At 44.7% G+C, this 144179-nt stretch overlaps 1 protein-coding gene across 1 annotated transcript; it reads left to right on the top strand.

The window, feature by feature from the left end:
- Positions 1-43176: 43176 nt before the first annotated feature.
- Positions 43177-122130, top strand: ZBTB40 (zinc finger and BTB domain containing 40). Its single transcript, XM_054501557.2, has 18 exons — positions 43177-43370; positions 81367-82131; positions 82883-83016; positions 92968-93160; positions 93775-93917; positions 97548-97740; positions 99514-99650; positions 100047-100248; positions 100625-100758; positions 102692-102860; positions 103187-103645; positions 104438-104644; positions 108822-108986; positions 111516-111730; positions 112950-113112; positions 113828-113914; positions 115669-115895; positions 117650-122130. The coding sequence occupies exons 2-18, from the start codon at positions 81435-81437 to the stop codon at positions 117842-117844; spliced, it is 3720 nt and encodes a 1239-aa protein (XP_054357532.1). The 5' UTR covers positions 43177-43370; positions 81367-81434; the 3' UTR covers positions 117845-122130.
- Positions 122131-144179: the final 22049 nt, after the last annotated feature.

Genomic DNA, 144179 nt, shown 5'->3' with positions numbered 1-144179 from the left:
ATATATCAAGTGAGACATATTTTTCTTAGAGGCAACATAAATATTTATCAGTGTTGTGGCTTCCTGGGCCCCTGATTTATAGAGGACCTGGGCTATGGGGCAGGATTCCTCCCAGTGGCTGCTGAATCCCTAAGCCCAAGTGTTAACAGGTAGAGTTAGGTTTCTACCCCTCAGGACTTGGCAGGAGGTACTGATGGAGCCAAAAGCAGAGATGGGAACTTCTACCAACTGGGAAGAAGGGAGACCCACCATCGGGTCTTGGTTCCTACCTCTGTATAAAAGTGTGGGGATTTGGAGCCAGGTGAATCTCAGTTTTAATCTCAGCTCTGGTACCTATAAATCAGTTACATCGTCTCCTTTAGCCTCAGTTTTCACACCTCTAAAAGTGGGACAATTCCTCCCTAATAGAGCTGTTGAGAGGATTTGTCCGACTCAAGGTCTGGCTTATAGAAAACACACAGGAAAGGTTTGCTGGCTCTTGTTTCTCAGTAGAGGTTGAGAGATCAGGCTCTGGAAGTCAGACAGACCTGGTTTACATCTTGGCTTTGTCACTCGTAATCTGGGGGGCCCTGAGCAAGTCACTTCACCTTTCTGAGCCTCAAATTCCTCAACTGTGAAATGGGCCAAATAAGAGTATCTCCTATCTCATAGGGATGCATTGTTCAGAGTGAATGGTTGCAAGCAACAGAACCTGACTCTGTCTCTGACAAGTGCAAAAGGGAATTTAATGAAAGGATATCAGGAGCTCACAGAATCTATAAGAAACTGGAAGACCAGGCCTAGAAAGTAGATAGAATGCAAGGAGTGATGGAAGAATAGGCCAAAGAATGATTCATCAATCAAGGCAGCAGACTCTAGAGCAAGCGGGAGCAGCCCGGGGTGCAGGCTGCCACAGCCACAGTAATGGCCAGGACTGCAGAGGCCCCTGAGCCTCTGCATCATTTGCTCAATGTTCAAGGCCCAATCGAAGTTCTATGCTTATCTCCTGCCCATTTCTTTGGTCTCCAGGGTTGGGGTACCATGACCTCCCACCAGTCTATGTTCACTGAGGATGCCCCAGGAAAGACCAGGGTGCTCATGCAGTGGGGGTTTGGCACTCTCAACAAGGTCCATGACAGAGGTCTTTGAGAATGAAATAAGACCACACTCACTGATGCCCCTGTGCCTGGCACTGAGCGTCACTCCTCAAATGGCAGCCATTAGCTGTTGTGACGGCCTCCTCCAGTGCGAGCTGTGCCTGCAGTGGCCCCTGGACTAAAGGTGGCAGATATGGACAGAGTTGGAGATTGGCTCAGGAAGTGCCATCTGCTCATCAGGCAGCCTGACATGAGGGAAAGAGCACTGGACCAAGAGTCTGGCCCTGCTTCTTGTCCCATCTCCGCCACTAATTAGCAATGCCAGCCTGACAGCCCCTCCCTCCCCTCTGAGATTCCAGTTTCTCCGCTGGGAAACAGCATCAGTGCTACCTTCCCTGACTCTGTCACCAGAAGGCTGGGAGGTGCATATTTAATAACGCATAGGCCAGGTGCAGTGGCCATAACTATAATCCCAGCACTCTGAGAGGCCGAGGCAGGAGGATCACTTGACCCAGGAGTTTGAGACCAGCCTGGGCAACATGGTGAAGCTTCATCTTCAAAAAATACAGAAAACTAGCTGGGTGTGGTGGTGTCGTCCTGTAGTCCCAGCTACTCAGGAGGCTGAGGCGGTAGGGTCACCCGAGCATAGGAGGTCGAGGCGGCAATGAGCCATGATTGCACCACTGCACTCTAGCCTTGGTGACAGATACCCTATCTCAAATAATAATAATAATAACAACACATGGAAATATTATTTTTTCAATTTTTAATGTTTTTAATAACTTTAAAATCTTTCCAAAATAATTTATATTCCATACAGTTCACCCTTTTAAAGTATACAATCCAGTGATTTTTATTCACAGCGTTGTGCAACCATCACTACTAATTCCAGAACATTTCATCATCTCCAAAAGAATCCTGTATCCTTTAGCAATCATCTCTCATTCTTTCCTCCCCTCAGCCCCTGGCAACCACTAATCTCCTTTCTGTCTCTATGGATTTGCCTGTTTTGACAAATGGAATCATGCAATGCGTGGTCTTTTGTGTCTGGTTTTTTTCACTTAGCATAGTGTTTGCAAGGTTCAGCCATGCTGAGGCATGTGTCAGTGCCTCATTACTTTTCACAGCTGTATACTATTTTGTTGCATGGGTATGCCACAGTTTGTTTACCCATTCATGTAGGATTTTTAGTTGACACAGGGCCAGGGCCGGGGCTTCAGGTGTTCTCACAGACAGAGAGGCTAGAGCAGAACCAAGAGAAAGGGCTGCATCTAAACAGGGGAGGTGTGTGCAGCCTGAATGGATCTGTCTCTGGCTCTGCTTACTCTCAAAGTGCCTGAAGGCATTTCAGAGAGTTCCTGGATTCTGAGAAACGGAAATTATTGCTACCTAGACTCTGAGCTTTCCATCACCTCTGCCTCAAACCCAAGGTGACTATGGGCATAGGGCCTTCTTGGAGGTTGGAGTCAGTGGACAGAGTTGAGCCAGGCACATAGAAGTGATTAATAAATACGTGGATGGATAAATGGATGGATTGAATAGACGGATGATTGCATGGAGGGATGCAAGGGTTCATGTGGAAAAATGGATGGATGGATGGATAGATGGATGGATGAATGAATGGATGGGAGGATGAATGGATGGATGGGTGGCTGAATGGCTGGGTGGATGCATGGATGGACAGAATGGATAGGTGGAAGATTGGATGAATAAATTGGCATACAGAGCTGGCAATACATTCTTGCCAAGACCCAATTTGTTTGTTTGTTCTGAGACGGTGTCTTGCTCTGTCACCTAGGCTGGAGTGCAGTGATGCAAACACGGCTCACTGCAGCCTCTACGTCCTGGGTTCAAGCAATCCTCCTGCCTCAGCCTACCATGTAGCTGAGACCACAGACATGCACCACCATGCCTGGCTAATTTTTTTGTTTGTTTGTTTGTTTTTAGAGATAGGGTCTCACCATGTTGACCAGGCTGGACTCAAACTCCTGGACTCAAGTGATCCTCCCACCTCAGCATCCCAAAGAGCTGGGGTTACAGGCATTAGCCATCGCACCTGGCCTGCCAAGACCCACTTTATGCATGGGAGAAAGATAAATTTTTTACCTAGAGAGAAATCCTAGCACAAGGCATCCTTGAGTCAAAAGACCTATCATTTAAGTACTAACTCTTAAACAGGCGTAGGAAGGATCACATCTTAAATCTTTAGAGTTTCAAATCAAATGATCTAGCTGTGTTTAGCACACTGAAGGTGCTTACTACATAGTTGGAAGCGGATGGATGAATGAATGAATGCCTTGAACAAATGAACAAACCTACTTCACACCCAATTTGTGAATTAGGAAAGTGACGTCCATTTTAGAAATGAGGAGAGTGACACCTAAAGTCACCCAGCAGATCAGGGGGTCAGGCTGTGGTATGGAATCCAGGCCAACTGGAAGTCCAGCATTCTTTTCCCCATACCAGGCAGTTTCCTGGTTCCTGATCTCAGCGGGGACATGTCATGTAAACTAGACAAGTCATTTCCAGGCCTTGGATTTTGTATTCTCCTACCTAGGACAAGGAGGTCACTGAAGTGACCACATGTCTATTTGATGTTTGTTTGAGACTGGGGTGTGTGTGTGTGTGTGTGTGTGTGTGTGTGTGTGTGTGTGTCTTTGAATGAGAGAGAAAAAGAGAGAGAGAAAAAAAGAGACAGAGAGAGAGAGAATGCATACATTCTCATGAATGGAAAGGCAAATACATCTTGTCAGCAGCTTCCACCTTCCCGTGGTGCAGCTGTAACATGTCAGGTGTATTGGGGCACCCGAGATAAGCTGGTTTTGACATGCTGCAGATGCCTTCCTACCTCCCAGGGAGGCTGTGACCACCCCATGTGACAGAGACAATGACATTCAACATCTGGGTAGCAGCTTATGTGAGGTCATGACTCAGTGCCCGGCACATGGCAAGTACCCAGTGAGTGGTGGCTGCTTTCATTACTTAATAGCAATCTCCCTGGCCCAGACCTTCTTACCAGGCTCATACTTTCTAGCACACTGAACTGGGATCAGGAGGTCTAATTCTACTCTCAGCTCTGACATCCACTTTCTGTGGGACCCTGGATGTCTAACCTCCCCGGGCCTCCATCTCCTCATCTGTAGAATGGAGAAAATCATACCCTCCTCACAAGGCTGCTGGGAAGACAACCAGAGAGACAGGCTATGGGGGCACTTTGCATGCTATACACAAGGGGGAGCAAACTACCGGGGGCCAAATCCAGCATGCCACTTTGTAAATAAAGTTTTATTGGAACGCGTCCACCCTCATCCATGTACGTATTTTCTGTGGCTGCTTTCACACGACAGTAACAAAGCCATATAGTTGCAACAGAGACTAAAAGTCTGCAGCGTCTAAAATATTTACTATCTAGCCCTTTAAGGAAAAATTTAGCTGCTCCTGCTATTGAGCGATTATTCCCAGGTGTTAGCAGCCTTCCTCCTTCCTCTTCCCTGGGAGATGCTCACTCTCAGGCCCTCCCCAAAGGCTGGTGCAAGGCCTGGGTATCTCCTCTTTGACAAGGTTTCCTGGTGACTCTGATGAAGAAAGGCCCTTGGTCCAGACTGCAAAACACACCAGGGTAGTGGAATCAGACAGACCTGAGATTAAATCCCTGTTCTATCACTTCCCACCTGTGTGACTGCAGACAAGTTGCTTAACCTCTCTGAGCCTCAATGTACTTATCTACAAAATGGGGACAACAATGCCTATCCCTTAGAGCTCCTGGGAAAATTAAATGAGACAATGTCTATAAAGGGCTCAGCCAGGCCTGACGCAGGATGGGTGCCTGGTAATTGACAGGTTTTTCTTCCTGCATCCCTAAACTAATTTAGTCCCTGGGTATGCTGCATCTTCTCAGTTCTTCCAGAACCTTCCTAGCTTCTCCCTTTCTGCCCCACTGTGGCCTCTTAGGGGGACTCTGCCCCCCATCTTTGTTGAAGGTCCTTCTTCCCCAGCAGGGAGAGGTACATTTGCTGAGAGGCAGCGCTGGGGAGCTGGTCTGATAAAGCCTGGAGTCCTCAGCCCATTTCTGACACTGAAACACCAGCTCCATGTTTACACAAGGACTCTCATAATATTTGCTTTCCGTGGCCATTATTTGTCCAGGGGCTGACGTCAGATGAAGACAAGCAACTCCCCACTAGCACTTTCAAAGCACAAGGTCAGCACCTCCCTGTCCCCGCTCCACTGTCCCATCCCCTGGCTCCTTGTCTGAGTTTTCTAAACTAACCACACTCCAGGCTTTGGGTGACTTAGCAAATGTGTTGGCGTGGGACCAGCAGAAAGGCAGATTCTGGTCCCAGCCTGTCGCCAACTAGCTGGGCGACCTTGGGAGGGTCTGGTCCTCTCCTTGGGCCTCAGTTGCCTCCTCTGTGCCCTGGGAGGGTTGCTTCCAGCACCACAATTCCATGACTCTGGAACTTCAAGAACCCCCCAGGCTGGGAGATTCCAGCACCCGCTGTCACTCTCCTTCCCCACCCCTCCACCCTTCTCAAGCTGCCTAAGAGTGGGAGGAAAGTGAATAGAAATTGTGAAAACAAAGCCACACTTCGACTTAACTACAACCCTGCCGACGGCACAATCTTTCATCAAGATAGAAAATAAGAAGTGAAAAAAGCTACAAGCCTTCAACTGGGCATTTTAACATGGAGGTATGTCCTCCAGCACAGCAAATACCCCACACCCTGACCAGGGTGGGGAGCCTGTGAATAGACATAAGTCCAGCTTCTTCCACCCATCTGCCACTCATATGAGAAGGTTGCCAGGTGCCATGGCTCATGCCTGTAATCCTAGCAATTTAGGAGGCCAAGGCGGCCAGATCGCCTGACAGAGGTCAGGAGTTCGAGAACAGCCTGGCCAACATGGTGAAACCCCATCTCTACTAAAAACACAAAAATTAGCCAGGTGTGGTGGTGTGCACCTGTAGTCCCAGCTACTGGGAAGGCTGAGGCAGGAGAATCACTTGAACCTAGGAGGCAGAGGTTGCAGTGACCCGAGATCGTGCCACTGCACTCCGGCCTGGGCGACAGAGTGAGACTCCATCTCAAAAAAAAAAGAGGTAAAGAGGTCAAGTTGCAGGTAAAGCCACTTATGTCACAGGGCCAGCTCTGCTTCCCAGGGAGGAGGAAGAATCATGCGTATAAGTGCAAGGGGAGAAAAAAAAATGGCAAAACCAACCAGGGAGTTACTGACCCCATTGAAATGTGGATCCATACCAAAGACATACGGGTCCACACCTGCAAAGGACTAAATAAAGGACACTCATCTGAAACCTCAGCCCGAGGGACTTTAGTAGGTCACATCAAACCGTTTCCTGACTTGGCATGGGCCAGTGCAGGACAGTCCAGTAGTTTAAGCAAGTCTATGGAGCCGAACCGAACAGACCTGGGTCTGAATTCCGGTAAGGCCACCCAGTGGCTGGGTGACCCAGAGGGAGCTATGGCGCCTCTCTGAGCCTGGGTTTTCCCAGCTATGAAATGGAGATGATAATAATTCATACCTCTTGGGGCTGTTGTGAGAATGTAAGGAACAGTTCAGTGCCTATGCCAGTTTGAAGGTCACACGGGGCCCTAGCCAAATGATCTTCTCCTTGGGTTACTGGATGATTCTTCAAGGGTGATAACCATCAAGACCTACTCTGGTGGATCAGGCACGGTGGCTTATGCCTGTAATCCCAGCACTTTGGGAAGCTGAGGTGGGCAGATCATTTGGGGTCAGGAGTTCGAAACCAGCCTGGTCAACATGGTGAAACCCTGTCTCTACTAACAATATAAAAATTAGCCAGGTGAGATAGCTCATGCCTGTAATTCCAGCACTTTTTGAGGCCTAGGCAGGTGGATCATTTGAGTTTAGGAGTTTGAGACCAGCCTGGCCAACATGGTGAAACCCCATCTTTACTAAAAATACAAAAATTAGCTGGGTGTGGTGGTGTGCCCCTGTAATCCCAGCTACTTGGCAAGGCTGAGGCAGGAGAATTGCTTGAACCCAGGAGGCGGAGGTTGCAGTGAGCTAAGATTGCACCACTGCACACTCCAGCCTGGGCAACAGAGTGAGACTCCATCAAAAAACAAATAAATAAATAAAACCCACTCTGGCATGGAAAACATCTGAGTTCTTTGAAGCACTCACATGTGCATTCTCATTTGCAGCACTTCTCACAACAGTGCCATAAGGTGGATCACTCTCCACAGTCTATAGATACAAAAACTGAGGATCGAACAGACAAAGCCATTTGTCCAGAGCTCACCACAAGCCCTCGCCCTGAAGCCCAGGGCTTTGACTCCTAGTCATTGCTCTGGCACCTCCTTCCACAGGCTCAGATCCTACTGGCCCCATGTGGCCTCAGTGGGTCCAGCTGTGTCCAGAGGCCTCCCAGACACTGGCTCCAGGCCTCTCAATTTCTCTCCAGCCTCAAAAGGAGGTTCAGACATCGGAGGTGAACTCAGCCAGAAGTGTGAGGAGACAGCGCCCTCCAGTGGCCTCTGCGCAGCAGCGGGGGAAGCCGAAGGAGGGGGTGGGGCACTTCGATGTCACAAGGGCTGCAGCCCCGAGGAGAGGGACAGAGATCAGGGGCACATTCGACTCCTGTCCTCACCGGTCCAGCCCCTTGACACCTCCAATACTCCTTCTGTCCCAGGACTCTTAGAATCACACCATTCCGATCTGGAAAGAAACTGAAACGCCATCTAAAAGAACATTCTCTTTGCACAAAGATTATTGAATCCAGGGTGGAGACAGATCATCCAAGGTCACGTGAGGAGTCAGGGTGGGATGCATTCAGAGCTCAGGTCCCCCACCTGCCCCTTCAGCCCCAGCAGGAAGTTGGTGGAGGTTGGATTCACCAGCCCTGCACCTCCCCGCTCCCCATTTTTCTCCTCTGCCTTCGGGGCTGCCAGGCACACCTGGTAGAGTGGGAGGGGCTGAGGCAGAAGAGTGATGGTGATGGGCTCTCCAACTCTTGATGGCTGTGTGACCTTGTGCAGGTTACTTAACCTCTCTGTGCCCCAGTTTCCCCCTCTGTGAAATGAAATTGAATCCTCAATGCCACAGGATTACAGTAAGGACTAAATAATGCATAAAGTAAAAAGGGCCTGGTAGATGGTAAGCAGCCCCCAAACATGGCAGCCCCCGCTACTGCTTTTATTACTATTCATTTGGTGCCTCTAATTCATTGGTTCACTTCTGAGGGGCCACAAGCTCTCCCATGCACCTTTCTCTCCTCCCCTTCTCTCACTTCATTTCTTCTCACCAAACCCCAAAGTGGCAAATTAATCCCCAGTACCTGTATCTCTTGTCTGTCACATTCGAGGATCTGCAAGACGGTGTGGCCTGGCCAGGGACTGGGGAATCGGTGCCACGCACACAGCCCCTCTGTGGGTCAGCCTGCCACTCTGGCCCAGGGTAAGCTTAGCTAAGGCTGAGTCTCAGAGAAGGGCTGAAACTCCGAAGGGTTTTTCTGGGGCCAAGAGCAGACCAGGTTGAAGGGTGCGGTCAGTACATTCCTGGGATGATTCTAAGTGCCCAGCTCTAACAGCTGAACATCACCAGGCTCGAGTTTCAGGATGGGAACCTCGAAAACCCCTCTGTGATTTTCCTTTTCACACCAGGCTTGGGGCCAGGCAGACGTGGGTTCAAATCCTTCCTCTGCCACTCATGAGTTATGCGGTCTTGGGAAGAGACTGAATGTCTCTGGACCTCAGTTGCCTCATCTGTAAAGTGGGAGTGGTTACAGGAGTGTACGGAACTGTTGGGTTTGGATTAAGGTGTCTAGCCCACTGCCTGGAATGCAGCACTTTGACTTGCTTATTGACCATCAAAATTAATTTACCTCCTTTTTCCCTCAAATCCTGTTCTTCCTCTGGAATTCCCTGTCCTGGTAGGTGTCTATAATACTTACATCTAGGATGTCTATAATACTTACACATCCAAGGAGTGGTGGCCCATGTTCTCACACTTTCTATCAACTCCATTATAGCTGTCTTGCACGGGGGTGAATCCATCACAGCTGCCTTGCATGGCCATTCCTCTCCACTCACTTTGGCCATGGCTCTCCATCCAGGACAAGGTTATAGCAAATCCTTCATCACTGGTTTCCTCCTTCCAGCCTCCTTACTCCTGCTGGGGTGGTTACATCAGCCCCTCTCCACGCCTCACTCTGAAACACATGTTCAGAGCACAAAGTCCGAACTGCTCAACCAAGCCAGGACGCCGAGGTCCCTTATGATCTGGGCCCCTCACTCCCACCTCCCCAGCATCATCTACTCTCACTCTGCCTCCCACACAAAACAACTCTCCCTCCCAAAGCTCTCGGTGTTCCCTGAGGATGAGGCTCCCTGCCGCTCTGTGCCTCTAAGCCTCTGCCCTCTGCCCCAACCACCCAGAACGCCCCTCTCTGACAACCTCCTCTGCAAGCTGTCTGTGACTGCCCCCACCTCCCCAGTTCTTCCCACGTGGAGCCAAGCACTCTCTCCTTCAGGCCCCACCTGTCTCTCTCAGACCCCCATGACGGCCCTTCCTACCTGTATGCCGCAGGTTTACCTGACTAGGCAATCCAGGAGGGAGGCGAGAGCACTGATTGAGAGCAATGCCTCTGGGGTCCTGTCTCCTGGGATTTACTGAGAGGACGTATGGAGTCCTAGCACCATGTCTGCTGCATATAGATGCTCCGCAAATGAAAGTGATTCTTTTTATTGCTATCTCCCCATGAGGCTGCAAATTCCTAGAGCAAGACTCATGTCTTAATTATCTTTGCATCCCCAGCAACTAGCCCTGTGATCTGGCCCACAGTAGAAGTTTAACAGATGTTTTCACATAGATGAATGGATGGATGGATACATGGATGGACGGATGGATAAATAGATGGATGGTGTGGCTGAAAGAGGAGGAAGAAATACGTAAGAGCTGCCATTTAGCTGGTAACTAGGCAGTGACAGAAACGTGCATAACACTTTACAAAGCAATGTCAGCCAAGCCCAACCACGGAGAGTGATTCTATTTTTATCCGTGTTTCATGGTGGGGAGGAACTGGCTCAGAGAGGTGAAGACACCTGCCAGAGTTCCATAGTGATGACATTGGTGACAGCCGATATTCAAAGTCACTTCTGCCTGGTTACAAACCCCATGCAATTTCCATTTCTCCACGCTGCTTCCTAAAAGGAAGCAGTTGGAATAGCAGCCGCATCTGAAGGAAATATGAACTAGAATTTATGTCGAGATTGCTAAAGTTCCAGCCTGGCCAACATGATGAAATCCTGTCTCCACTAAAAATACAAAAATTAGCTGGGAGTGATGGCGCTGCCTGTAATCTCAGGTACTTGGGAGGCTGAGGCAGGAAAATCACTTGAACCAGGGAAGCAGAGGTTGCAGTGAGCTGAGATCTTGCCATTGCACTCCAGCCTGAGGGACAGAGCGAGACTCTGTCTAAAAAAAAAAAAAAAAAAAAAAAAAAAAAAGAAAGAAAAAGAAAAAAGATTGCTGAAGTTACCAGGTGCTTCACACTTATTTTATTTAATCCCATGAGAAGGGAGGCTGCTACCTACCATCCCCACTAAAGAAATGAGGAAACTGAGGCCCAGGGAGTTTAGGGAAGTGCCGGCAGATCCAGAGCCCTTTACTGCTGCCTGAGCCATTCTGGTTTCCAGATGCTGGAAGTATCTACAGCACAGAAGAGCTGGCCTGGAAGGAGGGTTTTGGGTCTAAAAGTTAGAGACAAACAGTGGAGGGAGGGAGGGAGGAAGGTATTGGCGTCTCCGGGTCATTGGTCAGAGCTGGGGTCTTAGGTGCCCAGGAAGTATCACTGTTATGACTGTTATGACTGATAAACTGCATTATTAGAGATGCTATGTAACCATATACGATAACATTACTTATGTTGTTAGGGAACTTTAGGGTGTCCAGAGCACTTTTGCATGTACCACCAATTTTTCCCCACAATTCCTTCAAGATGTGCAAGCTGGGGACTATCACAATCTTACAAAGAAATGGCTGCAGAGGAGTCCCATGGATTCCCCCAAGGGCATATAGTTAGCAAATAGTTTCCCTAGTCTCAACATAAACGTTTCCGATTCCTGGTTTGGTGCTGTTTCTCACACACCTGCAGCCTCTCCGAGCCCCTGGTGTGTTACGGGTGCTATTTAGTAAGCTGATACAAGCATCGATAGAGAGCAAGAGAAAACACAGATGGGTGGGAAAAGGAAAGCTGAACAATGGCCGGGAAATGGGGAAGGAAGCTCTGGGGGGTCCAGCAAGTGGACTGCAATCCAGGCTTCTCTGGGCCCCTCCTCAGGTCCTAGCCTTTGCTGGAGCCACACATACAGCTGGCAACCCTGATGCTGGCACGAGATGGCGCCCTTGGATGGGGAACAGACTGGAGTCAGCCTGGACAGACTGGTGATTGGCTGTGAGCACAGCTGAGTGGGCTGTCTGCAGTTTTTACACTGTCCCTGGACAGTGGGCACATCGGCTTGTGCTTCAGAAAGGCCCTTTCAAGACTCCTTTACTGAAATCCTAGGCCTGTCCACTCAAATGCACAGTCGCAGGATGAATCAGGGGTGTTCACAGTTATCCCCAGCCGGGTGAGTCCAAACAGGTGGATACAGATTTTTTTTTTTTTTTTTTTGAGACAGCGTCTCGCTCTGTCACCAGGCTGCAGTGCAGTGGCACAATCTCAGCACATTGCAGCCTCCACCTCCCAGGTTCAAGTGCCTGCCTCAGCCTCCCAAGTAGCTGGGACTCCAAGCGCGCGCCACCACGCTCAGCTAATTTTTGTATTTTTAGAGACAGAGTTTCAGCATGTTGGCCAGGATGGTCTCGATCTCTTGACCTTGTGATCCACCAGCCTCGGCCTTCCAAAGTGCTGGGATTACAGGCATAAGCCACCACGCCCGGCTGTGAATGCAGATTTTACCCAGAGTCCAGGCCTCCCAACTGAGTCCCACGAAATCAAACTGTTGGGTTTCAACAGAGATCTTTCTAAAGTGTACTGATCCCTTCCAATGGGACAGGCATCACACTAAGTGCTTCCTCTGCATGTAAGGCTGTCAGATAAAATACAGGATGCCCAGTTACATTGGAACTACAGATCAACACGGAATAATTTACTAGCATGAGTATGTCTCAAATATTGCGTAGGACATACTTATGCTAAAAAGTTATTCCTTGATCTGGAATTCAAGGTTAACTGAGCACCCTGTATTTCTATTTGCTAAATCTGGCAACTCTATCTGTATTATTTCATCTTCACAGCCATAGAGGGAGAAGATCCCATCTCCACTTTACGGGCATTGTAGCTAAAGCTCCAAGAGGTAAAGGAATTGGTCTGTGTTTTGCATGCGGGTGAGTGGTGGGGCTGCGACGCCAATCCAGGCCTGCCCAGTTCCCAAGTCTGCACCCTCACTGATTTCCTCTCTAACCAACACAAAGGGCAGAGGAAAAAAAAAATGCTGAATGCCTCTGGCCTTTCAGGGAGATGGTCAGCTAAAAATAGGCTCTGAGGGCATCAGATGTAAATATCTTCAAAGTGAGAATAATAAAGGTTCTGTTGTAAAACAGGAACGAGTCTTATACATCATCCAACCAAGAGACTTTGGGGTTAACAGGTGGGCTCTGAAAACAGATTGTTGAGTAAAAGCCCCAACTCCATCCATTACCAGCTGTGTGACTTTGGGCAAGTTAATCAACCGTTCTGTGCCTCAGTTTCCCCATTAAGAAGATGGGGATAATAACAATACCCGTGTCATAACGTTTTTGTAAGGATTAAATGAAGTATACATGTAAAATATTTAGAATGGTGCCTGGCACTTGTAAGCACCCCAAATTATGTATTCTAGCTCACGTCTGTAGACCAACTGCTTTGCTCCATGGAGAAGAACACTGAAGCCCAGAAGCCTCGCTCAGGGCCACACAGCAATAGGGTGGCTGAGCAGAGTCTCAATGCCAGGTCTCCAGGCTGATGTCTGTGATGCTGTCTTAAAAGAGCAAGAGAGAGGAATCGGCATCAGATGGCAGCAGGCACCCGGTTCCTGGTGTTCCCATCCTGATTTGTCTCATGCCTTTCAGTACAAAGGAATCCTAGCACTTCTGAGGTCATTAGCAGAATTTAAATCCTCCAGTTCTTTTGCACCAGTACAATGTTGTACATTTATTTCACTCCCTCCACAAACCATTATGGGGGCTAGCCACATGCCAAGCACTGTGTTAGGCACACAGGATATAAACAACCTTGGCACATGGCCCCTGTCTCCGCCCTGTTGAGAGAGGGAGAAAAGCAAGTAGATGCCAAAAGACAGGCTGGGCGTGGTGGCTCACACCTGTAATCCCAGCACTTTGGGAGGCCCAGGTGGGAGAATCACTTGAGGTCAGGAGTTCGAGACCAGCCTGGCCAACATGATGAAACCCCATCTCGACTAAAAATACACACAAAAAAATTAGCTGGGAGTGATGGCACATGCCTGTAATCCCAGCTACTTGGGATGCTGAGGCTGGAGAATCGCTTAAACTTGGGAGGTGGAGGTTGCAGTGAACTGAGATTGCACCACTGCACTCCAGCCTAGGTGACAGAGTGAGACTCCCATCTAAAAAAAAAAAAATGGCTGGGCGTGGTGACTGATACCTGTAATCCCAGCACTTTGGGAGACAGAGGCGGGGGGATCACTTGAGGTCAGGAATTCAAAACCAGCCTGACCAACGTGGTGAAACCTCATCTCTACTAAAAATACAAAAAAAAAAAAAAAAAATTAGCAGGGTGTAGTGGTACATGCCTGTAATCCCAGCTACTCGGGAAGCTGAGACAGGAGAATTGCTTGAACCCAGGAGGCAGAGGTTGCAGTGAGCCAAGATCGCACCATTGCACTCCAGCCTGAGCAACAAGAGCGAAACTCCATCTCAAAAAAATAAAAAAAGATACCAAAAGATAGCATGATTCGCACCAGGAGTAGGGAGCGCAGGGCCTGTGGGAGCCAGAAGACGGGCAGCTGGCGGAAGCGGGAATGATGGAGAGGCACTGCTAGGGGAAGTGATCTCATGGATCTGAGCCCATCAGGACAAAGAGGGTTGGCCAGGGAATGAAGGGGCAGGAAAGGCCTTCCAGGCTGAAGGAACAGCATGTGCTGAAGCCACAGCATGTGCTGAAGCCTAGAGGCCAGACAAGAAAGGACAGAGCATCCTCTGCTGGGCCCACCACAAGGAGACCAGGGTTCTATCCCAGTGAACCAAATGCTCCCCAAGATGCCCTTGACCTGTGTAGGGGAGCAAGCCCCCTCCAGTGTGATGGCTGCTGCCATGGTTAACAAGCAGTTGAGGAAAGAAGCTCTTTTGTCATAAAGAAACCACTGCTCACCAAAACTGCCAAGCAAGACCCAAATCAATGGCACATAAAGAAAGATTCTGTCTTAGAGACTGGCTTGGGTTTGGGCTGTATGCTGTTGTGGGTATGAATTCCACCATTGGAGAACCGAACCTGGAATGTGGAAGCATCACATTGCACCCTGAAAGTCACCCGAATAAAAGCTGGTGTGCTGGCTGAAGGTAGATCTTTGGCAAATCTCCACCTGTTTCATCTTGGTATGCTTGATGCAGAAGAATTCTAATTGCTATCAGGCCAGAGAGGCAGGCAGTTGTGCCCTTTGAAATCTGTGGGGCTATGGCTCCTGGGTTGGAGAGTTTTCTCCAAACAGCTGTGTGCTTGCTTGGATTTTCTTCTGAAGGTTATTACCACCAAGGTCACTGGTGGTACTGCATCTCTGGGAGGCCAGGGGTATTTGCTGGTTATTGGATGATATTTCTTCCAGGGTCCTAAGGGAGCCTCAATTGTGCAAATGCCAGGAAGTCTGAAATGCCTGCATTGCTGAAACCATTGATATCATCTATGCCCAGCAGCCCCTCCCACCCCTGCCACAGCAGGTGCTCCCTACTTCTCCGATGGGGAGCCATTTCCCCCATGCTTTGCTTCCTAGGAAAAGATGGAGGTGAATTTAAAGGGGGCATGGGCCCTTAGTCCATGTCTTCTGGAGTCACCCAGTATGTTAGTCTGTTCTCATGCTGCCAATAAACACATACCCGAGACTGGGTAATTTATAAAGGAAAGAGATTTAATGGACTCACAGTTCCACATGGCTGGGGAGGTCTCACAATCATGGAGGAAGGCAAAGGAGAAGCCAAGTCACATCTTACATGACAGCAGGCAAGAGTGCACGTGCAGGGGAACTGCCCTTTATAAAACCATCAGATCTCGTGAGACTTATTCACTATCACAAGAACAGTATGGGGGAAACCACCTCCGTGATTCAATTATGTCCACCTTGGCCCGCCGTTGACACGAGGGGATGATCACAATTCAGAGTGAGATTTGGGTGGGGACACAGAACCAAACCATATCACCAGGCAATCCCAACATCATTCTCATGGGCTTCAGGTTTCATCTCTGGCTACAAGCAGGTCACAGTCACAAGCTGTCAATGGGATCCCAAGTGCCCAGTTGTCCAAGTCAAAACTATGGAGACCATCTTGGACTCCTGCTTCACCCCCAGTCACCAAGTCCTGGAGCTATTGCCCTCCCAAGCCTCTCTCAGCCACTTATTGACCATGAGTAAGTTTCTTAACCTCTCCAACCTTCCATTTCCTTGTCTCTAAAGTGTCTCCAAAGTCCTTTCTCATGAAGGAATAGTTCTATGTCATGAAAAAGGTGACAATATACAAACATGTTTGGTATCACACACAAATGTGTTTTAAATCCCTCATGGGCCGGGCATGGTGGCTCATGCCTGTAATCCCAGCACTTTGGGAGGCCACGGTGGGTGGATCACCTGAGATCAGGAGTTTGAAACCAGCCTGGCCAACCTTGTGAAACACTGTCTCTACTAAAAATACAAAAATTAGCCAGACATGGCAGCGGGTGCCTGTAATCCTGGCTACTTGGGAGGCTGAAGTATGAGAATCACTTGAACCTGGGAGGTGGAGGTTGCAGTGAGCTGACATCGCACCACGACACTCCACCTTGGGCAATGGAGTAAGACTCTGTCTCAAAAAAAAAAAAAAGGCCCTCATGACTGTGTGCGCCTGCATTTCTTCTGGATAAAAGCCTTGAGTGAGAAAATGGTCACTAAACAGATCTGTGAAGTTGAAGGCAAAGGTGTGTTTGGGGTGCAGAGCATCAAATGCGCCTGGGGAGCAGGTGGAGTGGGGTGAAGGATCTTTGCAGGGGGCCTGCACCTGTTCACATGGCCGTGCCCTATATTCCTCTCTAGAAGCCTCTATCCAGTTTTGACAAGTCACGGGCTGAATTCTAAGAGATAATCCTGTTGTTTTATTTATTGCCAATAAACTGCATGCTTATAGGAAAGCATTTTGAGACACTCTAATAGCAACTTTATAGGATTGCTGTGAGGTTTGAAAAAGATAATGAATGGAATGAGATTGCCTCTGTGCTTGCTTGGCACAGAGAAAACTTATTAATAAGTATGTGCTGATTTTAGAAATGTGAGGTCACTGTCGTTGTTGACAACAAAAACTAAAATTATGAAGCACGGCTTGTCTCATTTGTCCCAGAATCCCCCAGTACCTAGTACAATGTTGGCACATACCAGAAACTCAATAAATATTAGATGACTAAATATATAGACAGGGTGGGAAATTAACAGTGAAAGGGGGAAATGTCTATTGGGTTAATTATTAGAATGATGCTAACCTGAATAGGTGTATAATGAAGAGGTTTTCACAAAACTCTTCAAACAATGCATGATTTGTTCGGTCAACAGATATTTAGTGGGCTGGATGCAGTGGCTCATGCCTGTCATCCCAGCACTTTGGGAGGCCAAGGCAGGAAGATCATCTGAGGTCAGGAGTTCTGGACCAGCCTGGCCAATATGGTGAAACCCCGTCTCTACTAAAAATACAAAAATTAGCCAGGCGTGGTGGTGCATGCCTGTAATCCCAGCTACTCGGGAGGCTGAGGCAGAAGAATCACCTGACCTCGGGAGGTGGAAGTTGCAGTGAGTAGAGAGTGCGCCACTTCACTCCAGTCTGGGCAACAGAGCAAGACTTTGTCTCAAAAAAAAAAAGATATTTAGTGAGCACTTTCTCTGTTCCAGGCACTGTTCCTGACATGGGGACAGAACAGTGAACAAAGTAGACAAGGTCTGGTCTCATGCAGCTCACACAGCAGTGTAGGGAGACAGATAATAAACGAATAAACATATAATATTATATAAGAAGTGCCATGAAGAAAGATAAAGCACGGTAAAGGGGCAAAGGAGGCATGGATATGCTATTATAGACAGTGAAAAGCCTCTCTAAAAGATGACATTTGAGCAGAGACATGAAGGAAGCCATGTGGATATCTGAGGGAAGAGATTTCCACACTTGGAAACAGTTGAAAAGAGAACCAATGCATTTCATCCGGTACGAGGCCTCATTTTCAATCCACTGAAACAAAATACTCTTTGTAGCACAGCACCTGAAAGTTGAACAGAAATATACTCAATGTGAAAGGCAAGCCTTTAGTTAATCTGTTTTCGTTGTTATTGAAATCTTAAGTACCTCCTTTATCGCAGATGGCTCAAAACCTGCAGGGAAGGAGATGCTTTAGAAACATAATTCCAAATGAAAAAAAAAAAAACAACCACCACCACCCAGTGATGATAATGGCCTCACAAGAAATAACTTGAAATTGTATGTGCGATGCTTGATGAGATTAAGCCATTGGAGGCAAATGATGGAAGCCCCAAAGAGGAAAGTATTCTTATAAATCATTACACAAATCCTGTGCTGTAGCACATCAGACTCAGCAATACTCAGTTTGGGGAGTAGTCATTCATTCACTCGTGAAATATTATCAAGCACCCAATTATTTGTAAAGCTGGGTGCTTTGTGACTTGAATGAGATGAATTCAATCTGAGGTGAATTAAACTCAGATCTACCCTTAAGGAGCTTCAGTCTGGCCACAGGTTTATTACTTATTTTATTTTATTTCATTTTTTGAGATGAAGTCTCGCTCTGTCACTCAAGCTGGAGTACAGTGGCGCGATCTTGGCTCACTGCAACCTTCGCCTCCCGGAGTTCAAGCGATTCTTCTGCCTCAGCCTCCAGAGTAGCTGGGACTACAGGCGTGCGCCACCACGCCCAGCTAATTTCTGTATTTTTAGTAGAGACAGGGTTTCACCATACTAGCCAGGTGGCTCTTGAACTCCTGACCTCGTGATCGCCTGGCCTTGGCCTCCCAAAGTGCTGGGATTACAGGTGTGAGCCACTGTGCCTGGCCTACTTTATTTTTTAATTTAATTTTTTTCTTTTTATCTTCTATATCCAGTCCCATTCTCCTTGCCTCATAGACACTGTCCCAAGGTTCTCTGTCCATTTTATTTACATTTATAACTGTATTTGCATTTTAAATGCATACATGTGCATTTATATAAACAACATATGACATTGTTATGTGTGTATGTTTAATGTATATAGTGATACATGGCTAATAGCTCATTCTGCTTCTTTGACATCTATTGATCTTGATTAATATAGATTTAGTACTTTTTTACTGTTGTATTATATTCCACCATTTATACATATTGTATTTAATAATTATTTATTGAAGAACATCTAAGTTACTTCAAATTGTGTTATTATAAACCATGCTGTGCGCCTCTGCCCGGCTGCCCCATCTGGGAAGTGAGGAGCGCCTCTGCCCGGCCGCCACCCCATATGGGAAGTGAGGAGCGCCTCTGCCTGGCCGCCCCGTCTGGGAGGAGGTGAGGAGCACCTCTGCCCGGCCGCCCCGTCTGGGAGGAAGTGAGGAGCGCCTCTGCCCGGCCGCCCCGTCTGGGAGGAGGTGAGGAGCACCTCTGCCCGGCCGCCCTGTCTGGGAAGTGAGGAGCGCTTCTGCCCAGCCACCCGGTCTGGGAAGTGAGGAGCGCCTCTACCTGGCCGCCCATCGTCTGGGATGTGAGGAGCGCCTCTGCCCGGCCGCCCCATCTGGGAAGTGAGGAGCGCCTCTGCCCGGCCGCCCTGTCTGGGAGGTGAGGAGCGCCTCTGCCCGGCCGCCCTGTCTGGGAGGTGTACCCAACAGCTCCGAAGAGACAGCGACCATCGGGAGTGGGCCATGAGGACGATGGCGGTTTTGTTGAAAAGAAGGGGAGGAAGTGTGGGAAAAAGAAAGGGGAGATTAGATTGTTGCTGTGTCTGTGTAGAAAGAGGTGGGCATAGGAGACTCCATTTTGTTCTGACTAGGAGAAATTCTTCTGCCTTGGGATGCTGTTGATCTATGGCCTTGCCCCCAGCCCCGTGCTCTCTGAAATATGTGCTGTGTCAACTCAGGGTTAAATGGATTAAGGGCGGTGCAAGATGTGCTTTGTTAAACAGAAGCTTGAAGGCAGCATGCTCTTTAAGAGTCATCACCACTCCCTAATCTCAAGTACCCAGAGGCACAAACACTGCAGAAGGCCGCAGGGTCCTCTGCCTAGGAAAACCAGAGACCTTTGTTCATGTGTTTATCTGCTGACCTTCTCTCCACTATTATCCTATGACCCTGCCATATCCCCCTCTCCGAGAAACACCCAAGAGTGATCAATAAATACTTCATAAAAAAAAACCATGCTGCAGTAAACATCCCTGAATATATCTCTTTGTGTACTTAAGCAAGAATTTCCCTGGGGTTTATAGACAGGACAGGATTTACATTATAAAGTGATATGCACTTTGTCCATATCACTAAATACCTCCAAATTGCTCTCCAAAGTGGCTACATCAATTTTCACTCCCAAGGAGAGAGGGAGGGTCACAAAGGTTGAAAAATGACCTATTGGATACTGTGTTCACAGTCTGGGTAATGGGTTCACTAGAAGCCCAAACCACAGCATTACCCAATATAAGCATATAGCAAACCTGCACAGGTACCCACTGAATCTATAGTTTTTAAAAAGTGGAAAAAAAATTTTTTGCTCACCCCCGCAGTGCATAAGGGTTGCACTTTCCCCACATCCCTGGCTGTTTGATATTATCCTATATTTTATCATTGGATGTAAAATAGTAGCCATTTCTCACTTTATTTTGCATTTCTCTGATTATTAATAAGATGAAACATCTCTTCTTCTGTTTATTAGCCATTCTGGTCTCCTCGTCTATGAATTGCTTGCTCATATTCTTTCCACGTTTTTACATAGAGTTATCTCCCTACTTTTTTTGTTGTTTCTGATTTGCTGTTCATTTCAGATATTAATGTCAGTCATGTATATTGAAAATATATTCTCTCAGTCGAATTGGCATGAACTCCGTCTATGGTATTTCTTTGTTGTATAGCTACTAGCCAGTTCCAACAACTGCCCTCCCTTTATTTCCTAGTTAAAACAAATACAAACTCTGATTTGTAACTGGATCCAAGGCTTCCGGGTATAAAGACTACATTTCCCAGCATACCTTGCAGATGTTGCCATGTGACTGAGTTCTGGCCAATAGGATATAAGAGAAAATAGGTGGGAAATTTGTCGGCAATGTTCTTGAAAAGAAAGAGTTCCTTTCTTTCCAGTTTCCTCCTTCTTGCAGGTTGGAATACTGGATTGAAAGGTCAGAGCCATGTGCTGAGGTTGGGGAAACATCCCAGATGCCAGCCCCGGACTGCTAGTAAGCCTAAATCTAACTGATACAAGCAAAAGTCTTTCATTTTGAAGTAGTCAAATCCAGCTGTTTTCTTCTTTAAGAAATTCTTACTGATCGCAAAGTCACAAAGGCATTTGCCTACATTTTTTTTTCTAATAGTTTTATAACTTTGCTTTTTCACATTGGGTCCTTAATCCAGCTAGAAGTATGTTGACTTTCTTCCTCACCTTACCATCCAATTCTCCCATCAGCATTATTAAGTAATTCATTTTTCCTCCCTGAACTGTGATGTCACTATTATATACCGGGTTCCCAGTACCACATTAAACAGTAGTGGTATTGGAAAGTATACTGGGCTGGTTTCCATATTCATGGGAAATCTACATTTTTTTTCCACTAAGTGTGATGTCTGCTGGCCGGACGCGATGGCTCACGCCTGTAATCCCAGCACTTTGGGAGGCCGAGGCAGGTGGATCACCTAAGGTTGGGAGTTCGAGACCAGTCTGACCAACATGGTGAAGCCCCATCCCTACTAAAAATACAAAAAATTAGCTGGGCATGGTGGCGCACACCTGTAATCCCAGCTACTCAGGAGGCTGAGGCAGGAGAATTGCTTGAACCCCGGGAGGCGGAGGTTGCGGTGAGCTGAGATTGCGCCATTGCACTCCAGCCTGGGCAACAAGAGTGAAACTCCGTCTCAAAAAAATAAAAAAGTATGATGTCTGCTGTAAGTTTTTGATAAAGTACTTTTATCTAAGTATCTTTTATTTAAGAAAGCTACTATAATCACTAATAAGTGTTTTCTTGTATCTATTAAAACATTGTAATTTTTTCTTTAATCTGAAATACCTCAACAGATTTATCTGACTCTAAATCATCTGTACATTTCTAAAATAAATGCTACTTTGGTTTTTTAAGTTGGGAATTTTGCATCTGTAGTTATAAGTAAAACTGGCCTATAATAAACTTATCTCATACTGTCCATATCTGGTTATAATATCAATATTTAGGCCAGGTGTGGTCACTCACACCTGTAATACCAGCACTTTGGGAGGCTGAGGGCGCAGATCACTTGAGTTCAGGAGTTGGAGACCAGCCTAGGCAACATAGCAAGACCCTGTCTTTACAAAAAATTTTTAAAAATTAGCTGGGTGTGGTGGCACACGCCTGTAGTTTCAGCTACACTAGAGGCTGAAGTGGGAGGATTGCTTGAGCCTGGGAGGCCAAGGCTGCAGCAATCACGACTCACTGCAGCCTCAACCTCCCTGGCTTAGTCGATCCTCCCACTTTGGCCTCCCATGTGGCTGGAACTACAGGTGCATGCCACCACACCTGACTAATTTTTTTTGTGTGTGTATTTTTTGTAGCGACAGGGTCTCACTATGTTGCCCAGGCTGGTCTTGAACTCTTAGGCTGAAGCAATTCGCCCATCCCAGCCTCCGTGGTTGGCTCACCTGGGCTGTGAGCCACCACACCCAGCCAGTTTTTCTTATTATATATTGTCCTTACCCCAATGGGTTAATCAGAGATATAGTTTTTAGTTTTCAGACATATGAGCTTTTTTGTTATTAGTTCCCACTTCTACTGCATTTGATTTAGATAACTAGCCGATATGTTGCCAATTCTTAGTAATTTATTAATAATTCTTTTGTAGCTTAGCACATAATTCATTTGTACATGTTATATATGATTTTGAGACTAATTTGTATTCTGGGTTTGTGGATGAAGTTATATATATATTAACTTAAGCTCATTAATTGTTCAAATGTTCTATGTCCTTGCTTTTGTTCTCTCTTCTTTATCAGTTTCTGAGAGGGTTATGTTTATATCTTCAACTGCCATTGTAAATTCACCTGCTTTGCCTTGTAAAGACGGTAAAGTCTTTCAGTAGATTGTAAAGTCTATCAGCAGATTAATGTATGTATTTCTAAGTTATTAGGAGCATTTATATATAGTATGCATATATAATATTAGTATATATATTGAATATATACAATATATAGTATACATTTATATTGTATATATTATATATAGTGTATATATATATAGTGTGTGTGTGTGTGTGTGTGTATATATATATGTAGTAATTGTTATACGTCCTCAGTGTAAAGATCTTTTACTGGCCAGGTGCGGTGACCCACACCTGTAATCCCAGCACTTTGGGAGGCCAAGTGGGGGTGGATCACCTAAGGTCAGGAGTTCGAAACCAGCCTCACCAATATGGTGAAACCCCTCTACTAAAAATACAAAAACTAGTTGGGCATGGTGGCAGGCACCTGTAATCCCAGCTACTCGGGAGGCTGAGGCAGGAGAATCTCTTGAACCCTGGAGGCAGAGGTTGCAGTGAGCTGAGATTGTGCCACTGCACTCCAGCCTGGGCGACAAGAGTGAAACGCCATCTCAAAAAAAAAAAAAAAATTTTTACTGATAAATGTGGCCCTTTTTCTTTGTATGGATGCTTTGTTGTCTTAGGTTTTTTCAAATTTGTATTTGATGGTTTTTTTATCTTCTTGTTTTTAATTTTGGGGTAAGTAATATGTTTACATGATTCAAACTCAAAATAATATGAAATGGTATACAATGAAAAGTTTTGCTCCCACCTGGTTTCCATTTGCCCTGTGCCAGTTTTCAATTTCTTGCTTTTCAGCTAAAAAAAAATATTGAAACAACAGATATTTATTCTTGCATAGTTCTGGAGTAAATTCACTCTTCTTTGTGCTGCTTTGTGACTCTGGGGGTAGACTGAACATTTCTCCCATTTTGCAGATGGGAAAATGCTAGACTTTATATAGAGGGTACTGAGGGAAACTGCAAGAGGACGGGCTTCTCTTCCTGGTTCTGGGTGCTTTTCTTCTGGCTTGTATAGTGCAGCTACCAGTGGATGGCTTGTCTGCAAAAGGTGTGTAGGAAATACAGAGATATACACATTCCAGGATCTTGTGGGCTATAGCCACACACTCCCCAGTGAGGTCTGCATCTCAACCTTGGGGTGGGTTGAGGAAAGGACTCTCCTAACCTTGTCCCTTCCTTGGGTACACTCAGCCTTAGAGGCAGCAGCTACTCCCAACATCTGCTCTGTCTGTATTCTTTGGAGCTGCTCTATCTAATGTGGCGACCACTTGCCAAATGTGTCACTTCTATTTAAATATAAGTTAACATGAAGTAAAATTAAAAATTCAGTTTCTTAGTTGCACTAGCTACATTTCAAGTGTTTCATAGCCATACAAGTACATTGGATAGTAAAGTTATAGAACATGTCCTTCATTGCAGAAAGTCCTTTTGGAAAGTGTTGCTTTCGAGGTCTCTATTCAGATTCCGTGTTCAGATTTCCCTGGTTTTTGTCTCCTGACTGATACATACTCCAGTTTTCTTATATTGTTCCAATGTTTTCAAACAAATACAAATGTATATTCTTATATCTGCCCCCCATCACCAGCATTAGCACAAAAATAGCAACTGTAATGTAAGTGCGGCAGTTTGACAAACTACTTCCAGTAGGACAAATCCAGAGCCAATTCTGGTCACATTCATTTGTTGAATGTATTGTCTAAGTGCTTTCATGCTACAATGGAAAAGCAAGTCATGTAGTTGCAACAGAGATTATATAGCAGACAAAGTTGAAAATATGTACTATCTAGCCCTTTACAGAAAAGGTTTGTTGATCCCTGTTCTATATCTTTGTAAAGTTAACCATGCAGTCAGCCTTCTGTATCCTTGGGTTCCACATCTATGGATTCAACCAACACCAGATCGAAAATATTTGGGGAAAAAATACAAAAGAACAACACAATCATAGAAAATAAGACAGCTAGGCCGGGTGTGGTGGTTCACACCTGTAATCCCAGCACTTTGGGAGGCCGAGGCAGGCGGATCACGAGGTCAGGAGATCGAGACCATTCTGGCTAACACAGTGAAACCCCGTCTCTACTAAAAATACAAAAAATTAGCTAGGTGTGGTGGCAGGCGCCTGTAGTCCCAGCTACTCGGGAGGCTGAGGCAGGAGAATGGCGTGAACCCAGGAGGCAGAGCTTGCAGTGAGCCAATATCGCTCCACTGCACTCCAGCCTGGGCAACAGAGCGAGACTCCCTCAAAAAAAAAAAAAAAAACAGATAAAAATATGGTATAACAACCATTTACCTAGCATTTACATTTTATTAAGTAGTATAAGTAATCTAGAGATGACTTAAAGTATACAGGAGGATGTGTGTAGGTTATACGCAAATATTAAGCCATTATAGATATCAGGGACTTGAGCATCCATGGATTTTGATATGCAGTGGGGGAGGGGTAGTCCTAGAACTAACCCTCCACAGATACGGACTGATTTTATGTATTGAAGTTATTTCCCTATAAAGATGCTTAGAGCTTCTTCACTTCTTTAAAACTACATAATACAGCCTGGGTGACAGAGTGAGACTCTGTCTCAAAAATTAATTCATTAATTATTTAATTAAACTGCATAATATGCCATTATATGGATGCATCACAATGTATTTAAGCTAGTTGTTTTTTTGTTTGAATTTTACTTTTCTCCTATTTCAGGAATCCTTTCAGTGAATAACTTTGTATATACATTCTTTAGTACACATGCAGGTATGTATAAAATCCCAGAAGTGCAATTATTGGGTCACTGGGAAAATGCATTTTAAAATGTTAGTATTATTAATCTGCATAGGGATCGTAGAGTGGAGTTCCATTTCAACCAGCAATGGATGGGAATGCCTGTTTACCTCACATTGTCAAACTTCCAAAATTTTTCCCAATGTGTAGGTGAAGAAAAGATATTTCAGGGTAGTTTTCATTTGCATAACAATACTATGAATTAATCGAGCATCTTTTTGAGTATTTATAAGTCATTTTCGTGCCTTTCGTATGTATTAACTGCTTCTTCGTGTCTCTGCTCATTTTTCTAAGATTTTGAAGATTTTTGGTCTTGTTCTTGTGAATTTCTAGAAGCTCTTCATATATTAGGAAAAGGAATCCTTTGTCTGTAATATGAGTTTCAAATGTATTTTCCCAGGTTGTTATTTGCATTTAGACTTTATTTATGGATTTTATAAAATGTGATAGAATTTATCAATCTTTTCTTTTATGGTTTTGGGAATTTGACTCAATTAGGTCTTTGCCACCTCAGGGTTATAAAGAAATTGCCCATTTTTTCCTAGTACTTTAATGTCTACAATTTTTTAGCTTTAAGTCTTTGATCTTTTTATAGTTTATCCTAGCATAAGATGTGAGGTATGGATAAAACTTCTTTTTCAAATTATTACCCAGTTATCCCCAACTTTTAATTATAAAGTTTATCTTTACTTCACATCTTTAGCATAAACTAAATTTCTGTATGTATCTTGGTGTATTTCTGGGCTTTATTTTTGCTCTATTGGTTTGTCTGTTGATGTGCTAATTATTCACTATTTTAACTGTTGAAGCTTTAAAGTATAGTTTAATATCTGGCAGGGCTGGCTCTCCATATTCTTTGTTGCTTGTTTTTCCATTTGAACTTGATAGTCAGCTTCTCCAGTTTCAGAAAAAAACATGTTGGTATGTTTGCTGGGAGTTAACATTTTTATGATGTTTACCTTTCTTGCTTCAAGAAATGGTGTGTTTCCATTTGCTTGAGTTTTTTGTTTTATCTTTCATTAATTTTTTTTTTTTTTTTTTTTAGACAGCATCTCACTCTGTACAGTGGTGTGATGTCAGCTCACTGCAACCTCTACCTCCCAGGCTCAACTGATCCTCCCACCTCGGCCTCCTGAATAGCTGGGACTACAGGCACCCACCACCATGCCCAGCTAATTTTTGTATTTTTTATAGAGATTGGGTCTCGCTATATTGCCCAGGCTGGTTTGAACTCCTGAGCTCAAGTGATCCTCCTGCCTTGGCCTCCCAAAGTGCTGGGATTACAGGCATGAGCCATTGTGCCCAGCTTATCCTTCACTAATATTTTGAAGCATATACATTGGTATTTTATCTTTCCTTGCTATTGTAAATGCAGTCTTTTATTCCATTTTTCTCTTCTAACTGGTTTCTGTATATTTGTTTAATATTCCATCTCCACCTTATCTTAGCACCTTTTACTCCTTTCTCCTTCCCCCACATCTCTCTCTCTCTCTTAATATATTAGGTTCTTCAGCTGATTCTTTAGGGCTTTCTAGTTATATAATCCTGTTATCTCTCATTTTTCTTGGATTGTACACAATAATACCTTCAATTTAATGTTCAAGGACAGTGGTGAGAGTGGGCATCCATGTGTTGCTCCTAATTTTAGGAGAAATGCACCAGGGTTTCCCAATGAAGCAGATATACTGTGACAATAATTTTCTTCCTAAAAGAAAAAAAGTGATAAATTAGATTTCATCACAGTTAAAAACTTCTGCTTTTGAATGATACCTTATGAAGATGAAAATATTCATAATACAGACTGAAATATTCATAATACATACATATGACAAAGGACTTGAATCCAAAATATATTTTGGATATCACCTGAGGTCAGGAGTTAGAGACCAGCCTGGCCAACATAGTGAAACCGCATCTTTACTAAAAAAAAAAAATACAAAATTAGCCGGGCGTGGTGGTGGGTGCCTATAATCCCAGCTACTTAGGAGGCTGAGGCAGGAGAATCATAACTGACAACACCAACTGTTGATGAGGATGTAGAGTAACTAGAACGCTCGCATATTGATGATGGAAGTATAAATGATACAACCACTTTGGAAAACTGGTAATTTCTTATAAAGGTGCATAAACACCTCTGCCTCCTGGGTTCACGTGACCTAGTCTTCACATTCCTAAGTGTTTAAACAAGAGAAATGAAAACATATGTTCACACAAAGACTTGCACATAGATAAATACTCATGCCGGGCATGGTGGCTCATGCCTGTAATCCCAGCACTTTGGGAGGGCGAGGCAGGCGGATCACGAGGTCAGGAGATCGAGACCATCCTGGCTAACATGATGAAACCCCATCTCTACCAAAAATACAAAAAAATTAGCCGGGTGTGGTGGCACATGCCTGTAATCCCACCTACTCAGGAGGCTGAGGCAGGAGAATTGCTTGAACCCGAGAGGCGGAGGTTGCGGTGAGCCGAGTTCATGCCATTGCACTCCAGCATGGGCAACAAGAGTGAAACTCCATCTCAAAAAAATAAAAAATAAAAAAATAAAAATAAATACTCATAAACTTTATTCATAATACCTGAAGCTGGAAATACACAAATTCATACTTTCACACAGGTGAATGAATACACAAATTGTGGTATATCCATATCAGTGGGCCCAGTAATTAAAAGAAACAAAACTGATAAATGTAACAATATGAATACATCTCAACTACATTATGCTGAGTGAGAGAAGCCAGGCACAAAACATTACATATTATATAATTTCACTGATATGAAATTCTAGGATATGTTAGGATTCCATATATATTACATATATAATATGTAGTGTTATATAACATGTAACATACGTTAACATATTCTAAAATTTCATGTCTAGAAATTCTCAATATGAAATTCTAGCAAGTCATCTATAGGGACAGAAAGCAAATCAGTGGTTGTTGGGAGATGAGGATTGGAGTGATGGGAAGATAGGCAAGTCTAGAGGGGGAGGGAGTGTGTTGAACTGGGAAAGAGTACAAGGGAACGTTTGCAGGTGATGAAAATGTTCTAGGATGTCTAGTTTCCAAGCTGGCATGTAAGAAACTCGGAAGTTGCCACTCCATCCTAACAATAAGTAAAAGCTAGACAAACTAAACATCAACAACTCTTAGATTTGTAGAGAAGTGAAGTCATAGGGCAAACTGCTGCCCCAGAATTGGAGAAACAGACAGGTGGATACAGAAATCATAATTTACCAGAGTGTAATAAACCTCCATGGAATCTAGTGCTGGGTAAGGAAACCTGAACTGTGATTGATGAATTGCTAGAGGCTCAGTGTGGACAAGTTTGAGAGATAAAAACTCCAGGGGACCCAGTCATGTTGGAGGAGTGCACATACTTTTTTTTTCAATTTTTTTATTATGGCAAAATAAAATACCATAAAACTTACCGTCTTTTTTTTTTTTTTTTTTTTGAGATGGAGTCTCACTCTGTTGCCCAGGCTGGAGTGCAGTGGCACAATCTCAGCTCACTGCAAACTCTGCCTCCCAAGTTCAAGCAATTCTCCAGTCTCAGCCTCCCAAGTAGCTGAACTACAGGTGTACACCACTATGCCCGGCTAATTTTTTGTATTTTTAATAGAAACGGGGTTTTACCCGATTGGTCAGGCTGGTCTCGAACTCCTGACCTCAGGTGATTCGCCCATCTCAGCCTCCCAAAGTGCTGGGATTACAGGCGTGAGCCACTGTGCGCAGCCAAAATTTACCATCTTAACTACTTTTAAGCGTACAGTTAGTGTTATGAAATACAATCATAATGTTGTGCAACTATCGCCACCATCCATCTCCACAACTCTTTTCGTCTTGTAAAACCAAAACTCTGGTCAGGTGTGGTGGCTCATGCCTGTAATCCCAGCACTTTGGGAGGCCGAGGCAGGCTGATCACCTGAGGTCGGGAGTTCAAGACCAGACTGACACACATGGAGAAACCCTGTCTCTACTAAAAATACAAAATTAGTTGGGCATGGTGGTACATTCCTATAATCCCAGCTACTTGGGAGACTGAGGTAGGAGAATCGCTTGCACCCAGGAGGCGGAGGTTGTGGTGAGCTGAGATCACACCACTGGACTCCAGCCTGGGCAACAAGAGTGAAACTCCGTCTCAAAAAAAAAAAAAAAAGAAAACCCAAAAAACTCCATACCCATTAAACAATAACTCCGCGTGTCCCTCTCCTTCCAGCCACTGGCAACCACCATTCCACCTTCTGTCTCTGTAAGTTTGACTATTCTAGGTATTTTATATTAGTAGAATCATATTTGTTTCTTTGTGATTGGCTTATTTCACTTAACATAATGTCTTCAAGGTTCATCCCCATTGTAGCATATTGCAGAATTTATTTCCTTTTTAATATTGAATATAGTCCATTGTATCTATATATGACATTTTGCTATCTATTCATCAGTCAATGGACAGAGTTGCTTTGATGCTTTATGTATTGTGAATAATGCTGTTATGAACATGGGTGTACAAATATCTCTTTGAGACCCTGCTTTAAATTTTGGAGTATACACCCAGAAGTGGAATTGCTGGATCATATGGTAATCCTATTTTTAACTTTTTGAGGAACCACCATACTGTTTTCCACAGCAAGTGTACTGTTTTACACTACCAACAACAGTGCACAAGGATTCCAGTTTCTCCACATCCTTGCCAACACTTACTAGATTCTGGTTTTTTGTTTTTTGCAGCTGTCCTAATGAGTGTTGACAGGGTATCTCATAGAAGTTTCGATTTGCATTTTCCTAATGATTATTAATGTTGAGCATCTTTTCAAAATGTGCTTATTGGCCATTTGTATATCTTCTTTAGAGAAATATTCAAGTCTTTTGCCCATTTTTATTTTATTTTATTTATTTATTTATTTTTTGAGACGGAGTCTTGCTCTGTCGCCCAAGCTGGAGTGCAGTGGCACAATCTTGGCTCGCTGCAACCTCTGCCTCCCAGGTTCAAGTGCTTCTCCTGCCTCAGCCTCCCGATTAGCTGGGACCACAGGTGCCTGCCACCATGTCCAGCTAATTTTTGTATTTTTAGTAGAGACAGGGTTTCACCATATTGGCCAGGCTGGTCTTGAACTCCTGACCTTGTGATCCACCTGCCTTGGCCTCCCAAAGTGTTGGGATTACAGGCGTGAGCCACCATGCCCGGCCTGTGTCTTTTGCCCATTTTTAAATTGGGACTTATTTTTGTTGTTGAGTTTTAAGAGCTCTCTATATATTATAGATATTAAGGCTTTATCTGATATATGATTTATAAATGTTTTCTTTCGTTCCATGGATTTCCCTATTACTATGTTTATTTTTTCATGCACAAAATTTTTAACATTTTGTGAAGTCCAATTTGTCTATTTTTTCTTTTATTGTCTGTGCCTTTGCCATCATATTCAAGAAACCATTACCAAAGCAATGTTGCAAAGCTTTTGCTTCATGTTTTCTTCTAAGAATCTTATAGTTTAGGTCTTACATTTAAGTCTTCAATTCGTTTTGAATTAGTTTTTGTATGGTGTTAAATAAGGGTACAACTTTATTCTTTTGTATGTAGTTTTCCCAGCACCATTTGCTGAAAAGAAACTATTCTTTCCTCATTGAATGGCCTTGGTGTCTTTGTCAAAAACTATTTGACCATATATGGGGAACATTTGTTTCTAAGTTCTTTATTCTACTCCATTAGTGTTTGTGTCTTTCTTTATGCCAGTACCACACTGTTTCGATTACTGTAGCTCTGTAGTAAGTTTTGAAATGAGGAAGCATGAGTCCTCCAGCATTGTTCTTTTTTAAGATTGTTTTAGCTATTTGGAGACCATTAATATTCCATATAAATGTTAGAATGTGTTTTTTTTCTGTTTTTGCAAAAAATGTCATTGGTGTTTTGTATTGAATCCATAGACAGCTTTTGGTAATATTAACATCTTAGCAATACTAAGTCTTCCAATCCATGAACATGGGATGTGTTTCCATTTATTTATGTCTTCTTTAATTTCTTTCAGTAATGTTTTATAGTATCCATTGTAAAGTCTTTCACCTCCTTGGTTAATTCCAAATTATTTTATTCTTTTTGACACTATTGTAAATGGAACTGTTTTTGTAATTTCCCTTTCAGATGTTCATTGTTAATATATAGAAATACAACTGATTTTTGTGTGTTGACTTTGTATCCTGCCACTTTGTTAAATTCATTTATTAGCTCTAACAGGTTTTTTTGGTGGAATCTTTATGGTTTTCTACATGTAAGATCATATCATCTGCAAATAGAGATAATTTTACTTCTTCCTTTCCAATTTGAATGCCTTTTTTATTTTCTTCTTGCCTAATTGCTCTGGCTAAAACTTCTAATACTAAGCTGGATGAGGTGGCATGCCTGTAGTCCCAGCTATGTGGGAGGCTGAGGTAAGTGAATTGCTTGAGCCCAGGAGTTTGAGTCCAGCCTGGGAAAAATAGCAAGATCCTGGTCTCCAAAACACAAACAAAACAAGTAAAACTTCTAGTACTATGTTGAACAAAAGTGGTAAAAGTGGAGATCCTTGTCTTGTTCCTGATCCTAAGGAAAAGCTTTCAGTCTTTCACCACTGAGTATGAGGTTTGCTGTGCATTTTTTATATATGGCTTTTATTGTGTTGAGGTAGTTCCTTTCATTCCTAGCTTGTTGAGTGTTTTTTTTTTTTAATCATGAAAGGGTGTTATGTTTTGTCAAATGCTTTTTTAGATGATCAACTGAGATGATCATGCGGTTTTCTTTCCTTCATTCTATTAATGTGGTATATTACATTGAGCTTTGTATGTTGAACCGTCCTTGCATTCCAGGAGTAAATCTCACTTGGTCATTGTGTATAATCCTTTTACTATGCTGCTGAATTTGGTTTGCTAGTATTTTGAGAAATATTTTTATATTAATGTTCATAATGGATATTGGTCTATAGTTTTCTTTTTCTTGTAGTGCTCTTGTCTGGCTTTGGTATCAGGGTAATGCCAGCTTCATCGAATGAGTTGGGAAGTGTTTCCTCCTCCTCAATTTTTTGGAAAATTTTGAAAAGAATTGGTATTAGTTGTTCTTTTAATGTTTGGTAAATTCAACTGTAAAGCCATTTGGTCTAGGGCTTTTCTTTGTCAGGATATTTTTGATTACTGATTCAATCTCCTTACTGATTATAGGTGTGTTCAGATTTTCTATTTCTTTATGATTTCATCTTGGTAGGTTTCATGTTTCTGGGAATTTATACATTTCATCTAGGTTATCCAATTTGTTGGTATACAATTGTTTGTAGTACTCTCTTATACTCCATTTTATTTCTCTAGAATTAGTAGTAATGTCCCTATCTTCATTTCTGATTTTAGTAATTTGAGTCTCCTCTTTTATTCTTAGTCTGTCTAGCTAAAGATTTGTCAATTTTGTTCTTTTCAAAGAACCAAGTTTTGGTTTATTTTTTCCTATTGTTTTTCTGTTCTCTCTTGTTTATCTCTGCTTCAGTCTTTACTATTTGCTTTCTCTTTTTTTTGAGACAGAGTCTCCCTCTGTCACCCAGGCTGGAGTGCAGTGCAGTAGCATGATCTCAGCTCACTGCAACCTCCACCTCCTGGGTTCAAATGATTCTTTTACCTCAGCCTCCCAAGTAGCTGGGATTACAGGCCTAAACCACTGCACCTGGCTAGTTTTTATATTTTTGGTAGAGACAGGGTTTCACCATGTTGGTCAGGCTGGTCTGAAACTCCTGACCTCAGATGATCTACCCACCTCAGCCTCCCAAAATGCTGGCATTACAGACATGAGCCACTGTGCCTGGCCATTATTATTTGCTTTCTTTGCTAGCTTTGAGTTTAGTTTGTTCTTCTTTTTCTAGTTCCTAAAGTTGTGAAGGTAAGTTGTTGATTTTAGATCTTTCTTGTTTTTTAATGTAAGCATTTACACCCATAAATACCCATAAATTTACCTCTTACAACTGCTTTTTCTACATTACACAAGTTTGGATATATTGTGTTTTCATTTTCATTCTTCTCTAAGTATTTTCTAATTTCTCTTGTAATTTTTTCTTTGATTCATTTGTTGTTCAAGAATGTGTTGTTTAATCTCCACAAATTTGTGCATTTTCCACTTTTACTTCTATTAGTGACTTCTAATTTCATTCCATTATGGTAGGAGAAGATACTTTGTATGATCTCTATCTTTTTAAGTCTATTGAGACTTTTTGGCCTAACATATAATCTATCCTGGAAAATGTCTCATGTGCACATGAGAAGAATGTGTGTGCAGTGGTGTGTAGACTGTTCTGTATATTTCTGTTAGATCTGTAAGGTTAGCTGAGAGAAAGGACGAGAGAGAGAGAGACCCAAGGTCAGGTGAGAAAGTTTATTAACCTGCTGGGCTGCTCCACCACAGTCAGAGGAGGCAGCCCTGAGCTTACAAAATGATGGGTTTATATGGGGGAGAGAGACCCTGGGGTTGTTTGTCAGTTTAACTTTACCACATATCATCTCGAGAACTGCTTACAATATAGGAATTTACAAGAGGGTGTAACTTAGGTTTATCCATGTTTCTTGTGACCTCTCCCATGCCACCCGGAGGGCTGTAAGCAAGTCTGGTGACCTTGCTGTAGTGCCTAGATAAAGGTCCAGGAATGCAGCTGCAGAGTATTCAGGGTAAGGGTCAGCTGCATTGGGTGGAGGTGGGGAGTCCTGGGGCAGCTTGTCCCTAACAAGATCTAGTTGGTTTATTGTGTTCTTATCTCCTATATGGTTGTTCTATCCATTGTTAAGAGTGGGGTAGTAAAGTCTCCAACTGTATTGAAGAACCATATCGTTCTCCCTTCAATTCTGTCCATTTTTGCTTTATATATTTTGATGGTGTGTAATTGGGTGCATAAATATTTATAATTACTACATCTTCCAGTTGTATTTAATCTGGAAGCTCCCACACTTTTGTGAGTTTTACCTGCTGGAGCTCTGGCCAGGTTCTCAGAGTGAATATCTGAGAAAAATCTGATGCTTCCAACAGGGGAAGAAGAAAAAATAATCATTTCAAAATACTCCGGAATGTTATGTTCTCTCTCGAACAAAGTCTCAACGAAAATTATTTAAACAGAATCTAACCTGCTGAGGTTTGTTGATTAAAAAAGCCAAATACTATAAAATATATAAAGAGGTTTTTCTGAGCCAAATGTGAGTGACCATGGCCCACGGTAGTCTCAAAAGGTCCTAAGAACATGTGCCCAAGGTGACTGGATTACAGTTTGGTTTATTCATTTTAGGGAGACAGAAGCCACAGGCAAAGACATAAATCAATATATGTAAGATATACATTATTTCAGCCCAGAAAGGCGGAACATCTCAAAGCAGGGGCAAGGGCCTTACAGGTGATAGGTGGATTCAAAGAGTTTCTGGTTAGCAACTGGCTGAAAGAGTTAAGCTTTATCTAAAGAGTTGAAGTCAGCAGAAAGAAATGCTTGAGTTAAGATAAGGGTAGTTGTTCTTGTTATGCAGACGAACCCCCTAAGTAGCAGGCTTCAGAGAGAATAGATGGTAAATGTCTCTTTTCGGATCTTAAAAGGTGTCAGACTCTTACTTAAATCTCTCCTGGATCCGGAAAAGACCTAGAAAGAGAAGGAGTTTCTCTATAGAATGCAAATTTCCCCCCGCAAGAGAGGGCTTTGCAAGGCCATTTCAAAATATGTCAAAGAAATATATTTTGGGGTAAAATACTTTGATTTCCTTCAGGGCCTGCTATCTGTCAGGTGATGTTAGGTTGGAATTCGGTATCTTATTGCTACAGTCTGTTTTGTCAGTCTTATGATCTCTATTTTAATGTTAATGAGGATTAGTAGTGTATAAACTCCAAAGGTAGGGTGTATAACTAGGCATGTCCAACCTCCTTTCTCATCATGGCTTGAACTAGTTTTTCAGGCTTCTTTGGGATTCCCTTGGCCAAGAATGGGGGTCCCTTTGTTCCAGTAGGTAGTCAGACATAAGCAGGGCAGGAGAGAGACTCCTCCTCCAGGAATGTCAGGTGACCACCAGGTAATGGTCAGGTGGTTGTTACACTGTCTCTCTAAAATAATAGTCGCTGGGTGCGGTGGCTCATGCCTGTAATCCCAGCACTTTGGGAGGCCGCAGCAAGTGGATCACTTGAGATCAGGAGTTCGAGACCAGCCTCAGGAGTTCGAGACCAGCCTGGCAAACATGCGAAAACTCATCCTTACTAAAAAATATATATATATAAAAATTAGGTGGGCATGGTGGTGGGCACCCGTAGTCCTAGCTACTTGGGAGGCTGAGCCAGGAGAATCACTTGATCCCAGGAGTTGGCGGTTGCAGTGAACTGAGATCATGCCACTCCAGCCTGGGCAACAGAGAAAGACTCTGTCTCAAAATAAAATAAAATAAAATAATAATTGGTCAAAGTGTTACCAAGGAAAGGCAGTCTCCCAATAAATAGAAAAAGCCTGAAACTGGTGATCAGCAGCTTCCCAGTAAGATCTCAGGAGTTGGGCGAGTGGATTCAAGCATGTGCACTAAGAGGCAAAATGGTGGAGTTTAACTGGTGTTAGTAGATGACCTTCTAGGTACACCGACTGGTAAGGGAAGAATGCCTCAAGTGAGCATGCGTACGACTTCAGTAAACTCACTGTGCATGCTCCCCTCCCAAGTGCTGGCAGGCCACTGCTCATGGAGACAGCCCACCCCAATGGAAGAATGAAAGGAGAAGAAACACAACCCCCCAAGAGCATGCTGGTCTATAAAATTCCAAGTCAAAGGTCAAACCACGTATTTGAATCTCTCAAGTCACCCACTTGGTCCTCTCCCAAGTATACTTTACTTCCTTTCCTTCCTGCTCTAAAACTTTTTAGTAAACTTCCACTCCTGCTCTAAAACTTGCTTTGGTCTCTCACTCTGCCTTATGCCCTTTGGTCAAATTCTTTCTTCTGAGGAGGCAAGAATTGAGGTTGCTGCAGACCCATACAGATTCACAGCTGCTAACATACTTTGGTGCCATGTGATTTAGGTATGTTCCTTAGTGCTAACATACTTTGGTGCTGTGTGACTTGGATACATTTCCTATGGCTAACATACTTGCCCAACATTCCTGGCTGGGGAGACCATCTCCTGCCCTGCTCATGTCTGACTAACTACCTACCGTAACACATTCAGCCAATTTTGGGGGATTAGAATTTTATTTTTGATTTACAAGTTTTACCAAAGACTAGCCTATCTGGGAAGAGGGACAAACCCAACTCTAACCCCTTCTGGCTTTCCGTGTGGAAGAAGGGAAATATCCAATTCCAGCCCACTGAGGCCATCCTGCCCCACCTAAATCGCGGGAAAAACTGAGAGGCACTTGTAAAGTTCACAGTCCAGGGGCACAGGCTCACCAAAAGACTGAGCCCTAATCAGGACTGGAGAACACTTCCCATATCCTCCCACCTTACCACCACATCACTAAAGGCCTATTTACGAAGATCTTATTTACCCAGTACATCATGTCTGGCTGTCTCAAGAAAAAAATACAAGGCATACCAAAAGGCAATAAACAAAAAACTGGCCAGGCACGATGGTTCACGCCTGTAATCCCAGCGCTTTGGGAGGTCAAGGCGGGCAGATCATGAGGTCAGGAGTTCAAGACCAGCCTGGCCAACATGGTGAAACCCCATCTCTACTAAAAATACAAAATTAGCTGGGCATGGTGGTGCACACCTGTAGTCTCAGCTACTTGGGAGGCTGAGGCAGCAGAATTGCTCGAACCTGGGAGGTGGAAGTTGCAGTGAGCTGAGATCACACCACTGCACTCCAGCCTGGGCAATAGTGCAAGACTCCATCTCAAAAAAAAAAGAAAAAAAATGAAAAACAAAAAACCAAAACAACTACAACACAACAACATATGATTTAAAGAGACAAAGCAAGCATCAGAACCAGCCCCATTGGGTAGGGATGTTGGAATTATCAGACCAGGGATTTTAAGCAACTATGAATTAACATGCTAAAAGCTCTAATAGATAAAGGAGACAGCATGCAAGAACAGATGGACAATGTAAATAAAGAGATGGAAATTCTAAGAAAGAACCAACAAGAAATGCTAGAGATGAAAACACTGTGACAGAAATGGAGAATGCCCCGATACACTTATTATAATGCACTGAACATGGCCGAGGAAAGAATCTCTGAGCTTAAGGATATGTCAGTAGAAGCCTCCAAAACTGAAAAAAAAAAAAAAAAAAAGACTGAGAAAAACAAAACAGAATGTCCTAGAACTGTGAGACAACTGCAAAAGGTGCAACATATGTAATGGGAATGTCAGAAGAAGAAAGAAAGGAACAGAATAAATATTTGAAACAAGAATAACTGATTATTTCGCAAATGAATGTCAGACATCGAACCACAGATCATTTCGCAAATGAATGTCAGACATCGAACCACAGATCACAGAAGCTCAGAGAACACCAAGTATGATAAATGCAAAAGAACAAAAACTCTACCTAACCATATCATTTTCAAAGTTTAGAAAAACCAAAGATGAAGAAATCTTGTAAGAAGCCACAGAAAAATAAAACCTTACCTACAGAAGAGCAAAGACAAGAATTACATCTAACTTCTCCATGAAGGTTCTCCAGAAACCATGCAAGCAGAAGAAAATGAAGAGAAATATTGTAAGTGTTGAGGGAAAACTCCACCGAACTAGAATTCTGTACCCTGTGGAATTATCCTTCAAAAGTAAAGGAAAAATAAAGACTTTCTCAGATGAACACAAATTGAGGGAATTTGTTGCCAGGAGACCTAACTTGCAAGAAAGGTGAAAAGAAGTTCTTTAGAGAGAAGGAAAATTATGTAGGTTAGAGGCTGGTCGCAGGGGCTCACACCTGTAACCCCAGTACTTTGTGAGGCTGAGGCAGGCAGACCCCTTGAGTTCAGGAGTTTGAGACCAGCCTGGGCAACATGGCAAAATCCCATCTCTACAAAAAATACAAAAATTAGCTGGGCATGGTGGCATGCACCTGTAATCCCAGCTACTCAGGGAGATAAGGCAGGAGGATGACTTGTGCCCAGGAGGTCGAGGCTGCAGTGAGCCATGATAGTGTCACTGCACTCCAGCCTGGGCGACAGAGCAAGACCTTATCTCAAAAAAAAAAAAACAAAAGAGTTCTAAATCTTGATATGGTTGGTAATGGTTACACAGGTGCATATATTTGCCAAAATTCCATTTTTAATGAGTACATTTTTATATGTAAATTATACCTTGGTAAAGTTGATTCTAAAGGAAATGAAAGATCATGCTGCCTTGCTGTCTGCAGAACATTGTAAAGGATATGAAAAGTGGTTGCGGGGGAGGGTAGTAGAGTAGTTAAGAGGTAAAGGTCATGTGGACTTTGGCTGTGGACCTGGACAGAGTGTATCAGAGGTGAAATCAAGACTTGGTGAGTGGTTGAGGGTTAGAGAGAGAAATGTCTGTGACAATTCCCAGGTGTCTGACCTGAGCAAGCGGGCAGAGAATGGCAGGTGGGCTATCATCTCGGAGCTAGAAACCCTGAGGGGAGAAACAGGCTTGGCTGGGAAATCATCACTCCAGTTTTGGATCAGGTAAATATGATGGGCCTGTGAGCCATCTCAGTGGAAACGATTCCATCCTTCTAAATGTGAGTGCCTTTTGCCTTAGGGGCAACCAAGGCGAGGGATTCACTGGGTCAGGCCCGCAGCCTCACTGGAGGCTGGGCAGCCTCACTGGAGCAAGGCAGTCTCCCTCCTCCTCGGCGTTTGTCATCTGGGATGGATACGCAGGCAGGCAGTTGACCTTTCTAAGTCATTTGGCAAACTCCAACAGCAGCCTCATCTGAGACTGTCTGGTATCCACTGGGCAAGAGCTGAAGACTGAGCTTCATTTGGACTGGAGAAAAGGTAGTGAAATTCTAACACTCAGAAACCCAGGAAAGAGAATGCCAAGGCCCAGACACCTACTCGAACAAATAAAAAGCATATGTCGAGCCTCCAGCAAACTTCACTTCCACAAATAACACCACTGCCTTGGGGAACAGCAGAGACATTTGACCGGACAGCAGCTGTGCAGAGGGTGCTATTTAAAGACTCAGCTTTTGCAGCCCAAGGACTCTGGGCATAGAATTTGATTGGAATGTGGACAGAAGACAGCAAAACTGAGGAAAGAACCAGCTTTGGGGAAAACCATCACCAGGTGGTTGGCTGCTGATGTGAACCCTGAATATGTCAAATGAGTTCATTTTAATAAAATTATGTCGATCTATCTCTCTTGGAATAAATTAAATGTGTTAATTCATGGAAAGCGCTTAGGACAATGTCCAGCACATAGGGCTTATTGCGTGGAAGCTGTCATTATTATCATTATTATCTCCCCATCAACCCATATAAATATGCCCAGAGTTGGGAGAAATTCTCATCTATAATGATATGTTGCTGCTAAGTGCTAGGATTTACAGCGATTGTTTTACTCTTTCTTTTGTGTTTTTCTGTAATCCTTGAATTCTTTATAATAAACACATTTATTTTGTAAAACCCAAAAGTTATTACTACATGTTGAAAAAAAGTGCAGACTCTGGAGTCAGACCTCCTAGGTTTAAACCCTAACTCTACTATTTAGTAGCTGTGTTTCTTTGAGCAAATTATTTACCCCCTCTATGTTTGTTTCCTCCTGTATAAAATGGGGGTAAAAATGTTACCTACTTCATTAGGTGGTTACAAGAATTAAATGAGATAATTTAATTAAAGGGCTTGGCATGGTACCTGGCAGAAAGAGTGAGATAAATAATTGCTGTTATTAGCAGGAGAAGTCGTGGTGGTTGTGTTACTTCTTTTTTTCTTTTTTAAATGTTTTTTTTTTGAGATAGAGTCTTGCCCTGTCATCCAGACTGGAGTGCAGTGGCACGATTTTGGCTCACTGCAACCTCCACCTCCCAGGTTCAAGCAATTCTCTTGCCTCAGCCTCCCGAGTAGCTGGGAGTACAAGCCTGCACCACCATGCCCAACTAATTTTTTTTTGTATTTTTAGTAGAGACGGGGTTTCACCATGTTGGCCAGGCTGGTCTTGAACTCCTGACCTCATGATCCGCCTGCCTCGGCCTCCCAAAGTGCTGGGATTACAGGTGTGAGCCACCGCGGCCGGCCAGTTGTTATTTCTTACTACGGCCAGGAACATGTTTTGTTGACCTCAGTGTTCTTGGCATATAGTAGTCACTCTGGAAACAGCTGGCAGTTTAGTAGAGGCACCTCAGGCGTCTTACACTGGGTGGTGGCATGGGAACACTCTTTTCTAAAGTAGAAAAAAGTTGAAAAGTTCTCAACCCTCCCCCTCAAAGTCAAGGTTTGGGTCCTTCCGGTGATTGGGAAGCACAGGTTATTTCTCCGCAGCTGTCGAAGCTCTGTGGGGAGATGAGGCCCTTAGAAGGTCTAGAAGGTCTAGCCGTTGTCTTCTTATTCTTCTATATCATGACCAGCCAGAAGCCAGAACCATTGCTCTCCATGACCATATGTCGTTGTTCATGAACTGTAGGCAAGTCAGCCCCATGAGAATTTCTGTTAATGCAAAACCTTAAGTAAATGGTGATGGGGAAACTGCAGCCACTGATCTACTGAGTGTGCATACGTGTGTGGGGTGTGTTGGGGGATGTCTAAAACAATCCCCCAGGGAAAGATTCCTTTCCATATTTTCTAAATATTTTATAATAAACATGTATTCCTTTAAAAAAAAAAAGTTATAGAAAGCCTCTTCTTTGTCACTGCTGTCCCAATAACTGAGTACACTTGGTGGCCACTTTTCTTTTGCTCTCTTCGCTTAGTCCCTATAGGATTTGAAGTCTTGTTAAGTGGAACAGGAGGGACAGATGGTGCCTGAAAACTTATTCCTATTGAGACTCCTGAGCTTCAAGCCATCTGCATTCACATACAGCACATTGGCAATGATACTGTTTTTTTTTAAATCCATTAATTTGATAAATATTTCTCCCTTTTTTTTGAGATGGAGTCTTGCTCTTGCCCAGGCTGGAGTGCAGTGGCGCGATCTCAGCTCACTCCAACCTCCGCCTCCTGGGTTCAAACGATTCTCCTGCCTCAGCATCCTGAGTAACTGGGATTACAGGCACCTGCCACCATGCCCAGGTAATTTTTCTATTTTTAGTAGAGACGGGGTTTTGCCATGTTGGCCAGGCTGGTCTCGAACTCCTGACCTCAGGCGATCCCCCCGCCTCGGCCTCCCAAAATGCTGAGCCACGGGCTCACACCTGTAATCCCATTAACTCGATAAATATTTCTAGAGCACCTAGTATGTGCCAAGCACCCTTCTAGGTGTTTGTTTGCTAAATCTGGCAACCCTACGTTCCCACTAATAGAGAATGTGAGGCTGGTGGAAATGAGGGCTTAGGAGACACAACAGCTGTAGGCGTGGTTCCAGTGACTACAAAAGTTACTGAATATCAGCTACAGTAAATCCGACCCTGAATGTAACAGTGACATGAGTATAATAGTGAAACTGACTAACTGGGCACAAGGGTATGAGGACAACCGTGTACCCTGAAGGGGCCTGTTAAATACTGGCTTGACTGTGTGGCAGCGAAAGTGGCTGCATGACGATGACAGTGAAAACAACAGAAAGGGCAACAGCTGGGCAAACAGAGTGCTATTTTGAACGGAACCGTTTGAAGTTTATGGTCATTGACAGTAGCTGCATGTCAGACAGTGACAGTAAATATGATCGACCGGGAGACAGCAGCAATGCAAGTGACAGTTCTGCCCAGTAGATTGAATTTGTGATGTAAAACGGTGATGGGGTGAGTCAGTCTGCCAGAGACAGCTCTCGGAACAGCTGAATATTGACATTGCAGATGGAACAGCTATAACCACAGAGGAAGCTGGACATTGCACTAAGATGGCTGGATTTGGTCGCGTAACTGTCAGGGACAGAAAAAGTGGCTGCATGCCAGTGACAGGGTGTCTGTGTTCAGTGGGCCAGCGCGGAGGTGACTCAGTTTGATACTGCTGGATCTGATTTAAATGTTTGTGTAAGGAAGGGTGGCAAGGGGACGCTTCAACGGGGAATGCATAGTGTGTGAGAAGGAAAATGAGCAAAAGAAAAGCTAGGACTAAATCCCAAAGCCCCTAAATCCCAAAATTGGGAGGTGTGAGAGGCAGGATCAAGATGCCTCCAGGATGCCTTCAGCCCACTGCGCCCCACCAGCGCCAAGCCTCTCCTACAAAGAGTGCGGGCTGAGGACGCCGCTCAGGTCGCCTCTCCACCTGGCACGTCAATGTGTTGTTTTGGAAAAATGAAGCCTTTTGTGTTCACTTCCTTGCCATCGTTTGAAACAAAATCCTAACCCTAAGGTTGCCCGAGCGAGAGACGGCAGAGCTCCATTAGAACTTTCCTTAGGGCCAGGCACGGCTCACGCCTGTAATCCCAGCACTTTGGGAGGCCAAGGCAGATGGATCTTCTGAGCTCAGGAGTTCGAGACCAGCCTGGCCAACATGGTGACATCCTGTCTCTACTAAAAGTAGAAGAGAAAAAAAAATTAGCCGGGCGTGGTGGCGCGTGCCTGTAAGCCCAGCTACTCGGGAGGCTGAGGCAGGAGAATCGCTTGAACCTGGGAGGCGGAGGCTGCAGTGAGGCGAGATCGCGCCACTACACTCCAGCCTGGGAAACAAGAGTGAAACTCCCATCTCAAAAAAAAAAAAAAGAAAAAAACTTTACTTAGGACGTGTGGGGAGAAAGGAGGTAGCGGCCAAGGTCAGAGGTCAGAGAAGAGCCTAGCAACCGGCCTGCCCCGCCGTTCTAGCATTGGTGGAGAGCGAGCGCGTGACGTAGGCCCCGCCCCCAGCACGTGACCGCGACGCGCGGGGCAGGTCGGGCCGCCCCCTCCCCTCTGATACCCATTGCGCGCCGGCCTCAAGATGGCCGCCTTCTGGCGTCTCAGGCGCTGTTGAATGGCGAAAGCTTTATTGTTCCCTTCGGGCAGGAGTGTTCGTGTCCTCTATGGCGCTGTCAATAAAGAACGGCAGTTTGAATCGGTGCTGAACAGGTAACCATAGAAACGGGGCTGGGACTCCGCGTGGAGACCCTTTTTGCAGCGGAGGGCCGGGTGCGCCTTAAATGAGGGGTGTATACAGACCTTTCCGCGTGGCGAACTCCGCGGGACTCGGCCGAATCACGGCCGCTTAACCTACACCCGGGACGTGCCCCCTCCAGGGGCGGTTCGCACCCCTAGCGCCGGCTGTGCTGTAGACTGCGGAGGGGAGAGACCGCGGGGACCCACTCAGGGCGCCAGGCCCGACCTGACACCGCCTGGGGCCTGCTGTCGCCCCGCACCTCCCTCTCGGCCCGTCCTAAGGCCTCTTGTCGCTGTCTCACTCCCCCTCCCTTCAGGTCCCTTGGCCGGGCGTCAGCGGACTATGGCCTTGGGTCTAATCCATGCCCCCCTTCTCTCTTCCCCTCTCGGTCTTTGTTTACATTTTCAAATGGTTAGGGGGAAGAATATTTCATGTAATTTGCGAAAGTTCCATGAAATCACGTCCATAAATGAAGTTTTATTGGAACACGGCCCTGTTCATTGTTGATGTATTGTCTATGGCTGCTTTCCTGCCAAGAGGGCAGAGTTGAGTAGTTGCGCAGCTGTTGCTTGGCTTTGATCGGCTGGCTCACAAAGCCAAAAATATTTCTGTCTGGTCCCTTACAGCAAACGTCTACTGACCCCTGCCCTAAACACAAGTAGATTGGATCAGTGTTGTCATCCAGCTATTCCTCTCGTCCCTTCTCCTGGAGTGGGAAACGAGTTAAAACTGCCCGATGCACCGAGAGCAGTTTAGTTGACAGAACACTCTGGCTTCCCTTCTGGTCTTACTGACTATTCAGTTTCTCCTGCTTTGAATAGCGTTGATACCATGCAGCCAGTGCTACAATGAACCAGGTGCTTTATTTATATTCATACAAGTGTTGTTCTACTTTATGACAACGCTTTATAAGTAAGCATGGTATTTCCATTTTACAAAAGAGGGAGAAATTGGTTCTGAGTGGTTAAGATATTTATAGGTGTACTAGGTTATAGGGCTGCCAAATTGAGCCCGTCCCTGGGAGCCGCCCGCCTGATGGCACCGGTCAAACTGCTTTGGATTTTATTCTTTCAAGTCTTTTCTACCTGGAATTGTTTGTTCTTCTCTGGAATTGTATCCAGATCTTTGTATGGTTAATGGAGATTTAATTACAATCTCAAAATGAAATTTTTTTCTACTTAGCTAAATCATCAAACTTCTGCCCCTCCTTTCTAATATAAACACTTTTCTTCTATGTCAGTAGTCCCCAAACTTAACTGTTCATCAGTGGTTTAACAAATGGTTTCAGAACACCCTATGCATGTACGCATGCATTCATTAATCATTTAGTGTTTGTTGAACACTTACTGTGTACCAGAGACGTTTCAAATTCCTGGAAATACAGTGGTGAACAAGACAAACATGATTTCTGCCCTTCTATGGAATTTAAATTCTATATGGGGCTTAGACAAGTGGTATACAGGTAGACAAAGATAATTTCAAATACAGCTGTAATAGCATCATCATAATAAAATTATTAGTTGCTATTTATTCGGTGATTATTTTGTGCCAGGTACCGTGCTAAGTGCTTTATTTATATGGACTATCATTTAATCCTCACACCAATACTATGACATAAGTAGTATTAATATTACCATTTTACGCATAGAGGAAACAAACTCATGGCGGAGAGATGTTCGAGGTTACATAGCTAATGCATTCAGCTGAGAGCTGAAGCTAATCTGATCACACTCGCCACCCTGTATTGTTCCATCTGTTTATTGTCTTTCCTACTAGCTTAGGAGGTCCTTAGGGGCAGGGACCACACCTTACTGTTGTATCCTCAGCTGCTAGCCAGTACCCACAACCTGGTGTTTGCAGGTAAATACTAAGTAAACAAATCCAGGTCATTAATTGAACAAATTTTTATTTTATTTTATTTTATTTTTGAGATGGAGTCTCGCTCTGTTGCCCAGGCTGGAGTGCAGTGGTGCAATCTCGGCTCACTGCAACCTCCGCCTCCCAGGTTCAAGTGATTCTCTTGCCTCAACCTCCTGAATAGCTGGGACTACAGGCATATGCCACCACACCCGGCTAATTTTTTTTGTATTTTTAGTAGAGACGGAGTTTCACCATGTTGTTTAGGGTGGTCTTGAACTCTTAACCTTAAATGATCTGCCCGCCTCGGCCTCCCAAAGTGCTGGGATTATAGGCGTGAGCCACTGTGCCGGCCTCGAACAAATATTTTAGTGTCTCCATGAACCAAGCACCACTGTTTAGGTCCTGTGATTACCAAGGTGAGCAACATGGACCTGGGGCTCTGTTCTGGAAGCTAAAGCCTAGTGTCAAGACAGTAAAGAAATAACAAAGTTATTCCAAATTGTGGCAACTGCTCTAAAGGAAATAAAACCACGTGGAGAGAGACACTAACCTGGGAGACTCACTTTTTATCTGGGTGATCAGGGAAAACCTCTCTTAAGAAAGGTAGTTTAAGCTGAAACTTGTTGAGTGACAAGGAACCAGTCTAGCAAGAAGGGGAAAGGGAGAGACGAAGCTGGGAGGAAGAACTTTTCAACAGGTTCAGAAACTAAGGTGGGTAACAACTTGAGATGTTGGAGAACTCAAAGGGAGTCACTGTGCTGTGGTTCACTCCTGTGCTCAGTCCCTGGCCCTGAAGCCAGCTACTACTGAGAGAACTGCATGTCCAAGGGCAAGTTACAGATTAGTTATCTGATCTGGAAAATGTGGATAATGGTGCCTCCTCAAAGGGTTGTGCAAATTAAATAAGAGAAACTGTATTCATAGCTATGGTATTTTCTTTTTATTGTTGTTACACATGTTGCTGAATAACTAACCAAATTTAGCTCCAAATGGAAACTTTATAAAGTGCTAACTAGTAACAAAAATCCAGAAATACATTACAGACAAAACTAAGAATGGGGGAATCCAATTAAAAATAGAAGCCCTCTACTTTTTATCTCCAGAAAGAGGAGAGCAGATCTTGTTTTTTCTTAGTGTTTCTGCTTGGAGAGGAACTTTTCCAAATGGCATCTAATTTTTTTTAAAGCCAAGTTGTACAGCTGTCTATGCAGAACACTTTTCAGCATTTTAGTGTTTTAAGTTGGAAACTACTTGTGTTCCTCCATCGAAGGTGTATGTATTCTCTTAAGGCATTCTAAACAAATGTTAGACTTTGGTGGAGATTTAAAAATTTGTTTGCACATAATTTCAAGTTTCCTCTAAAAGTTTTCAAAATAATGTCACATACCCTAAAACAGTATTGAATGCTTTGAAGCAAATGGCAGGCTTTTTGAATAAGTAAAAATAGGATAATGTTCGGGTTCATAAACGTAAGAAATTAGAAGCAATAATAAATCAAGGGAACTATGTAAGAAGAACAGCATGGCAGGTTTCGCTTTAAAATCTCCCCAGTAACCATATTGCACATGTCATCAGAAGACACATTCCAACCCTGCAAATGGAGCAAAGCACTGGACAGAGAGTGTCATTTAATGCAATGTTAAACAACAAGCCCTGAATTAAATTGCTATTTTAGGTTTGGGAGGGACCTTTGCATCTAAAGTATTGCAGTTTTACTCTGTGATTTGGGTCTGTTGGGTTCCAATAAAGAGCAGGTGCTAACACTAGCGTTGAAGGATAATATGAAACTGCAAGAAGAGCCAGGCATACCAATTTGTTTTTCAATCTATTTTATTTCAGTTCAAAGCATCATTGCAGACAGGCAGCCTGGAAAACGAGCCACACTTTGGCAACACTCACCTGCTTTTGGAGATTGAGGAAGACTGAGTATAACCCAAGTGTGGCTTGTTTTCTTGGACTATCTGTCTGCAATGATGCTTTGAACTGAAATAAAATAGATTGAAAAACAAATTGGTATGCCCTGTTGCCTCATACTGAGTATTTACATTACCCTTCTCGAGTACTGCCTGAACCAGCACCCTGAGGGAAGGCAGTGACCCCTCAGCCTCTTTCAGCTCTTCAACAGAGTGAGCGCTTTGATTTTCACAAGGAAATTGAATTGGGATATATGGTTTTCTGGATCTCCAATAGTCTGCCTTCCAAAGCCATCATCTGGATAATGTGGAGAAAGCAAGCTACTAATCACATAGAGGAAAGAATTAAATATTAAGGGCATTTAAATTGAGACATGAGATTGTCACTTTCTGTAAGTCTAGCAGAGTGCAGTATTTCATTTGCAGAGAGCATGAAGTTTTGAGACTCTGGCAGCCCTCAAGAGAGAGAAGGATAAGGAAAGAAGCCAGCTTTCCTTACATTTCCCTAATGTTGTTATTTAACTCCAAATCCTAAAAATTATGACGCCACGTATTTCATTTCCTCACATAAATGTATTATGCTGATTCATGTAAGTCAGAGATTGTTCATCTCAGGGTCAATGGTTGAATTTCCAGAGACCCATGAATCCTTTGAAGTTGCCTGCAAATTTGTGTCAATGTCATTTTTTCTGGGGAGAGAGCCAGTTACTTTAATCTGATCTCAGAAAGGCCCTTGACCCTTTAAAAGGTGCAGAGGCAACATTGAAACATCACATGTAACACCACCTAACTGAAGGTGTGATGAGAATCTCCCCTGAAACCAGGTACTGTTTCACTGCTCTGTAACCTTAACCTCAGATTTTAGGTCTTTTCAGGCTTTGTTTTCTGTCTAAAGTGGTCAAGCATAGTTGAATGTGTAACATAGGTATCTACCCATTGAACTGCTTCATAAATGCCTTAGAGATGGTTGTTGTTAATTTACATGAGACTGGTGAGATGTGGACCTATTGTCTAGGCAACCTCGTTAGCAGATATCGTAACTGTTTCTACTGATAGAGGAAAGGAAGAGGTAGTGGAAGCCCACTACTTTGTTTCTAGGCATCAGCTTCTTGCAGATGGAGTCAGTTCCTGAGACTTATGAAGGCTGGGTTAAAAGGGAAAGAAGGCTGGGCACAGTGGCTCATGCCTGTGATCCCAGCACTTTGGGAGGCTGAGGCAGGAGGATCACTTATGCAAACCCAGGAGTTGAGGCTGCAGTGAGCTATGATCAGACCACTGCATTCCAGTTGAGACCCTGTCTCTATTTTTTTTTTTAAAGGAAAGAAGAAGAGGGGAGGGGATAGACTTGAGGAAGCAGAGGATTAAAGAAAGATAGGCTGTTTCCCTGCATTTGTCCAGAAAGTCCCCTCTCTTTATGTCTGTGAAAAGAAAGAGCTTCTATATTGAGGCAAAACCTATCTCAGAATTTAACTAATACTTGGACCTCTGAAAAAGTCAATTCATAAATGTAATTTCTGGTTTTGTTAGTACCCAAAGGGAAACAAAAACAAGGAAATATCTTTATCTTAGTATATTCTGTAAAACTGGGACCTCAATAGAAAACTCCTATAGGCCAGAGTTTGGCTCATAGAGTGTTTAAAAAGTGGTTTCTTCCATTTAAACATTAGAGATTTTTCCATCTGTCTGACTCCTGGAGGCGTTTGGATGAGCGACCTCTGCTGCAGGCGCTAGCATGGTTCTGGAACAGGACCAAACAGTAGAGGATGCTTTATGCAAGAAAGAGGCCAAGAAGGATGAGGAAATTAGAAACAAAGGGTTATAACTGTAAATAATAGCTTTTGAGGCTCCAAATATTGGTTATTTGTTGGTTAATATTTGTTAGCTAGTGTTAGCTATAGTGGGGTTATTTTTAGCGTAAAAACAAAGGTGAACAGTAGGTGATTCTATTTCTTATTTTGAGAAAATACTGTAAGAGGTAATCTAACCTGCTAATTTCATCCTATTTCTCAGCTTTCTAGGACTGGGCCCTGGCCATTGAGTCTTCCCGAGTTTTCCTTCTTGACTCCTTTTGCTCCTTGTCCCCATTAGCTCCAGAAGATGGTCTCCAGGGCATTGGCAGCAGTGAATTTGCCATCTTTCTTCCACCTGATACTTCTCCCTGGTTCTTAGGCTCAGTGGATGGCACCACAGAGTTGCCAAAGGCAGAAACCTGGGAATGGTGCCATGATCTTCTCTTTCAGCACATATTTAGTTAGGCTACAAGACTGTTGATTTCTTCTATCCTTTCTCTTCCTTTGGTTAGAGTTGCTATAATCTCTTGTCCTGGATTATGAAACAGCCTTCTAGCTGGTCAGCAGCTTTCAGTTTCATTGCTCTCCAATCTATTTGGTACACTGTTACCAGTGGTCTTTATAAAGCACAGATCGGAATATGTGATTCCCTTGCTTTGAAACTCTTGGATGGCTTGCCTGCCCTTAGGATGGTCCAGCAAGTGCTACCCTCCAACTGTGGCTGTGCCTGTCTCTCAAGCCTCTGAGCAGCCCCTCCTCCCACAATTCACCTTATATTGAGCACCAGTTGAAATCTCTCAGTGGCCACAGGACTTCATCCTTTCTGGGGCCAGTGGGCCACATTCCAAGGCTTCAAGGCTGCTCCCTCTCCCTGGACTTCCCTGCTGCTGGTATCAACCAGGCCAGTAGCAATGCCATTATCTACACTGACCTTTATATTACTGAGTGCTGTTTGGGTTTTCTGTTATTCCTTTTTCCTTAGAATATATGCTACTTGAGATGTGTAGTCAGATATTGTCTTAAAGTCACTTGATGTAATTATCTTCTGTGTAGTTATATCACCAACTTCATAAACAGGCTCTTTTTCTTGAATACTTTTTTAAAAAATTAATTTATTTTGAGAATGGATTAGGAAATTGGCAAATTTTTATAATTTTTGGTAGAGATGGGGTTTCACGATGTTGCCCAGGCTGGTCTTGAACTCCTGGCCTCAAGCAATCCACCTGCCCCAGCCTCCCAAAGTTCTGGGATTACAAGTGTGAGCCACTGCACCAGGCTGTGATTTGTTTTAAACTTTAAGGATTGCTATTGAAAATTAAATTCCTTTTTACCAAGAAGTTTTTATTTCATACCTAAACCCTTCTTCTCTGTTTCTCCTGTCTTGCTAAGAAAGTATGCTGTTAAAGTTTTGGGGTTTTGCCAATCTGTCAGGTAAGAAATAATATTTCAGTATAGCTTAAATTTGTTTTTTCTTTTTATGAGATAAAGGATATATCATGTCTGTGATACAGATTGCAAATATATTTTTCCAGTTGTCATATGCTTGACTTTGTATGTATTGTTTTATTTCTATCCAAGTTTTATATCTTTATATAGTCATGTTTCTCAACCTTACCGTGTACTGCGTTGGATTTGCAGTCATAGTTAGGATATTTGCCCCACTCTCAATTTATGGAGCATCCATTTATATTTTCTTCTAATACATGTATGGCTTATCGTTTCACTTTTTAAAAAACATTTAAGACTCTGATTCATTTGAAATTTATCTTAGTATTTGGTTTGAGGAAGGATCTGATTTTATCTTTATCCTAATGGCCAGTCAGTTGTCTCAAGAGTACTTATTAAAAACTTTTTTCTTCACTGATTTGAGATGCTGTCTTTATTGAATACTAAGCCTTTGTATGCATTTAGATTTCTTACTGGATTTTCTGTTTTGTTCCATTGGTTTGATTGCCAATTCATATGCTGTTACAAAATCATCTTAATTTTAGAGGCTTTATCATTTAACATCTGGAAGGGCCAATTTTTAAAATATTGCTCTTTTTCAGGGTTTCCCTGGCTGTTTTTGCTTGTTTATTCTGGCATATGAACTTAATAATCAATTTGTCTGGTTTCAAGAGGAGATGACTTGATGGTATTTTTATTAGGATTGTGTTACATTATATAAATTAGCTTAGGGAGAACTAGCATCTTTACAATATTGACTCTTCTATCCAAGATTATGGTCTGTCTTTTCATTTGCTCAAAGCTACTTTGGTGATTTTTCAGGAGTGTTACATGTTTTTCCTTATATAAAATCTGTATGCTTCTTTTTCAGTTTATTAGACCTTTATTCTTAACATTTAAAAAATAATAATTCTGTTTAGAATCCCTCCAGAAGATCCTAGAGAAGTTCTACACACCCACATATTCCAAACATTTTGCATGTGACTTCAGATGATTCCTAGATACCTCCCCCCTTAAAGCTCATCCTACTATATTGTTCCCTAAATCTCCTTCTTTTGTCCACCTTCGTCTCTTTCTCACTCTCACCTCTTAGCACTGTGTCCCGCGTACAGTTCAGTCAGAACATATTTGCTGAATGGATGAATAAAGTAGTGAGGGGAGAATGAAGGTGGGTCAAAGAGTGAGAGCCCGTCAGACTCTATTTGGAAAGGTCATCCTTGTTGTATTTCTAAGTCTGCAGCCATTGATTCACTGGGTCATAGTGCTTGGTTCTCCTCTTTCCTCCATTCCAAAACTTTTTTAAAAGTTCTGATGAACTTTAAAATTTTCATAATATTAAAATATAATAATTAATGTCTTAACATTATATGACATTTCACATCATGTTGATAATAATAGTTACCATTTATTGAACACATACAAAATACCAGGCAGTGTACTAGGTATTCTACAGTATTGTTTCATGTAACCCTCACAACAACTAAGCAATAGGTATTATTACTGCCGTTTCTAAAAACTAAGAAAATTTTCAAATATAAAAGTGAGAGTAGCATTATGAGCTCCCATATACTTGTTGACTTCATTTTACGCGTGAGAAAACAGGTTTTGAAAGGTTAAGTAACTCAAGGTTACAAAGCTAAGTCAGATTTAGAACCCAACTCTTTATAGCTCCTTATTAAAAATTGTTTTTCAAATTTTAGGCTCTAGCTGGCCAGGGAAGAGCAGAAGGAAAGGAGAGAGTCAAGAGCCACTCTTCAAACTAGTATAGTATTATAGAAGACTCTAATAGTAATCTTCCCATCTACGAATTCACACCCAGATACTTCCTTCTCTACTCACTGCAGACAGTAAACCCTCCCATCTTTCCCCCTTTACTGCTTCTCATGTGCTCTGCTCACTCTGTCTTCTATTTCTCTAGTTGTATTACTACAATCTGATATTGGTTGGTTTTCAAAGGCTTGCCACTGTTTTGAATACTTACCTCCTAGTATGATGTCATGAACATAGTAGGAACCAATACATTTAAATTAAATAACAGTGAAACTTGCTCTTAATCATTTAGCCTATAAGTTTGGCGTGGTACTTGTTACTTTTAAATGTTGCTTTGAAGGCCTGAAGTCATTCAGTTTGACCACTCTAGACACAAGCTGCTCATTCAGTTGGTACCCTGCTGTCAGCTCTCCTCAGTTGTAGTCAGGTTAAAACCAGAGGGAGACTTGCTAAGGTCAAAGTCCAAGACAGCAGAATAATTGGCCCCTAGAGTTCCATTTTTTTTTTTTTTTTTTCTGGACAGTAAAATGCTGAGGATGAAATTTCCATATATTCCTTTGAACATTTTTGAGCAAATACTATGGAATCCCATAGGCTCTTTCCCAACATTAACAGCAATAGAGAAGTTATCCTCTTTTACATTTTTTTGTTAGCTCCTTAAGTTAACCCTCTTGTCATACTCCCTGGTGATGGAGGGAAATAGAGAGATGAAAATAATTCCCACTTCTTCAAAGACAAAAGAAAAAGCTTACAACGCTAGGAGGAGACGAGAAAGGAGTTGATCTGTGAAATGTACACAGAGGAGTACTGAAGGCTGAGTGATCTGAGTAGTGTGATAGGACAGTGTTGCTGGAAGTTGGGGGTCTGTAGTCTCTTCAGTGCTCTGGTACTTAACTACAAAAGTGTGAGAAAAGAAGGATTTAAGCTGAAAGTGGTCTCTTCTTCCCAGCTGTGCCATAAGCTCCTTGAGAGCAGGGATTATGCTGAATTTCTTCTCTGTGTAGTACCAAGCCTCAGTTAAGGGCATTCGGCTGAGCTCAGTGACAATCTGCTGGATTGACAAGCACATCTTGTTCGCTGATAGGGCTGGGACACAGCCTTGGGGCCACACTGGGGCCACATGGGCTCCCACATCCTTCAGCTGCCCTGTTACCAAGGTGCACAGCCTTGAACAAGTAGGAAGTGGCAGGGAGGGTTGAGGAATGTGTGTGCGGCGTCTCACCTGCACAGAATAAGTAGGCTCTACATCTCCATTATCTGTTCTTATTTAAAAACCACTTCATTTACAGGGTATCCTTGTAATGCTTCTGAACAGAGAAGTTATCAAAAAAGTAGGAGAAAGAGTCTAAGGTTAAGAACTTCACCGCTTTTTAAATTTTAAAGTTTGGGCAGTATCACTCAGTGGTCAAAGTTTCGGCTCTAGAGTCAGACAGCATGAGTTCACTGACTGACTCTACCACTCACTGGCTTTGTGATTTGGGGCAGGTCATTTAATCTCTCTAGGCCTCCACTTCCTCAGTTGAAAGTGGGGTTAATAATAGTAACTATCTCACTGGTTTTGCAAAAATTATTTAAGGCCGCCAGTGTAAAGTGCTTCGCACAATACCTGAGATATAATAAATGCTCGATAAATGTTAGCTCTTATTGTTAACATCTCAAATGCATTCTTCCCTTTTCCAAAATGTCGTCTTCTTTGCGTTCCACTTAGAATCTGTATCTAAGCCATAGGTAACAGGAAGAGTCTCATTTCTGTCATTAATGATCTGGAAGATCTTAAAACACTTTACATTTCAAGGCTGTGGTTTCCTCATCTATGCAATGTGGGAATTGAGCCAGGTGATGTCAAAGTCCTTTGCATCTTCTAATTTTTAATGAGTTCAAGGTTTTGTATGAAATCTTTGATTATAGCCCAGCCCTGTTGTTATGAGAAGTCGGACTCTCCCCACTTTCTCTCTTTCCTGGCTTAGTCTCATTCCAGTCCAGCTGTATGAAATGAGCAATGTAGTTGTCTGTGAATTCTTTTCTTTTAAAAAGATTATGTGACATTTGACATATATAGAAGATACATATGTAACTTGAAAGTGATGAAGCAGAATAATAAAAAGCAAATACTTTGATAGGTGTATTTTTATGCTTCCTTTTCCAAAGGTAGTAACACCTAACATTTAGTGACTGTTAACAGTGTTACAGGAACTGCTCTTTATGTGTATTGACTCATTTACATGTAGTAGCTCATTCATACAACTACCTCATGAAATAAGCACTAATATTATCCCCATTTTACATATGAGAAGACTGAGGCCAAGAGAGTTAAGCAACTTCACTAAAATTTAGCTGGTAAGAGGGGCAGAGCTGGGATTCATGCTCCTGGTTCTCTCTAGAGCCTGCACTCCAAACCTTTACTGTGGAGCACATAGCCGCTGGCATCACAGTGCCTGGTGTATTATTCTTTAGTTGCCAGGGCCCCTTAATTTTTACATTAGATGGGTATCTGTGAATTCTGGAATTTGGTACTGTATTTATGTGTGACCCAGATTTATTCCCTGATGAAGAAAAGTGTGTTATAATCAAGTTGATGAAAACTCAGGTATCATCCGTGTTTTCAGGGCAGAGCAAAATGTCTGTCAGTACCATTGACAAAGCCAAGGGTCTTTTTGATACCTAAGAGGTTGGATTTGAAAGCATTGGAATGGTAATTGCTTATTGAGACTCCTGACTGCAGGATGGAAAAGTTGGCCTTAAGTATAATGTGGTCACAATCCGTAATCACTCATTAGATACATGTGTCGCTCAGGAGATTTTGCAGTTTGGTCTGTAAAGAGTTATCTTGGATGAACTACTGGATCAGAGCAGCATGGCCTAGAAAGGCACCTAAATCTCTCAAAGCCTCCTTCTGTTACAACAGTATTGAAAATTGCTTGTTTCTATGAATTAGTCAGAAGATAAGAGGACATAAGCAGTTTGTTATGCTGAACATTTTGATATTTTGCCTCATTGTATTTTGAAGGATACCTCAAAAGAAGTTTCATTAGAAATGGAGAGAATCTGTAAAAAGAAATTAATTGAAAAGAATGGTTATTATAGGCACGTCAGGAATCAGATGCTACCTACCAGTTTTGAGAACAAACCTTTCTAGTGGTCCTTAATCTTCTCCATGTCTCTGTCTCCTTGACAGTCTGTGAGATGATAGTGGTGGGGCAATGATCATGATCATGGCAGCTAGCAGCTAATTATTGAGCACTTGCTACATCCCTGGCCTATAGTGCCAGTGCTTTAGGTGTAACTCATTTAATCTTCCAGCAGCCCAATGAGAAAGGTACTAGTACTATCCCCATTTTGTAGATGAGGAAACTGAGCTCCTAATAGGTTAGGTAATTTGCCCAGGATCACACACTTTGTAATTGAACATTCAAGATTCGCACCCAGGTAGTCTGGCTCCAGCTCTGGCTTTTAACCACTAAGCTACATTGCTCATGAAAGCTGTGGGCCCTCTCCCCCAGAAAGTGTGTAGTTGGGCAACATTACATGTGCAGTAATTTAAAGAGCTTCTGGACCCTTCTTCCCCTATCCAGTCCATTGATTTGAGTTCAAACCCTACCCTAGACTTATGTCAATTCCTTTCAGGCAGAGATTATGTCTTATATCTGTGTTTGGTTCATAGTAGGAGCTAAATAAATGTTTAATGAATGAATGGTATGTTGGAAATGACACTAGCTTTAAAGCCAGCCGCACCTGTCTGGGTTTTTATTCTTAAATTTCCTGTTATAAGGTTTATGCATGTTTACTATAGAAAATTTTGTAACATATGAAGAAGAAAATAAGTCTGCCATAATGACAGTACCTAGGATAACCACTCTTAGCATTTTTCTATATTTTCTATATTTTTAAATGCAAATGTGTATATGCATGCACACATGTTTTTCAACCAAATTGGAATTATACATGTATTCAGTTGCATGCTGGTTGTTTTCTTTTTAGTATATTGAGAGCATTTTCCTACGTCATTAAAAACCTTCAAGTGCCTTTTTTCCCCCAAAAAAGTATTTATATGTAATTTACATACCATACAATTTACCATTTTAAAGTGTACAATTCAGACATCTGTGTAACTGTTATGGGATCTTTAGGGTGTTGATTTTCTTCCTGGAAACCTCTGTTGGCTGTTGGCGCCTTTGCCCAACCTCTTGTCCTGCATCCAGGTATGCAGACAAGTGAAGGGTGAAGAAAACAAAGAAGAACTTTATTTAGTGTTAGAACAGCTCAGAGGAGACCCGCGATGGTTAGTTCCCCTCTGTAGGCAGGCAGGTTGTCTGTTGAGTGTTCAGCTCTCAGTAGGGAGGAAGCCCTGGAGAGGGTAGCTCCTCTCTGCTTGCTGGTTGACTAGACGTTTGCTGCTCTCAGCAGAGAGGAGGCCCTGGAGAGGGTAACTCCTCTCTGCGGGCAGGTCATTTGGTGGTTTCTGCAGGTCTCTGAAGTTCTCAGCAGAGAGGGTAGCTCCTCTCTGCAGCTAGTCACCCCATGTCTGCTCAGCTATGGCTGAGTCCAGGGCTTTTATGGGCCTCAGAGGGGAGGTAGTGCAGTATGTGCCGATTGGCCCATGGGTGGCCATGGGCAGGCCTGGAAAAGGCACCAGTTCCCACTCTGGTCAGTGGGACTGGCAGCCAGGCCCCCAGCCTTCAGGCCCCTCCCTGGCCTGAAGAAGGGACCTTACTGGGACCTACCGCCTTTTACTTGGGACTCTGTCTGCCTACTGTTGTTCATGGTGCTTGGGCTCTGCCCAACTTTGCTCCCAGATTGAGATCAGAGTGGGTGCTGATAGCAGGGAGAAGCCGAACAGTGGGGACAGGCGCTTCTGAGCCTGTGAGGGTGGGGCCTTCCCAGACCCCCAAGAGTGCAGGGATGCCTGAGTCTGCAGCCATGGTTTAGGGGGGTTTTAGCTGCCCCATGGGAGGCAGGGCTTCTGCCTGCTTCTGGCTCCCCAAGAGCACAAGGAGGCTCATATCTGCAGCCACAACTTGGGCTGTGCGCCTTCCTGCTCCATGGAACATGTAGCCCTGCCCAGGCCTCCTTGCTTCAGCCAGGATGATGGCAGGCCGACTGGATCAGCTGCCACCATCATAACCATCACCACTTTCCAATTCCAGAACGTGTTTTATCACTCTGAAACCCTCCCTGTACCTGTTAGTAGTCACTCCCCATTTACTCTTCCCCAAAGGGTCTGGTAACCACTAATCCACTTTCTGTCTCTATGGATTTGCTTATTCTGGACATTTCATATGAATGGAATCATATACAGCAATAAGTGGCCTTTTATGTCTGGCTAAACTGGCTTTTACTTAGCGTAATGTTTTCAAGATTCATCCATGTTGTAGCATGTATCAGTACCTCCTTTTTATGGATGAATAATATTCCATTGTTTACATATACAATATTTTGTTTGTCCATTCATAAGTTGATGGACATTTAGGTTGTTTGCATTTTTTGGCCATTAGGCTTAATGCTCCAGTGAACATTAATGTACAAGTTTTTGAGTGGATCCATGTTTTCATTTCTCCCAGATGTATACTAGGAGTGGAACTGCTGGGTCATATGGTGTCTCTGTGCTTAACTCTTTGAGAAAGTGCCAGACTGTTTTCCACAGGGGTGGTGCCATCTTATGTTCCCACCAGCAATTCCGTCAGGGTTCCAGTTTCTCCATATTCTCAGCAACACTTGTGTTTTCTGTTTTATTTTATTATATCCATCCTAGTGTTATGTGACGTTATATCACACTACAGTTTTGATCTGCATTTACTAATGACTGATGATGAACATCTGTTCATGTACTTATCGGCCATTTTGCCTGTCTTTGGAGAGATGTGTATTCAAATCCTTTGCTCATTTTAAAATTGGCTTATTTGTCCTTTTATTGTTGAGTTGTAAGAGTTCTGGATACTAGATTCTGGTACACTATATGTATTCTGAATACTAGACCTTTATCAGATATGTGATTTGAAAATATTTGTTCCCATTCTGTGCAGTGTCTCTTTACTTTCATGATTATGTCCTTTGATAAACAGACATTGAAAAATGTGATGAAATTCGATTTATTTATTTATTGGGGGATTACATGTTCTTTTAGTGTCATATAGAGAGCCTAATTTTATGGCTGCATAATATTCCATAATATGGCTGTATGCCATATTTACTTTAAAACCTCATATGTTTATCTCCAGGTTTTTTTTAACCATTAATACTATTGTTGTGAATATAGTGTACATAAATATTTCATTGCATATCTAATTAATTATTTCTGATAGATTCCTAGAAGTGATTCTAAAAGGCATAAACATTAACATTTTTTTCCTGCTACTATCATGAATTTCTCATTCTTTTTTATCTGGAATTATACAGCTTGTATATAAAGTAACTCTGGTAAAACATTCAAGCAGTGCAAGTAAAGTGTACTTTTCCCCACCCTGCAAATTCTCGTGTCTCTAAGGACATTTTTATAGCTTTAGATGAGCAGATTACTCCCAGATTATTTACCAGCCTTGTTTCCTAAAAAGTTTTACCAGATTATACTTCCATCAGCATTGTGTGGGTACCTAGCTCATTGCTCCCTCTCCTATGTTGTTAGTGCAAGTAGTTTTATTTTTGTTTTTTGAGACAGAGTCTCACTGTGTCGCCCAGGCTGTAGTGCAGTGGCGCAGTCTCTGCTGACTGCAATCTCTGCCTCCCTGGTTCAAGCAATTCTCCCACCTCAGCCTCCCGAGTAGCTGGGATCACAGGTGGGCACCCCTACGCCTGGCTAATTTTTGTATTTTTAGTAGAGACAGGGTTTCACCATGTTGGCCAGGCTGGTCTTGAACTCCTGACCTCAAGTGATCCTCCCGCCTCAGCCTCCCGAAGTGCTGGGATTACAGACATGAGCCACTGTGTCAGGCCTGTTTTTTTTTTTTTTCTTTTCCTGATAATAATAGCAGGCTGGGCACAGTAGCTTATGCCTGTAATCCCAGCACCTTGGGAGGCCAAGGCAGGAAGATCCCTTGAACTCAGGAATTCGAGAGCATCCTGGGCAACATAGGGAGACCCTGTCTACAAATCAAAAAATTAGTCAGGTGTAGTGGCTCATGCCTGTAGTCCTAGCTACCTGGGAGGCTGATGCAGGAGGATTGCTTCAGCCCAGGTGGTCAAGGCTGCAGTGAGCCAAGATCGCACCACTGTACTTCAACCTGAGTGACAGAGCAAGACCCCATCTCAAAAAAAAAAAAAAAAAAAAAAAAAAGAAAAGAAGGTAATACTTATTGAGCATTTACTGTTGACAGTCACTTTGCTAAAGCAATTCAGGCGCATTCTCTCATTTCATCTTCACACCAAAACTATAAAGATGTTAAGGCTCACAGTGATTAAAGTGATATGCCCAAGGTCACCAAGTAAGCGTTCAAGTTAGTTCTGCCAAATCCGAGTCCAAGGTCTAAAATGCTATTTCCCAATTAAATACTGTCACTGAAAAACTTTTCTGATTCCATGTTTTGATTTGCGTTTCTTTAATTATTATTCACCAGGCTGAATTTTTAATCAGTTTATTGACTTTTAATTTTTTGTGAATTATCTATATTTTTCTTTTTAAAATTTAAAATGTTAATGTTTCCTTTTTTTTTTTTTTTGGAGACAGGGTGTCGCTCTGTTGCGTATGCTGGAGTGCAGTGACACAATCATGGCTCACTGCAGCTTCAAACTCCTGGGCTCAAGTGACCCTCCTCCCTCAGCCTCCCAACTAGCTGGGAGTATAGGCATGTGCCACCATGCCTGGCTTTTTTTTTTTTTTTTTTTTTAGTTTTTGTAGAAATGAGGTCTCGCTCTGTTGCCTAAGCTGATCTTGAACTCCTGGGCTCAAGTAATCCTCCTGCCTTAGCCTCCCAAAATGTTGGGATTATAGGCATGGGCTGCCATGCTTGGCGTTTCCTTATTGATTTGTATAATCTTTCTTTTTTGGTTTGTTTAGTAGGGACACGGTCTTGCTCTATCACTCAGGCTGGAATACAGTGGCACAATCATAGCTCACTATAGCCTTGACTGCCTAGGCTCGAGTAACCTTCCCACCTCAGCCACCTGAACAGCGAGGACTGCAGGTGTACTCCACCACACTTGGCTAATTTTTTTGTATTTTTTTTAGAGATGGAGTGTCACTATGTTGCCCAGGCTAGTCTTGAATTCCTTGTCTCAAGGGATCCTCCTGCCTTGGCCTCCCAGAGTGCTGGGATTATAGGCATTGAACCACTGTGCCTGGTTGTCACTTCTTATATGTCATGAAGTGTTCACTGGTTTATCATTTATGTTTTAATTTTGTTGATGGTGTTTTGTTTTAAAGCTTACATTTTTATGTAGTCAAATCTATTGATCATTTGTGAATTTCTTCTGTTTCCTTTATGTGTAGAAAAGCCTCCTCCAGTAATGTTTTCATTAATGTATTACTTCCTTTTTTTTAAGAGACACAATCTCACTGTATTGCCCGGGATAGAGTGTGGTGTCTGTTTGCAGGTGTGATCAAAGAGCACTACAGCCTTGGCCTCCTGGCCTCAAGCCATTCTCTTGCGCCAGCCTCCTAAGGAGCTGGGACTACAGGTACATGCCATTGCAGCCGGCTATATTATGTTAATAGTCACCTAAATGTTTTTGAGGTCGAGTCACAAACCCACCTGATAGTTTTTTTTTTTTTTTTTTTAATGAGATGGAGTCTTACTCTGTCACCCAGGCTGGAGTGCAGTGGCGCAATCTTGGGTCACTGAAACCTCCGCTTCCTGGCTTCAGGCAATTTTCCTGCCTCAGCCTCCTGAGTAGCTACCACGCCCGACTAATTTTTGTATTTTTAGTAGAGACGGGGTTTCACCATGTTGGCCAGGCTGGCTTTGAACTCCTGAACTTAAGTGATCTGCCCTCCTTGGCCTCCCAAAGTGCTGCTATTACAGGTGTGAGCCAGTGTGCCCGGCCCCACCTTATAGTTCTAATGGCATTGGATTGGGAAATTTGCAATCATATGTTTGCGTATATTTTGGGCAGTTTTATGACTTAAAGATAGTTATTTTTTTTCTGAAAGAGCCATCGGTGGTTGAATTTTAATCAACATTCGAAGAAAAAAATGATAAACAGGCTGTATAACCAGCCTAGTGCTTCAGCAGCATGTGAGATGCATGGAAGCCCTCCCCACTGAAGCCCTGTTATGTGTACTTAGGAGTTTGGTATCTTGGTTCAAATACTGGCTTAAAAGCTCAGAAACCTGGATCCTGGTTCTGGCCCTGCTGTTGCCTGTTATAGATTTATGACTTGAGCAGGTCACTTGATTTCTATCAATTCTTTCATCTGTAAAATAATAGGGCCGAATTACATAATCTCTAAGGATAATTCTAGTTGCATAATTCTGACTGTTATCCTTCTGATAAGGAATCATTTCATGTACATTTGGTATCGATAAGTTTTTTATAAAGTTTTAAGTGGCATGAAGGAAGGGAGAGTAGTAACAAGTGAATGAAGTGTGTGGGAGAAAGGAGTGGGTGAGGGAACAGAGAAGGGGAACGAGGAATGAGTCTGCCACAGCCAGTGTATGGCAGGTGGCCCAGAAGGAAGCTAGAAGGGGGATAAATCTGAAGTGAGCTGGGAGCTTCACTGGGCTTCGGCTTCTTGAAGGAGGAATAGTTCTGATCTGGTATAGATAGATGTCCCGAGCGTCAAAAGAAAAGCCTGTGGTCAGGGCCAGTAGGAGGGTACTCTGAGAGGAAGAGACTGAAAAATTAGCACATGGTCATGATTATTAGATACCTGCCAAAGGTTATCTCAAAGACAAAGCAATGTGACTGTATCAACAGAAACTGGAGCCACAGAAGAGTCTAGGAACCCCGTGATGGACGAGACATCACAGAATGTCACTTGGCAGTGCCAGTGTGGTGTAGTTGGCCCTCAGACTCCACCTGCTGGGTTGTGGGGCCAGGCATTTACTTTCATGGTAAAGACAGAGGCACCAGGCTTCCACTAAATGTTGGTTGCATACAGCTAACTTCCTTTGCTGTCTTCTATGATCCTGAAGAGACTTTCTGGTGATATTTGACCTTGCCATTTGAATTTTTTCACAGATAACTGCAAAGAATAGGTATATTTCTCCTTGTGAATTAATGAATTGCCTTTCTGATTTGTGCTTCTGTGTCTAGATAGTGTTATCCAACCTCCTCAAGTCCAGTTAACTTTAAGACTTTGACAGGTTAAGGTTTCTGTATCAGCAAGGTTGACAACCAAACTAGACCTTTTGGTAAATTAAGTTGAAGCCATCTTGGAAAGTCTTCAGGCAGCCAGCCAGCTGGCCTATTCCAATAGCACTCTTTCCCAGATAACATATCACCATCCATCCTTTAGCAGAGACCAGCAGAAAAAACAAGGAGCCTCAAATGCAGGCATTCCTGCCAGGCCACCCAGCAGTCCATCTCTGCCTGTGAGGGATTGGGGAATGATGGCAGTGAGCCCAGAAATACTGTCAGCCAGAGAGATTAAGGCAGTAGTTAAGAACACGGAGCCAGGCACATCTGCATTTGAGCTCTGCTCAAACTTATTAGCTGTGTGGTCTTGTGGGTTATATAACCTTGCTGGACATTAGTTTCCTCATCTATAAAATAGGGATATAATGGTATCTACCTCATTGGGATGTTAGGGGAATTAAATGAGAAAGTGTGTGGAAAGTGCTTAGCACAATGCCAGACATTATTACCATGATAGAGCAGTTGATGACCTTGCCAAAGGCATTTGAGAGCCTCAAGGATATGAAAAAGGGCAGAGACCAGTGGATTGGGCCAAAAAGATGTTTTAATCACTTCCTATTCACCCTGTCCAAAGAGAGAGGGATTCCCACCGTAGGGTTATGGGGATGCTGAACACATGACACCTGACAGTGGACAGATGAGCTTGACAGCTGTAGTCACATATACTCACAGCCTGGAAGCTGGGATACCACACACCACGTAGGCCCACACGGGAGCTGCACTCAGTAGCAGAGTAAGCCACCGGCGAGGGACTGTGGGAAGCAGACTTTGTAGTGTCAAGAGCGGATGGTGCCCCCTGGTTCTGGCCAGAGGATATGATTGGCTTGTTTGAATAATTCAAGGGGCTGGCTGGGAACTGTAACCCACTCAGTTCTCAAGAATAAGCAAGAGCTGTACCTGGTCCCTTTAGTAAGGAGGATTGTTTGGCCAGGGGACCTTATCCATGGAGCACAATGGGGAGGGGTGCTTGTGGTAGGCCATTTGACGCCCTCGAGATTGTACTAGATGTCAAGTAAGCATGTAACTGAGCTGCTTTTTTTTTTCCCCCCCAGTCTTGCTCTGTTGCCCAGGCTGGAGTCTGGAGTCTGGAGTCTGGAGTACACTGGTACAAACACGGGTCACTGAAGCCTCAACTTCCTAGGCTCAAGTGATCCTTCCACCTCAGCCTCCCAAGTAGCTGGGCCTATAGGTGCACGCCACCACACCTGGCTAATTTTTTGTGTTTCTTGTAGAGACGGGGGTCTTGCCATGTTGCCCAGGCTGTTCTTGAACTCCTGGACTCAAGTGATCCTCCTGCCTCGGCCTCCCAAAGTGTTGGGATTACAGGTGTGAGCTACTGTGTCCAGCCTCATATTGAGCTTTAATTTTAGACTTTATACCACAAAAGAGAATACTAACCTTGAAATGCTGTTGAATACAGCTTTCGGGGGATCTGAGTAGGAGGCTATGGAAGAGAAATAGAGAAGTAGAGTTGTTTGATTTTGTGAGAGACGACAGATGGCATAGTGGCTAGAAAGGAAATGTCACAGTAGGTCATATATTGTGTCATGAGCCAAGATCTCTTCACTGTGTTCAGTTCAGCATATATTTATTGGCTGGCTGTACCATTCTAGGTCCATCGAGGCTTAACTAGGTCTGGTTGACCACTTCCTAGATCAGGAGCAGTGTGTCCTGGCACAGGATCCTGTTAGGTCTAGTTACTTTGGCAGCAACTGGCCAAAGCCTGGGGCCCTAGAAGATAGGCTGCTGGAATGCATTCCAAAAGAGTCTGGGTTGGTACCAGGAGGCCACAGAGCTGTTTGCCTAAGGCCTGGTTGTTAGGATCCTCCATGTCATATGGATTTATTCCCAGAGCTACTTTGGACACTGTTTTTCTTTCTGGAGCCAAGGGCAGGTGCAAAAGAGGGATTTGAGGGTGACTTGTGACTTTCTAGAGGTGAAATGTTGCTTAAAACATATTTGATAATAATTAGATGTGATTTGAGATTAGGCATTGTTATACAGCACTTTGCTACTCAGAGATGGTTCCTTGGACCAACAACAGCTGGGTCACCCGGAGCATATTAAAAACAGAGTCTGAGGTCCCACCCAGAACTTCTGAATCAGAATCTTTTCAGTAGCAAGATCCGCAGGTGATTGTTATGCACATTAAAGTGTGAGAAACTGTTCTAGTGGATAAAGGGCATGAGCTTTTGGGTCAGACTGACTGTATGAAAATTTCTGTTCCTCTACTGATTTGCTATATGTCCTCAGGTCTGTTACTTAACTTCGCTATCAGGGGCTTATTTGTAAATTGGGTTTAACTGTCCTGCTGGCTTGTTAGTATTAAAGGAGGTGATATGGAGAAAGAGCTTAGAAACATAGTAAGGTACTTAAATATCAGTAGCTATTAGTGGTTATTTGATAAATCATATCCTAGTATTATTTAGAATATGAAAAGAGAATGCAGGATATCATTAGGGCTGAACCAGCCATGAGGTATGAATTGGTGATTGAGAAAAACATGGTCTCCTGAGTGGATGGGGCAGTGGATGTGTTTGGCTCACTGACCAGTTCCCTCAGGATGAGAATGTAACTGCTCATTTTAAGTAACCAAGCATTGACAGCTATACTCGTAATGGCTTGTAAGCTCTTAGAAGGGAGAAATTATCTGCAAAAGTGGTAGCTAAGTCTTAGCGTTCAGTGAGGCCTTGGCATTACAGAGGAAAGAACCATGTCTTAGGAAATGAAACCTGAGTTCAAGTATGGATTTTGCCATTTATTAGCTCTGTGGCCCTTAACAAGGCAGTTAACATCTCTGAGCCTTAGTCCTCATCTGTAAAATGAGGATAAGTGGGATTATGAGCTGTAAATCCCAGTATATAAGCAAAGTGTTATTAGCATCATCCCTACTTGATATCTACAACAGAGCTCACTAGACAGCCTCCCAAATCCCCAAAGGTGAATTTTATGCCTGATTCACACCCTTTAGAATCTTCAGTGCTGGCATTCTTCCGAGCTGTTCTGGCTGCCTGGATTTACCAATGACTAGAATAGAATGTACCTTAGGAAGGCATACAGGCCATTCGAGTATTGCTCCAAATCTTGGGGAGTGGAACCGAAGCACACTAGCATTTGGGAAGGAATCATGATGACAGTGAAAGCATTTGAAACAATGATGATACATGTGAGAGACACTATCATGAACCCAGGAGTGTGAAATACAGAAATCTGCATCTCTTACACTCCACATTGTTGCCTTTCAGGCCCCTGGTACAAGAGAACAGACCAAATTATAGCAGCTTTTGAACTTGAGAAATCTGGGCCTACTAAAAGCTACAGTCACCCTTTCCTAACCTTGCCAATCCTCCTTGCATTCTCAGAAATAATTGCTAGGGGTTCTCTTTTAACTTAGCTGATCCCTTAGATACCTTACATTTTAAGTCATCTTTTTGTGTGTAGCAAACCCCCCATTTCTTGTTTCTGACTGTGTGATCTTTGCTCTAATTATGTTGAGAGTGCCTGTTATTTCACCTGACTCCGGTTGTTTGTGAGCTACTAAGTAGCCATGAGGTTAAAACAGACTAGGATCAGAGAGCATCTCAGCCTCTCAGGACCTTAGTTTCCTCCTTTAAAAAGGAAGGAGATTGGACTAAGGTCATTTGGTCATGCGACAAGAGTACGTGATAGATAAAGTAATGAACTTCTGTTCGGTGAAAGCAATGAATAGGGCTCTCCAACGTCCCTTTCCGCTTTCTGGTTCCAGCAGAGCCCAGGCCTCAAAATAGAAGTCAAGATTTTATTCAGAGGATAGGGATTACCAGTACCAACAATAAAAAAAACAAACAGGTAAGGTTGCATCAAGCTGGAACACCCAAAAAGATGTCTCAGACCACGGGATAGGTCTGCCCATAGGAGGGTGCAGAATTGTTAGGGGAGACAGAATTGAAGACCTTGATCAAGAATTAGAATGACCTTTCTCTCTTGGATATTGAAATATGGAAATCCAGGCAGAGGTGTGTCTAGCTTTTGCTTCATGAACCTCCAATTGTTTATTGGGAGGCAATATATATAGGAAGCCTGTTCTCCTTCCTAGTGCTAATGTGTTTCCTTTATTAGTCCATTCTGCTGGTCACTAGCAAAGCTCTGCTTTAATTATGCTGTTCCTAGTTCAGTGTGCCTTTCTCAGAAAGCAGGCATTTAAGTTCCTCTGCCATTGTCTGGACTCATGCTCCATACTTCCTCTTACATGGGTGTTTTTGGAGGTCTACTCTGGCCAGCCCAGTGTCCATAAGAGCGATAGCAGTTACTTATCAGGTGCCTTTCCAAAGCCAGGTGCGGTGCCAGTTGCCTGGAAGCATATGTTATTTCCAGCATATGTGCCAAGCATGTCTCTTTAGGTCTGGGTTCGTGTTTCTTCCTTTGTCTGTAATTCTTTTTCTTTTCACCTTGTTTGTTGAAATTGAACCTTGAAATTACCAGCCCTAGTCCTTCCCTTGCCACTCACTGGGATTAATCTGTTTTTTTCTTCTCTCCTTTTCTTCCTTTCCCTCTTCTTGTCTCTTGAGGATTGAGTTCTTTTAAGAGTTCTCTTTTCAGTCATTCCAGTGTTGGATTCAGTATTGGATTACCATCTCCCTGTGGACAAAGATCTTGTTTTACTTACCTTTCCTTTTGCTCCCACACAGCACCTAGCAAGGTACTGAGTAAATGGTGGGCAGTTGACCCACAAATAGTTAATTATTTATGTATGTTACCACTGACTGGTGTGAGGACATGTGTGTATTGCTGGCTGAAGACTTAGGGGAAAATTAGTACAATAAATTGGAGAATATCAGGTCCAGTTCCCTGAGGCACAGAAGAGAGCCCCTTACCCTCTAGTAGTAGCAGCAAAGGCTTTTGTCTTGTTAGGGAACTTGCCAGCAATTGCGGATTACAGAACATCTACTTTATTGATTTAAGCAATGTAGATTGAGACTGTAAATATTTAGTATTATTTTCCTCCCTATTCATTAAAGGGATACCATGTTTTGTACAAACTATGACTTACTTCTCACTTGTACTTTTTCTGTTTTTTCTCATGTGTATGACTGTTGTTTCCTTATAACTTAGAGGATCCTCAAACTTTCTTTTGAGACAGTCTTACTCTGTCAGCCTGGAGTGCAATGGCGTGATCTCAGCTCACTACAACCTCTGCCTCCCAGATTCAAGTGATCCCCCACCTCAGCCTCCCGAGTAGCTGGGACTACAGTCACGTGCCATCACACGTGGCTAGTTTTTTTGTGTTCTTTAGAGATGGGGTTTTGCCGTGTTGCCCAAGCTGGTCTTAAACTCCTGGGCTCAAGTGATCCGCCCACCACAGCCTCCCAAAGTGCTGGGATTACAGGCGTGAGCCACCACACCCAGCCCTCAAACTTTCAAATCCTTTTTGGAAGTAGACAGAATAAAAATTTAAATGAATAAATATTCTTTGTGCTCCTTTTAGAAAGCTGGCCTAGTTTCTACTTTGTGTTGAATTCCCATTTGTGTTTTGGGTCATTATGCGGCACTTGGTTCAGCCAATTAAGTTTCCTCTTTCTAAGTATCTTTATTCTATATCAGTATAGTCTTTTCTTGAGGCTTTAATATTGTTCCTTTGAGGAACATTCATCTTTCTGGTACTCTTCTGTTGCTTAAACGTTCTTCCCATGAGACCTTTGACAATTTTCTCGAGCCTAGCAATTCAGTAAGTACTTAATAACATAATTTAGGTTCCTTCTATACCTAAGTCTACAGGACTTCGAGATTCCAACATGCAGTGTTCCACTATGCTTTCTTACCTCCGGAAAGCACCCTTTCACCACATGACATCTAGTGCTATATTCTGTCTCCTCCATTTACTTCCTTGCAAAGAAAGTTAGGCAGAAACAGTAAAACATATATTAGAGACTTTTACATTTCAGTTGTGACATGAGCAAAATATAGTTTAGCCTCTATAGTGTATTTCCATAGCCCCCAAATCACTAATGTATCCCTCATGATTATATATATTTATTTAATAACAGAATTGTGTTCCTGAAAGTGGTATGTACAAATTCTAGTTTAATTGTTTATTTACAGATAAATACTTAAGCTATCAAGTCAGATGGCTAGTTTCAAAACTGTTTAATGAAGATGATTTCATAGCCTTTCTCAGTACCAATAATAAGAGCTAACACATACAGTGCTTACAATATGCTAGGCACTGTTTTAAGTGTAAATACACCCACACACTAATAAGCAACATAGAGCTGGCTTTTAAGAAATACAGTCTTGGGAGGCCAAGGCAGGCAGATAACGAGGTCAAGAGATCGAGACCATCCTGGCCAACATGGTGAAACCCCATCTCTACTAAAGATACAAAAGATTAGCTGGGCATGGTGGCACGCGCCTGTAGTCCCAGCTACTCGGGAAGCTGAGGCAGGAAGACAGCTTGAACCCGGGAAGCGGAGGTTGCAGTGAGCTGAGATCGCGCCACTGCACTCCAGCCTGGTGACAGAGCGAGACTCCGTCCCAAAAAAAAAAAAAAAAAAAAAAGAAATACAAACAGAGGATCTCTGCCTTTTAACAAGAGACTTTAATATTTATTTATTGTGGTGAGTAATATATTTGGACTTATTTCTACCATCTTAATTAGCTTTCTTTCTTTTCTTTTTTTTTGAGACGGAATCTTGCTCTGTCGCCCAGGTTGGAGTGCAGTGGCATGATCTTGGCTCACTGCAACCTCCGCCTCCCAGGTTCAAGCGATTCTCCTGCCTCAGCCTCCCGAGTAGCTGGGACTAGAGGTGCCTGCCACCACGCCCAACTAATTTTTATATTTTTAGTAGAGATGGGGTTTCACCATGTTGGCCAGGCTGGTCTCAAACTTCTGATCTCAAGTGATCCTCCTGCCTCAGCCTCCCAAAGTGCTGGGATTACAGGCGTGAGCCACCGTGCCCAGCCATCTTAATTTGTTTTCTGTTTACCATACTTTTCTTGCCTTCCTTCTTCCCCTTTCCCACCTACTACTGGATTAATCACATTTTGTTTATTCTCTTTTATACCTCCTGTTTGTAAATATTCAGCTTCTATTCCCTTATATCCTTGTACATAAACGTACATTGTTTACTTAACAGAGGCTAAAGGTGTTATTTTGTCGTCCTTGACTCTTAGAACACCCTAACTTTAGTTTCTCTCACTTTTTGTGTTGTTGTTGATTTTTAATTTCAGAGAGACAGTGGATTACAGTGTTTAACAGTACAGAACTCTGTGTCAGACTGCCCAATTTTGAACCCCACACTGCCACATACTAGCTGTGTGGCCCTGAGTGAGTTATGTAACCTCTCTGTGCTATAATTTTCTTTTTTTTTTTTTTTTGAGACGGAGTCTCGCTCTGTCGCTCAGGCTGGAGTGCAGTGGCGTGATCTTGGTTCACTGCAAGCTCCACCTCCCGGGTTCACGCCTTTCTCCTGTCTCAGCCTCCTGAGTAGCTGGGACTACAGGCGCTCGTCCCCACGCCCGGCTAATTTTTTATATTTTTAGTAGAGACAGGGTTTCACCATGTTAGCCAGGATGGTCTTGATCTCCTGACCTCGTTTCCGCCCAACTCGGCCTCCCAAAGTGCTGGGATTAAGGCGTGAGCCACCGTGCCCGGCTCTGTGCTATAATTTTCTTACCTATTAAATGGAGATGATGAGTACCCACTACATAGGGTTGTTGGAAGGATTAAATGAGTTAATATACGCAAAACATTTAGAACAGTGCCCGGCACATAGTAAGCACTCAGTATGTGGTAGCTACTATAATTGTCATTATTCTACTTTGTTTTTAATCTCCCCTTCCCATACTCATTTTTAGATGTTGGTGCATTTTAAATATATTAACATATTAAGTAATTTTTAAATTGAGATATAATTAACATACAATAATCTTAAGTGTTCTATTTGAAGAGTTTTGACAAATATCTATTCTTGTAACCATGACCCAAAATAAGATGTAGAACATTTTTCCATTCTCCTGGAAAGTTTCTTGGTGTCTCTTTACATTTAATGTTTTTACTACTCACATCACCTCTAGAACCACTGTCTGATTTTTATCATGGTAGATTAGTTTTGCCTGTATTTCTACTTTCTATAAGTTGGATCATATAGTATGTACTCTTTTGTTTCTGGCTTCTTTGACATAACATATTTTTAAAATTTTATCCATGTTCTTGGATGTATAACAGTCCAGTCTTCATTATAAGAAATTACCAATCTGTTCTTCAAGTAGGTGTACCATTTTACACTTCCACCAACAGTGTATGAAAGTTCTGGTCACTCAACGTTCTCACCAACATTTGGTGTTATCAGTCTTTCTGATTTTAATTATTTTAGTGGAGATGATGTTTAATAATTCTTTTGCTTGCTGCTTGCTGTCTTTTTCTTAGCATATTTATCCCTTCTTTCTGGTTCAGTTTCCTTCTTATAGTAATTCTTTCAGTGACAGTCTCTGAGTCTTTTATGTTTGTTTATAAAGTCAGCCTGACCTGATAGTTTATCATATAGATACTTGGTTGATTGGTGTTTTCCTTAATATTTGAAAACTGTTGCTCCATTTTCTTTTTACATCTATTACTATTAATGAGAAGTCTGTATCAGCCTAGTTGTCATTCTTTTGTAAGTGATGCATTTTCTCTTGGTTTGCTTAAATTTCTTTTTCTGTGTTGATATTTTGAAGCTTTTATTCTTAAAACTCATTCTTTAATTCTAGAAAATTCCTAGATATGTCTTCAAATTGCTTCTCCCACATGTTCTCCATTGTCTCCAGCTGGAACACCTATTAGATACATGTTTGGCTCTCATTTATCTTCTATGTCCCTTAACCTCTTTTTCATATTTTCTTTTTAACTACTACCTTCTAAGCAGTTTTCTCAGACTTTTCTTCCTAATCACACATTTTTTCTTTAGCTTCGTCTAATCTATTCATCCATTGATGGATTTCAGTGACTTAATTTTGTAGTCCTGTAAGTTCTTTGTTTTTTTTTTGGGACAGAGTCTCACTCTGTCGCTGAGGCTGGAGTGCAGTAGCACCGTGTCAGCTCACTGCAACCTCCGTCTCCTGGGTTCAAGCAATTCTCCTGCCTCAGCCTCCTGAGTAGCTGGGATTACAGGCACCCCCCACCACACCGACTAGTTTTTATATTTTTAGTAGAGACGGGGTTTCACCATGTTGGCTGGCTGGTCTCGAACTCCTGACCTCGAGTGATCCACCTGCCTCGGCCTCCCAAAGTGCTGGGATTACAGGCGTGAGTCACTGCACCCAGCCAGGAATTTCTTATATATTCTAGATATCAATTCCTTGTTGCCTTTAAACTTTGCAAATATCTGCCATTTCTGTCATTTGTCCATCTGTCTCTAGTATCCTTTGACAGAAACCTTTAATACCTATACGGTCAAATTTATTTTCTTTTTTCAGCTTTTGGGGCATTATTTCAGAAGTCTTTGCCTTACCTGTTTCAAAGGTCCCCTCTGACATTTTCTACTGTTAGCTTTTATAGATTTACTTTTCACGTCCAGGTCTTCCTCATGTGGTTTGTAATTATGAGCTTCTTTTCTGTGTGGTTGTTTTTTTTTTTTTTTTTTTTTTTGGTATTTTTAGCAGAGACGGGGTTTCATCATGTTAGCCAGGATGGTCTCGATCTCCTAACCTCGTGATCTGCCCTCCTTGGCCTCCCAAAGTGCTGGGATTACAGGCGTGAGCCACTGCGCCCTGCCCTTTTCTGTGTTTTTCTTTTTCTCTATGTGAGTCCCTGTGTTCTTTCTGCTGCATGCTAGAGACCAGTTTTTATGTGAATTTCTTGACTTGAGATTCCTGTATGATACAGAGTATAAATTTGGATGCTGTACCTCTGTATGGCATAGGCATGCATTTTACCTTTTTTCCTGCTGATGGCCTAGATAATAAGCAACTTTTATTGCTGTTTCCCTGAGCCACTGAGCAGATTTTTGAGACTGCATATCAAGGAAGGATCGGCATTTGAGGCTCAGGGCTTTATGCAAGGGTCTCAGTGCTAACTCCCCACCTTCTACCTGCCTGAAGCTACATTTGCAGTCTCCACGTGAGTATTAATGCTTCTTCCTCGCAGTTTAGGGCCTGTACAGGAGTTTGAAACCCCTGTGGCCCACCATGGTCTCAATTCCCACTTACTGTTCTAGCTTTGATTTTGATGTTTCTTTCATCTCAGGTACCTAGGGATTTCTTTTCTTTAATTTTTTTTCAAGCCTATGTATTTTAAAAGCATTTTTATGTTTTATCCAGCATTTCTGTGTGTTTATAGTGGGAGAAAAAGAGCCATTTACTTCAGCTCAGTGTGCCGTTTTGCCAGAAGTCTGTTTTTTAATTATTATTGCATTAATCTCAGTAAATTTTCAATTTTAGACATTGCCAACTTAGATTCATTATGTAGCCATTGACCACCCTTGAATGTTTTAGGCCTTAACGGTTCCCATTTTCCTTTCATTGCTCAAGCTTATAATCATCTTTTTAGTATCTATATATTGGTAAGCCAGATAATTAGGTTCAGTTTTCTTTTTAACCTTGCCCAGTTGCTCATTCTGCTGAAGTTTTTCTTTTTCTCTTCTTATTTAGTTGTTCACAAAAACATTAAATAGCTCTGACCACATAATGCTCGAAATATCTCCCTCTGCATCTTGGGTGAATCTTCTCTTGTTTAATCTGATGTGGGTACCCTCCCCAGAAACTTAAAAGCAACCTTTTAAGTTTGAGTCTATCCCGAAAATATAATTCCAGTCACTTGTTTCTTACTAATAAGAATGTTTAAAAAGATCTAATGTATGTCCAGGTAAGTCTTTTGGTTTACAGTAATCCATAAGACTTATGTCTTGTTTTACCCAAAAAAAAAAAAAAAAAAAAAAAAATCACATTACATTGGTGTAATTTTTTTCTTAGAAAAACCTCATCAGTGCCTGTTTGTGGTCTTTTGTTATTTGCAAATTGAATTCTTGTTCAGATTTTCTCAAATATTAATTTAAAATTTTAAAAAATGTTTTTCTAGTTTTAAATCTTAGGGAATTTTCCCCCCTCTTTCCATAAAACACCAAGAGATAAAAATTCCAGTCTCCTACTAGAGCTACTTCTATTAGATAAAAGCCACTTACCTCCTAGGACTGTTCTTCATTTGTTTAAAAATATATGTGCATTTTTATAATATAGATTAAAACAGACTATATTCAAAAAGTAGGGGTAGACATTCTTAAAGATTTTCTTTGAGCAAGCTGAAAACAATCATATGAATTCATGAATGCCCAACAATATTAGGTACATGGTATAGAAGGGGCTTGGGGTAGTTAGAACTGAAACATTTATATTTATTTCAGCAAATCTTTATTTTAATTAATAAACTATTTTTTAGAGCAGTTTGAGGTACATGCAAAATTAAGCGGAAATTACAGAGGGTTTGCAGATCCCTCCCCACTCCCATTCTTCACACATGCACAACCTGTCCCACCATCCATGTCTCACACCATATTGGTACATTTCTTATAATTGATGAACCTACATTGACACATCATGCTTACCCGGAGTCCATAGTTTACATCAGGGTTCACTGTTGGTGTTGTGCATTCTGTGGGTTTTGACAAATGTATAATGACCTATATTTGCCATTGTAGATTCATGAAGAATAATTTCACTGCCCTAAAAATCCTCTGTGCTTTGCTTATTCATCCCTCCCTCTCCTCTAACCCCTGGCAATCACTGGTCTTTTTTACTATCTATATATTTACCTTTTCCAGAACGTCATATATTTGGAATTATAAAGTATGTAGCATTTTCAGACTGACTTCTTTCACTTAGAAATATGCATTTAAGGCCGGGCGCGGTGGCTCACGCCTGTAATCTGTAATCCCAGCACTTTGGGAGGCCAAGGCAGGTGGATCACGAGGTCAGGAGATCAAGACCATCCTGGCTAACACAGTGAAACCCCGTCTCTACTAAAAATACAAAAAAATTAGGCGGGCATGGTGGCGGGCGCCTGTAGTCCTAGCTACTCGGGAGGCTGAGGCAGGAGAATGGTGTGAACCCGGGAGGCGGAGCTTGCAGTGAGCCGAGATCACGCCACTGCACTCCAGCCCGGGCGACAGAGCGGGACTCCGTCTCAAAAAAAAAAAAAGAAATATGCATTTAAGTTTCCTCCCTGTCTTTTCATGGCTTTATATCTCATATCTTTTTAGCACTGAATAATAGTCCATTGTCTGGATGTACCACAGTTTATTCATTATATCTACTTCTTGGTTGCTTCCAAATTTTGGCAATTATGAATAAAGCTGCTTTATAAGCATCGTGTGTAGGCTTTTGTGTGGCCATAAGTCTTCAACCCCTTTGGGTAATTACCAAGAAATGTGATTACTGGATCATGTGGCAAGAGTATGTTTGGTTTTGTAAGAAACTGTTAACTGTAGAATGTCTGTACTATTTTGCATTCCTACCAGCATTGAATGAAAGTTCCTGTTTCTCTACATCCTCGTCAGCATTTAGTATTGCCAGTGTTTTGGATTTTGGTCATTCTGATAGGTGTGTGATGGTATCTTGTTGTTTTAATTTGCAATTCTCTAAAGACATACCATGTACAACATCTTTTCGTATGCTTATTTGTCATCTGCATATCTTCTTTGATGAGGTGTCTGTTCAGGTCTTTTGCTATTTTTTAATTGGGTTGTTTGTTTTCTTATTGTTGAGTTTTGAGAGTTCTTTGTGTATTTTGGATAGTAGTCTTTTATCAGATGTGTCTTTTGCAAATATTTTCTCCCAGTCTGTGGCTTGTCTTTTCATTCTTTTGACATTGTCTTTCATGGAGCAAAATTTATTTCTGTCATGGATTGTGCCTTTGGTGTTGTACCTAAAAAGACTGCCATAGCCGAAGTCAACTAAGTTTTCTCCTATGTTAACTTCTAGGAATTATAATTTTGTATTTTACATATAGGTCTCTGATGTATTTTAAATTAATTTTTGTGAAGGGTGTAAGGTCTATGTCTAGATTCATTTTTTTGTATGTGAATGTCCAGTTGGTTCCAGCATCACTTGTTGAAAAGATACTCTTTGCTTCATTTTAGTGCCTTTGCTCCTTTGTCAAAGATGAATTGACTATATTTGTGTGTGTCTGTTTCTGGGCTTTCTGTTCTGTTCCACTGATCTACTTGTCTATTCTTTCACCAATACCACATTGTCTTCATTATTGTAGCTTTAAAATAGTAAATGTTGAAGTCAGTATCAGTCCTCCAACTTCAGTCTTCTCCTTCAATATTGAGTTAGCTATTTTGGTCATGGTGAAGATCTGAGTCTCTGAAAATTCTGAATATTTCTATCTAACAACATGGGATATCTCTCCATTTTTTAAGTTCTTTGATATCTTTCATCAGAGTTTTGTTGTTTTCTTCATATAGATCTTGTACATATTTTGTTAGATTTATACCTAAGTATTTCTCTTTTTGGGGTGCTAGTGTAAATGGTAAAGTTTTTAATTTCAAATTCTACCTTATTGCTGGTATATAGGAAAACAATTGGCTTTTGTATGTTAACCTTATGTCTTACAACTTTGCTACAATCTCTTATTAGTTCCAGGAGGTTTTTTGTCATTTCTCTCTAATTTTCTGTAAAGACAATCATGTAGTCTGCAAACAAAGACAGTTTTAACTTCCTTCCCAATCAGTATACCTTATATTTCCTTTTCTTGTCTTGTTGCATTAGCTAGGACTTCCAGTACAGTGTTTAAGATCAGTGGTGAACTGGGATATCCCAGCCTTGTTTATAATCCCAGACTTTGACTTTCTCACCATTATGAATGATGTCAGCTGTAGGTTTTTTGTAGACGTTCTTTATGAAGTTGCGGCAGTTCCCCTCTATTTCTAGTTTGTTGGAGTTTTTATCATGAATGGGCATTGGATTTCTGCCAGATGCTTTTTCTGCATCTTTCTGTTGACATGTTCACGTGGTTTTTCTTCTTTAGCCTGTTGATGCGATGGATTACATTAATTGATTTTGAATGTTGAACCAGCCTTGCATACCTGTGAGAAGTCCCATTTGGCTATGATGTATAATTCTCTTTAGGCATTGTTAGAGTCAAGTTGCTAATATTTTGTTGAGGATTTTTGCATCTATCTTCACGAGAGATACTGGTCTGTGGTTTTCTTTTCTTGTAATGTCTCTGTGTGGTTTTGGTAGAAGGTTAATGTTGGCCTCAAAGAATGAGTTGGGAAATATTCCCTCTGCTTCTGTCTTCTGGAAGAGTTTGTAGAGAATTGGTATAATTTCTTTCTTAAATATTGGGTGGAACTCATTAGTGAACACATCTGGGCCTGCTGCTTCCACTTTGGGGAGGTTATTATTGATTCACCTTCTTTAATAGATATAGGCCTATTCAGATAGTCTGTTGCTGTGTGTGTGAGTTTTGACAGATGGCATCGTTCAAGGAATTGGATCATTTTATTTAGGTTATATTTGTGGACATTCATAAATTACCTTATATTTTTAATGTATATGGGGTACACAGTGATACTGATAATAATAAATTGTATTGTCTATTTTTTTTCTTTGTTACCATGGCCATCTTTGATTTTCTGACATTTGAAAACTATATGCCTAGGCTTAATGTCCTGAGTTTCCTGGATCTGCGATGTGGTGTCTGTCATTAATTTGGGGAAATTCTCAGTCATTATTGCATCAAATATTGCTGCTTTTCTCTCTTCCCCTTCTGGTGTCCCCATTTTGCATTAGTTATTTCTTTTCTAGTCTTCCCACTGTTAGATATTCTGTTCTGTTTTTTCTTTTTTACTTTGCTTTTTTGTTTTGGATTGTTACATCTTCAAGCTAAGAGATTCTTTCCTCAGTCGTGTCCAGTCTACTAATGAGCTCATCAAAGGCAGTCTTCATTTCTGTTATGGTGTTTTTTATCTCTAGCATTTCTTTTTGATTCTTTCTTAGAATTTCCATTTCTCTGCTTACATTATCCATCTATTCTTACATGTTTTGTACTTTTTTCCATTAAAGCCCCTGGCTATTTAATCATAGTCTTAAAAAAAAAAAAATCCTGGTGTGCTAATTCGGACATTCTTGCTATATCTGAGTCTGGTTTTGAAGTTTGCTCTGTCTCTCCAAACTGTTTTTGGGTTTTGACTGTTTGTTTGCCTTTTAGTATGCCTTGTAATTTTTTTGTTGAAAGGTGGACATGATGTACTGCATAAAAGGAACTGCTATAGCTAGGCCTTTAGTGATGGTGCAGGGGAGGAGAAGATTTCTGTAGTCCTGGGATTCGGTCTCAATCTTTTGGTGAGCTTGTGCCCCTGGGCTGTGAACTTCCCACGTACTCTCAGGGTTTTTTGCTCCTTAGATGGTACAGGATAGCTGGAGGGAGCTGGAGTTGGGTATTTGTTTTTCTCCAGGTAGGTTAGGCTCTGAGAAAACTAGCCAGTTAGGCTCTTGTAAAATAGTTTTCTTGAAGGCAGACCTTGTTAAAAACAGAGTGCTCTGGCAGATTTCAAAATGGCTCCTTTTCCCTCTCCTGCTGCTGGAAGCAAGAGGGGATTTTTCTTCACTATTCATTGTGAGGACTTGTTAGAGCTCTAGGAGGTAAAGCTCACAGAAGTGTTGGGGGGCCCCTGTGACTGAGTCCTCCCCCAGAATTTTTAACTCTCAGAGTTGTGAACACTGAGCCTCCAGTGATTCGATTGTGGTTCAAGTTTTCTTAACCTGGCACTTGTTCCTACAGAGGCTTTTGTTCATACGTTGTTTTTGTTTTGTTTTGTTTTTTGAGAGAGACTCCCTCTATTGCCCAGGCTGGAGTACAGTGGCGTGATCTGGGTTCACTGCAGCCTCTGCCTCCTAGGTTCAAGTTACTCTCCTGCCTCAGCCTCCTGAATAGCTGGGGTTCCAGGTGCCCGCCACCGTGCCTGGCTAATTTGTGTATTTTTAGTAGAGACGAGGTTTTGCCATGTTGACCAAGCTGGTCTCCAACTCCTGACCTCAAGTGATCCGCCCACCTCAGCCTCCCAAAGTGCTGGGATTACAAGCATGAGCCACTGTGCCTGGCTTGTGTTTTTTGTTCATTAAGTTGTGATTCTCTGTGTCTGCCTGTCTGTCTCTAATTTTAGGGACAGTGATTTGCCCTGTGACCTTTCTTTTCTGACGAATTAAAGAAGAGTTATTGATTTTTCAGTTTGTTTAGTTTGTTTGCTTTTAGGACGTGGTGACTTCTAAGCTCCTGACATGCCAGAATGGAAACTGGAACTCTGAAATATTTTTATTTATATTTTTATCTGTCAATTTCAGTGTCAGTAAATGTAGAAATGGTGGAGTGGAAAGAGAATCATCCGTAATCCTCCAACAAAAGCAATTACTGGTTTTTAGACATATATCTTTCCGCCCTTTTCTTAGCGTACTTTTTTCTTTTACAAGTGAGATTATATAATTTCCTCAAAGATCCTCAAAGATAAGATCCTCAAACCCAAAACTGAACTAGATGTCTCTTCCCCTAAACTGTCTGTTCTTGTATTATCTGGATCATCTTATCATCCACCCACTCACCAAGCCAGGAACCTGGGAATTGTTTCTCTCCGTCCTTCACATCCATTCAGTCCCTAAGTCATGACAGCTATACTTTCACAATGTTTTTTGGCTCTCTCCTATTACCAGTTCTCCTGCTTGAAGCCCTCATTTATTTTCTCCTGATCTCCTGCAATAATAGAGCCCATCTCCAGCATTATCCCCCTCAAATTCTGTACACATGTTACTTAGGCGGTATATTTAAAATGCATATCTGACCACATGACTTTGCTGCTTAAAGCCTTTCAAACGCCTCAATGGCTGCTCATTGCTTTTAGGATAACCTCCAAGCTCGTAAGCATGTCCTCTATATCCCTCTGTGACCAACACCCCTGCCTGCCTCTCCAGATTCATCTCTTAACACTCCTATTCCCTGCTTTCTGTTCCAGTAAAAATCTCAGTTCCTAATCCTCCTGCCTGCTACCACGGGATGTTTTCTTATCTGCATGCCTCATGCAGGCGTCCCTGCCAGGATTGCCTTTTCCTCCCATTCTTTTTACCTCATCTGTGCGTCCGTATCTTTTAAGACACAGGTCAGCTGTTATTCCCTCAAAGCTTTACTCTAACTCCTGGACTCTCCTATCCCCCAAACTGTGTTTGTGTGTACAAATCCATCATTATGTTGCCTTTTAGTTATTTATTCATTCTACCAAGTAATCAACAGTATTTGTGTTAAGCAGAATTTTAAGCACTGGGATACAGCAGGTGATAAAATTAAGTTCTTACCCTAATGGAGCTTACATTCTAGTGAAGGAAGATAGATAATAACAAATAAAAATATAGTATGTCAGTAGGCGATAAGTGCTATGCTGAAAAACAAAGCAGACTAAGGAGTGGGAGGTTCTGAGAATGGAGGGGAGGTTGCTTGTTGAAAAAACATGGTCGGGAAAGGCCTTACTGCTAACATGGCCTCTGAGCAAAGGGCTGGTAGAAATGAGCCAGCCAGCCAGGCACAGATATACTAAGCATGCTCAGCCCTGAGGCAGAGAATGCAGAGCATGCTTAGTATATTCCCAGGTCAGCAAGGAAGGCAGAGTTCTCAGAGCAGAACGGTGAGGGGAGAGTGAGTGGTAGAAGATGAGGTTAGGAGCCGATGACAGCCAGATCATGATTAAAGGCTTGCTAGGCCATTGTAAGAACTTTGACTTTTACTCTAAGACTGGAAGCCATTTAAGGCTTTTTGTGCAAAGAAGCAGCAAGATCTGGCTGTGTGTTAAGTAGACTGCTCCGCCTACTGGGTCGAAGATAGGATGAGGTAGGGGTAGCAGTAGGGGAGGATGGAGGCATGGAGGCTAATTAGGAGGTTGCTGCGGTAATCTAGGTAAGAGATGATGGCAGTTTGGACTGACTAGAGAGGAGCCAGTGAAGGAAATTAGCGGTTGGATTTTGGATATATTTTGAAGGGAGAGCCAACAGGATTTATAAAGGATTGGATATAGCGTATGAGAAAAAGCAAAAGTCAAGGATGACTTGGTTTTAGTCTGAAGAACTAGAAGGACAGAATTGCTGTGAGGTGGGAAAGTGGCAGGAGAGTTTTGGATATGTACGTTTCAGAAACCAGGTTCCAGTTGGAGATGTTGGGTACGTAGTTAGAAGTCTACATCAGGAGTTCAGAGGAACAGGCTGAGCCAGAGACATAAATCTGAAAGCTGTCAGCATTTAGATGATATTTCAAAGCTATGGAATCAGAAGAGAGGGAAGGTGAGAGGTGGGATGACTGGGTCCTCGAGCACTCCAAGCTTTAAAGGCTGCACTGACGCAGAGGACCCAACCAAGGCGACTGGGAAGGCATGGCCAGTGAGTGAGAAGGAGAACCAAGTGGAAAATGTATTTTCAGAGGAAGAGAATGATGACCTCCATCCATTGTTAGGGCTAGACTGAATAAGCCAAGGACATTGTACTGTAAGTCTCCGTCTACATATTTATCTCCTCTAGGTGGCTGAGAGCTCTTTGGGAGCAGGAATGGTAGCGTAGTTAGAGCTTTGAAGTCAGTGAGATGGCTGTTTTTCCTTAGGGTGATTCTCTTGGTCCTTCAAAGCTCCAATCTCATCTGTAAAATGGGGAGGAAATAATATCTTTTCCACTGAATCATTGTGAGAATCAAATGAGATCATCCATACGAAGCATTATGCACAGTCTCTTTCATATATTTAAACACATAATGATAATGATCATTATTGATTTAGTATACCTGGCATACTGTTCCTCCCTATTAAGCAACATTTGTTGGATGAATATGTGAAATGCCTTTCTGTTCATTCAGCATTTCATTCAAGGCCTTTCCCTGTGGTTTTTTGAAGTTTTAACCTGGTATTTTGTGGGTTTCTCTAGGGCCTGTCCTCCCAAAGCCGACTCTAGGAGAGGAGAGGAAGAGCAGTTCTTGGGGCAGAGTTGACGCAATGGAGCTCCCCAACTACAGCCAGCAGCTGCTGCAGCAGCTCTACACTCTGTGCAAGGAGCAGCAGTTCTGTGATTGCACCATCTCCATTGGTACCATTTACTTCAGGGCTCACAAGCTTGTCCTGGCTGCTGCCAGCCTCCTGTTCAAAACCCTGCTGGATAACACAGATACCATCTCCATCGATGCATCTGTGGTGAGCCCCGAGGAGTTTGCGCTCTTGTTGGAAGTGATGTACACGGGCAAACTACCTGTGGGCAAGCACAACTTCTCCAAAATCATCTCCTTAGCAGACAGTCTACAGATGTTTGATGTAGCTGTTAGCTGCAAAAGTCTTCTGACCAGCCTTGTAAACTGCTCTGTTCAGGGTCAGGTGGTAAGGGATGTCTCTGCGCCATCCTCAGAGACATTCAGAAAGGAACCAGAGAAGCCTCAAGTAGAAATCCTTTCATCTGAAGGTGCTGGAGAGCCTCATTCTTCCCCAGAGCTTTCTGCCACTCCAGGGGGCCCTGTGAAAGCTGAGACTGAGGAAGCAGCCCATTCAGTTTCACAAGAGATGAGTGTGAATTCTCCCACAGCCCAGGAGAGCCAGAGGAATGCAGAAACCCCAGAGGAGACTCCTACTACAGCTGAAGCTTGTTCCCCCTCCCCTGCTGTGCAAACCTTTAGTGAGGCAAAGGAGACAAGTACAGAACCAGGTAACAGTCATTGTTTTATAATCCATCCTTCTGTTTTCAATGATCTTTATCAGTTTTAATGCTTGATTAATAAATTTATCAAAGACCACTGTTAGGTAGAAAACCAAAATTCAGTGCAGTACCGTACTGGGCCATTCTTCTTTCAAAAGTGCGTTTTTGAACGTTGAAAGTCCAAACATGAACTACAGAGCAGAAAAGCAGTATTGGAATAATGATATACCATTTCGATAATTATCTGTTTTGTTTTGTTTTGTTTTGTTTCTCTCGAGACGGAGTCTTGCTCTGTTGCCCAGGCTGAAGTGCAGTGGCATGATCTCAGCTCACTGCAACCTCCACCTCCTGGGTTCGAGCGATTCTCCTGCCTCAGCCTCCTGAGTAGCTGGGATTACAGGCATGCGCCACCACGCCCAGCTAATTTTTTTATTTGTAGTGGAGATGGGATTTCACCATGTTGGCCAGGCTGGTCTCAAATTCCTGACCTCGTGATCCACCCGCCTCAGCCTCCCGAAGTGCTGGGATTACAGGCGTGAGCCACCGCACCCTGCTGATTATCTGCTATTTTAACCAGGCTGAGGACAGCACAAAGGAGGAAGCTGTGAGAGATACTGTTGTCTGTTATTCATAACTAATGTGCTAGACAGAGATCAGTTAAGTGCAGTATATGACCTGAAGGTGCTCAGACAGCTTAAACTTGTAAAAATTTATTTCAAGTAATGAATTTCTGATTTGTTTTATTTTGTTCTACATTTAGTATGTGAACGGAAACACTACCAGCTGAATTTTCTTCTAGAAAATGAAGGTATCTTCTCAGATGCACTCATGGTTACCCAGGATGTTTTAAAAAAACTAGAAGTGTGTTCAGAAATTAAAGGTCCACAGAAGGAGGTAGGCACCTCTGACTTTTGTACTTGTTTGCTAGTTTAGTGTTCTCAGGATACCTTACTAACTTTTTATATGGGGCGGAAATAGCCCAGGGTTTCAATGTTTTGAAACTTTAATTTTTTTTTTTTTTGACATTTATTCCCTAAAGGGCAGTCTTGCAAAAGTCCTTAGGCAGGATGCTTTCAAAATGACGTTACATCTTGATCACGAGGAGAATCCTAGCTTCTAACCAGTTTTGATCCAGGATACTTAACTGATCATACCATTTCCTCCTGATTAATCACAGATAAGATTAAGAAGGTAGCCATGTATAACCTCAAACCTGAGACTTAAACCATTAAAATTAAAACAAAACAACAGATACTCAAAACATGAACAAAAAGGACTTTATATGAACTTATAAATTATTGGTAAAATGCATCCAATATTTAGGAATAACGGCCATTTTCAGACATAAAAACAGTAATAGTAAACATTCAATGAACATTTCCTGTATTAAGCTTGGCATATGTGTTATCGCATTTAATTTTCACAAAAATCATCAGTGTGGGTATTATTGTTAAGTCCTGTTTTATGCATGAGAAAACTGTCTCAAAGAGGTGGTGTAATTTGGCGAAGGTCTCAGAGCTCATATGACCCTGAGCCAGAATTGAAACCTCAGCATTCTGACTTTAGAGCTGCTCCCTTACACACCGAGTTTATACTGCCTCCCAACAGGGTAAAAGTGATGCATATATGTATAAGTGTTTAGGAATCGCCTGACAGGAAACTGCCAAATGGCTATCATGCTTTCTTAGCTGACCTCTTTTTTTAAGTAACTCAGTTGAGACGCATTCCCACCTGTGTGATCTCTCAGTACTTGATTCTTCACACCTGACCCTGCAGGATTCGACTCCACAACCAATTTAGAATTCCATTTATTTCCCTTTTCTCCCAGCCCTGCTTCCCCTTTCTGAGAGGCTGCTGGCAGAGCAAGAGGGCACTGCCCCAGCAGGTTTGCTCCTCTGATTGGTAGTGGGTAGTGTGGGTCGGTCCTCCCATGTTGCTATAGGCAATTTTGTATTAATCCAAGTAATACATGCCTTCTAATAATTAAATGTTTTCCTGATTCATAGCAACTTTTTTAAAAAACAAATTCAAGGTCTAGTATTTATTTTAGCTGTGTTAACTGACAGTTGGCTATACATTATTTTCTTGGGAGACAAGCTATTTACAAGGCTAGGCTAACCCTGATGGCTCTCTTTGGGAGGTTTCAAGTCATAAATCCTTGGTACTCTTTGTACTGATTATGCTGAAGGACATTATGGTTTTATATTTTTGCACTTGCCTGTTCTCTTAACTGTTCAATCCATCATTTTTGTCATTAGTTTGTTACCTTGATAGCTTCTAGACACACCTCTTCATTTTCTCTTAAGGCTTCCTCTCCACTTTGGCTACAGAGGAGTAACGTTATTCCTTAGATCAGCAATACTCAAGTTATTAGTGTCACCTTTATACTTAGTTGAACTGTGTCTTATGCATTTTTTTTAACATTCGTACCTAAAAGTATGTGGCGTGTAACAGGTGATGAAGGAATGTCTGTTATACATGCATTTGTTCAACATTTCTTTCTTTTTTTCCATTTCTTGTTCTAATCTTTTGATGGCAATATCATTAATAGTACTTTAAAAGAACACTGATTTGCTGTTGGTGATCATTATAGGCTTATGTTATTTCTTCCTCAGTTTTAGAGGTCAGAGTAGGAGCTCTGCAAATCACTTGTTGGCTGTTTTTAAAGCCAATTCGGTTACAGTCCATAATAAATCTTTGAACTTCAGAAAGAAAAAGAGAACAGATACTTTAAGAACATAAGATTAAATAGAGAGTTAGGGAGATGCTGCTTTGTACTTGGGCCTCTGCTTCTGTCTCTCTCTGTCTGTCTCTTGTACTTTGTTTCAGACAGCCTTATTGAGCTATGACTGACATGTAGTAACCTGTACATAGGTATGGTGTACAGTGTGATTAGTTTTGATGTATGCCCTGAAACCATCACCACAGTCAAGATGGTAAACATCTCCATCACCCCCAAAAGTTTCTTCTTGTCCCTGTGTACTACCCCTCTCTCCTACCCCTTCCACTTACCCATGCCCCGGGTGACCGCTGGTCTGCTTTTGGTCACTGTACATAAGTTTGTATTTTCTAGAGTATTGTATAAATGGAATCATATGGTATGTATTTTTTGTCTGGCTTTCATTCAGCATAAGTATTTTGAGATTCATCCATGTTTTTTTTTTTTTCCTTTTTTCTTTTTCTGTGAATTCTACAGAGGTACGCCCCTACTGTTGTGTGTTCATTCCTTCTTATTGCTGAGTTGTGTGCATTGTGTGGATATACAATTCATTTATCCACCTCTACTATTTACTAGCATTGTGACTTTAGGCAGTTTCATCTTTATAAGCCTCAGTGTCCTCGTTTGTAAAATGGGGATACTATCACCTACATCATGGGGTCATTGTGAATTAAGATTATTTATATAAAACTCATAGTAAAATGCCAGGCACTCAGTAGGAGATCAGTAGGTAACAATTGCTATTGTTTGTTTTTACATTAACTCAGTATTTTTAGACCTAATAGACCTTGAAACCCCCTTTTCACTGAATGTCTTATAATATCCTGGTGCCATGGTCATTTACTCTGACACATGAGATGGTTTGCTGTTACTTTAAGCTTAATTTGTAAGGCATGCTTTCAGATAGGTACCACCATCCACTTGAAAGTAGCTTCCTAAACTTCAAGGGCAGTGTCTAGTCTGAAGCAATCACTTTCTAGAACAGTCTCTAGAGGAAGTAGCTTCCTGTACTGCAGGGGTAGTGTCTAGTATGAAGCAATCAGTCTCTAGCAATGTATAGAAAAATCATCTGAGGTGCTTGTTAAAATGTATACCTCCAGAACTCCTTTCCATGGTGTCTGATTCTTAGGCTGCGTTAGAACTTGAGAATCTACATATTTAACAGGCTCCCCATGGGTTGCTGTTTTGGAACCTGTAGACTACATTTTGAGAAGCATAGTTGGAGAAGTGAATGGCTTACAAAACTCTTAGTGTGTGATGGCAGATGTCATAATGTCTGTGCTGGCACCTTTCAGTGGCGTGAGAGGCCACCGAATACCCATTTTCCTCATTTGCTTACCCTTTGATTTAGCAGATGTTTACTGAGCAACTGATATGTGCCAGACTGAGCCGCTTGCTAGGCAGAGAAACTTCAATAAGACTTGATCTCTGTCCTTAAAGAGTATCTTGACAGCAGAGAAATCCTGCCACATGTGTGATTATTTTGGGGGAAGTATGCACAGGAGTCGCCAAATTACAGATTTCACCATAAGGCTTCAGCAATGAGCGCATTTAAGAGCTGTTCACTTAGAACAACATTGTTTCACATTTCCGTACAATTTTACAGTTTGTTTGGGGTATTTTGTTTTTCTGTTTATACATTTTTAGCTCCCCAAGAGCTTTGAGTGGTGTCCTGTGATTGGTTGTTGTTTGGTTAATCATAACTTGAGAACAGCTTAACGTTAAAAATAGTCTACTCCTAGATGTGTCATTCCATTTCTGAAACACAGCTGTGAGGTGTGCACCTGGGCAGGATTGAGTTTAGGGAGGACACCGTGAACTAGTGTCCTGATTATTTTATTTCCTGAGATCAATGATGAAAGGTGGCAAAGCCATTCCCTGAGCAGCGATGGCAGCAACATGAGAAGAAGCTGGGCTACTTGAATTGTGAGAAACCAAAGCCAAAACTTATTAAAGAGAAATCTCTTGGGTGCTGGGATGGGAACATGTCTTCTGCCTGTCTTTATATCAGTGTAATATCCCTTATCCATTAGAAAAGCAGGTAGTGACCTAAGAGGTCACTTCTGACCTCTGGCTAAGCTGAGTAAAACTTTTATTTAGAGCCAGACTCATATTTTTTTTTCAGTTTCTGTGCTAGGTGTTTTTTTTGTTTTGTTTTTTTTTTTTGAGACAGAATCTTGCTCTGTTGCCCAGGCTGGAGTGCAGTGGTGCAATCTCGGCTCACTGCAACCTTGGCCTCCTGGGTTTAAGCAGTTCTCCTGCCTCAGCCTCCTGAGTAGCTGGGACTACAGGCACATGCCACCATGCCTGGCTAATTTTTGTATTTTTAGTAGAGACGGGGTTTCACCATATTGTTCAAGCTGATCTCAAACTCCTGACCTCAGGTGATCCATCCACCCGCCTTGGCCTCCCAAAGTGCTGGGATTACAGGCATGAGCCACCGCACCCAGCCTTTTTTACGTTTTAGGAATCATTTAACTCTTCTGGACGTTAGCACTAACAAGTTTTGACACTGCCATTTATTTGCTCTGTGGCTTTAGGCAAGTTGTTTTGCCTCTTTGTGCCAGTTTTCATGTGGGTAAAAACAAATAAAGGCAAGGTAGGGGTTGGACAGGACGCTGGCACTGGCATTTTCCAGTTCTCTCATCTGTATTTTCTGACATGTGTCTGCCTCCCGACGTGCAGGCAGCAGAGATGCTATAGATCGAGAACAGCATGGAGCTAACAAGACCTGCATACAATGAGACACAGTGGATGATTTTGTGAGTGGCTGGGATACTTTCTGGAGGTTGAAAATTGTTTTTATTTAGCTGGCATCACGTGTCCATTAACAGCACTCAGCATCCCCAGGGATTGAGCATGGCTTTCAACTCAGTGACAGACAAGCCCCACTGGGACTGTGAGGCTCAGGGAATTTCACTGGGGATTCAGACACCACCCATGGTCCCTGCAGACCAGGCGATGCTCAGAAGCATGGAGGCATCAGAGATCGTGTTCTCATCCAGGACACTACGTTGCCTGGGAGGCACCACGTTGATACTAAGACAACTAAGTTAGGGTAGACATGGGAATATCAGAGACAGTTGTAGGGGGACGCTGTAAACACATTCACGTACCGCAAGGAACACCAGACCAGCTGAATTGTGGAGCCCTTTCCAGCGCTGGGCTTCTGGGATTCCTTTGAGCGCCTTCTGTGTGCAATCTACTGGTCCAAACTGGCTTATGCAAAAAGTTGACTTGTTGGCTCCTGTGACTTCATAGTGTAGAATGAGAGATAGCTCTGGCCATGACTGGCTACAGGTATGGCAACACCATCATCAGGACCTGGGTTCTTTCTCCCTGTCTCAGCAATGCTTCCTCTCTGTGGCCTCCACTTTCAGAAAGGCTTGCCCTCATGGTGACAGAAATGGCAGCAGCTGCTCTAACTTCAGGTGTAATCCAACAGAAAGTGGCCAAAGCCGTGGTAGGTGGCACACAGTCACAAGGTAAAGTCCCACGATAGGCCGTCTGTACCTTGAGGAGCAAGGAAGCCAGTGGTGGATCAGTCCAAGTCCCAAAACCTCAAAAGTAGGGAAACCGGCAGTGCAGCCTTCAGTCTTTTGCCAAAGGCGGGAGAGCCCTTGGCAAACCACTGGTGTAAGTCCAAGAATGCAAATGCTGAAGAACTTGGAGCCTGATGTTCGAGGGCAGGAAGCATCCAGCATGAGAGAAAGATGAAGGCTGAAATTGTCTTCCTTCTTTATTCCTAGCCATGTCTCTGCTTTTAATTCATTGTGCATACAGCAAAGTGGGTCTTTAACTAGAATAAGGAGATAACTTTTTCTACTATTGATTTCTGTGCTTTTTGGTCCACTCTTCACCTAAAAATCTAGAAGACTCCCAAAGCTGAAGACCTAGTAGCGTTCTTTTCTCCTTCAGCTTTATTTCAAAGGCAAACACATCTCTTCTCCTATGTGAATCTGATGTTTTCAGCCGTGTCGCTGCTTTGGAGGTTTGTCAAGTGCAGATCTGTGTTTGGAGGGCTCTGTTCACTGACAGGGTTGGGTAGCCCTCTTGAGAGTGAGTTAATGAGATTCATTTTACAGGTCTATGAAAGGTGCAAATAAGTTGTTGTTTTTCCAAATCTCCTTTCTGTTAATGATTAAGCCTAAGATATGCAGCCGTAGATAGAAGAGCTAATGGTTTTATGGCAAGGGAATTTTATTCAATTAAACATTTATTGAGCACCTACTATGTACCAGTCTTTATATTCATTGAGACCAAGAAAAGTGATGCAGATTGTCTACATACTACCCAGTATTCAAACTGATATTGATTCTGGTTAGTCTAATAGAACCCAGTGTAAATAGATTTGATTATGCTTAAATCTGGGAGGTAGAACTAGGTGAAAGGAGTGGCAGCTACTCCACTTACTAGACCTGTGACCTTAAGCAAGTTACTTAACCTCTTTGAAGTTCATCTAAAGTAGTAGTAGTAACACCTCCCAAGGCCTGGTGTGAGGAAGAAGGTAGATGGCACGGTGTCCAGGATGATATGGAGCGATTGTAGTCTCTATCATTATTGCCATCACCCAGCCCTCAGCAGTCAAGAGAGGCCTGAGTGAACAAGAATATAGTGTAACTCAAACAGATCTGAAGGCAGTAGGCGAACAATTGGGGTAAATAAGTCAACTCAGTTAAAAGGCTTGAGTTAAGAGAAAGATTAAATGGTTTTTCACTTATAGAGGGAAAAGAAATGGTCTCATCTCAAAATATATTTACCTGTATTTCACTCATAGGTAAAGTATTTAGATTACTTCTGTGACCATATTAACATGAATTTATTGAAGTACCTTTACCCCTGAGAATTAAGAGTTAGTTCCAAATGTATGGTTAAAGAACTTAGCCCTTTCAACAGAACTCTGTTTTGGTTCAGCTTTTGGAGTTCTGTTACATGATAGTAATTGATGAACCCCTGCCTGTCCTAATATCCTAATACCCTTCTGTTTAGGCAGAGAAACTGTTGCAGAAAAGGGCCTGCTTGCTTATTCCACTGTGGAGCCCTAGGCAGCTTTAGGGGGCTGATGGAGTAACTGCTGTAGTGCTGGCACTGGTGTAGGTCCCCAGTAGGTTCTGAAAGAAAGAGCAGAGAGAGCAGGGCTGTCCATGCAGCTAACTGCCCTCTCCTGGCCCTTTCATCAGCCCACCCCTGCTTCTCTTCCCAGATGGCCACCCTAGCATCACTGTTGAGCAATGAAGTGAACAAATGTTTTAATTTCACTGCTGAGTAGTTCTGCAGAGAGGGAGACAGCAGAGAGGATAATGAGAAGCACATCAGATGCCACCATTGATGAAAGCTTCCCTTCCCCACTGGCTCAAATGATAATGCCAGACAAATTGGATACTGAGAGATGTGGATTTGGGATATTCGGAGAGTTTCAGGTGGAAAAAAAAAAAGCCTGGCCTAGGCTAGAATGAGATAGCTATATGCTGTATCAATTGAGATGCACAAAAGGCAGGCAGGAAGGAAAGGGAAAATAAAAAGGAAGAAACATGTTTACTGAGGGTATTAGCAGCAAGTGGCTCTGTATTAGTTATCCAGTGCTGTATCACAAATTGCTCTAAAATCTAGCAACTTCAAACAACAAACATTTATTCCCACAGTTCCTGTGGGTCGGGAATCCAGGTAGAGCTCAGCTGAATCCTCTGGCTCAGCCGCTTACAGGCTGCAGTCAAGGTGTCAGCCAGGGCTGCCTCTCAAGGCTCAACCGGGGGAGTATCTTTTTCTAAGCCCACTCTCATGGCTGTTGGCAGGCTTCAGAAGATCCACTTCCAAGCTTACTCCCTGACTGTTGGCTGGGGACATCAGTTCTTTGCCACATGTGTGTCTCTGTAGGGCAGCTCACAACATGGCAGCTTGCATCTCACAGAGCAAGGGCAGAGAGAGAAAACACAGGCAAGATGGAAGTCAAACTAGCCTGACCTCAAAAGTAGCATCCTGTAACTTTTACCATATTCTCCTTCTTAGAAGCAAGTCACGAGGTTCAATCCAACAGCATGAATACCCAGAGTCAGGTATTAGGATCCATTTTAGATGCTGCCTGCCTTGGGTTCCCTACTGCTGTCAGTGAAAAGGCATTTTAAAGAGATTTCAAGCCAGCTAACAAAAGCATGAAAAGTTGATTTAATTTAGCATTCAACTGACGTCTTCATTTCTTGTTTATTATTTTTTAAGTACAAGATGAGTTACCTTAGGTTCTCAGAAGTTTCTTACACTAGTGATATGTTGATGTGGATTATTAAACTGTTTTGTGTATGTGTACTTTTGGAGATGACCAAAAAACACAGGAAACTTTTAAAGTTTAATTTAGCTTTATACAGACATCCTGTGCTTAGGAAGCAAGCTAAAGCAAAGCCAAGAAACACAAGGTCTAACTCGTTTATAATTTCTATTTGGGAGGAGAGGAGAAGGATAAAATCTCTCTAAATAAAAATCTTAAACATATGCTTACTACCAGAATTTGTAATAACAGCTGTCTAGCTAAATTTTGCTGTGTTGATACAGTATTCATGAGCTCCTTTAGTGTGGTGGGGAGACGTGTGTGTGTAGAAAACTAACCTTTTGCTCTCTAAAGACTCTGGTGAGAAAATTTTTCTATTTTATAATCTTGACACTAAAAAACATCAAAGGTAGATTGTAGTTTTGTCAAGTAGAAACATAAAGTCTATACATATGACTGTACACATGAAATTCAGTTTTAGTTACCAGATTTTTTCAAGTAAATTCATTATTGCTAAAATAGAAATATGAGCCTTACCTTCCAATTGACCTTCCTTGCATTTGCGTGAGAGATGTTCTGTCAGACCAAAGAAAGGAATGCTAATTTTGTTTATTTTACCACTGGGGTTGTTGATGTCTTAGAAGGGTCTAGAAGAGTCAAGATGATGAGTTTAGTTTTATATGCGCCCTGGGACCTCTGGACGACAAGGTGTGTCCAGCAGAATCTGTGTGGCAGCTCTGGATTGAAACAGTGCAGGGTTAGAGCTGCTTTTCAGAGAAGTTTGCATAAAGGTGATAGTTAAAGCTATACATGTGAGAGCTTTTCAAAAGGGAGCATATAAAAGGAGAAAAAAATCAAAGATTGAGGCCAGTCTTAGGTGCTGTGAATGCTTATGGATCTGGAAGAAGAACCAGTGGGAAAGGCTGAAAACGAGTGGTCAGGAAGGCAAGTGCTTATCCCACATACTTCAGTGCTGCTGAAATCAGAAGAGAATTGTGATACAGAGGCACTGCCAAATGCCACCAAAAGGTCAAGTGGCACAAAGCCAGAGGCAAGGCTTGTTATATAAACGTTGGTTAGGGGAAGAAGCTGTGAAGCCCCTTCAGGCTGAAAGCAGTCATTCACACGGGGTAATCAACATGTGAGTCATATGTTCTTACAGCTGGCAACTACAAGCCAACACATTGTTAGCCTTAATTGTTACAGACTATGTCTAAAATTAATAAGGCCCATGTCTTTTTAAATAGTCTGTCATTGATAATGTAAATGATTTAAGGTATTCTTTTTTCCTAAATTGTGAGATTTTAATTGCATTCTCAAATAATAAAATGACAGTTCATTAAATTTAAATTCAGACGCCTTGCCCATGAAATACTTAAAATGCCAGATTCAGAAAGGTATAATTAGGTAAGAAGTGCATTAAGTTTATTAAAAATTCACTGAGCCCCTACTGTGTGCCAGGCTATGCTATTTGCTGCGGATACAGAGCCCTAGAAAGCATAATTCCTGTCTTCAAGAAGTCTAGTAGGAGAAAAAAAAATAATTATAATATAGTGTGACAAATGTCAAATTAAAAGCAGTGAAGAGGAGGTAGGGCCTGTGGCCAGGAAAGGCCTCCCAGCAGAGGTAACCCCTGAGCAAGGTTAGAGAATGGAGTCGTGGAATTGGAGTCCTCCGGAAGACAGGGGTAGGAGCATGGGACTACAGGGCTTGTTGGAACTGCTGCTGGGGAAGAAAGTGCAGTGGGTGAGGAGCTTCAGGAGAAGCTGGCAGGAATCAAACTGTTGAGGGCCTTGTTTGCCAAATGCAAGGAGCGGATGGTCTTGTGGTTCGCTAATCTATCCTTCTGGGTACTTCTGTTCCATAGATGATAGTGAAATGTTTCGAGGGTGAAGGAGGACATTCAGCATTCCAGAGAATCCTGGGTAAAGTAAGAGAAGAGAGCCTGGATGTTGAGACTGTTGTGTCCCTGTTGAGGCTGTACCAATATTCGAATCCTGCAGTGAAAACAGCACTATTAGACAGGCAGCCAGAAGATGCAGACACAGTGCAGCCAAAAGGTAGGAGAAGATCCTATGCATTGGAATGGCAGAGTTTTATTTTGGGATGATGCTATAAAGTTTGTTCCAATGATATGTTTCTTTGGTGGCTTAGTTATTAAGTGGTTTTCACATAAGTTTCACATGTAAATTCCAGAAGCTGCATGTTAAATATACACCAACTAAATTTGAGTCTCCATTTCTATCCCATAGTTAACTAGTCTGACACCTTGAAGTTGGAGAATATCATCAATGTTCTCCTGCCCTTCAAAAAGCCACACATCCAAATCAATGACTTGAGTACCCAGGTTGGACTGGTTCGCTGACAGCACTTTAAGGCTGAAGTTTCTCTCATTTGGGTTAGGTACAAAGCAGTGGCCTTGCCAACCAGAAGTTAACCTCTGGCTGGCTCTGCAGCTTTGTGTTTCGACAGATAAATGAAACATTTTTCCTTTCATAGAGTTTAAACAGAATAATAAAGTATTTTCCTCTGTAAAAGAGATTCTGCATTCAGGTGCTCAGAATAAGCTGAAAATCACTTTACTATTCTGTTAGATCTCTCTTGACAAACCATGCTGTCATTTTCTTCAAATTGACTAGCTTCTCTTGTGTGTCTCTAACTCTTTCTCCCCCAGGGAGCACAGAGGAGGGAAAGACCTTGTCTGTTCTGTTACTAGAACACAAAGAGGACCTGATACAGTGTGTAACACAGCTGAGACCTATTATGGAGTTCCTGGAAACAGCCAAGGAGGAATTCCTGACTGGCACTGAAAAAAGGGTAACTGTGTCAAGTGTCTCCTCCCTCCTCCTGAATTCATATAGCACTTTAAAAAAATTCTTTTGTGGCACATAGCACTTTGTACTTTGCAGTATTTTAATACACACTGCATAGTAAGCATCTCGAAGTCAATGTGCTTGTTTCATATCCTGTTGCATTCCTCGCGGTAGCTTGCTGAGGGCCTTGCACATGGAGCCATAAGGAAAATGGATGGATGGATGGATGTGTGGGTGGGTGGGTGGATGGATGGATGGGTGGACAGATGGACAGGTGGATGGATGGACGGACGGATGGATGGACAGACGGACAGATGGATATATGCTATTCCTGCTCTGACTCAATTTTTACTGTAAACAACTGTATCAAGAATTAAAATGTTAAGGAAATTTTGTAATTATTATGACACCTTTCCTCTTTAGAGAAATGTACTGTACATTTGGAATATGTAGAAAATGGGGAAAGCAATCAAAAAGAAAAAAATTCAGATTTCACCACTCAGAGATGACACTGCTAACATGCTGAAGCATGTGTTCCCCTCTTTCTCATTTGAGTCATCCCAGGATGAGGTTATATAGAACATATGGTTTTCTAACTCGACTTTTTACCTAATATCTTAATACATGTCTATACCTATAATATGGATTTCGTTTCTTTATCATTGGGCATTAGTATCCTTTTTTTTTTTTTTTTTTTTGCTATTAAAAATGATGTTGTGAAGAACATTCTTGCACATAAATCTTTCCATACCTCTGAAATTATTCCCTTACTATAATTTCTAAGAAGTGGAATTTTGAAATCAAGAGTATAAAAATTTTCAAGTGTTTGGTACATATTGCCAAATTGCCCTTCAGGAAGGTTGTACCAACTTACTCTCCCACCAGCTAGCTACTAAAATCCTCATAAAACTGCTGGCATGACTTCTCAAGGCAACTAGATAACTATGTTTGTTGGCGTTATTGATTTCAACTTTGTGCTAAAAATACTTTTATATCTGGAAGGAAGGAGTAGGGATAGAGTACTTTTGTGGCATCAATTCCTAAAACTGTGGGAAGTGACTTAAGTGTTCAGGAGAGAAAACGTTTAGAAGCCACTGGTATAATGGCTAAGCCCTGAATTTACAGTGAGGACTAGGTCCTCGATTTTATTTTTCTCAGTGATTTTATGTTGCACATGTGCGCATGCACACACACACACACACACAATAGGAACAACCTTTAATCTCAGAATTACATTTTGTGATTTAATTGTTTTTAAATTTTTAAGTCCTTTGAACTTCTTAGAGAAAGAAAATATACAAAGATTAAACTGTTTTTTTCTCCTTAGTCTTCAAATTAAGTGTAATTTCAGGCACTCAATTTAAGTAAGTTGCTTATAGCTCTAAAAGTTCCTGATTCCCTCTTTAGTGATTTCATTCGATTACTCATTCAAACCTTTTTCTTATTAGCTAGACTGAATGTGTCCTTTGAACTGTTTCATTATCTTGGTAAAACAGCATTTATAGATAGAGTCCAAACTCAGCTTCATTCTCTGCAGCAAGATAGACCACACTGTCATTTTCTTCTGTCACTTTCAGTTTACTTGACAGAGAAAGCTGAAGCAGAAGAGCTTAAATTAGTTATAAATCACAAAAACACTTCTTAAGATTGGGGTTCCACCAGAGCTTCTTTAAGTGATTCCTTCTCATGAAAGTTTAAGCGGACTAAGAAAGTGGGAGTGGAGAGGTGAATGTTGATTAAATAGCCACAGTATTTTGACATCGTGTGGAATGTGTACCCAGACCTTTTCGAACTTTTTTTCTGGTTAGAAACTATGCTAATAATGGATGCCATGGCCTTTATAAATATGTTGGGTTTTGTAAGAAGCAGTAACCAGGAACATATTTACATGAGGACTGGAAACAGAAAAAAAGGTAATTACTATAGCTGTCATTTATTTATTGCTTACTGTGTGCCAGGCAATGTGCTGAGGACTTTTTAAACATTATTGAGTTTTGCCCTCATAGCAACTTTATGACATCATGGATATTACCCTTATTTTAAAGATGAAGAAACAGAGCATAGGGAGGTGAAGCAGCTCACTCAAAGACACAGCTGTTTGGGGCTGGTAATAAGAACTAGACTTCTAATCCAAGCACATTCTCTTAACCCCTGTGAGTACTTCTCCCTAATCATATCAATAACATAGTCATTTCTTAAAGATCACATATGTCCTAGGAGTTAGGTATGGCCCTACAAACAGCACCTTCATTTTACAGTAACAACTGTGCAAGAGTTGGTATTATCTTCTTTTGCAAGTGAGGAAAATAAGGCTTGAAGAATTAAATAACTTGCCCAAGGTCACACAGGCAATAAATATTAGAACTGCAATTTGAACTAGGTCTGTCTGGCTTTAAAGCCTATGCTTACTTTTACCAGTATCTGGCTGCCTCTTTATGTATCAGATTATTGCTTAGGAACCAAGATTTAGCTCTGAAATCAGTATGGTGTTTAGATACAAGCTCTTAATTTTTAAATTATGATTTATTTAGTAGAAATCTATATATTAGACCTTAAAGAGAATGACTATGTTCTGTACTGACAAAGAATATGACAGCTTGGTTTATTATGTATATATATTCCTTTCATATATATAAAACCAGTTTGGTTTTAAAGCTAAATTCATTATTTTAAAATGGAAGTTAATTTGATAATGGCAGCCTCTGGCATACTACCATGACTAGGAGCTGGCATTTTCCCAAAGGAAAGCTCAAAATTCAGTTCCTGTGAATCTGTAGATTACATGTATTGAAATAATCCCCTGCTTTATCAGTTCCATAAGAGCTAAGCTATGCATATTATGCTGTAGTCCATTAAGAAATAGTTCTATTGTAATATAAAAATATCTGTAAAATATCTGTCACGTGTTTTCTTTTCATCCTTTTGCTAGAGTTCTGTGCCCTTTTGACTCAAAATCCTCTAGCACACCAAGGAAGGACAAAGGAGTGGAATTGCTGAATTATGACTGGAGCTGATGTATGTGGCTGTTGAGAATGAGAGGAATGGATAATAAGGAATCTACAAGAAAAATAATCCAGAAAGGCACTTTAAATCTAATATTTTGGAGTCCACAGACTAATTATACAAATTATCTGAGTATTCAGATTACTATGCAAGTAAAGTAAAACAATGGAATTATAACCTATGAAATTATAACCTATGCTAATATTATGAACTTTACTGAAAAAAGACCAAAAAACATTAAACTATATTAATTATCAATCTGTGTTTCTCAATCTTAGTGTCCAAACAAGCCACATCTAAAGAACCAGGTTAGAGGTAGGCTACTTGCTGTATCATATAGGCCTAGTTTAGGAATGTTTTCACAAAATGCAAGCTGTTGGAGGCAGAGCAGATACACAGACCTGCAATTGAGAAAGAAAGATTTTCACAGTTATTTGTTTGGAAAATATTTTAGATTTTCATTGAAACAGAATAAGGAAGAAACTATGAAAAAAATAATGCTGCAGACCAACAGAAGAGGACTTGGAGATCAGGCATCTTGTGATGCTATCTTGCTAGGTTCTCCAGTAGTGTGTCAGATAAATGTTGAATTGCCAGTAACTGGTTTCTGGTTGATTGCTTGCCACTGCAGGTGATTCTGAATTGCTGTAAGGGCAGAACACCCAAGGAGACAATAGAAAATTTGTTGCACAGAATGACTGAAGAGAAGACACTGACTGCTGAGAGTTTGGTAAAACTCCTCCAGGCTGTGAAGACGACTTTCCCAAACCTGGGCCTTCTGCTAGAGAAGTTGCAGAAATTAGCCACTTTGCCAAGCACCACAGGTATTAGTTAATTGTTGACTCTCTGGACTGGAACCACTCTTCCAGAAAATTATAGCTTGAAACACCCTTTTGGCTCCATGTTGAAGAGATAAGATAATGTTAAGAAATGTCATTGCAGAATAGAAACTAGCTGTCATAAATCAATAATTCTCGATCTCTCTGGAGTTAAGATCTGAAATCTGAGAGTGACTCTTCTCGGTTAAGCTCCCTCATGGTGTTCCTGTGGCTCAGGATTTATTAACATGTGGCTTTCCCAGGGCTGTCCAGGATCACCTGTGAAAGCCAGAGGAGCAAATGTGCTCATAAGGCTCAGCACTCTGTCAACCATATTCACAAATAGGAGCAGCAGAGCCTCAAATCTTGATCGCCCCATTTCCACTAGAGTGCTGTTTGCTTCCAGCAGTCCCCAGAACTCATTATTCTGGTGTCCGTTCAGCTTGGGGAAATGAGTCCATATCCTGTTCCATAGAAAGACAATCCAACTCAAGCCAATTCTTCCCTGTCCCAGAACATTTAGGACTCAGATGGTTTTCAGAAAAAGGATATTTGTTCCTAGCCTATAAAAGTAGTATGTACTTATACAAGCTTGGACAATTCCAAATATAAGGAAGAAAACCATTTAAAATCCTACCACTCAAGCATGCCAGTATTAACACCTTGACATGTTTTATCTATCATTTTTATAATATTGAGATACTATCATATTGTATAATTTTATGGTTTCCCCATGTAACATTACAGCAGCCTCCTTCTCCACAGTTCAGAAAAACTCCCCACAATCCTAGTTTTTGAAGGCTGTGTAGTTTTCCATCATAAGGATGTATATGGTGTATTATTCATGCCTTTATTTCAGAGCGGATGTAGCGTAATGGTTAGGACCGTAGGCGTTGGTGTCAAGACTACCTGGGGCCGCACCCTCACCGCACCATTCTGTAGCTGTAATACCCTGAGCAAGTGACTTAACCTTTCTGAACCTCATTTGCTGTGTGAAATGGAGTAAGAGTGGTACCTATCACATTCGTTTTTGTGTGGCTAGTATAATACATGTAAAACATTTAGCACTGTGCCCGGCACATGGGCACTCAGTAAATATTAGTTGTTATCTTCACTGTCATCATCAGCAAAGATTATGCTTTGACAATTGTCTTTGTACATAGACAAAGACCTTCAGATAATTTCTTAAGGTTGGATTTCCAGAAGTGGAGTTACGGAGCTAAAGAAAAGAGTACATTTTTAAATATCTGCAAAGCTAAGAGAAATGCCTGATAGTTTCAATTTTTCTTAACTTTCAAGTAAATATGACCTCTTAAAAGAGAGAACCTAACAAATTGGCCCAAAGGGCACATAAATAGAAAAACCACGGGTCAGCTTCACATGCACAGCTTCACACGCACAGCCTTGATTGGTGCTCGTCTTTAGGATCGCCACACGGATCCTCTACCTCAGGCTTGACAAACACCCCCCCTTGAACCTGCACATCTGAGTCTCTTACAAGTACAGCCTTCTAATTACCCCCCTGGTGAGCAATTGCTAGCTCCTACCACCAGGTACTGACTTTCAAAGTGTTAATGGCTTTATGACCCTGAAGCGCCAAGCGATTAAGTGTAGGCAGAGGAGCTCTGAACATATGTGTATGAGGCCCCAAGCCAGGGCTCTGCAGAGGACACTGAGCTCTTGTGCTGATTGCTCTCTTCCTCTCTTGTTGGTAATATCCTGGAGTCTTCTGTAGGAGGTTTTGTTGCATCAAACATTGTTTTGCTAATATCCTTGCAGTCCAACCAAGCCCTGATGATTATGGGACTGAGCTATTGAGACGCTATCATGAAAACCTCTCTGAGATTTTCACAGACAACCAGATGTTATTAAAGATGATCTCACACATGACAAGTTTAGCCCCTGGAGAAAGAGAGGTAAGACAGGGAGAGAAACAGAGGGAGGGGAGGGTAAAATGAGAAAGAAGGAAAAAATATGAATACACACACACATATTTATATTTTCTGTAAATATACATATGTAGCCATGTTGAGAATTGCTAAGTAGAGGAGAAATAGAAGGTATCTCAGTTTCTAAGATGGAATAACAAATAGAATAGTTCTAATTTCTGTGGTAATAAGGAAAGGCATTCAAAAGGAGAAATGAAGAACTTTGTCATGTATAAGAAATCTCTCAGACTGAGAGAGGTGAGGATGTTGAAAAACTCCTTCCCCAAACATATTCACTGTAACCCAATACCTAGACTTGCAGCTCTGCAGCTGGGCTAGTGGCTGGAGAGTCTCTTACATGAGTGTTTGTGTTACATCTTGAAGGTCATGGAGAAGCTTGTGAAACGTGACTCTGGTTCAGGTGGTTTCAATTCCCTGATATCAGCAGTTCTAGAAAAGCAGACTCTCTCTGCCACAGCCGTTTGGCAACTGCTGCTGGTGGTTCAGGAGACAAAGACCTGCCCATTGGACCTGCTCATGGAGGAAATACGAAGGGAGCCTGGTGCCGATGCTTTCTTCCAGGCAGGTAAGTTACCTGACCTCTGGGGGGGGTTTTGCCCCCACTAGAGATGACTGTCAGTCTTCCTAGAAAATAGGAAGAGCTCTCTTAACGGTAGTCACCTACATCCCTACTATTAGAAGTAAGGACTGGCAGTTTTGTTCAAGGACACAAGAGTTTGTAAACCTTTTAAAAAATAGATTCAGTAATTATCTTAAGCTTACATTCATTATTATACTCTGATTACAGTGCTATTTGCCGTTTTCCCCACTGCCAACCTCAGATAGGAAGATAGGAGATAGGGGAAATGCATTTTCATTATGAAGAGTTGAGTGGAGGAAGGGTGAAGGAAAAAATGGTGCTCATTGTTTGCCTAATGAGTTTTGATCCCCCTTTTTTTCAGTGACTACCCCAGAACGTGCCACTTTAGAAACAATCCTGAGGCATAACCAATTGATCTTGGAGGCCATCCAACAGAAGATTGAGTGCAAGCTCTTTACCTCGGAGGAGGAGCACCTGGCAGAGACTGTGAAAGAGGTGTGGTGGGAATAAAAAGCGAAATGCCAGTTTTACAGTTGTTGCCTGGGACTGTCTTCATTCCTAAGGGAGGAACCAATATTTGGTTGGGTTGTTTTTCCTTCTTTTTTTTTCCTTTTTCTCTTTTGAGACAGAGTCTCGCTCTGTTGCCCAGGCTGCCGTGCAGTGGCACGATCTTGGCTCATGGCAACCTCTGCCTTCCGGGTTCAAGCGATTCTCCTGCCTCAGCCTCCCAAGTAACTGGGATTACAGGTGCACACCACCGTGCCCTGCTAATTTTTTGTGTTTTTAGTGGAGATGGGGTTTCGCCATGTTGGCCAGGCTCGTCTCGAACTCCTGGCCTCAAGTGATTCACCCATCTCAGCTTCCCCAGAGTGCTGGGATTACAGGTGTGAGCCACTGTGCCTGGCCGGAACCAATATCTGTACCCCATGCTAGGCTAATGCTTCCTAACACGTTTGCTCTTTTAATCCTTCCAGCTCTACATGGCAGGTGATGTTACCACATTTTATAGACAAGGGTTCTCAGGCCCCAGAGGGTTAAGTTACCTGTCTAAAATGCTCCGGCAGGGAGGAGATGATGTCAGGATTTGAACCCAGGTTCCTATGACTCAAACCAATTTATTCCATTTGTCTAAACCTGGTATCCCCTGGAGCCATGATACTGTTCTCTTACCTGTTCTAAGAAGCAGCTTCTCTCAAATGAAGGAAAGTAAAACTGGTCTTATTACATGTTCTATTCTGGCTTCTAGAAAGAGCCAAGATAAACATAGATAAAACAAAGCTTTTGCCCATATGGGGTAGCAAATAGTGCCAGCTCATTTTTTGTAAGGCTTCACACACTGTGGCCAGCATCCCAGGAATACCAGGTGGGGACTGGGGGAACTCATGGGTGTCCAGCCCAGGATCATTTGCATCCTGAGTGGGGAAGAACAAGAAAGGAACATGAAATTAAACTACAGATTCAAATGTAGTGCCCTTTTGATTCAGGTAGGTGTGGAAGGTGTGCAGAAGGGCGGGTTTCTAACTCTCTCTATGCAGGTGACAGCCACATGTTGGTCTGACTCAGATGGGAAGAAGATGGCACACATTTCTGTGGGGCTTCAGAGGAAAGACTCATCTGTTAGAGTCTCCAGCATGCCGTAACTTCAGAGATGGGGCTTCTGCAGTTGATCAGTTTTAGCCTCACTAATTAGTCTCATGCCTGCCTCCAGGGACATCAGGTTTATTTAGATAGACTTGAAAAGAGCAGAAATAAAATATCTTCCAAAATGAAAATTCCATTTGGCCATCTGTGAATGGTTTCGCTTTATTTTCTCAGTGTACCGACTCTTTCTGCTGATAGCTCTAACATTCTGAAAGAGGATGACGGCTTTGAAATAATATTCTTGGCCTCTTTAAAGCTTCTATTTGAACCTTCTTTAAAACGCTGAGTTTCTTTGTGAAAGAAAATGATGTTTAAACGGGTACATCTAAGTATCTAAAAATATGAAGCCACTGATCATGCAGAATTACTTCCAGACATTGAGACAATTATATATTATGAAAACTTATTCTGATTTTCAGGACAGACACACCGATGACCAAATCCTTTTCAAGCTTTTAGTATTAAGATCCAGAAAAGGTCTTTGGGAGACTCCTAGTTTCTGATAAGCTATTTCTTATAGAAAATGCTTTATGCTTCCCTGCATGTATCTTCTTTGTATTTGCACATTTATCTGGATACATGCTTCTATTTTTCTGTTTTGTTAGTTTTCCTGTTCTTTGGCAAACAGAGCTGTCCACTACATTTATCACAAAGCAATGTATAAACTGCTTATAAATGGAGCAGTGCCTTCCTGGGATTAGCTTTTTTTTTTTTTTTTTAGGTTGAAAACCATGGAGAAAATCTGCTGAGATTAACCCCACACGTTTGTCTCCTGGTATTCATTTAGATTCTGAGTATTTCCTCTGAGACAGCCAGCCCTGAAGCTTCCCTGAGAGCAGTGCTGAGCAGAGCCATGGAAAAATCAGTCGCGGCCATTGAAATATGCCACCTCCTGTGCAGTGTCCACAAATCTTTTCCAGGCCTGCAGCCTGTCATGCAGGAGTTAGCATACATTGGTAAGGAATGGGCCGGGTGGGAAGGGGGTTCCTGTCAGCACCCCACGTTGTTTCTTGAAGAAAGAGGCAGCATTGTATATCATAGTTTACCACAACCTTAAGTTACGTATTCATTTTATATGCTCTCAATACCTAAAAAAGTTGTGAGACATAGGGGGAAAATGTTCTTTGTGTTTATTGGAAAGTAAAGAGGACAATGATATTGCTTCAGAGTGTTTTTGAGGATCTCAAGTAGTCTCTAGTCTCCTGTAAGAAGTGTGTTGGAAACGTTATAAAGCAAAATAGAAACAGAGTTCGCAGAGCCACGAGATGTCTCTTTTATGCAGGTGTCCTTACTAAGGAAGATGGAGAGAAGGAAACGTGGAAGGTGAGTAATAAATTTCACCTTGAAGCCAACAACAAAGAAGATGAAAAGGCAACCAAAGAAGACAGCCAGCCTGGGGAACAGAACGATCAAGGAGAGACTGGTTCCTTGCCAGGACAGCAAGAGAAAGAGGCTTCAGCCTCCCCAGACCCTGCCAAGAAGAGCTTCATCTGTAAGGCCTGTGACAAAAGCTTCCATTTCTACTGCCGCCTAAAGGTGCACATGAAGCGCTGCCGGGTGGCCAAGAGCAAACAGGTGCAGTGTAAGGAGTGCAGTGAGACCAAGGATTCAAAGAAAGAGCTGGACAAACATCAGCTGGAGGCCCATGGTGCAGGTGGAGAGCCTGATGCCCCCAAGAAGAAGAAGAAGAGGCTTCCAGTGACATGTGACCTCTGTGGCAGAGAATTTGCCCATGCCTCAGGTACGTTCAAGAAGGCAAAGGAACAGAAGATGATAATTGTGGGTTTTATAGCTTGGATTTCAGGCCTTTCCCTTAGTTATGTGCAGTGAGGGCTGTGGGTGGGCTTGGAAAATAAAGCCGGTTCCTACAGAGGCAGGGTAATATTTTGAGAAGAGCATGGGCTTTGGAATCAGCCTCCTGAGCTTTGATTTCCCCAAATCTATTAAAGCAGCACCCTGATACCACTTACTCTGTTGGATTGTTATGAAGACTTAAGGTAACAGAGCTAAACACCAGTGCACTGCCTGTAATAGAGTGAGCACACAATAACTTACAGCTCTTACTGTTTACAGTGATACAGCTAGTTAATACCTGGCTCATGTTTTCTTGCACCACTTGTTTCTTGGTAACAAACAAGAGTCGTGGAAATCATGGGATGTACAGTCAGAATGGTTTTCCCTTGTCCTAGAATTTGGATAAACCTAATGAAATATAAAAGCAAGTTGAGTTTCCCTAGTTCTGGGTGGCAGGGTCCTATTTAAGAGAGAGAAGGGAATGGGGAAGATAAGCCCAGCATTACTTTCCACCGGCTCCGTCCAGGAGTGAGGCCAGGTGACTTTGGGGATGCCAGTTGGTGGGCAGAGAGCAGCGTGGCTGTGTGCAGTGGGCACCAGCGTGGCCTGGCACCCTGTGCTTTGTGCTGTGCTTCCTCTGGAGGCCTGGCCTGAGACAGTGCTCTTGGCATCCTGTGCTAGATTCCTAACACTGATTAGTAGCATCTCTTCTGGCCTCTGGTATGCGTGGCTTCCCTAGGCATGCAGTACCATAAGCTGACAGAGCACTTTGACGAGAAGCCTTTCTCCTGTGAAGAGTGTGGGGCGAAGTTTGCAGCCAATTCCACCCTGAAGAACCACCTTCGCCTTCACACCGGAGACCGCCCGTTCATGTGCAAGCACTGCCTCATGACCTTCACCCAGGCCTCCGCCCTGGCCTATCACACCAAGAAGAAGCACTCGGAAGGTAAGGCGGGGCACAGTTCATTTCTCCTGCAGACTTTCACTGCGAACTGCCTAAACCCCATTTGGATTAGGTGTGATATATTTCTCAAAAACAAAACAATTTGATAGCACAACAGGGTGACTAAAGTCAATAATAACTTAATTTACATTTTAAATAGAGTGTAATTTGGATTATTTATTACACAGAGGATAAATGCTGGAGGGGATGGATCTCTCATTCTCCATGATGCAATTATTTCATATTGCATGCCTGTAGCACAACATCGCATGTACCTCATGAATATATACACCTACTGTGTACCCACAAAAGTTAAGTATCAAAAAAAAAAAAATAAGGCCGAGGCAGGCGGATCACGAGGTCAGGAGATCGAGACCATCCTGGCTAACATGGTGAAACCCCATCTCTACTAAAAAATACAAAAAATTAGCCGGATGTGGTGGCGGGCGCCTGTAGTCCCAGCTACTCGGGAGGCTGAGGCAGGAGAATGGTGTGAACCTGGGAGGCAGAACTTGCAGTGAGCCAAGATTGCGCCACTGTACTCCAGCCTGGGCAACAGAGCGAGACTCCATCTCAAAAAAAAAAGAAAAAAATAATAAATAAAATAAATTAAAAAAACAATGCATAACCTCTAGGCAAACAGACGACTGGGAATAGCTCTGTGCACAGACATGTAAACTGCTTACTGGGAGAGCTTCTGAAAGAGACTGGCTAACCTCCTATGACTTTATATTAGGTCTTGTGGAAAAGTCATTGTGGTTTTTGCCACTAAAAGTTATAGAGAATTTACGTAAAATTCTTTGAGCTTTGAGGTTGAATTCAAGCATGAGAAGGACCCTGACTAAGCACCTACTGTGGATCAGACAGCGGCAGATGCTGAGTGGCTGAGCTGGGATTCCTGTGTGCCCATAGCTTGTGGCCTGAAGGGGGCAGGGGGAGGGGATTGTAGCACCCGTTACAATGCAGATTGTCAGCGGTATGATGTGGAATGACACCAGCGTGATGAGGAAGGATGGAGAAGGGGTCTCTAGTCCAGTTGGAGGGGAGGAGGAGGTACATTGTCAGGGAAGGCTTTTTGGAGCAGTCTATGTATTGTTTAGAGCATTTCTTTATAAATTATAATGTAACCATTGTTTGACCTGGACTGTCACAGTAGCCTCAAACCTGGTCTTGCTCTCACCATTTCTCTTGATACTTAAAAAATAAATAAACCCTATCAGGTGACTTCTCTGCTCCAAACTCTTCAATGGCTTTTTGTCCCACTCAGTTGTGAAATGCAGAGTCCTTAAGATAGCCTCCCCGGCCCTCTGTGATTAAGGTTCCTGATTCCTCTCTGACTTCATCTCTTAGGCCTGCACATTTTAGCTTTCTGACCAGGTCTCAGGCCTGCAGGCACCTGCTCCAGGAGCTTTATTCTTACCCTTCCCTTTGCTGGGGATGCTTCCTGTCAGACACCTCACGCTTCACTTCCTCACCTCCTTTGAGACCTTACTCACACTTACCTTCTCTGTGAGTCCCTTCCTGGGCCACCCTCTGTAAGGTCTCAGCACCCCACCCCTGGTTTCCATGCAGTATTTTTCTCCCATAGTGCTTCTCATATGATGTAGTATCTACTTTAGTAATTTATTTCTGCGTAGTCTTCCCTGTTAGAATGCAAGTGTCATGAGTGGCCAGCTGTTAGTCTTTCTTTTCCCACTGCTGTATCCACGGGACTTAGACTAGTACTTGGCAATAGTAGGCCCTCAATCGATATTTCCTGAGTGAATGAATTTCACAAGCACTGTTTCAGGCATGGGGTATTGTAAATATATGCACCCCTGTCATGGGACTTACATCCCACTTGGTAAAACTGACAATAAACAGATAAATATATAGTATAAATTTAGATAGCAGTTATTGCTATGAAGAAGCATAAAGCAGGGTACACAGTGAGAGGACAGGGCTTGGGGGACACTATTTGTATCATCAGAGAAGGCTTCTGTGAGATGGCATTTATGGAGAAACCTAAACAAAGTGAGAGATGGAGCCAGTGGAAGACCTAGAAGGAGAGCATCCCAAGTGCAGAGCCGCCTCCCCGGTGGAAATGAGCTTTACCTGCATGAGAGACCACAGAAAACTAGAAGGGGCTAAAGCAGAGTCAACGAGGAAGAGCATTAAGAGATAAGGCCAGAGATGCTAGCAAAGGCTGGACCTTGGAGGGTCTTATAAGCCAAGGTGAGGACTTTTGGTTTTTATGTGAAGTGTGTTAGTTTATCCTGCTGCTGTAACAAATTACCACAAATGCTGGCCTAAAACAACCCAAATGTATTCTTTTACCATTCTGGAGGATAGCAATCCAAGATGGGTCTTGTGAGGCTAAATTCAAGCTTTCAGCAGAGTTCCCTGGAGGCTCTAGGGGAGATCTCATTCCTTGCCTTTCCAGCCCCTAGATGTTGCCCACATTCCCTGGCTCTTGGCCACATCACCCCCACCTCTGCCTCCATCGCCATACCTCCTTCTCTGACTCTTCTTCCTCCCTTGCGATTACATTGGGCCCACCTGGATAATCCAAGACAACCCCCCATCACAAGATCTTTAATCCAGTCACATTCACAAAGTCCTTTTGCCATGTATGGTAACATACACACAGGTTTGAGGAATTAGGACATGGACATCTTCGGGGGCCATTATCCCGCCTACCACATGAAGCCATAGAAGGGTTTTGAGCAGAGAATGAGTGGTAGGATCTAATTTACATTTTCAGAAGTTAATTCTGGCCACTCCAGACAATGAGCTATAGTAGGGCAAGAGGGAAACAGAAGGCTGTTAGAACCGTTCAGTGTAGAGGTGATATAGTTTTCAACTAGAGTTGTGTTAGTGGGGGTTGTAAAGAACGTTCAAGTTTTAGGATATATTTTTGAAAATGGAAGTTAACAGGACTCATGGTGGATTGGATATGGGATGTGAAGGAAAGAAAGGAACTAAAGGAACTGAAGGCTTTGGGGCTTTGCCATGAGCAACTGAGTGAATGATGCTGCCATTTACTGAGATGGGGGAGGGTGTGGATGGTGGCTGTGGGGGTGATGGGGATAGAGCATTGGAAGCTCTGTTTTGAGCTCCCAAAACAGATGAGGACTTTGGGTTTTTATGTGAAGTATGTTAGGTTATCCTGCTGCTGTAACAAATTACCACAAATAGTGGCCTATTTGATGCATTGTAGATACCTACTAGACATCTAGGTGGAGAGCAGAGCAGTGGGGAGTTGGACATATGGGTCTGGAGTTCTGGGGAAAGGTGGGAGCTGGAGCTATACTACAGGAGGCATCCATTACAGATGGTGTATGAGGCACTGAGAGATCATCTAATAACTGAGGATTGAGAACGTAAAGGACTAAGCCCCAGGCTCCTCAATAATTTCACCTCTCCATTCAAGGAACCGTTTTTTTCCTAACAGAGTCTTATTTTGCAGCCCAATAAATAAACACTGAAAATGAGGCTGCTTGCCCTAGTTGTGGTAGACCCTGGGATCCAGGGATCTGGAGCCTTGCCTCACCGATTGCCCTGCTTGCTCTCTTGGCCCATAAGGGAGCTTGGAGGTTCAGTTGGTCTAGCATTTCTTACAAATGCCAGTTCTCCAGACTTGTTCGTTACCCACATTTTCTAATAATCTTTGGCAGTCTGGTTATTATATCCTCATTATATGCATGTGAAAATAGAGAAACCAAGGGATACATACATAAGTTATTAAACTTTATAGCAAGCAACTGGAAGAAGGCTTTCATTCTTCTCTGAATCCACGACTCTCACCTTTGTGCACAGTTGCAGATCCACACTGTATATGTCGCAAGGGGATCCAAACCCACGTGTTTCTGGGCACAGGGATGTATCTGGTTGTGGGAGTAGAGTGCGCTCTTCCATACTTGTGGTAGCTGATGAACAGATGGGTTGTCTTGTGCAGTGAGAACTCCGTCCTTATTCCTTTGTCCAACCACACTCGCACCTTCTGTGTGATCGGCTGTGTTTGTGAGGTGCCATGTGATGAGATGGCTCAGATCTCACCCAGCGTATTGCAGACTGCCTGATGTTTTAATGTCATCTACCAGATGATATTTCCCTGATACGTGCTGTAGAATTAGATTTTGTTTGTAGCAATGCCATAAATTTTTAGTGCTGACTCTAATAAGCTCCTGTGTATTTGCAGGGAAAATGTATGCATGCCAGTACTGTGATGCTGTGTTTGCCCAGTCCATTGAGCTGTCCCGCCACGTGAGGACCCACACCGGGGACAAGCCCTATGTCTGCAGGGACTGTGGCAAGGGCTTCCGGCAAGCCAATGGCCTCTCCATCCATCTGCACACCTTTCACAGTATGTAGAGACTGTGGATCTCAAGCCCTCAGTGCCAGCCTGGCACTGGGAAAGCATGTCAGTTGCAGCAGAGGTGTCAATCCACCAGACCCGAGCTCCATTCAGTGCCTTCCCCTTACCTGTTCCCCTACAAAACCCAGAGTCCCTCATTCCTAGTTCAGGAAGAATCTCATTTTAAGGTATCTCATATAACGCTTATTTCTCTCTGGCCAGGCTGTTTCCCTGTCTTCCTTTTTAGCCCACCTGGCACCATTTGTCCAACAGAGGCAAATTTTGTTTGAAGGAGAAAGCCTCTATAACTGATTGGCTCACAGAGCACTGGAATATTTCCATTAGTCCATCTTCCATGTGCTTTTTCCCATAGGAGCAGTCCAGACACTTTCTGAGTTAATGTCTACCATCGTAAGTGAGCCTTGGTTATGTTCCCTTAAAAACCTCCTGCCCAGCATTCTCTGCCAAATGCCATTGTATTTCACACAGTTAGTGAGGTCTGCACCTGTCTTTCTCCCCTTCTGTGAGAACTGACACAGACAGAAACATACTTTTATTTGGCACGCATGCGTGATTCCTCATTACACCATCGGGAAATCACCAGCGTGGCATTTGGCTAGCCACATCACATTTTCTTCAGCCTCTCTTGTTGCAGCAGGAGTGTAATCAGCACAGCACAGCAGGGGAGTTAAGAGCTTGGAGTCTGGAATCACACAGGCTCGGACTTGAATCTTGACCCTAACGCTTACTTTTCTTGAGGCCTTAAACAAATTTATTTACCATTCTAAGCCTCTTATGCCCCTTCTGTAAACTAGAGCAAATAATAATGCCACCTCCTTGGATTGTAATTAGAATTAAATGAGATCATATGTAAAGCATGACACTCCATGCCTGACACGTAGAAAATGCTCAGTAATGCCAGATATTATTATTATTGGTGACAAGAGCAACCCTCTCAGATGCCATTTGTCACTATCAAAGCTTGTCTTTTTTGCATGCCATGCATCTCACATGCTCTTCTTCCCTCCCCACCCGTCTTCCCACACACTAGTTTCTAGCTGTTGGCAGATACAGTGTCTCACAAGTGCGCTTTGTGTAAACACATCCAAGTCTGTCGTCAGCCAGCCAGCAAGGACTTTGCCAAAGCTCCTATGTGCCCAGCATGTGGCTAGACATTGGGTGATGCAGGGGGAAAATAAAGTGTGGCCCTTTCCCTCCAAGCAGTTTACAAGGCTGTCCAAAAAAATCCAGTTACAGTAGGCTTCCAGATGAGAGATTTGGCTTGGATCCAGCGCCACAATTTTGATGTCTTCTTGACCTCTTTAATGACATTCTGCTTTAGTCTTCCTTTCCCAGTAGCATTACATGGGCATCAGGAAAGGGGAAGACGTTATTAACTTTCAGAAGGGAGAAGACCCAGAATACTTTGCCATGCCCTAAACTATATCATCCGTGGCAGGCCTGGCATCCAGGCCCCCCTCTCTCTCCCATTTCTTGCCTGTTTCATAGAACCACATCATTGCTTATGGAAAGCTGCATCAAAGTGTCTTAGAAGACAGTGTAAAACTGAGATTTCAAGAGCTCATGTCCACAGGGAAACTAGTTAGTGATACCGAATGCTGCTGCCTGTCAGAATTCCTGAATTAATCTGAATCAATGCACATAAAAGATTGGCTTGTGAGCAAAGGATTTTATTAAAACATTTTGATTTCTGTTGCTTTAAGAAAAAGACCAAAGTTTCCTGCCATAGGATGGCAAATGTATTCTTCATCACTACTAGTTTTATTGTGGGGGTCTCACTGAAGAGTTGGCATATCCAACTATGCATGTAGCTCTCAGACAGCGTGGCTTTGGGAGTGAGAGATGGGATTGTTATTCAGTTCAGCCATTTCTTAATTGTGCCCATGGGCAAGATACTGCCTTAGCACTCTTAAACCTTGATTTTCCTAATCTGTAAAATAGGGATGATAATAGAACCTACTCAGAGAGTTATTGGAAGGATTAAGTGAGTTAATTTACATAAAGCACTTAGAATATGCCTGTCATAGAGCACTCATTATGCTGTTTTTATTGTTGAATCTAAAGTGGGGAGAAACGAAGCATCCCTCCACTTGTGCTGTTGATGACAAAAGAATTAGTATGCTCTGGGGAGTGTGCTGGAAATCCTCTACAGAGAATTAGAAAACTCCAGAATGCCCACTGCAAACAGGACGAGCCAGGGTGAAACTCCCTGGAAAGCGGTAAAGTGTAATTTAACTTGTAAGATGTAAAATGAGGAATGGAGATGAACTACATGATGCTGCGGAGATAGTTAATCTCGAAACCCTGGAGGAATCCCACCTCCTAGGAAGAAGGTGGGGGTAGTCAGGTGACTGCTACACTGATTTCTGATCCTTGGAGTCTATGACCCTGCCTGTTATGTAAGCAGAGTCTTCACATTTGTTGCTGTACACAACAACCAGTGTTTCACTGATGGCTGCCTATGGTGTTTTCTTTTCCTCTCCACCTCTTCCTCTCATGGATGTCCCGTGAAACTAGACATAGAAGATCCTTATGACTGCAAGAAGTGCAGGATGAGTTTCCCCACTCTTCAGGATCACCGGAAGCACATCCATGAGGTGCACTCCAAAGAGTACCACCCCTGCCCCACGTGTGGGAAGATCTTCAGTGCCCCATCCATGCTGGAGCGGCACATGGTGACCCATGTTGGAGGGAAGCCCTTCAGCTGCGGGATCTGCAACAAGGCCTACCAGGTGACCTCAGGTGCCACTGGGAGCTCTTCCCCTCACCCCTGACCTACTCTCCATTTGATCTTCCCTGATGCCTGGGTTGGTGGCTTGCAGATCATATCTTGTATCCAGGATGTGACAATTGGCTGATTCTCATGAAGGATGCAGCTTGTGATCCAGATTCTCTAAGGAGATCTGTTCAGAGTGCTGCAGTGGGGGAGCTCATTATTGGAGCAGAGAGTTCATACACTTCTTTTCTTAGACAGCAGACTTATCGTGAACTGAATGCTGCTTTTCCCCTTGGATGCTCACCTTCCATAGAACCCATTGCTCCCATGTGTCAATGGGCATGACACGGCAATGGGGAGTGGAACACTACCTGGAATTACCTCGTTTGGCACAATTAGTGTGTGTTTGTTTAACTCCCAGGGAAGGGCTCAGCCTTTTTACCTTAGGATTTGATATGTAATTAAAGTGAAGCCCCATATAGAACTAAAAAGAAACTACATCTATCAGAAGCTTTAAAACTACAGAGAAAAGAATGGTCCTTGTGGCATCTATAAGATTTGGGTATAGACAAAGAAGCATAACTGCTAACTTTAGCTCAGCGAAAATTGAGAGCTAACTTTGTGCCAACGCTCATGTTGTGACATTAGCGTTCCAGAATGGAGACCGGGCTTGAGCCCTAGGATGGTGTGGAATGGTAGAGAAAGTATTCCCAGTGCTGCTCTGGAACCCGGGAAGGAGAGGGACTCTTGCTTATGGGGCAAGGGCAGTGTGCACTCCTCCAGCAGCTTGCTCTGCTGCGCCCCAGCTCCCTGGGAAGCTGTGAGATGCAGCTCACTGGTAAAGCACACAGGTGTTACAGTTGGAAGGCCTGGGCCTGAATCCTGGTCCTGCTATCTCCTGATGTTATGATTAGTCATTTAACCCCTCGGTGTCTCCGCTTCCAGCTCACTAGGAAGACTCTAACACCTCCCTCATAGGCTTGTTGTAAGGAATGAGCATGTGAAGGACTCCTGGGAGCCCTGCCCTGTAGTGGCTTCTCAATGAATATGTAGTTGCCTTATTCTCACAAACACCAGCCTCTCCTCACATCAGCACCCGGTGTGATGGGTAAGAGTGTGTGATACTAGAAATGTCAGCGTATCCAAAAATGTATTTCTTTCTCTCATGAGAGCCTCATGAGCTCTCCAGCTTGCTGGAACTTTCTAAGACCTAACACTTGCCAAATTCCTTGCAGCAATTGTCTGGTTTGTGGTACCACAATCGGACCCACCACCCTGACGTATTTGCTGCTCAGAACCACCGATCTTCCAAGTTCTCGTCACTCCAGTGCAGCTCCTGTGACAAAACCTTCCCCAACACCATCGAGCACAAGAAGCACATCAAAGCAGAACATGCAGGTGGAGTTTGGGCACCGCTGGCAGAGAGCGGGAGGGGCTTGATGCTGTAGCCTCCTGGGCTTCACCAGAAATCCTCACTTCTAATAGTCTAGTGTGATGTGCAGCGGTCATTGCCTTTGTTCTGTCCCAGCGCACCTGTCCGTAGCAGCAGCAGTCAGTAGCAGCAGCTTGAGTGGCAGTGGTTCTCAAACCTGGAAGCGTAGCGCAGTGTAAGCTCCCGCCAGCCCTGAGTGAGAACTTGTCGCGGCACCCGCAAAGGGTGTCAGCCTCAGTGGTAGGCAGGCCTGAGTGGAAATCCTGATTCCAGCACTTATCAGCCACATGACCTTGGCAAGTGACTGTTTTCTGAGCCTGTTTCCTTCTCTCCAGGATGGCAGTTATTAAAACCTACTTTGCAGGTAAATTTGGTGATAATCACAACAGCTGTCAGTTACAGAGTGTTTCCTATGTGCAAGACACCATGCTAAGCACCTTGTGTATATTTTCTCATTTCATTCTCACAACATCCCTCTGAGCATCCAGGCAGTCTGGATCCAGATTTCGTGCTATTTACCACTAGATTGTACAAATATACCATAGGTTATAAGATTCCTGGCACTTGGTAGATGCTTGCTAAGTATTGGCCATCGCCCCAACCCCAGCCCTGTTACTCTTCAGCCTTGGAGAGCCAACCATTTGTTCTTTCCCAGCACGTCTGTCTTTATGCACTTCACAGATATGAAGTTCCATGAATGTGACCAGTGTAAGGAGCTCTTCCCCACACCAGCCTTGCTGCAGGTTCATGTCAAGTGCCAGCATTCAGGTCAGTACCCCTGTCAGCATGCTTCTAGGCTAGACTGCAGGGCCTGAATCTCCCCTCCACCACTTAAAGCTTTGCAACCCAGGCTAAATCGCTTAACAAACTTGTGCCTCGGTTTCTTCATCTATAAAATGGGAACAGTTGTAGCACCTGCCTCATAGAGTAGTGTGAAAAACTGAAGGCCTTGGCATCAATAAGCATCCCTTAAGCCATAACTGTGATTGTCATTGTTATTGCTATATTCATCAAATCTAAAGTGCCAGTTAAAAATAAATAAATACAATTCCAGTTATAAGATATACCATTTTTATTTTTATTTTTTTTGAGACAGAGTCTCACTCTGTCACCCAGCCTGGAGTGCAGTGGTGCGATCTCGGCTCACTGCAACCTCCATCTCCTGGGTTCAAGCAATTCTCCCTGACTCAGCCTCCCAAGTAGCTGGAATCACAGGTGTCTGCCACCGTGCTCGACTAAATAAGATGTACCTTTTTTTTTTTTTTGAGATGGAGTCTCACTCTGTCGCCCAGGCTGGAGTGCAGTGGCGCGATCTCGGCTCACTGCAAGTTCTGTCTCCCAGGTTCACGCCATTCTCGTGCCTCAGCCTCCCGAGTAGCTGGGACTACAGGCGCCCACCACCACGCCCGACTAATTTTTTTTTTGTATTTTTAGTAGAGATGGGGTTTCATCGTGTTAGCCAGGTTGGTCTCGATCTCCTGACCTCATGATCCGCCCGCCTTGGCCTCCCAAAGTGCTGGGATTACAGGCGTGAGCCACTGCGCCCAGCCAAGATGTACCATTTTTAAGGAACTATTAAAAAAGAAAAACTACTGCCAGTTAAACTGTGCTTTCTTATCACTTAGAATTTCTGTGTTATTCTAAGTGCTATTTTGGACTAATTTGACATAGATTTTTATCATGTCACTCACTCTAGTGTGCATACATAAAAAGGAAAACATAAAAAATAAACTGATTAAGGGAAGAATCCAGCTTCTCAGAGTAACGTTCAATTCAGATTGTCAACAAGCATGTTTTTCCACACGGTGTTTACTCTGTCATCAAGAACATTGATGATAGAACACATAATATAAGATTCCATCAAAGAATTGAAGGCCATTGGTTTTGGTCTCTTGAGCGTTATGTAAAACTAGTCTACTTTTGATTCCTGCTTTGGGAATATAGCTAACCTTTCATCACTTACCTCCTCCCTTCTAAACCATTTGGTTTCCATGAGTTAAAAACGTGCACCATTCCTGTCTTAGGGAGTTTCTTCCAAGCCGTGGACGCCCATTCTGTAAGTCTTGATGCTGCCACTTTTGATGTTCGTGTGCGCATTGACAATTGCACCCGACTGCCTTAGCCCACAGAAGTTGTAAGGTGCCATCGATCCTATTTCAGAGATGTTAAAATGTATTTCTTAGAATTGATGAAATATAGTGTCATCAGCATCTTTATCTGCAGTTGAATGAATAATGGGCTTCTGCAGAGGCAGATTTGGCCTGAATCTAATACTAATGAAACTGTCGCCTCAGGGTCCCTTACTTGCATAGGACCCTTCCAAGGCTCTGTCTTTGTCATTTTGTATTATTTTTCTTAAGGCCTCCCAGATTTAACAACGTTCGGGTCCCACAAAACCTGGATCTGACTCCAAGCCTCGATCCTCATTGCTTCTTCCTCTCGTGTCTTCCTGCCCTCATTTCTCTCATTTTACCCAGAGAATTTTACCCACAGCCCTCCCCTTCTGTCTCCCTCTCTTCCAGGGTCTCAGCCATTCCGGTGCTTGTACTGTGCTGCTACTTTCCGTTTTCCTGGAGCATTGCAGCACCATGTCACCACAGAGCACTTCAAGCAGTCAGAGACCACCTTCCCCTGTGAGCTCTGTGGGGAACTCTTCACCTCCCAATCCCAGCTTGACAGTCACCTGGAATCTGAGCACCCAAAGGTGATGAGCACGGAAACCCAGGCCGCAGCCTCACAGATGGCACAGGTGATTCTGGGGCCATCAGCTACACGGAATGCTAACACGGGGTTCCTAAGGCTTCTCTAGAGGTGGCTGTGTCATAGTACCCAGCGATACTCTGGGGATCTTGTAGAGAGTCTCTCTGGACTTCTTACAAAACAGAACAGAAAATTCTAGTCTCCTGGTGGCCACATGGGAAGTGGCCCTTAGGTAGAGGGAGCCTGGAACAAGAATTTCCAAAAGAGGAACAGCTTGGTTCCTCCTCCCAGTGCATATGTCCCTGACTCCTGAGAAACACTGTGGGGTGTGGTGAGAACTGCGGGAAACGTCGGAGACAGAGGAACACTTTGTTGGGCAGGGACTGCCTGCAGTTGAAGCGTTTGGAGAGCGCCTCTGGGCAGGACGCAGTACACACTTGCACACACCTGGGCCTCTCACCTTTACCTGGGCCAAAAAACCACCTCTTCTTGATGTTTCAGGGCTAAGCTTGATCCAGCTTCTCTTTGCTTCTCTGATCCTTGTTTACTCTTCTTCCCATCTTCTCCAGAGAGGGTGGGCAGAAAAGGAAAATAAACTCAGGTCCATCCATCGTCAGTAATTTGTGGGTGGGTTGGAGAGGAACCATAAACTGATTGAGGTTTTGGTCTGTTAGACTGTCCCGCTGTCCAGTTCCATAGATCAGTCATTTATAAACCAGGTTCTTACAGGCCTCTGGGGAACAGAGGGGAAGTCAGGTAGGCAGGACTCCCGCCAACACTCTGCTGTCATATCAACCAAAGGTGCTCTGCTTTTATCTTTTTTGTATATTATGGTTCTTGATAATATGTCCTTTGGGGAAAAGGTGGGGCTGGGGGGTCCATTTCTAAAAGAAAAAGAAAAGCAGTTTGAAAACTACTATCCTAGATCATAGTTGATTGAACATCACAGTTGATCTTTTCTCTCCTGTAGCACAGAGAAGTAGCTGGGCTTGGCTTCCTTACTTGTTCCTGCTCTCTGCTCTTCACTGATTCTCAAGAGCAAGGTGGCTGTGGCCTCTACTTTAAAAATATCAAGGGCATCTAGCTCTTCTGGGATCTATGGGTCAGAAACATCAACTTGGAGGCTTAGGCGGGAATTGGATATGCCTAACCACAGACTCATTCTCTCTCAGTTGGAAAGGTGGTCTCTAACAGATTATGCAGATTTGGAAGGGACATAGGTGGGCTGTGGAGGAGAAAAGGGGACACTGGCCGGCCGCCAGGCTGGTGAGCTGAATGAATGCGTGCAGTCACGGTTCATCCAGTCTTCCTCCTAAGCTCGGTCACTGTGTGGCCTCCTGGGAAGGCTGTGAGCCCGCAAGAGGTCCAGAGACGCTGCCCCGGGCCCGCCTGGGCCTATGGTGGATCAATCCCATTCCCATGTTCCAGACATGAGACCAGCTGGCTTCAGTGGCATTCCTCTCAAGTGGCACTCACCTCTGCAGTGTCATCCCAAGACAGGAAAACCCAGTGTGAGAAACGGAGCCAGCGTTCACTGGTGTGTAATCATAGAGTCCGGGCGCCCCGACTTGGCATACTGAGCGAAATTATAGCAATTTAGTGCACAGTTATTTAAATTGTTTGCTGGCCTTCTCTTTTGCATCGCCAGTGGGTTAGACTTGCCTCTTCCCATTAGGCACATGTAATTGCTCTCCTCAGGTGAAAACATAAATATCATCATTACAGCATGAGATGAAAACCATGTAAATCAGGGAGCCAACTGCGAACACTGCCCAGAGCAGCCTCACGGTCTTTCTCTTTCAGGTGATCCAAACCCCAGAGCCGGTGGCCCCGACAGAGCAGGTGATCACTTTGGAGGAGACCCAGCTTGCCGGGTCGCAGGTGTTTGTGACGTTGCCAGATTCTCAGGCATCTCAGGCCAGCTCTGAGCTTGTGGCAGTGACTGTGGAGGACTTGCTGGATGGCACAGTGACGTTGATCTGTGGTGAGGCCAAATGAGCAGCCGTTCATCTGGCAGAGCCTTCCTGCATTTGCAGCAGAGAGGAGGCCCCACAGCTTGTCCTTTGCCCTCCATCCCTGGCTGTCCTGAGTGGTGAGCATCTTAGCTTAGCACCAACCAACACAGTCTCACCTAGAAAACAGATGGAAGCTTCATTGTTCTCATAGAACCAACAGCATCTGAGCCCTCAACACCAACAGCACCATCCTCTGTAGCAGACAGGCCTCCTTCCCCACAGGCCTGCTGCTGCGGCCTCTGTGACACTGTCCATCCCCAAGTGACATGTGGCTTCAGAAGTAGAGTCTGAAAGAGCAGTGGGATGGGAGCTGGTGTCCAGGGTACCCCAGGAGGCGTGATGTGCCGACAGCGCTCAGTGGGCAGAATGGCAGTTAGATATGGGACTTGACCCATAGCGGGGGCTGCAAATCCTGCCAGTGCCTCTGGCCATTTAAAGTAAGGGGGCACCAACAGACAATTCAGGGACCTCAGGCGTAAGCACACTTGGCCCCTTCCTGGGTCCTATCATCCTACCCTCTGCTGGGGTTCCCCCTCCACCCAGTGGCCACGCCCAGCACCCTACTGATGGCTATAGGACAGGTAGCCCTCATTTCCATGACTGGTAACCCCTTGTCAGTTGTCAGCCCTTCCCAAAACAAAGCTCTGGAGTTTCTGCTGGAAGTGTTTAATGTGAGGCATCAGCTGCTAGACAGTGTCTGCCTTTCCAGGACATTCTTCTTGGTATTCCTTACCTGAAGGGTGGTTCCCACAGCTCTTCCGTGTCATCTTCACCCCCTTCCTTTAATCAGAGGCTGAAATCTCTGCCTGACCTGGCAGCCTCGCTCCCTCTGGGTCATATGGTGCAGACCGTGACCAGCACCAGGCAGGCAGTCCTGTCTGCGTGTGGAGGAGCAGCCGTGACTGCCCGTGGCTCTGCTGCCGCCCGCTCCCTGCCTTGGGAGTGGCCTGCTGCCTCACCTCCCGCAGGCCGCCACACTTATTGCAGGTCAGTGATCCTTTGGAGTCTGAATTTCACAAAGCTTTTTTATCTTCAGTTCCTAAAATATAATCTGATAATTAATGGTTTGTGGAATCCATTATGAAGTGCAATTAGATAGATGTAGGTTCCTGCCGTTTGGAGAGAATGACTAGCATTTATCTTTTCCTTCCATGCCAAAGGTTGGAGTCTGCTGGTGCGGTGTTTACACACCAGGCAGGGCTCTCTGCCACCTTGTGTGGCTTGACCCCCTGTGGAGGGGAGTGCCTGGTTGGATCCCACACTGGCAGAGATGGGGCCACCGCTTCCTTCCAGGCACATCTCACATTGCCATGTACAGAGGCAGGGGTCACGTTTGGTCACCATGGAAGCTTTTATTGCTCCCACGTGGTCAGGTCTCACCCTGCTTGAAGCGCAGAAGGCACAGCCTTACTGACCAGCACGCCCACTGACTGGCATCTGCCGGCTTTGTGCAGGCAGCCCCGACGGTTTCCACAGCGAGCACCAGCTCCGGCCAGCCTGGGACAGCTCATCCCAGCCAACTACACCTGCCTCTGGTCCTGTCCACATTTTGATATGCAGATCACTTGAGCTTGTCAATTAGGGTTCTGCCATTCTGAAATAAATGAAGTTTCTAAAGGAGAGTCGGCCTCAGAAGCCAAAAACTGACCAGAAGATGGTGCTCAAACCTTTAAGACTTCATCTCCATGTGAAGGGCTCACTGTTTCTACCAAGGCTGTCTCTGTGTTAAGGCTTTTCCGTCCTGGGAACTGTCAGACTGGGAGAGCTCTTGATCTGCAGGTGGCAAAATGGCACTGAATATCCCCTTGGCACCAGAGAAAACCCACTGAAAGATGGTAGAGTGGCACATGCTTACAGGGCATTGGTGCCAAGTCCAGTGAATGAGAATCCAGCCCCTCACAAGCTGTGGGATGGGGCTTGGGAGCTGCAGTGAATGTCACTAAAATTTCTTCCAAAACAAAACAAGAAATAATTGCTGAGGGCTTATAGGGAAGTGATTTAAAAAGAAAAAAACAAACAAAAAACACCAAAACTCTTCGGAATAAAGAGAGCTGTAAGTTTTGAATTCAAGTGTCAGATCCTTTCAAGCACTGAGAAATTCTTTCTCAGTTTCTTTTTATGGGGGAGACAGGGTCTTGCTCTGTCACCCAGATTGGAATACAGTGGCATGATCTTGGCTCACTGCAACCTCTGCGGGCTCAAGCAATCCTCCTGCCACAGCTTCCCAAGTAGCTGGGACCACAGGCGTGAGCCACCACTCCTGGCCAGTTTTTGTTTTTGTTTTTTTTTTTTGTAGAGATGGGGTCTCGCCATGTTGCCCAGGCTGGTTTAAAACTCCTGCGCTCAAGCAGTTCTCCCACCTGGGCCTCCCAAAGTACTAGGATTACAGACATGAGCCACTACGCCTGGCCAGGTTTCTGTTGGAGACCCAGATTGTGACAAGACATTTGTTTTCTTCGGAATCACCAGATTTGCAGCTTACTGTGCCGAGAGTGGACTGACTGCCGGAGCCCATTGGATGCCCTCTGGCCCATGGCACACTCAGCAGAAGACACAAACCCAGTGCTGGTTCTCATCAAGAAAGAGGGGAAGGCCCTTCCTGAGTTTACTGTCTGCTCTGAGCGGGCTCCGCACTGGCTGACTGATTTTATAGTCTTGCTCTCCAGAGAAGCCCAGGCGTGGATCTTATAGGAAAACTTTCTGACTCTGCTTGGCCATTTTATCCTTTTCTCCTACTTCTACCCAAGAGACCTGAATTGCCGCCACAGAGGACAGTGTTCGTGTGGTCTCCTGAGTCCACATCGCTCGCTTCCATGGGGTCCCGGTGTTGTTTTTGCCTTGTTCCCCATAGGGTGCTGCCCTTATGGCCTCTGGACTGAACTCTGGGGCCTTTGGGGTGGTGTGAAGGAGTCTATGGGCTTCTTGGAACACATGGATCTGTGCGGTGGGTACCCAGACCTCTGCTCCCAGAGCTCATGGCCCAGCTGGTTGAGGAGGGAAAGGCAGTCAGATTCCAGGCCGGAGTGTGATTCTGTGAGAATACTGGGGTCAGTTATGGAACAGGACTTGACCATTGTAGGTAAGTGAGACAGCAAATAGATGATTCAAGAGCAAGGATTACTGCAGGAAGGTGAGACTCCTACTGTCCACGCGCATGAGCAGAACGTGGAACCAGAGGGGCAGGGAACAGGGGTCTTTACTCATTTATTTTATGGGTAAAGAAACATGAAGAGACAGCCTGTCTCTTCTGTCTCAGAAGCTCTGTGTTTGGGAAACTTTGAGCCCAGTGAGTAGCAGGGTCTGCAGTGTGAGTACCAGGTTTCCCTGGCAATCTGGGTCTCCTCTGAGGAAGCATTCTGACTTCCCACTGACCACGGGAGGCACGTCAGCTTCATCCCTCAGGCTAGAGTTCTGATAATCGGGGCTGAGGGGTGAGATGAAATCCAGTCAGACAGATAGTGGGGAGACAGGTCCCTGCCCTTTATTTGCAGGATCAGTCAGGGACTCCCAGAAAGGAAGGAGAATGGTGAGAGGGGCCCTAAGAGTTCCTCTCTCACCTGGGGGCTGGTGACGTGGTCACCACAAGCTGAAGACAGGCTAATGGGTTGGCGGGTGTGCGTTTAAACCTCACACGCCTGGAAGCTGCACATTGACCAAGGGAGGGAGGGAATTCCTAACCATGTACAGAGTGGGCAGGCGGTTCCAGGGAGACAAGCAGCATGTTATTAAATTGGGCCTAGGCAGTTGGACAATAATGGAGAGAATGCAGGGATGCTATAATGAGTCCTCCCCAAGGGCGAGTTCAGCACCCCAGCCCTGTTGTGCTTGTATCCCAGTGATACTTGGGAGGTAGGAAGAAAATGGCAGTAAGAGAACAATTTGGGGCTGAAGGGAGTGTCAGAGGCAAGTTCATCCTTGTTTTGTTGTCACGGAAACTTTGGGGCTGGTGGGACTTAGGCCAAAAGCTCAGAAGCACAGCCAAAATTTAGAAGCTTGCTACTCCTACGACTCGGCCTATAAGGAAGAGAGAAGCTGTCTGTACTTTGGGGACTACATTGCTGAAGGAAAAAAATCACTCCCTGGCTAATTAAGATTGCTTCCAAATTGGGGGAATGTGTGTCATTTCCTTTACCAAGGCCAGTCAGCCCTGCTTCCACCCATGGTCAGGACAGCCAGCCACTACGTGATGCTGTATAAATTGGATTACAAACCATATTCATGTTCAACTTGCACTAATCTATATAAATAAAATATGTACTTTGAAAAAAATAAGGCTACATGAGTTTCAAATGGACTGTGATGTTATAGACCTGCTTTCTGTTTGGTTCTGGGCCAGTGTCAGACAGGGACGGGGTGATAGGCCTGGTGTCCTAGGGGCCATTTGTGTACCTTGAGGCCGTGTTAACATGGCCTGGGGGAAAGAAAGCTCTCCTGTCACTTGGAGTCTCATTCCTAAACCCTCCTTCCCAGGGAGCAAGTGTGGGGCAGGGTTTCAGAGTACAGGCTTTGGTGTCCAGCCTGGGTACATCCAGCTGTCCCGCTGTCTGACTGACATTGTGTGAGATGCTTACTCTCTCTGAGCTCCCTCCTCCTGGCTCCCAACTTTATTATAAAATGGGAACAATGATTGTGCTTGCCCTACAGAATTGTAGTATGAATTAAAAGTCTGGATTTAATGTATTTAATGTAGAAAATTTTAGCTTTTATTAATAAAAGTTTTTGGCATACAAGTCAACTATTCCCTGCATTGTCTGGCACTAAAGAGAGTGTTCATTCCTGTATCTTTATGTAGTCTCTCTTTTTCCTCTCTGAAGCCTTAGGGGATCCTTATAACACCCACTTTTCATTTATCTCTTGAATCTCAACTGCCCCCAAAGTACAAAGTGCTGAGCAGATAGCTGTAAAATAAACTAAACCTTTCTTGGTGAACAGCTGAAAATGTCACATTGCTGGCAGCCAACAAGGAAACAAGAGCAGGAGACCCGGATGGGATGTACATGATTTCTACAGGAAGCACCCAGTGTTTAAGACGAGGGGAGGGGCATCAGATCCTGCAGCCCTGACGCTGTAGAGAGCAGGGGAGTTGGGGAGGTTCTGTGCTCACTCCTCCTGGGACAGTTCTGGAGGAGCACAGATGGACCCTTGTTCAGAGCCCGCAAGTGTGTTTAGGAAGGAATGCTCCCCTGCCTAAGTGCTGTCTTTGGAGAGCGGGGCTGGAGCTGCCCATGTCATATTTTGGGCAGTAGTCCTGAGAGTGTCCCAGCCAGCTGCAGTGGGTAATTGTAACATACAGTTGGGCCCCAGCCACAGTTGAAGGTATGCAGAGGTGAAGTGCTGCTGCAGGTCGGGTGGGACTGAGCAGAGGTAGGTGGGCCGAGGGGTTCCCTCGGTGATCTTCTGGGCCAGGGTGGCTGGCTGGAAGGAGCTCAGCAGCACGTGGAAAAGACATGGGCTTGGGAGCTTCCTAGCTCCACATCTTACTAGACAGATGACCTTGGGTGAGTTTTTCCTGACAGTGACTGTGAGAAGAAAGTTAACGTGTAAAATCTCTGACAGAGTATAGACGCTTCGTAGATGATGGCTGTTCGTGTTTATAATATTTTAGAAGGGCCTGGAGGAAGAGCAGGGGCAGAGGAGAGCTGGAAAGGAGGTACTTAATGTATCCTAGATACAGGGTCTGGAACCCAGTGCAGGGGTCTCCAAAACCAGGATAAGAAGAGGCATAAACCCAGAGACCCTGGCCCAAGCCAGAGTGAACAGTGATACGAGGGGAACAGGATCTCCCCGGGTTGGAACAGGGGTTCTCAGCTCTTTGGCACTGCAGCAGAGGGGTCACATCTGAGTAAAGGCAGAAACCTGGGAATGTTGGGTGGGGACACATCCAGTGAGAGCAAAGGAAATGGAAAAACTAAGTCTGCAGTGATTTTTGGCCTCTCTGCCTCTTTAGTGTTCACTGTCTATCCTTTTCTCCATGGGCTTATGCTCAGGATATGTTTGGAGTGAAAGGGAAAAGGGCTCTGGCACCATGCAGAGGTGTCCTAGACCACTGTCTTTACTCTTCATTAAGAGATGAAGAGTTGGTAAGGACGTGGACATAGAAACCAAGTTCATGTTCTTGAGAATGTTCTGCAGGCTTTTCTTTGTGCATCTGTCCTGCCTTTTGGCCTTTCACCAGGGCAGGTGTAGGTCCCATGCCCACCAAGACCTCTATATCTCCTCCGCGTACTCAGACTGGGCAGTACTCAGTGGATGCTTAGCAGATGCTGCCGACTGCTGGAGACAGGGACTCTGACCTTGGGCTCGCTCTTCTGAGGGACAGAGGAGCTGCTTCCTATTCTGCAGCTCTGCACCACACGTTCAGTATGAGCTGTTTCTAGCCAGTCGTGGAATACGCTATTATTCCATCCACTCTCCATCCACCTCATGTCTGCAACCTTGTGAGGCAGAGAGAGCCAGCACTTGGCGGGGTTGTGTGTGCTGCTAGAATCCTGAGCTCCATCTGGGAGAAAGAACTTCCCCCAGCTTTTCGTGTCACTCCCTAAATCTGTATTCTGCGATGTCCCAAATCCATCCACTACACAATTGAAACCCTAGGTATGCAGTTGTGTATTTGGTGCCTTAATCCTCACACAGCTTCATCTCATTTGAGATTCTAACCAGTATGAGGACAGGGACCACATCCTATTTACTGCCTTCGTTTCTCTGAGAGTTAAGAGTGCTGTGTTGGGCACACACAGGCTCTGCCAGAACCAAGTGGTACCCCTCTTGCTTACCTTCATTTCTCGGCTCAGGGAGAACCTAACTTACACATTTTACTCTGGTCATTGAGGCTGTACCCCAAGTTACCCATGGGCTGGTCTGTCAGAACATCCTCCTCTCTTTGTCCTCTAAGAAGAGATTAGCAGAAGGCTAAGAGCAGCCAGCCAGGCCTCACCACTCCCAGCTGCTCTGATCAAACACCATTCCTGCCGCTTCTTCTAGCTCTGGCTCCCCCAGCGCAGGCCAGAAACAGCTGATCAAACACATCAGGACAAGGTCAGTCCAGGGACCCACGGTCCCCTCCAGGGGAGATTTCACAGCCCTGCCATCAGGAGGGTCTGATAAAAATGGGCAGGGGGCAGGGAAGGGGGCCTGTGGGGCTGGCACAGGACCAAACAGCTTTTCATTTTGTTTAAGGTTGAAACCCCTGTGCTCCACGCAGGGTCCATACAAAGCCAGCATTTCCAGAAAGGCAGAGTTGGAGCTTGGAGCTGAGGAGACGGGAGCTGTGTGTGTATGTATGAGTATGTGGGGGTGAGAGAGATGTCAAGAGCACATGTGGGTTTGGGAGCATGGGATTATTAGATTGTCACAGGATGACTTAAGATCCTCCCTCGCTAAACTTCGACCCCTTCAAGGGCAAGGACTGTGCATTATCCTCATTCTCTCTCTTACATGCACACGTGTGTACCTAGCAGTTAGCCTGGCACATCAGGTGCCTGATTGCACAGGTGTGTCAGACCTGAAGTTCTGGGACTCGGTAAGGTCCTGTTACCAGGCTAAAATGGTGCCTGGCTCCCGCTCCTACAAGACTCATCAGCCAGGTAAGGATTATATATGAGAAACGGGTACCAAAACACCCATGCCTGTCCAGAGTCAAGACCTAAATATCCCAGTGCCTACAAATTCTGTGGGGGTTTTGGTTAGTTGGTTGATTGGTTGGTCTTTTTCATGGATAGGGGAAGGAAGGGGAGGATTAATATTTTTTAGAAATAGGCCAGGCGTGATGGCTTATGCCTATAATCCCAGCACTTTGGGAAGCCGAGGCGGGTAGATCATCTGAAGTCAGGAGTTCGAGACCAGCCTGGCCAACATGGTGAAACCCCATCTCTATTAAAAATATAAAGTTAGCTGGACGTGGTGTACATGCCTGTAGTCCTAGCTACTTGGGAGGCTGAGTCAGGAGAATCACTTGAACCCAGGAGGCGGAGGCTGCAGTGGGCTGAGATCACACCACTACACTCCAGCCTGGAAAAGACAGAGCGAGACTTCATCTCAAAACCACAAAAAAAGAAATATCCTAATTAATAATTGGTGTCATTACGTGCTTACCACACATTAGACACTGGACAAAGAGCTTTTTGTATTATTATTTTTTTTTTTTTTGAGACAGAATCTCACTCTGTTGCCCAGGCTGGAGTGCGGTGGCGCGATCTCGGCTCACTGCAACCTCCACCTCCCGGATTCAAACCATTCTCCTGCCTAAGCCTCCCAGGTCGCTGGGATTACAGGTGTGCACCACCACACCTGGCTAGTTTTTGTATTTTTAGTAGAAACAGTGTTTTACCTTGGTGGCCAGGCTGGTCTTGAATTCCTGACTTCAGGTGATCCACTCGCCTTGGCCTCCCGAAGTGCTGGGATTACAGGCATGAGCCACAGTGCCTGGCCTAGTAATTCTTATTTCTTAGAATTCTAGCACCAACTCCACAATGTAGGTGCTGCTGTTATCCCTGTATTACAGATGAGGAAACCAACACCAGAGAGGTGAGGTCGCTACGTAGCTAGAGAGCAGCATAGCTGGGGTCCGAACCCAGCTGTCTGACTCCAGAGTCTGCTCTTAAATCCCTTGCTATTTTTAAGCATTTCTTGTTTAATACCTAATCAGCCAGAAAATGTGGCTTATCTCTACTTCCTATGCCTTAAGCAGCCTTGCTGTCACACCTGGACTGTCATTATAGGGCCGAGGACTCTCCACCTGCTCTCTCTCCTTTCCCACCCCCCGTCCATCCTGCCTGAGACAGTCAGGCAGGCCTAAAACTCTGCTTTTATCAGCCAGAAATGTATCCAGGAGCAAAGGGTCATGTCCTTTGCCTTGCGTGGGACCAGTGGCCTGGGTCCTGTCACGTTTTTGGACCCCTATGCTCTTCAGTTTTCACCAGTCCTCAGTTGACACTTGACAGCTCACTTGGGGCTCTTCCTTGAGATGCAGGACAGCCAGAGATCCTGGCGCTCAGGAGACAGGTCTCGTATAAGCAGGTAAGCAGCAGAATTGGGAGTAGGTCTGGGCTCTGCGGAGACCTGAGACCTGCGCTTCTCCCACTGCTGCAGTGGCACTGTGGAGCCTGCCTGGAACAAGCCCTTCCAGCCCAGGGGGCGCATAGTCAATGCAGGGGGCTTCCTGGACCTCATGCTCCCCAGTGGCTTGGGCCATGTGGCCCCAGTGGAGTTGGTGTCTTATTCTGGCATCAGCAGAATGGGTTGTCTTCTTTGTTTTTTAACTTTAAGTTCAGGGATCCAAGTGTAGGTTTGTTGTATAGGTAAACTCATGTCACAGGAATTGGTTGTACAGATTATTTCATCACCCAGGTATTAAGCCTAGTACCTATAAGTTATTTTTCCTGATCCTCTCCCTCCTTCCACCCTGCGCCCTCCAAAAGTCCCCAGTGTGTGTTGTTCCCCCTCTGTGTCCATGTGCTGTCATCATTTAGCCCCCACTAACAAGTGAGAACATGGGGTATTTATTTGGTTTTCTGTTCTGTGTTAGTTTGCTAAAGATAATGGTCTCCAGCTCCATCCATGTCCCTGCAAACGACATGATCTCATTCTTTTTTATGGCTGAGGAGTGGGTCATCTTACTCATATGGTGTCCGCATTTCTGTCCCAAGCAGCAGTCAGTTGACTTGGAGGAGCAGAGGCCTCACCTGGTAGGAGTAGGGCTGTGGGGCAGGTGGAGCATGGGAAGAGAGGAGGCGGCAGATGCGTGACCCCCCTAGCCTGCCCTCCCTTTTGCATGGATAATGGTAGTCCCATAATGCCTTATTCTGGAATCACACTCTGCTATTTTTAGATACTTTCATATACATTATTTCTTTTGATCCTTACAGTCACATGAAAGTTAGGTATCTTTATTGTTACCTCTTTTTACAGTAAAGGGATTCAGACAGTACAAGACCTCAGCCTTAGACGCAAGGCTCCTCCGCTAGTGAGAGGTGGAATTGGAGTCCAGGTTTTTGACACCGAACGCAGGATTTTCTCCACCTCGCCATGTTGCCTGTTCCACCTCCCTGCGTTTCACAGCACTTTAGTCATTTACATGCTTGGTTCTGGCAGCAGTGCTCTGAGGCTGGAGGGGCGCAGATGATTATTTTACAGATGAAGAAATCGAGGTTTCAGGACAGTTGGTTGTTCGGTCACATGGTGAGTCAGTAGCAGAACTGCAGTGGGAACAGCTGGAGCCAGCATTACATCCACTTGGCAAGGAGAAGTGCCTCTTAGGCCAGGCAAGTGAGGAGACTCGGGCATAGCCCAAGTCCTAGCAGCAGGGATGGGTGAGAGCCACCATTTGTTGACCTCTGCCCTGGTCCACAGCGTGTGTACCTCATCCCCAACGCAGGTGCCACACCCACAGTCACTGGCCGGTAGAACTCTCTGTGATGGTGACAGTGGTCCATTCTGCACTGTCCGGTGTGGGAGCCACTAGTCATGTGTGTCTGTTGGGCACTTGAAATGTGTCTAGTGCACCTGAGGAACCATAGTTTTAATTTAAATAGTCCCATGTAGCTTCATGGCTGCTGTTATTGGACAGTGTAGAACTGGATGAAGGCTCAGGGGGTTGAGGGTCACACAGGAAGTGGCTGAGTCCAGATTCAAGTCCGGATCTGTGAGATTGCAAAGCCTGTGGCATTTCCACTGGCGCCCAGTGTCGGGAGGGAGATGCGCGCAAGTGGTGGACATTGGCTGCGAGGTTCAGAAGGCTTCATTTCATTTGTGAAGGCTGCCCCTTGCTCCCTGGCTGTGCGCTCGGACAGCCACGTCGCCGCTGTACCCTCCTGCGTCTTCATCCTCATCAGTGTTGATGCTGTTATATTGACCACCCGTCACCCCCAGGCTGGGCGCCAGGGGCTCTACCTCCATCAGGACTGAGCCTGATACTGAATCTACAATAACACTACTGTGACCCCATTTCCTGGAGTCAATAGAGGCTCAAAAAGATTGAGAAACTTGCCCAAGGTCACCAGTTTTTACTGGAAGGGTCACATTGGCATAAATACAAAATACCTATTTTTGTTCGTTTCTCACCAGCTCCAGACCAGAGCTAAAGCGAAATTAGAAAGTGCCACGGAGGCAGCCAGGAAGCCCTCCCACTTCCCATCACACACTTCGCTGGCCCCCATCTTTGAGAAGACAGCATTGTACTGAGCGTGCTGTCTGGGCACAGCCACTGCTCCCAGAGATGGGCAGAGGGCCAGGCACGCCACTCCTGGGGGGGCAGACTCGCCTGTGTATTTGCAGCTTTCTCACAACTATTCTAGAAAGCACTTGCCTCAAGTAAACATTTTTTTTAAAAGCATACATAATCTTAAATACAATTTTTGTTTCATCATGGAACAAGATGTGTTAGTTTCAGCACACTTACAATGCAAGCCATGAGAAGACACAATTCATTGTCACTCACGAGCTGTGTGACCTTCGCTGAGTCTTTTCAGCCCCACCTCCGCAAGTGGATTAGATAACCTCCACGAGCCCTCCTCCAACGTTTCTGATTCCTTGGGTAGCATGGGAAGTGGAGAAACCAGGGTTCTGGCTCGGACTGCCACTTTCACGGTGTGCGACTTACCTCTGAGCCTTGCTTGGGCTCCTCATCTGTAAGGATGCCATTCCTGTGGAGTGGGAGTGCTGAGCAAGATCTGGCACAAGAAGAGCCTGGCACGGGGCTGCCATGGGGCGCATGCTCAGTGAAGGTCCTGATAACGCTTTTGTGCTGCATGCGCAAGACCCAGCGATACCCTATGGCCCCATCTCAAGGAACAAGGAAGAGATGTTGGAAGAAGTCTCTGTCCTCAACTGGGAGGAGAAACATGCCCTCTTCGGGCCAAGATGGTGGCACCAGTGCTGAGAACAGCACCAAAGAGCCTCTTGTGGCAGCTTTCACTGCAGGGCAGCCTTGCCCCCTCACCTTAGTGGGTATGGGCCTTGGAGGCTGTGCCCACCAGTGGCACAGCTGGGAGGATCTGGTAGGGACAGGTAACAGAAGCATTTAGTCCTGAAAGAGGGAGGTTTCCCAGAGCTGAGGGGAGGGCATGGCTCAAGAGAGGAGCAGAGCACGAGGACAGTGGCTCGGCCATCCCTGCCAGCCCTGGTTGATGAAACTCTGAAGCAAGCCTAGGGTCCAGGATAGCCCCCAGGCTGACAATCAGGGATATGGAATCAGATGGTCAAATGTCAACACTGTTGCTGCCCAGCACTGTGACTTCGAGCACGCCGTTTAAGCTCTCTGAGCCTTATTTGCCTCTTCTGTGAAATGGGGAGGGTAGGGAGTAGAATGTAATACCCATGAAGGCCCCTGTGTGATGCCAGCCAGAGTGGGCTCAGTAGTGGTTATTAGTTTCCCGGGGCCTGACCCAGCTGTTGCAGGAGAAGCCTGTGCTTGGTGCTCTGGCCTCTGGTGTCCATGAGGCAACAGAGAGAAGTGAGTCTGCTGGGAGCCCCACTGCTGACCCCGGGAAGGCTGTGACCTCGGTGCCAGCTGGGAGAACCAGGGCCTGAGGTCTGGGGATGCTGGGGTCCAAGTCTCTCGGGTTAGGCCTGGCTGGCCGAGTGAACAAGACCAGTACCCCAGGTTTCGGGACGGCTTCCTCATCTGACCACTCAGGAGCCCTGAGGATAGGATCCCCTGGACACCGTGGGTCACTCCCATCTTCTGGTCAGAACCTTTCTCACAGGCCTTCCTGGGGGCCTGGATCTAGACTGCCAGGGGGCAGGGGGTGCAGAGCCTCGAGGTTCCCAACATGGAACTGTGAGTACCCCCAGCCAAGCACACACACTCAGGGCCATCCTCCTTCCCATCCACCAACCCACACCCTCTGCCAGCCTTTCCCACCCAGCTTCCCCCATCCTGTAAGCTCAGCCCAAATGTCTCCCACTGCAGAAAGTGGCCTCTATGACATCAGCCAGGAATGCCTTCCCTGGACTCCTCCCATACTTTGTACAACCCATAGTATTGAGCATGTGGTCATGTGTGTTCATGTCTTTTTATTACTTTTTTTTGATTAAATATATGTAACAAAGTCTACCTTTTTAACCATTTTTAAGTGTCATGTTTAGTAGCATTAAGTACATGCTTACTGGTGCAACCACCATTACCACCTGTCTCCAGAACTTTTTCATCATTTCATACTGAAGCTCTGTATCCATCATTCTCTTTGCCCCAGAAAGAAGCCTCATATCTGTTGTCAGTCACTTCCTGTTCTCCTCTCCCCGAACCACCCCGACCCCCACCCCACCACAGCAACCACCATTCCACCCCCTGTCTCTAGGAAATTGAGTGGTCTAGGTGTATCATAGAAGTAGAATCATACAGTATTTGTCTGTGTTCATGTCTTTTTTTTTTTTTTTTGAGACAGGGTCTCTGTCGCCCAAGCTGGAGTGCAGCGGCACCATCGTGGCTCACTGCAGCCCCAATCTCCCAGGCTCAAGTGATCCTTATACCTCAGCTTCTTGTGCGGCTGGGACCACAGGTGGAGCCACCACTCTCGGCTAATTTTTTTTTTAATTATTATTTTTAGTAGAGACGGGGTCGCACTATGTTGCCCAGACTGGTCTCGAACTGCTGAGCTCAAGTGATCCTCCTGCTTTGGCCTTCCAAAGTGCTGGGATTACAGATGTGAGCCACTGCACCCAGCATATGTTCACGTCTTAATCCTCCACAGGGCCTTGTCACTAGTGACTGAGCAAAAAGAGCAAATGAAGAGGCAAAGAATGCTACCACCATGCCTGAGACTTCCTGAGACAGGCACAGTCCCCTGCCTCACCCAGCTCCAAAACTCCTAGAATTCATTCCCTTATGATGGGCAGACAGCATTGTAGATGTGGAGACCCCACAGTGAACAGAACAGACTGCAGTCCCTGCCTTTATGGAGCTCACAGTTGAGTCGAGACAGTAAATACATACATAGTCTGCTAGATAATGGTGAGCCCCAGGGAGAAAAATTAAACCAGGGGGCAGGCAGCAGACAGGAAGTACCAGGCAATCTTGCAGTTCTAGGGTGGCCAGGAAAGTCCTCGCTGATTCAATGACTTGAGCAAAGACCTCCTGGCTTTGAGGGAGTGGCCGTGTGAATGTCTAGGGGAGGATGTTCCTGGCAGAGGGACAGCCAGTGCAAAGGCCTGGAGGCAGGAACATGCACGGCCTGCTTGAGGATGCCTGGGAGGTCAGGGTGGCTGGAGCAGAGTGGGCGTGGGATAGGGTAGTGAGAGATAAAGCGAGAAAGTGGTCAGGGCCCAGAGTACGCAGGGCCCTCTAAGTCATTTTAAGGCTGTGGTCAGTGAAGGGTTTTGAGCAGAGGTGCTACAGCTGCTGTGCAGAGAATAAATATAAGGTAGGGAGTTGGGGGGTGGTGCTGGGAGGTTACTTAAGGGGCCATTGCAATATCTCATCGCAGCAGAATTTCATAAAAATGAAAATGAAGCCACAGCCAGAAAATATTTCTGAGTGACTCCTTTGTTAGCCAAGCAAGGAAAAGGATGATGTGGACACGGGTGACGGCGAGGAGTGATCAAGTGGCGCCCTCTGGGTCCCCGGATGGACTAGATGTGGGATTTAGGAAGAAAGAGGTTCAAGGATGATTCCCAAGGTTTTTGGTCTGAAAGTGGAAGCATGAAGTTGCCAGGTGCTGTGCTGGGGACAACCTCAAGAAGGCAGGGAAGACAGGCAGAGCACACGGGGGATGCGGGCTGAGCTCGAGAGCCTACTGCACGTCCAGGTAGAGAGATGCGAGTCTGGACTCATGTGGTAAGGTCACCCTGTCTACTGTTCCTCTTTCGTTTTCTGGGTCCAGGCTGGCACCTGGCATCACCAGAGCTGCAGCTCAGACTCACTCCTTCCTCGGTGTGGGGCAGAGACCAGGTGTCACAATGTGCCCCTTCTTCGTCCATCCGTCCATCCACTCATCCAATGCGCCCTGCTCTTCCCACCTGTGTCGGGCACAGTACCAAATACAGGAAGGAGTAAGACGTGGCTTCTCCCCTCCACAGGCCCACAGTCTGGTTACAAATTCTCTACCCTCCTCCTCCAGCTTCTGCCCCTCATTCGTCCCTTGGCCTCAGTCCTTCTCCCCATCGGTAAAGCGTCTTTGGATCAGACAGTCTTTAAGTGCCCCCACCTACTTGGCCCTCCCATAACCTCAACTTGCCCATCCCCGCCCCCCTCTGGGCCAGGCCCCCACAGCCTGGGCAGAGCTGGGGGATGGATCTGTGTTGGCTTCTTGCTCCCAGAACACCCATCTGACCAACAAATGTGCCCTGACAACAGTTTTGCTGTTGTCATGTTCCACCGAGAGGTGATGAACTGGGTGAAGCAATTAAGTCAACCTAGCAAGTGAGGTTTGCAGTGCACAGGACTCGTGAGTAAGTGACTGGGCTCAAGGCATGGACTCTCAAGGGGGCTGGCTACTGGGGGAAGAAAAATCTTCCTCTTTTTATTTATAAAGTAGATACGTAGTACATACATAGATATATTGTATGTCTGTAGTATTAAAATGTTTAGGGGAGGCTGGGCGTGGTGGCTCACACCTGTAATCCCAGCACTTTGAGAGGCCGAGGCAGGCGGATCACTTGAGGTCAGGAGTTTGAGATCAGCCTGGGCAACATGGTGAAACCCCATCTGTACTAAAAATACAAAAATTAGCCGGGCATAGTGGTGCATGCCTGTAATCCCAGCTGCTCGGGAGGCTGAGGCAGGAGAATCACTTGAACCCGGGAGGTGGAGACTGCAGTGAGCCGAGATTGCACCACTGTACTCCAGTCTGGGCAATAGAGTGAGACTCCGTCTCAAAAAATAATAATAATAAATAAAAATAAAAATGTTTAGGGGAGAAGACGTCCTAAAAGGATCCCTGGGGAATAATACCGGGAAAAAATTGTGAGCAAACACCATGTTAAGGGAAGGAGAGGACGGTCAGGGCTGGGAGCCACACTCATTTGGTCACAGTCCTGGTACTAGGGACAGAGGGGTGACCAAGCTCAGAGACACTGCCCTTAAGAAGCTCACCATCTAGTGAGTAACAGTCAATAAAACAGGCAATCATTATACCCAATGACAGCCATGCCAGGGCCGGGGTAGGGAGTGCAGCGGGGCAGGGGAGGGGCTTCACATCAGGGAGGCTCCCGAGACTGGGCCAAGCAAGGTTGCAGCAAGTGAATTTAGATAGCTCGGGGAAAGCCAGCCCATTGACCCCAGTTCCCTGTCTAGACGCAATCCACAGGTGCCTCCATAGACTGATCCCCTTGGGCAGGGTGAGGCGCAGAGGGGGTTGAAGGAAGGCCTTCAAGTTCAGCTCAGTGTACCTTCTCACCAGTGCCTAGAAGACGCTGGAATCCCCCCATTAAAGCCTTGTCCCTCAACCTGAGAGATGTATCTTAATGGCAACCTGATAGAATGGAAAGAATTCTAGACCAGGTGCCAAAAGAACAGAGTCTCGGTCCCAGCTATGCCCCTGATGTGCGGAGTATTCTGGGAGAGGCCAGCTCCCTCTCAGTCTCGACTCCCTACCTCTAAAATCCCTTCTCCCCACGCCCCCTGCTCGACACTTCACATGGGGGTCAGGCAGGAGAGGCCCACAGATGCCATCAGCCACAGCCTGCAGATCTGTGAGCTCACTCACACCTACGATGAGAGGTTTCTGCCCCATTTTACAGATGAGGAGACTGAGGCATGGAGAAGTGAGTCACTTGCCCAAGATCACACCTGTTGTAAGAGGGAGCCAGGATCGTATCCCAGTGGCACTGATGGGGTGAGCAGGGAGAGGCAGGGGTGGTTCAGGGGAGGTGGATGCACTGGCCCCACAGGCCCTCTGCTCAGCTGTCTCATGGGTGGCCCTGGGCTGTCCGCCCGAGAGCCACGATCCATCACTCTTCCAGGGGGCTGTTTATAAGCAGAGCACATGCTGAGGAGATGGCTCAGTGGCAGCTGGGGGCCCTAGAGACCCTGAGCTGGGAAAGGGAAGGCCCACGGGGCCCTGGAGCTGTCTTCACAGGCCTTCAACTGTCAGAGGGATCTATTTAGGACACAGATCTGACCACACCGTGGCCCACCCTCACCCCCCACAGCGCCTGAGATGAAAACCCTGGTAGCTTAGCCAGACAGTGCCCTCTGAGACCCGACCTCTCCAGCCTCGTCACTCACTCTCCCCTGCCTCGGACTTTACTCTCAGGTCAGCAGACTACCAGCAGCCTCCATCCTCCCACCAGCTCTGTCCAGCCCCATTTCTGGGGCAAGAAGGAAGCGTGGCCCTTCTCTCACTGAGCCTCTGCATGTGCTGCACCTGTGCCAGAGGGCCCTTCCCTGGCCTCTTCCTGGCCAACACCTGCTGACACTTTGAGCCGTGACTCAGATGTCACCTCCTCCAGGAAGACCTCCTGTGTGTTTCTCCTGCGCCCCATCCTTCTCCTGATCCTTGAACTTAGGCTCTACTGCAGTCATCTGTGTCTGCCTCAGCAGCACAGGCCGGGTCAGAGTTGGCATCTGGGTGTGGACTGCCCACGTGGCTGCCCTCACAGGAAGGCCAGAGCAGCCAAGGCAAGTGCTGTTTTCCCCATTCAACAAGTGAAGAGATGGAGTCTTGGAGAGTGACTGGCCCAAGGTCATACAGGTATTAGGAGGTGGAGCAGGGATCGAAGCCCTGAGTCTGGCATCAGAGCACTCATGGGGTGAGGTGAGTCTGAGGTCTGCAGTCTTTAGAGACCTTCACTGACACTGGGGTTCTCAGACGTCACTTTCTTCAACAGTGTGGACAGAGCCCTCACTGTCCACACTCCCCAGAAGAGTCCCATGCCACTCCCCATCCTCTCACCATCTTAGTTTTTTACAGAGCACTTAGCAGGATCGGAAGTTTTATAGGCCAGGTGCGGTGGCTCACGCCTGTAATCCCAGCACTTTGGGAGGCTGAGGCAGGTGGATCACTTGAAGTCAGGAGTTCGAGACCAGCATGGCCAACATGGCGAGACCCCCCATCTCTACTAAAAATACAAAAATTAGCCGGATATGATGGCATGTGTCTGTAATCCCAGCTACTTGGGAGGCTGAGGCATGAGAATCACTTGAACCCAAGAGGCAGAATTTGCAGTGAGCCGAGATCGCACCACTGCACTCCAGCCTGGGTGACGGAGACAGACTCTGTCTCAGAAAAAAAAAAAAGGTTTTATAAATTTCTTTACTCATTGGCCTGTCTCTGAGAGCCCCACAGGGGCAGGGACCTGGCCGGTCTTGTTCACTGTTCATGGTTGGATTCCCAGTGCCTAGACCAGTGCAGTGCCCAATACATGTTTGCTGCACAAAAGAGCATTGAGCATGTGCCTGGCGGTGGTGAAGCACAGTCTGTCATCCTCTTGGTCGCCCCAGCCACTCATGAGCTAGGCGTTCTGCACATTTTTTGGATGAGGAAGTGGCGCCCCAGAGAAGTTAAGGGCCTGGCTCAGGGTCACTGAGGAAGTGCCAGAGCCTGGTGGTCAAGTGTGTCTGATTCCAAAGCTCTCACCCTTAGACTCTGGGCCACAAATGAGGGTGCTGCACCCAGCAAGGCTCACAGACTGGCCCGAAGTCACCCAGCCAGCTTCTGCTCAGGTCAGTGGCTTCATTCTTCACACCGCTTTCCGCTGGGTCCCCCGAGGGCTTAGGCGTGGAGCAGGTCATATGTTCAGTACTTTCATTCTGCCTTTTATTAAGCCATGTAAGGGCTCTGCAGACTTCATAATTGTCCACAGTTCAGCTTCGCCTTTTTTTTCCCCCTTTGCAGCTTTTAAAATGAACACACTCCTTCAGCAGCTGCGGCGTCATTAATTCTCTGGCCCCATCCTTGGTGAGGCCTCGGGCCCGAGGTCGGGCTCCTCTGATGGCCCTGGCAGGAGGCTTTTCAAGCTCCTAATCCAGTTGGCAGTTGTTTGAACTCTCAGAAATTATGCCTTCTCATCTCGTCCTAATGAACTCGTAAGCCCGGTTAACGCCAGAGGAGACGGTGCTTGTTCTTCCCGGCTGTGTCCGAGACAGAAGCTCAAGCCTTCCGAACACTCCTTTCCCTTTCTCTTCTGGGCCTCAGTCTCCCCGCCTGTGCAGTGGAGGCTCGGAGTCTCTGGCATGGAAGGGCTCTTCCAGCTCAGACATTCCAGAACAGGGACAGTGCCATCCCCTAGAAATAGAAGGTGAGCCACGTGTGTCATTTTAAATTGCCTAATAGCCGTATTAAAAGAGTAAAAGGAAGCAAGATAAATTAATTTCAATAATGTATTTTATCTAGACTACCTATATTTCAAGCGCTCAGTGGCCACATGTGGCTGGTGGCTACCGTGCTGGAGAATGCTGTTCTAGAATTCTTGTCTTATTCTGCCCCCAGCCTTTCCTTTCACCCTTCCTGGGGCTGTGGGCTGCCCTCGTTCTCCCAGTCCATACCCACCTAATTGAGTGCCAGCCTGGATGGCAGTTACAAAGCCTGTGACACCAAGAGCTGGGCTCTGAGGGTGAGGGGTCTTGGCCGTGAAGGTACACGTAGCCTCCAGAAGTCTCACCGTGCCCCGCGTGGGAGGAGGAGATGGAAGGGGAGAAGGGCACTGCCTCCCTCTTCCCCCAGGAAAGGCAACATCATTGGGAAAATAGATCTCAGAACCTGGGTTCCATTTTTGGTCAGGAGGTGTCCCTTCAGCTCAGAATCCATTGAACCAGGTGCTGGGCTAAGCCCTTGGCACGAATCATCTCACTTTACCCTCCCAAGAGTCCTGTGAAATTTGTAATATTCGAGGCTGAGCATGGTGGTTCACACCTGTAGTCCCAGCTACTCAGGAAGCTGAGTCGGGAGGATCACTTGGGCCCAGGAGTTCGAAGCTGCAGTGAGCTGTGAATTCACCGCTGCACTCCAGCCTGGGCAACAGAGCAAGACCCTGTCTCAAAAAAAAAAAAAAAAAAATCCAATTTGGGAGGAGGAGGAGGAGAGAAAATAATAAATAAATAAATGTGCACTATTCAGATCCTGATTTTTACAGAGGAGGAAACTGAGGCTCAGAAAAAGAAGTGGCTCTTTTCCTTGTTCCTAGATCCCTCTTTCATTCAGTCGCTCCCTTTCTTCCCTTCTTCCCAGGGGTGTGTGTGTGTGTCTGTGTGTGTGTGTGTGTGTGTGCGTGTGTGTGTGTGTGTGTGTGTAGGGCGGAGCGGGAGGGCTACCTGGGAAATAAACTCCCTTCCCGCATACAGCCTTGGTTTCGGGCATTAGAACTCCTGCCTGCAAACTGCCTGATTCTGGGGGGTCAGGGTGGCGGGGAGACCTGTGCTGAGCAGGACTCTGCAACAGCTGAAGTGGGAGTGGGGCTGTGGGAGGGAACGGGGGCTGGAAGGCGGAACTTTCTTCTCTCACTGGATGCCCTGAGCCCAGGCCCCCTCACGGCCCTCTGGATCTTGCCTGTCTGGTTCCTGCTGGGACCCCAGGCCCCGCACCCACAGGGCTGGCACTGAGCAGGTGCTCCTGCTGTCCTCAGCCTGCCTCTCTGCCTCTCTCCCCTCCTGGTCCTTCTACTGCTCCCCACGGCCTTCCTCGAATCCCTGTCTCTGCCTCTGCCCTCCAGCTCCTTGCGGGTCCCTGTCTTTCTGGGTCTCTCTTGCCCTTTCCCTCAGTCTAGCTTGACTGGTCAGTCTCTTCTGGCCTCTCTCTGGCTGACTGTCTCTCTCTTTATCTCTCTCTCCACACATCTCTTGCCTTTTCTCCTCTGGCTCTTCTTCTCTTCCCATCTCCTTTCTCTGTTGCTGTCTCTCCCCAAGGCCCCCAACCTCACCCTCATCCTCTGACTCTCTCCTGGCCTTCTCTCTCTTCATCTCTCTGTCTCCATCTCTCTCTCCATCTCTTTCTCTCTTTCCATCTCTCCCTCTCTCCATTTCTCTCTCTCTCTCCCCACCTGTCTCTCTCTTCCTCTCCATCTCTCTCCCCCCCCTCTATCTCTCTCCCTCTATCTCCCTCTATCTCCATCTCTCTCTCCCCCTCTCTCCATCTCTCTCCCCCGCCTCCATCTATCTCTCCCTCTCCCTCTCCATCTCTCTCCCCTGCCTCCATCTCTCTCTCCCCCTTCTCCCTCTCTCCGTCTCTCTCTCCATCTCTCTGTCCCTCTGCATCTTCTCCCATGTCCCTCTCTCTCTCCATCTATCTCCATCTCTCTGTCCCTCTCTCTCCCCCTCCCTCTCTCACTCTATTTCTCTCTCCTCTCTCTCTCCATCTCTCTCTTCCCCCTCTCCCCCTTTCTCCCTTCCTCTCTCTCCATCTCTCTCTTTTCCCCTCCCTCTCTCTCTGCCTCTCTGTCTCCATCCCTCTCTCTTTCTCTCTCTCCCTCTCTCTGCCCACTCCATCTCTTCTCTCTCCCCCATCTCTCTCTCTCTCCCTCTCTCTCTCCCTCTCTCTCTCCATCTCTCTCCCTGTCTCCCCCTCTCTCCATCTCTCTTTCTCTCTCTCCCCTGCTCTCTTTCCATCTCTCTCTCCCTCTCTCTTTCCATCCCTCTCTCTTTCTCTCTCCCTCTCTCCCTCTCTCTCTTCCCCTGCTCTCTCTCCCTCTCTCTCCATCTCTCTCTCTCTCTCCCTCTTTCTTGTCCCTCTGCCTCTGCTCCCATGTTCCTCTCCCTTCCACACCCCTCTCTCCCTGTCACTTATTTGCGCCTCTCCTCCCCAGCTTCAGTGGCGCCCCGCTCCTCTCAGCCTCCCGCCTTTCCTCCTTGGGAAGGCAGGCGCTGCGGCAGCCAGCAAGAAGCCCCACTGGATGACAGCCGAGCCCAAGCATCCCTCGGAACTGTCACCGAGGAAATCACACACCAGCGCCTGAAATTCAAATTAGAGTTTTGCTGAAGCTGCTAAAACTCATCAAATACTATCTTTGAAGTCCGCTAGCAAGCTGGTCATTGCTCTTAAAAGAGTCCCTGTTGGAAATGAGATGGTAGAAGGAGGTTTAAGGCAGGGCATCTATCCTGGGGCCTGGAAGTGGGGGCCCCTCCTCCCAACCACCCTCCCAGACATGCCCAGCGCTGATGGTTACTATCTGGGGGCTCCCTCACAGCAGGCTCTCTGGGTCGGCCCCAGCCTTGCCAGACCAAGATTCCACCGCCGCACAGAGAAAGGAGCCCTGGGGTAGAGGTCTGACTGTGGGCTCTGGGGTCAAACACCAGCTTCCAGGTCCCCATCCCTCTGCTGCTGCCTGGCCGTGTGACCCAGGGCAACTGACCTCATCCTTCTAGGCCTCCTCTGCAAACCGGGATATGAGTATTTATCCCTAGGGTGTAGTAAGGTATTGCATGAAAAGCACCCAGCACATCCTTGCTGCTCAATAAATGACCATTGTTCGTATAATAGTAACAGCTGCAACAACACATGCAGTCATTAATAATAACAGGCACAGCAAATACGTGTCAGGCATTGTTTTTGTTTGTTTGGTTGGTTTTGTTTGTTTGTTTTGTGACAGAGATTTGTGACAGAGTTTTGCTCTGTCGCCCAGGCTGGGGTACAGTGGTGCGATCTCGGCTCACTGCAACCTCCGCCTCCCGGCTTCAAGTGATTCTGCTGCCTCACCCTCCCAAGTATTTGGGACTACAGGCGCGCGCCACCACGCCTGGCTAATTTTTGTATTTTTTGGTAGAGACGGGGCTTCACCATGTTGGCCAGGCTGGTCTCAAACTCCTGACCTCAAGTGATCTGCCTGCCTCAGCCTCCCAAAGTGCTGGGATTACAGGTGGGAGCCACCGTGCCCGGCCAGGCATTGTTTTAAGAGGTGTATTTATGTTAACTCATTCCATTCTCAGAACAACCCTATGAGGAAACTACTCTTTATTTTTTGTAGAGACAAGGTTTTGCTATGTCGGCCAGGCTGGTCTTGAACTCCTGGCCTCAAGTGATCCACCTCCCTCGGCCTCCCAAAGTGCTAGGATTACAGGCATGAGCCACCATGCCCAGCTGGAAGCTACACTTATTATCTCCATTTTACAGATGAGAAAATGGAGCCCAAGAAGCTAAGTAACTGGCTCGCGGTTCTTCCCCCAACTACCGTCTCCCCAGCCTCTTTTCCAGTCTCTCCTCTTGGGTCCCCAACCCCAGGCCTGGAGGTCTGTGCTGAGCCTGCCCTTTGCCAATTGCCTGCACTTAAATCTTTTCTGGTCACCTCTGCCTGCCCCTTCCAGGACCCTGACCCTATAGTCAGTCCCTTCCAAGGGGGCGGCCTGCCAGACGGGGCTGTCACCACATGGCTGGCCTGCCTGGAGTCTCCATCCCTTCCAGCCGGACCTGCCTGCTTTTCCCCCATCACCCATCACCCACCCTAGTCTGACATTTTCCATCACAGATCATCCGTTGGGGGTTCGGTCTTACTACAGGCTACCACTGGGCAGGGACAGGCAGTTTTCTACTCAGGAACTTAAACATAAAAGTCCTTGACACCCTGCCTCCTGTTATCTATGACTGATGACCCCTGGAGAGGGCAAAGTTAACCCACACTGAGATGGAAGGATTGAGCCCTGCAGCCCTTGGGGACGTGAAGGAAAGGCCCGCTGTGTGTGGAAAAGGCACCCAGGAGGGATTGGCTGGCATGGGTCCCACCCGACCCTGTGCCTGGCGTCTTAGAAGGATGGCCCCCGAGCAAGCATGCCTGTGGCACAGTCAGTGGAGCACACCGTGAGAGCAGCTGCCCCACAGAGCAGCCCCAGCCCCAGAAATGACCACACGTGTCAGGCATTGGGTGGCTGCAGAGCCAGTGGAAAGCCACCCAGCCACCACTCGGTTTCAGACAGCCATCCACAGGATGCTGCTATGACCAGGGCCTGTGCCAGAGCCTGCCAACTTTGAGCTGCCCTGGAGTCTTTCATTCACTCAGCAAGCCTGTGTGGACCCCCACCATTTGCCAGGCCAAGCCTTGAAGAAGTCACCACCCGGCCCCCCTCAAGTCCCCAGGGCCTGGAGAAGAGACACCACCCAGCATGGCTTTGCCACTGTGATGGAGGAGTCATCACCCGGCCCCCTCAAGTCCCCAGGGCCTGGAGAAGAGAGACACCATGCAGCATGTCTGTGCCGCTGTGATGAGTTCTGTGATGTGGACATTCAGGAGGCTGAGGCAGCTCTAAGGACACACCTGACCCAGATAGGGGAAGCAGGGAAGGCTGTGGAGACCTGAAGTTGGGGTCGTTTGAAGTGGAGTTCACAGGCAAAGGGCCAGGGCAAGCAGGAGAGGAGTGCGCCAGCTGGGGCAGCAGCTGAGGGGAGCAGAAAGGTCTTGGTGGACAGGAGTGGGAAGTTCAGAGTGGTTCTTCCCTGGAGCTGGGGAGATGGGAGTGGTGAGACCCTCAGCTGGAGAGAGAAGCAAGAACTGGGCCACGGTACTCTCTTGGTGGGGAATGGCCCAGAAGGGATTCCTGAATGTTTCCTGAAGATTCACTCTAACAGGATTTGGTGGCTAAGTTCAGGCCTAAGAAACCTTCCCTGAGTCTCTACCATATGCCTCGAGCCTGGCACTGTCTGAGCAAAAACGACTGCCCATAGAGGAAGCACCCCGTTCCCACAGGGCCTCCTCAGCCCTGAGTTCACCCCAGGCTCTGGGGTCCCACAGCTGCCAGGCCACCATCTCTGCCCAGGCTGCAGGGACCACAGGCTGCCCACACCCACCACTTGGTTCCAGCCAGCCATCCACAGGATGCTTCTATGACCAGGGCAGGACAGGTACTTTTCAGTTAAGGAAACCGAGGCCCAAAGACAGGGAGGCCTTGGTCACACAGAAGTTAGCAGCAAGGCCAGGACCCGGAGCCTGGGCTTCCCATCCAGGGCTTTCAACACGACCACGTGGAACTCAGATGAAGCCTGAGGGTCTGGTTTAGGGATTTTCACTGATGGCCAAGGCAACAGGATGTACCAGGGCAGCAAGCCATGGCCCCGTGCCTGCTGTGTGCCAGGTGTGTGCTGCGTCCTCGGGGGCTATGCCAAGGAACAAGAGGAAAGCGGATATTAAATAGCATCCGACCGACATCAAAACCTTTTTGTAAGGATGCAGGGAATGAGCGAGTGCTATGCAAATATAAAGGGTAACGTGGAAGTGGGGAGGCCACGAGGGACAGACTATGGAAGGAGGTCTGCTCTCCACCCCCAGTATCCCATTCCTAAGCCAAGGGGGCTGCGGCACCACCTCCTGGGCTTTCCCGTCCTACCCTCTGTGCCGCTCGCTGAGCCTGTGTAGGCACCCACGCGTGTGCACGGCCCGCATGTGCACATGTGATGAGCAGGAGCCGCTGACAAGCGCCCCAGGTGTATTTTGGGGGCTGTTAAAGCTCCATGTTTAATGGCTGGAGCCACAGTGGCCACGGCTGTCACCGGGGATCTCACGGGCTCCTTTACATCTTTAGCTTCCTTTTTCCCAGACGACTTTATCATCCCCAGCGCCCCCAGCCCCTAGGCAGTGATGGGGAGAGGAGGTGGGGCCAGAGCGCTGAGCTCCCGCGTTTGAGTTCACAAGCTCTGGTAGGGGGTCGGGCCCACAGAAGGAGCCCAGGTGCGGACTGAGGGCAGGGTGGGGCCTCGGGCAGGGTCCAAGGTCAGAAACCCTTCTCTGAAACCACTCCACAGAGCCAGTGAGCTGGAGGCCGGGTGGGCCAAGAGGCTGCTTCCAAAGTGTGGATGGCGATCCAGGACCAGCAGGAGGTGACATCTGAAAGCCAGGAGGTCGTGATTGGGGAAGGCCAGTAACTTTAGGGGCCAGCAGAGGGACTGGGAAGTGGAGGGGGGAGAACCAGAGAGGAGAGGGCTGTGAATCCTGGCTGCATTCCTTGGGAAGTGGCTCAGATCTGGGGCCTGGAGGAGCTGCTGGGAGAGCTGGTCTCAGGCTAAAATCTGAACAGAGCTGGCATCCCCAGAACCTGGGAACAGTCCCCAGGAAGCCAAGATATCCAGGGTGGGGTGTGAGGGTGGGGTGCTGGCTAAGTCGGCATCCTTGAACTCAGCCACAGCAGCCACTTGCCTGCCTTTGAGTGCATCCCTCCCCAACTCCCTCCTTCATTGAGGGGTGATCATCAGGCACTCCCACTTTGGTGGGTGAGATGAACAATCGCATTTTCCACACTGCAGTCAGTGCCAGGATGGAATTAGGCAGTATGGGCAAAACGCCTGGCACAGCCCACTGCCCCTGAGAGTTTGATTGCAGTGAGCCATTATGATGATGGGATGACCAAGGGGTGAGGGCCAGAGGGCCTGGGGGGGCACCCATCCAGACTTCAGAGGTTCAGTTCAGGGAAGGCTTCAAGGAGGAGGTGATGTCCAAGCTGAGATCTGCAGGAGATGTAGAAGTTAGGCCCT

Source organism: Pongo pygmaeus, chromosome 1 (genome assembly GCF_028885625.2).
Source record: "Pongo pygmaeus isolate AG05252 chromosome 1, NHGRI_mPonPyg2-v2.0_pri, whole genome shotgun sequence".
Lineage (NCBI taxonomy): Eukaryota > Metazoa > Chordata > Mammalia > Primates > Hominidae > Pongo > Pongo pygmaeus.
Note: the sequence above shows the minus strand (reverse complement) of the source record. Positions and strands in the feature narration are given on the sequence as shown.

Excerpts from the sequence above, each read along its gene's own strand:
- ZBTB40 (XM_054501557.2), top strand. The coding sequence starts at position 81,435 with ATGGAGCTCCCCAACTACAGCCAGCAGCTGCTGCAGCAGCTCTACACT. Across the intron at positions 82,132-82,882 it reads GGAGACAAGTACAGAACCAG|TATGTGAACGGAAACACTAC; the intron begins GTAACAGTCATT and ends TTCTACATTTAG. Across the intron at positions 108,987-111,515 it reads CCATCTGCACACCTTTCACA|ACATAGAAGATCCTTATGAC; the intron begins GTATGTAGAGAC and ends CCGTGAAACTAG.